The 144179-nt window shown below is 41.4% G+C and overlaps 1 protein-coding gene across 2 annotated transcripts; it reads left to right on the plus strand.

The window, feature by feature from the left end:
- The first annotated feature begins 8305 nt into the window (after positions 1-8305).
- On the plus strand, positions 8306-88180 carry CDYL2 (chromodomain Y like 2). Of its 2 annotated transcripts, XM_073307989.2 has the most exons (7): positions 8306-8596; positions 55155-55749; positions 67872-68089; positions 78955-79127; positions 83572-83782; positions 84445-84588; positions 87491-88180. In XM_073307989.2, the coding sequence occupies exons 1-7, from the start codon at positions 8573-8575 to the stop codon at positions 87647-87649; spliced, it is 1524 nt and encodes a 507-aa protein (XP_073164090.1). In that variant the 5' UTR covers positions 8306-8572; the 3' UTR covers positions 87650-88180. The 2 variants fall into 2 exon arrangements, with proteins under 2 accessions (XP_073164090.1, XP_073164091.1); XM_073307990.2 differs by lacking the exon at positions 84445-84588.
- The last annotated feature ends 55999 nt before the right edge of the window (positions 88181-144179 follow it).

Consider the following 144179-nt stretch of genomic DNA (forward strand, 5'->3'; position numbering starts at 1 on the left):
ATCAGGGTGGGGGAGGAACATGACTCCCCATGCCCCCCACACACATATGCGTCGCCTCTGCTTGATAGAATAGACCACCATAGCCATCCATTTCAGACTTGCAAATTTCTACTCCTATGAAAGTTAGACAGTTAACAGTTGTCTCTGACCGTGGTCTCTCATTTTATGTTTAGGACATACTATAGAATTAAAAAAGAATGCTTCTCATCTGCCCCTTCTTTGTGTCATCTGACCATTTCCTTACTCTTGCAAAAATTCAGACACTGAACTGTCATTTTTAAAAGCTTTTTGTAGTATAGTACAGTAATTTTCCATATGACACTGACATCCACCTGATCTACATGTTTTACTATTTTCTCTCTTTATTGGGTATTTTGTCTATGGAGCAAGCCTCCTGTCTGCTTAAACAAGAATGTTTTGGCATCTGTCTATTATCTATCATGACATGTGAGTAAATACAACTGAACTTGCAAACAAGATGGAGCAGAATCTGAAAAGATGTATTCTTGGTGTCACAGGGAGCAACCTGAAAAAGAACATGTGCATTCAGGTGAAAAGCAAGGTAAGAGATCTCTCAATAGCAGAGAAGAAACTAAAGTGGTTATTTTCTGGCATTAATGCAAGAAGGTGGCCTACACTTCTAAAATAAGATTGTAGGCGGTACAATGAATGGTAAATACAGCTAAGGGAATCAAAAAAGAAGAGGGATTAACTAGAAACCTGGGTAGAATACATTCTTGAATCCAAAGCCCATAGAACTCAGAGGAAAAAATCCCATTAGTTTCAATGGGGTTTGGATAGGTCCTTCATGATCATACTTGTCCTAGACAAGGGATACCTGCTGGTAACGCATCTTCTGCAGTAGCTGTGATGTTGTTGTGAAGATAATGAATCAGCAATGTACTTTCCACTGACTCACATCAGAAACTAATCATGAGTTATAGTCCTACCCACTACCATGTTTTCTTCTTATTCTTTTCAGTGACTGCCGTTACAGAATGGTACTTTCATTTGTTCCGGAAAACACTGTTTTGACAGTGATGTCTCTTTCTCTAGTGATGTCTCTAGGGTAATTTCTGTCCTTTCTTTTTCTATATGGCATAGCAATGGCATTTAGTACCTCTGCTTTATTTTCTTATGGTCCATCACTCCATGCCCTATTTTTTTTAAATCACTGCAGCCTTCTCTGAGTCTTTTCCTGATTTTTCCTATACAGTTCCAGTCCATCAAACTGATCCATATAGTAATACCAGAGAAACTCCATTTTGTGTCCCTGGCTTCCATTTTAAATAAGCAAGCATCACTCCACCATTAAATGGAGGCTAAAGGTCACATAGCACTAAAAACCAAGTTGGCAAGAAAAGGTGATAAACAGATCATAACACTGTGAGCTATTTAGAATATAGCTAAAGGTTACATAGTAGAATTGGTGGGGAAAAGAAGGTGGTAAACAATTATTGACAATAGAAATAGTAGTCAAATGGTATTGTGTTGTCTAAAAATAGAACTGAAATGGCATAAAGGTCAGGGTGTCAGTTGACTGCTGACAGTTGAGACCTGACAGGCTGAGAAGAGGTTGAGAAAGCAGCTGAGCAGAGAGCTAAGAAGGCAGAGAAAGGTGTGAAGGTGGTGAGGACAATATGAAGGAGAAGAAGAAGCAAGCAGAATGACAAGAGAAGGATGCGGTGGAGGAGTGAAAGAGAGAAATAACAGGAGAAGATATTGTGCAATCAGCTGAGGAAGTTTGTCAAAGTAATAGTTATAGCATAGTATAGTATGATAACGTATATAAGTGTGGGAGTGATGGTTAAAAAAGATGTATGTATGTGTGTTGGTTGTGAAAGGGATTTATATATGCAAAACCTAATGAACATCTAAAAATTGCTCTCAACTACCTGTGAATGACTGATCACCGTAAGCAGGGACCAGCCACTTAGCATCATTTCAAACTATAAGGCAATATAGTTTGAACTACTTTAATGTGTTATAAGGGATTTGTGTTTAGATTGTTATTTTGTCAAGGAATGTTATTTGTATCAATAAAAGGCATCTTATTTTGGAAAGAATGCTGCATGTGTCAATCATTTATCAGAAGGCTGTATCCGTGTCCTCCAAGTATTCCCTTAGCCACCTTGGAGACCCATACCTAATGAAAACACATTAGTTATAACAAGTAATGATCAATTCTGGGGGTATGCAAATTCTGTTTTTGGGATAACAACTGATAGGTCCTTATGCTGGACAGGGATCCATTAAAGTCAATAGATCAATGGATTAGTCAATGGATTAACTTGCAATATCAGGGCTATAGGCTGTCTCTGACCTGACACATTTTGCAAAGTAGATAACTATCCAATAGGGTCTATCTTCCTCTATAATTCCTTTTGTCTTTCATTTCTATCTTTAACCTCTCAAACTAATCCCAAATTGAATGAAAATATTAGAAAAAAGTATCTCCAGCATTTCCTTGTCACATATCTAGAATTGTAAACAAATGGATTTCTAGTCTTTGGTAGTCAGGCCTCCTCCTTCTTAATTCCTAAGTCTATATTGATGGCAATAAGAATACATAACACTGGCTTATTAGATTCTGATTCAGGGTCTGGCTTGTTATGACAGACATCTCAGTGTGGTTTACTAGAGATTTTTCTTAGCATTCTTTTTCTCACACATCCTGGGTCAAAGTATTGAATTATTCCCACAAAACAGAAAGACAAAATAGTATTAAGCCATACCATAATTTTTGAGAAAAGCAGCAAGCATACTCTAATGGAACAGGGATGTACAAATTAAAGTGGCTCTTAACAACAATTGCAATTAAAGTATAGTTTCAATGCTGGAAGAGCTCCATTCAGTTGCATATGAAAATCATTGGATTCACTCTGTCCTTAAGTTCTATACAAAGTTGTTAAGAGTATTAATACCTAAAAAGATAGATGGAATCCTGTCCATTTTCTCAAATGATATTTGTATTACTTATTCTTACCTTATAGTTGCTTTAAATGTGCTGTGATATGTTGGGTAACATTTTTAAATGTTTCTTTATTTATAAAGATTTGCATTGTACACAATTTAGTGAACATCTTTTGAATTTAGAATCAGAACCAAATGATCACAACCATTTGTTTACCTTTGAAATTACGACTGTTCTGCATTTCCTTGAGTACAAAGAAGACTCCTTTTTCCAAATCCATTTTCTCCCTCTACAAAATGTACAAATTAGTGACTCAAAACTTGATCACCTCCTATTTTGCCTTCATACTCACCTACCCGTGCACTTTTAGCTACCATCTCCAAGTTGATGATTCCCATATCTTGCTGTCCAGCGCCTCTTTTTGGTCTCATGCCTTTGACAGTGTTTTTGAAATCTTTCCTCACCAGTTCAAAATCAACATGTGAACACCGACTGCATTTCTCCAGCTGTGTCAAAACTTCCATTGTCCTGCTCATCACCAAGTGCAAAACAGTGGTGTAACAATAAACGTTGCTCTCTCCTACTCTAGACAATTGCCATATCCTGTCAATTCTTCCTTTACAAGATCTCTAAAACTCATTCCTTCCTCTTCACCCCCACTGCTAAGACACCTGTTCATGCTTTGGTCACCTCTAACTTTTCATCCTGAAACCTCCATGTTTAGGGACTCCTGTTCCTCACTTCATTCCTCTACTGTATTTCCAAACTACTGCTGCTGCTAAAACACTCTCACATTCCACTTGGATCACGTCACTCCCTTCTACAGATCCTTTCAAGGGCTTTCCTCCTCCTTTTTGCATCATTATCAAATTTCTCATCTTCAAGGTTTAGCACAGCTCAGTCCTTGCCTACATCTTTGGTCTCTTGTCCCCATAGTCCCATTCCATTAACTTCTGCTCATCCCAGAAGTTTCCTGAATGCCCTCTTCTGTATCCTTCTCCCATCTCATCTTCATGCCTTTTTTCCTTCTTGGCCCAGATTAGAACTCACTCACTCCCTCTCCTTCTTCACCTAATGTCTTTCCTCTTTTCATCCTCATTGGTCTTTAAAACACAATTCAGTCATTTATGGTGCTCTTCTATGATAACCTGACAAATGCCCCCCCATCCACCTCATATATCTTATATGTTAAAACTGTATTACCTGTCTCTAATTTAAAGCCTGATCCTGCTAAACTTACTATTTACTGCCAGTTGCAGACACACTGAAGTCTATGGGACTAATCACAGTAGAAAGCATTTTGCTCAATAGTGATTAAATGCATGGTTTAGGCCCTTATGCCTTGATCTTGCACTGGGTTCCAGGATCTTCCACACAGAGTTCATTGCAAGATTGGGGCTTAGACTGTAAAGTCTTTGGGGCAGGAACTATATTGTTGGTTATACGGTATTTACCCAGCATTGCGCGTACTATGACAGATCAATAAATCAATATCACAGACATGCTACTATCTTTATTTTTAAACTAAAAATAGTACAATGGTTTCACTTAACAAGTTTCGTCCATTTTAAAAGATTCTGCCAGTTTGAGAGATATTGAATGTACTTAAAATGGAGAGTACTGCTGGAACCCAAAATATCTAATCAAACCAGAAACACTGTGTGATCCCTTTGCGTCATCCTCAGAATCTCTCTGCCTTCCTTCCACTGTCTCTTAGGATGGGGAATGGAAAGGAGTGGGGAATAATTAAGAGGATGAATAAGTGCATATTTTGCAATTAATGTTCAGTCTAATGTTTGTAATAGTGTCCAAAAATGTGATTTTTACAACACAACTGTAATTTTGCAGTAACTTCACTTCAGAATAAAAATGTATATTCTTAAATTTAAAAACAATTGTTAAGATTTAAAAAAAATTACTCCCTGTAAAAACTGTCCGCAGAAACTGAAACACAGTTTAATAATAAATTTCCATTGTTGTCAGACATTCTTTCTGGTTTATTCAGAAAGACTCAAATGGATATTACTCATACAAACTGATTTGTTAAAAACAAGTGTGTGTTTCACTAAAGAGATAAACATCTCTTGCATTTTTTTTTTTGCCAAACTTACTTATAGGAGGAAAAAAACCACTGAGACCATAATCAACTTTTCATGGGTTAGATATGCATAAAAGTCCTCTTCCTACTCCTTACTATTGACTCACACTTTACTGCATACCCAAGGGACTGCATATTCTAAAAACAAGGAATGAGTAATCAGGAAAAAGATGTTTCCCCTCTTCAAAGTATTCACTAAAGCATTCCTCTTTTTAAAGTATTCAACACGTAATGCTTGCCTGCCTTGTGATCCAACTTGTACTATAACATCTTCTATAGCAATTTTACTGACAATGTTCACTTAACCTAAACATGGTGTAATATTCCTGCAGGCACACTTAAAACATAAACCACCCCCCAGAAGTTTTTCCAAGACTGACTAGAGAGTGGTTGTTCTAATTCTCATTTGGTTTAATAACAACATGACATGGAAGACTAGAGATATCTTTTTTGAGTATCAAGATGTACCATAAGGTACCAATGCATGTTCTTCAACAACTAGAGAAGGGTCATTTTTAAGACATCTTTGAAATTAATTCTTAGAAAAAATTATGAAAAGGAAGCCGTAGGACTCACTTGAGAAGTGACTCACTTGTTTTGACTGCCATTTTGGTTTTTTTTGCTGTGGAAAGGAGCACAATGGCAGGCATGTGTCCTGCAAACTAGAATCTTAAGGGCAATGAATTAAATGTATCTACATCTAAGGAGCATTCTGCTCAGTGAGCATTCTAAAGGGCTGAGTTGCTATTGTAAACTACCAATCTCAGTTTACTTTAGCACAAAATAATGTGTTTGTTTTCTAACAAAGGAGTTCTACAACAACATCAAGGCAAAACCACTGGGTGCGATTATCAAGTAATCCATTTCTTGGGCATAAAGGCATTTATACTGTGACAATTACTAATTATGCTCCAGTCATGGGTAGTTTATGATATTTCTTAATCCTTTCAACATGTTACTACTTAAATATCAGACCTCAAAAAATTCAAATATTGCTGGCAAATTGATAAGCCTAAAACAGAGCTCCAGTTACCCACTTGTACAAAACTATTAGCTTTCGGTAAACAATCTAGCTTTGTTCTTAGGAATTTAAAATTGATCATATCATCCAGTAGACCACATGAACCATAAATGGCTTTAAGCTCCAAAATACTATACTATATAGTTTTTATTGACCCATATGTCAATACTAAACTGGTTAGCTGGCAAGTTCATAATCACCAGATGTAATATTCACAATTCAGGATACTGGTAGGTTGAATAGTCAGTCAAGATATACATAAATATTTCCTATTGTCATGGTAAAAGAGAATACAAAATTGAAAAAAAATCAATTGTAAGTACTGAGCATTGGTAAATTTCTGTTACGTACAACAGTATGTAGTTATACTATATTTGGTACTTATTCTATTTGAATCCTTCATTGTAAATGAAAATTCAGAAGACAATGCAATGCCCAAAATAACCATATTTACTAGTAACAAAGTAGAATGACTATATAATATTTAATCACTGACTTCCACCTTCTATTCAAAGCTGTCTCTATTAACAAATCTTACATTCATATGTATTACAGAAGCATTCAAAAGGATGAGATCGTACAACCAAAATGATAAATACCAATCAAGTGAGGGCAAATAGAAAACAGGGCCAAAACATAGCCACACCTGACAGCATCCAGTGTCATCTGTCAGGGCACTGTGACAAGGATCATGCTATTTACAGGTCAATGGTGCCTTGTAGAGAGGTGAAAACATCAAATCTGAAACCAGGTAACACGGTGCTCGATGACAACAGGGTCTCTATGAAGTCAAGATGCAATGGTTCTACCAAAGCAGAATCTACTTGCTTTCTTCTCCATTGTCAAGAAAGCTGTTATGGAGAAGATGATCACTTTTCAGCTGTGGGGATAAGTCCCTCTGGTTGGGTAGATCTGAGGTTGTGAAATCTGAGGTGAATCATTTATGTTACTGTAATGACACCCAACTGCAAAAGAGTCTTTTGCCACCTCGAACATTTTAATCAAAATGTTTCTCCAAAATGTAGCCCATTTCCAGATGGTTTCCTTGCACACAAAAAATGCAGCTCCTATCCCATCCTATGGAAAGCAGAGGCTGCATGTGTGTTCAGGACATTCCTGGGGCATGGTGGCTAAACAGATCTAGGGGAAGAATCCTAGTCTGGGCATTCTGGAGTATGTCCCATCAGGATCCATTCAGCTGGACTCCCCAGTTGCTTTTTTCCTGGACAACCTTGCCCAAGGGCAAAGCTGATCCATCCTAGTCTGCTAGCACCTAATAAAATGGTATCAGGCTGACATTAAGCATGGACCTATAAGACTCCTTCATCCAGTGGACTCCCCTCATCCTCTGCACAGGCTCCAAACCCTAACGGGTTTCCCAAACATTTCAGATTAGAGGCAAAGCAGAGGTGGAACACAAGGTACCTAGCAAGTTTCCTCTTCTGAGAAATTTCTCTGAACGACACCTCACCTCTGTTGCAAATAAAGGTGGGTGTGAGGTGGGAAGAAGGGGGTAAATGCCTTTCAGGGCAAGTTGGTGAGCCTTCCCATGCTCCAAGAAAGGAGCAAAGTGGAGCAAAGAAACTGTTCCATATTGCACTCTCCATGAAGACATTGTTTCATGAAGTTGACTACCTGTCTGTAACTACTGGAGGAGGGTCTTGAAGCCAGTCATGGGCAGCTCCATTGATGTCAGCCACTCCAACTGTGGGATGGCTAAAAGAAGCCATGAGAAACCATGGCTGGTGGTGGCCATTGATGGGGTGGGACTTGGAGGAAGTCAACAGCCAGTGGAGCAGAAGGAAAGGGGGCAGGGGGTTTGAAGGGTGCCATTGCCTCCTCATCGTTCCCTATGGGTGGCCATTGGGGGTTGTCAGGAAGCACCTCCCACCTCTATGTCCTTGACGGCAGTCCTTGGGTGGATGGGCTTTGAAGTAAGCCCTGGCCACCTTGGGTTCCTTCACGGTGGCCACCCTGTCCCTGAGGGAGATGGCAGGCACCCCCTCCCGCAGGCTCCCAGAAATCCCTGACACTCAGCTACCACCCTGTGAGCCCCACAGCCTGCCTTGCCCTTGGGCTGGAGGCCAGCCTGTCACCCGTCTCCCTCCCCTGCCCTGGCTGTGCCACCACAGGTCCGGGCTCCCCCCTTCTTGGCCGTGGAAAGAGTTTGAAGCGCACCCGGCTGTCCGGGGAGGCGGCACGTCGGAGGGCCCGGGGACTTTCCCTGCGGCGTGTGGCGGGGACAGCCCTCGCCCTCCCCTAGGCTGGAGCGGGGACGGGGCGGGCTGAGGCCAGCGCGCGAGAGCAGCCGCAGCGCCCTGCTCCACAGCGGGTTACGCCAGCCAGCCCCGCCGCCCGCCCGCCCGCTCGCTCGCTCGCCTGCCTCCCTCTCTCGCCGTCTCTCCTCGCCTCTGATTCTGCGCACAGCCGGCCCCAGCGCCTGTCATTCCGCACAGCACAGTTTACTCCACGGCGAGCGGGGGAGACAGAGGGAGAGGTGGCGAGGAGGCAGCCGAGACGCCAAGTCCCGCAGCCCAGCATGGCTTCGGGGGACCTTTACGAGGTACGAGGCGGGGGGGGGGGGGGCAGCTGCACGCCGCAGCCGGGCGGGCAGGGAGGGGAGGCGGCAGCGGCGGCAGCAGCGGCGGCGGCGGGGGGTTTGTTTCGGAAACGCTTAGCGGAGCCTGGTTAGTTCCTGAAGAAGGGAGGAAATCGCCCAGGCGGGGGTGGGGGGGGAGCCGGGCTGGCGTGTGCGCTGGGGCCGGAGGGGTGGGCACCGGGATGGAGCGCTCCCCTCCCTTCCCCTGCCTCGCTCCCTCTGTCTCCCTCGCTCCCTACTTTCCGTGGGGCTGGAGCGCAGCAGGCCTCGCAGGAGGGAGAAGGAGGAAGGAGTGAGCGCGGAGCCGGAGTTAGCGGTAGGATGGGAGGTGTCCGCCGCCCGGAGAGTGGAGAAAGTCCAGGTAAAGTCGGCGGCGGCGCTGGACGTGCTGAATCTGCAGATTAGTGCGGAGGAGCGGGGGGGAAATGCGCCGCGGCGCTGCCGGGGAGGAAGGCGCAGGGATGGAGGCGGCTCCGCGCCTGGCCGTGCAAAGTGCAGGAGCAGGCGCCCGGTTGCTTCACCTTGCGCCTGGGGGCGGCTGGAGGTGGAGGCTGCGGGGGGGACCAGGGGCTTGGCGGGGCAGGGATCGGGGCAGCAGGGGGTGACTGTCAAAGTTGGGCAGGTCCCTGGTGGCTGGTTGGACCAGAGCGGCCAAGGGAGCAAGGGAAAAGCTGGAGCTCGGTGCATCCTGCCCGTCTTTGGTTCCAGGCTCCCAATTTGTACCATGCACAAGTCGGGCTGCTCCTACTGCGCCAATAAGTAAATAAATAAAATGAAGAGGAAGAAGAGGAAGCTGGACTTCCGACTAAATAACCAAATCTGGCCGTAGGGTCTTGCTGGATCCAGCCAAATTTTGACCCTGCGCACCCAATTTTAAAGGTTCAAAGCAAGAACAAGTCTAGTCTCTCCTGCTGGTCCACAAGAGAATTTGGACCCAGGCACTGAAAATAACCGGGTCCAGTGAGTGGATCCAGCTGAATCTTGGCAAAATGTGGTGCAAGCCCCAAATTCTATCAGATATTTTTTTTAAAAAGATCATATCTGGTCCTATATCTGCTACTGGGTCAGGATGCATCAAGGTCCACCTTTTGTCAGGGAAATTGGAATGGCTAGACTTCTTCTTTGTTTAAACTGTACAATTTGAGACTTGCAACCCAAAATTGTCATGTTCCAGTTCCATCCAAGTGTCAAGGTTTTTACAGTGCTCATGTACCAGGATGCACCTGGGTCTGGTGCAGTAAGAGTAGCTAGGCGTGTTCTCTATTTTGATCATAGAATTTGGGGGCTTGTATCCAAAACTCACAGGATCTTTGATCAACTTTTCCCTTTTACCATGGCCATTGCCTTTGAAATCCCCTAACAAAGGGTGTAATTAATGTCTGATATTGATCAGTTGCGTCTTTCTTGTGCTGAATTGGACTAAGTTTCCTTAAAGTAAGTAGAACTTGGACTCTCATAGGTGAGCTTAAATGCTCAGAGACATGTGCTGATCTAAATTAATATTGTCAACTTGTTTTCCGTGGTTCTTCATAGATTTTGTAGTGTCAGTTTGTAATTAGTTATTAATGGCATTGTGTCAAGTTTATCTGTGCTCTAACTCCATTGTAATTGATAGGAGATCTGTCAAGGATGACTTTGGTCCATAACTTTCAATGAAGTAAAGGTTTGGTTAGGCCCTTCATTTACTGCCTATTTGTAACTTCTGTGGAGCATGGAGAAGTTTTAGATAATCTTGCACCCTAGAGATATTTCATTACATGTTTAGATTGGTTCTGGAAGGAAACAAACACATACCACTAACATTGACACTGGCTGTGTTATTACAGCTCCTATTCATTAATTAAAATCTAGACTCTTTTATGAGCCCTGTGTTACTTTAAATGAGCAGACGGCCTGCAGGAATGGGAGGTGGGCTCTGCATTTAATATCGTGTATTGTGTGGAAATTTTGTAAGTAACAACATGCCATGAAAATGCTCTGTGAAATCCAGACTTGTAACCTAGGAAGCGCATTGAAGCATGATCATTTTAAAGGCACTAGTCTAGGCTGTGAAGCCGTCTTCGACTGTACCATGAATTGCACTTAGGCAATGCTAAATGCTCTAGTTTGCAGCCTGTGGATTATTCTTTATCATTCCTTTTGGGCTGTTTTTGCCTATCAGTATATAATAAAGATGAGTTGTATCCATCAGGACAGGTAAGTGAAAGAATGGATCTCCACCTCTACTTTGTTGATATGTCTAGAACATGACCTTCTGAGATGGTACATGGTGTTAGATCATTGCATTTCTGTCAAGCTGCTGGGAAAAGTATGTACGGTACTTAAGTTAGCAATTCAGTCTATGCCATGTAAAAACCTTTCCACTGTGAAGGTACTTGTGACTGGGGTGAGAGAGAACCACAGGAAAGCTAAATAGTTTATATTCTGATATGCTGCAAGTTGGCAGTTGTTAGGCTCTGGTTAAATGACTGCTGAACCTCCCCACACACGCACACAAAAAAACTCCCACATCTAAAGATCTTTTTGGGTTTTCTAGAGTTGTTAGAAAGAGGCTTATAACTGTTGTGTAGGTAGTGATGTCAAATATCAGTTAGATAGCATGAGAGATGATGTTATCACCATGAACATGTGGTGTGTTTGGAGTTCATACCTTAATTTTTGGTTGTATGTGGCATTATTTTTTTGCTTTTTTGGACAGGTAAAATGTTCTGATGTCAAGATGCATATTAAATAGCTTATGATAGTCACCTTTAACAGGTTGCACTTCTGAATGATGTAGGGCTTAAAACACCCTGCATAACATTTTTAATTGGAGATACACCTTATGAATCTACTAAGTATGTGTAGAACTGCCTTAAGAATATCTTCAGTCCTTCAAAGATTTTTACCGAAGTTCAATGAATCAGGCAAGAGCAGTTACCTCTGTAATAGTAAGCAATTCGTATTGGATAAAAAATGATTTTACTACAGCTGATTACGGTTACAGTAGTCATGACTAAAAAGAGAATATTGCATTATTACCCATCTAACCCATTTTAAAAATTTTCCTTGCTTGTGTAACATATGAGATACATAATTCAGTTCAAACCCTTAAATTTTGAAAACAAGATATGATATATATATCATATATATAACAATTCATCCATTTTGTATTGTTAAATTATTTTTAAAACAGATTTTTTCAACGCAATGTTGACTTAAAGAAGTTGTGTCGAGGTTAACGGATATGTAAGATTACAGCCAAAACAACTACAATATTTTATGTTATCCTGCTATACTTTTCAATATCAAATTGCTTCTAGTCATCTCTGCTTGAAATATATTCTAATTCTATAGGATTATAAATTAATTTTAATATATGCTACAAAATGAAGAGCATCCCTAGAGATTTCTATGCTTACTGATAATAGGGTTCTAGGTTTGTGTATCTTAGAACCAAGATTGTTACATTTGAGGATAATATCTTGCAGCAAATATTATTAGACAGTAGGTGCTAATTTTGAAGACAACAGAAACAAATATTCCTTTTTGTGCAGAAATGCAGTTAAGATTTTCCCTTTAAGAAATTTTAGATTAAATTGAAGTGTGGAGAGGCACTCAGACATTACAATGATGAGCACTGCGTAAGAGCCGGAATAGAATAGAATATAATCTCAAGCACAGCTATGCATTCACAGGTTGAACAAAAGGCCAGGGTTGGTTTGCTTGTTTTGACGGAATTATGACTCTGAGCTTCTTCAGGTGGGTGAGAAGGTTCTTTATTATGTCTATATATTCTCAGGAGATGAAATCTTTTTAAATATTTAAGAAATATATAGCACAGTATTTAGAACAATAACAATTTAAATAAAAGCTTTGGCAACATATCCACAGTGACCTTCAGTAGCATAGCACTGTTGAGCTTTCCAGTTTAGATAACTTGTTGAATGTATTGATATAATGTCTTTATTAATCTCAGTAACAGAGAATAGGTAAAATAATCAAGAGTAAATTTCAATATTTCTCACTGGTGCTATGAACTTTTGCTGTCGTTGCCTTGGTATATCCTTTTGTATTCTCCACCTTGAGTTCAGTTCCAACACTTAAGACCCTCTCTTAACAGAATTCGGTCTCTTAAAAAGGCTATTACACTGGTATTAAATATGAGATGAAAGTATAGGAAACAAAACTTTTACTTCAAACCACCGCACACAAGTTTTTTCTAGCAAAGAGAAAGCAATTCAGTGCAATAAAACGTAAGCTCTGGTTTATCATGATGAATATCTGATATCATGTATCAATAACATGCAGCAGCTTTTGAAGCTCATTTGGGCATTTTTGTTTTGAGGTGTAGTTTTTGTTTTGAGCGGAAATTTTCTGTATTTTCTCATTATTTATAATAAACCAACATAATCAGAGTTTTTGGAACAATGAGATTAAAATGTAAACATTTTCTCATAGTTCTTTAAAACTACTGGAAATCCCAATTATGGTATCTTATTAAACAATATCTTAATTCAGCAATCTAAGGAACTAGCAGATAAGTCTCTCGAGAGGAATGTGGCAGGTAGATATCTCTGGACCACAGTAATTTCATCATTATTTAAAACTATTAGTGGCTAATGGACATTTTTCATTAAAGCGCTGTTTTACTTGGAAAAGTGACTTTTTAAAAATGGAACTGTCTTAATTAAGAGATACAATGCCTACGTGTATTCATGTCTACTTACATCAGTGACAAAAATAAGATTTAACTACATTTTACTCCTGTTAATATGGCTATATGAAAGTGAGCTGCAGTCTATTCCCGCTCACACTCATCAACAGGATTGTTAATTAAGCTCCAACTGAGTTGCAGTGTCAAATTCTTCTCCTCAATTATACCTGTGCTCACTGCACAGCTATCAGTGAGGGCAGAATCTGAAAACAGTGGTGCTGCACAGATGTATATGAGGACAGAATATGGCCCAGAGAATATTTGTAACCTGTCTTGGTGTGTGAATCAGAAAGAATACAACTTGAATTTCACATTCCTGTTTGAGTTTACAGAACTAGGGTTTAGAAATTGACTTTTGGCATGTAAACTGAGCTAATGTGATTACCAGTCCATAATAAAGATGGAAGCACACAATGCTCTTTTCATGGAGTCACTTTCCAGTATAGAGCCACACTTTAAACTGCTATTATCTTATGGAAAACATTTGGGAAGGGGGAATCTATTTTAAAACTATTTCATGCCCTCCTCTTTCATTACAGAGGCAATTTACTTGAAAACAGAATGTTTGTTTAAGAAGTAAATATATTTATTTCCAAAGTGAAGTCACCTTCTTTATTGACATAACAATTGGTTGTTGTGGGATTATGTGTGATGTCACATGCAGAGAATGATGACTTCAGGTGGAACATAAGGAGCATATGATTTTATAAATAATGAAAATACTATTGGAGTGAGGGCAGAAAAATATAGTATATCGAGCCAGATTCTCAGCCGGTGTAAATTTGTATACCTCTATTGACTTTAATGTGGATTGCAATAGAAAAAAACCTATTTACACTGGCTGCTGATCTGGCCTTATTACATTTAAGCAAAACTGCTGCTAAAGAGAATGCTTTATCAAGTCTCTTTATGAAGAATCAGCTGTTAAACTGACCAGAAACTTACTTCTGTATCATTGTGTCACTGAAGGATTATCACAACCAACAGTATCTGGGAGACTTAATTTTACTTAAATTAAGATAACTTGTGCAAATACTACTCTAGTTCAGTTGGTAGAAGTTTCACAATGGAGTGAAGCTTTCTGGATACAAATCCACATTAAATTTGATCTTGTACCCAGTGGTGACGCTGTTATGTAGCTCTAGAGTGGATAGTCTGCTGGATGAGAGGTTAAATTTAGTTGTCAACCTTTCAGTAAGAAGTTAAATTGAGGTTTCTTATACTCACGCCTTGTAGTTCTGCATATTAAAGAAAAAGTTTCATAATGCTCTCAGAAAAGAGTAGGGGATAACTCTGCCAATATTCCCTCTCAAGACATGTCTTCATAATTGCTGCTACAATGGCACTGCAGCTGTGTCACGATAGTGCTGTAGTGTAGATGCTTCCTACATTAACAGAAGGGGTTGTTCTATCACTGTAGTTCATCCATCTCTCCAAGAGGGGGAAAATGTCAACAGAATTCTTCTAACCACACCAGGGGTTAGGCCAGCCTAACTATAGTACAGTATTCAGGGCAGAACATTTTTCACAGCCCTGAGAGATGTTGTTGGGTCAATCTAAGTTTTAAGTGTACACCAGGCTTAGTAAGAGACTCTAGTGTCAAAAGCTATGTAAAACATTACTGTGCACACAACGGTGGTCATGTTTACCTACATTGTCACTATGTTACCGGTATCCAGCTTCCTCATTGCATTGGAAATTTCTTTGGGACATTTTGAGTATGAAAAAACCTATTGTAAACCAAATGATTTTCTATCTCGTTAGTGTTTTATGACCAGTTTGATGAAGTTCTTTCATCCAGAGCATGATATATTTCCTCCAAATGTAGGTTAACTTAGGAATGTGCATGCAATAACCAGGTTCCTAATTGGATAAACTATTGGAAATATGCTTTCTATTATAGTAAAACCACCATTAAATATACAAGATGAAGTACATTTCTCAAAAGAAATTAAACTAAGTATATTTCCCTTCACTGTCTAGGTATATAAGCACATCATAACTTTTCTGATAGCATTTGGTGAACTACAAAAATGTAAAAATAAAAACTGTATTGTACTTAGATTTGTGTTTTATTCAAAATTGTCATGTAATTATGTAATTATTTGTGTTTGTAAGTTAAAATATATTTAGAACAAACCTAATACAAATAATTGTGAAATTCAAATGTGATCTGATATTGAGGAAAATTAGCTGATTTTTTTTCATCAAAGACGTAATTGTAATGGTTAACTACTCAGTGAATAATGTTTCTTTGTCCATTCATTTGACTTTTAGCAGTGTTGCATTTTCTTGGCTTTGTATGTTTTCATCAGTGTAGATTATTTGTTGTCCCTCTTACCCATATATTTTGGGAAATAATTTTATAATATATTTTATGCCATAAGCATCTTGGTATTGTCAACAAGCTGGATGAAAGACTTAACTATTCTTTTTATTTAAGTGATTCTGAATCATGTAAAGTTTGTATCAAACCATTTAAATGTGTCATATTGACAGCGGTAGAAATGATGATTGAACTGTATGAGCCCCAACCTGTTTTACATAAATAAAAATAAGATTATTCTTCTGTTTCATAGAGAAAGAAAACCGGTCTTTTGATTTGTTTAACAATAGTGCCACAATAGCTTTGTTTATTCCAAAGCCCTTATCCTGTAGATTGCTAGTGTTGTAAGGCTGTGGGGGAAATATGGTGTGTCTGTTTTCTTTTATCACACACCAATTGTAATGTTGTCATCAATAGATACAGTATAGAATTCAGTCTTCTGTCGTTATCAGTTATAATTTAAACAGTGGTCTGTATATTGCAGGCTATATTTAAGGTTTCTTATGTCCTTCTTGACATTGTTTAGGTTGATACAGATGGACAGTGTAGGAGCCAGTGATTCTTGTTGTAACTTAGTAAAGCAGGGGAAATAGATCACCTGTTAAAGTACATCCTGATACGTGAATAGCATGGGGTTACTTAGTGATAGACAATGACCATGAAAATAGCGCTGAAAAAATCTCTGCCAAAAATACCCTTTTCTTTGCAAACTGCTGTTACGTCACTTAGGATGTGATTTTTGCTGTGCCTCTTGGAAGTCCAGCACAAAACTTTCAGGCCAGAGGGAGTGGGAACTAAAGCTACCTTTGTATGAACCTGTTGCTGGGTTATTCCAGAGGCTAGTGCATCCCTTAGCACAACGTAGGTAGCCCATCCCCCACTGCCTAGAGGTGGCAGTGTCACCCAGAACCTCCACATGCTGTGTGGCATGCGCAAATATGTTGTGCTTAATAAACAGTCGTAATAAACTTGACTGACCAGTTCTGGTTGAAAATCATTGCAAGAGAAATGACGATAAGTTAAAAGCCATGTTAGTGATATGTGTAGAATGAGTTAACCTGTAAAATCAATGTTGTTGTAAATATATATTAATGAAAGGTGTTTCTAATGACCTAAAATAGCTTTCTCCTTTTTTACAATTTTGCTTTGAGCAGATATATCATTTCAAGATCTGTGCTGAGAGGATTTATTCCAGGGCTTTCAGTTAATTTTGATTTTGGGGTGCACCTTCAGAGGTATCATGCTCCACAGAATTTTATGTTTTCTTCCCATTAACCTGAAATGGCCTAGTTTGAATACACTACCACTTGCACACAACAGCAAACTTTCGTTTGAGTAACATTTCACAGAAACCTAATTAAATGGCTAGATACTTTTTCCTGATTACCCTTCTTATAAATGCTGATTATCGATATATTTTAATGTAAATAGCTACCTCTTGTCCAGCAAATCTGCTCCACTTTCAGCGAGGCCAAAATGCATTTTTTTACAGCATCACATTCTCATTCATTGTGATGAACAATGATGTTATGAGCTATGCTCTGACATCAGTGAGTATAACAGGCTGATTGTAAAGGAGATAGCTTCTGTTAACATAGCTTGTTAGTCATCCATGGTAGGGGAGGGAGGACAAAAAAGAACATGACTGTATGATAAGGTTTGGTAAAATATTACCTTTTTTAAATGTTTAATGCTGTTTAAATTATAACTGATAACTACAGATGACTGAATTCTATACTGTATCTATTGAAGATTACTTTTTTTAATGTTTCATGTTGGGAGATGTCAGTGGATCTTCCCCTAAAATGTTGTGTGCTTGGAGTTTCCTAAACTAATAAAAGAATGTCTTAAATTATTAAAACCTCATTAATTTATAGGATTGATTAAGTAGTAGTATGATGTTGTATAAAATCATTACATTTAACAAATGAATATACTGGATTAATTCCTCTTTCAGAAACCTCATTGTGACAGGACAGCAGGTGTTTCAGTGTCAGAAATGTGACAAGAAAGGTGGAGCAGATTCTGAATACTGCTGGGGAATTCCTGCTGAGTGTAGTTCATGTAGAAACAAAGTGCACAGATGGAGTTTTGCTAGAATCAAGAATGACTTCTGGAACTTTTGAAGAGGGAGTCAAGGCAGGTGATCTTCTCAGAAAATTTTCTGATGACAAGTGTGAGTAAAGAGAAAATATTGGAGATTAACGGATAGAAGCATGGATGGAGGAGAGTTTGGTGTTCATGGATCATCCGAATGCCTTCTGTGATGAGAAGAGACTGTATTTGATGGTTTCCACTTAAGCAAGGATGTAATAAATTCTCAGTTTCAAAAATGGCAGGTATTGTTAAGGCAGCTCTAAATGAAGCAGTCACATGTGAGAATGGATGATTTAGCATAACTCCAATAAACAAGCATGTACTTTATTACTCTTCTGTCTTATGGTGGATGATGAAAGTCTGCGTCACAAGTGAAGTACTGTAATCAGAATGACAGGAATTATAGAAAAAGGTGCATTCATGTACTTGTGTCTCCACGCAAATACAAGGAGAATGGGAAATAACCCAGAAGTTCCTGAAGTAATACTAAATTATGGAGATTATGACAAAGAGGACAGAACTGAAACTTTGTGGGTTGAGTCCAATAACTGAAAACTGGAGCATAACAATCTCAGTTGTGCCATGATCATTTACTTCCATTTTGGAATGTCAGATGCACTCTGTAGAAAAGGAAGTGGCAATGGGGAGTAGGAAGTGCAATATTTACCAAGTAAGTGAAATACACTTCAGTGGCAAAAATGGTAGAGAAATACTTAGGGATACAGGAAGAGAAAGACAAAAGAAAATACAATAGGCATTTGTTGCAAATCCTCAGGATTGGAGAAGAGCAAGAATGAAAACTTCTTGGCACAAATTTCAGTGAACTCAGTACTGCAGAATACCTTTCACAGGAGACAAGTTAGTTACCCAGATAGCTATTGGGTAGCCAGTATGGCTAAATGTGCATCAACGTTCAAGAGGCCCTTACTCCCAGCTTACATAGGACAGCACTGTGATTCAAGGAGTCAAGAAGTGGAGATTCCAACCCTGTGAAAAACCATCCTGAATCTGCATCTTGCTGGTGAGAACAAAAGAAAAGGAACTTTTTGAGAACACAAGGATAACAAGGAAGTTCTTCAAAAATGAGGAGTCCGTTGGCACCTTAAAGACTAACAGATTTTTTTAGGCATAACCTTTCGTGGGTAAAAAAACCCACTTCTTCAGATGCATGGAGTGAAAATTACAGATACGGGCATAAATATATTGACACATGAAGAGAAGGGAGTTACCTTACAAGTGGAGAAACAGTGTTGACAAGGCCAATTCAGTCACAGTGAATGTGGTCCACTCCCAAAAATTGATGAGGAGGTGTCAATACCAAGACAGGGGAAATTGATTTTGTAGTGAGCCAGCCACTCCCAGTCCCTATTCAAGCCCAAATTAATGGTGTTAAGTTTGCAAATGAATTGTAGCTCTGCAGTTTCTCTTTTAATCTGTTTTTGAAGTTTTTTTGTTGAAGGATGGCTACTTTTAAATCTGTTATTAAATGTTCAGGGAGATTGAAGTGTTCTCCCACTGGCTTTTGTGTGTTACCATTCCTGATGTCTGATTTATGTCCATTTATTCTTTTATGTAGAGACTGTTCGGTTTGGCCAATGTACATGGCAGAGGGGCATTCCTGGCACATGATGTCATATCACATTAGTAGATGTGCAGGTGAATGAGCCCCTGATTGTGTGGCTGATGTGGTTGGGTCCTCTGATGGTGTCGCTGGAGTAGATATGGGGACAGAGTAGGCAACGGGGTTTGTTACAGGGTTTCGGTCCTGGGTTAGTGTTTCTGTGGTGTGGTGTGTAGTTGCTGGTGAGTATTTGCTTCAGGTTGGGGGGCTGTCTGTAAGTAAGGACTGACCTGCCTCCCAAGGTCTGTGAGAGTGAGGGATCGTTTTCCAGGATAGGCTGTAGATCGTTGATGATGTGCTGGACAGGTTTTAGCTGGGGGCTGTACGTGATGGCCAGTGGTGTTCTATTATTTTCCTTGTATTATTTTCCTTCTATTTCCTTTCCTTGATGGCCTGTCCTGTAGTAGGTGACTTCTGAGTACCCGTCTTGCTCTGTCAATCTGTTTCCTCACGTCCCCAGGTGAGTATTGTAGTTTTAAGAATGCTTGATAAAGGTCTTGTAGGTGTTTGTCTCTGTCTGAGGGATTGGAGCAAATGCGGATGTATCTTAGGGCTTGGCTGTAGACAATGGATTGTGTGATGTGTCCTGGATGGAAGCTGGAGGCATAGAATCATAGAATATCAGGGTTGGAAGGGACCTCAGGAGGTCATCTAGTCCAACCCCCGGCTCAAAGCAGGACCAATCCCCGACTAAATCATCCCAGCCAGGGCTTTGTCAAGCCTGACCTTAAAAACTTCTAGGGAAGGAGATTCCACCACCTCCCTAGGCAACGCATGCCAGTGTTTCACCACCCTCCTAGTGAAAAAGTTTTTCCTAATATCCAACCTAAATCTCCCCCACTGCAACTTGAGACCATTACTCCTTGTTCTGTCATCAGCTACCACTGAGAACAGTCTAGATCCATCCTCTTTAGAACCCCCTTTCAGGCAGTTGAAAGCAGCTATGAAATCACCCCTCATTCTTCTCTTCTGAAGACTAAACATCCCCAGTTCCCTCAGCCTCTCCTCATAAGGCATCTGTTCCAGTCCCCTAATCATTTTTGTTGCCCTCCGCTGGACTCTTTCCAATTTTTCCACATCCTTCTTGTAGTGTGGGGCCCAAAACTGGACACAGTACTCCAGATGAGGCCTCACCAATGTCGAATAGAGGGGAACGATCACGTCCCTTGATCTGCTGGCAATGCCCCTACTTATACATCCCAAAATGCCATTGGCCTTCTTGGCAACAAGGGCACACTGTTGACTCATATCCAACTTCTTGTCCACTGTAACCGCTAGGTCCTTTTCTGCAGAACTGCTGCCGAGCCATTCGGTCCCTAGTCTGTAGCGGTGCCTTGGATTCTTCCGTCCTAAGTGCAGGACTCTGCACTTGTCCTTGTTGAACCTCATCAGATTTCTTTTGGCCCAATCCTCCAATTTGTCTAGGTCCCTCTGTGTCCTATCCCTACCCTCCAGCGTATCTACCACTCCTCCCAGTTTAGTGTCATCTGCAAATTTGCTGAGGGTGCAATCCACACCATCCTCCAGATCATTAATGAAGATATTGAACAAAACTGGCCCCAGGACCGACCCCTGGGGCACTCCACTTGATACCGGCTGCCAACTAGACATGGAGCCATTGATCACTACCTGTTGAGCCTGACAATCTAGCCAGCTTTCTATCCACCTTATAGTTCATTCAACCAGACCATACTACTTTAACTTGCTGGCAAGAATACTGTGAGAGACCGTGTCAAAAGCTTTGCTAAAGTCAAGGAACAACACGTCCACTGCTTTCCCTTCATCCACAGAGCCAGTTATCTCGTCATAGAAGGCAATTAGATTAGTCAGGCATGACTTGCCCTTGGTGAATCCATGCTGACTGTTCCTGATCACTTTCCTCTCCTCTAAGCGCTTCAGAATTGATTCCTTGAGGTGGAGTAGATATGGGGACAGAGTAGGCAACGGGGTTTGTTACAGGGTTTGGGTCCTGGGTTAGTGTTTCTGTGGTGTGGTGTGGTGTGTAGTTGCTGGTGAGTATTTGCTTCAGGTTGGGGGACTGTCTGTAAGTAAGGACTGACCTGCCTTGATGTGGTGCCCACGTGAAGAAGCAGGAAGGGGTAGCGATCTGAGGGCTTGATGAGTCTTGGCAGTCTCTCCGTCACATCGTGAATCTAGGTAAGTGTAGTGCTAAGTAGGTTTCTAGTATAGAGTGGTGTGACCATCACTTATTTGCATAGTAGCGTCCAGGAAGTGGATCTCTTGTGTGGACTGGTCCAGGCTGATGGTGGGATGGAAATTGTTGAAATTCAGGTGGAAGTTCTTGGAAATATTGTAGGAAGTTCTTGGAGCTATTGATTACAAGCTACTTGAATGCAGCATAGTAAGGAATGCTTCACAGAGTGCAGTAGAACTAGAGGATTAGAATTCAAAGCAGCAAATTTGGGAGAACTGAGAAATTTAGTGAGCAGTGGGGAAAAGTTTGAAAATCCCTGAGTGTGGAAAAAGACTGGAGAATCCTAAGAGACACCAGAGAAAAAAAATCCTGTGAAAAAAGAAGAATGCAAGGAACAAAAAGTGATCAATGTAGCTTCAGAAGAGACAACTCACAAATCTGAGGGTAACAGCTTTGTTCAGGAAATGAAAAAGAAGGGAGGTAACCAAACAACAGCACAAAAAGTCCATTAAGGCTTGCAGAAAGAAGTTAAGGGGAGCAGAAAATAGACTTTGTTAATGTTAGGATTCAGTGGATTAAAATCTTTTTCAAAAATATCAGAGATTGGGGAATATGAGCAAGAAAGGAAGCCTATTAATGAATGAGAAGGGGGGTGAAATCCTTGATGGCTAAAATACAAAATGGTTTTGTTTTAATCTATCTCTACAAGGAAAACTAAAGAAAAGAGGTTGAGGCAACTAGGAGGGAAAGAAAAGCTTGAAAACAATAGTTATGGGGGGGTGGGAGAGGCAAAGACACATTTGGGAAAACAATTAAGTCAAAATATTCAGGTTTAAGTGCCGAAAGTAAAGCTCCTAGATCCATATTTAGGAACCTAAATAAGTAGAGATTTTTAGCAGTGTTAAGCACCATGGAGCTCCAACTAAACTACTCTTAGATACTCAGTGCTTTTGAATATTAGGCCACCTATTTAAGTGCTTAAATATGGATTTAGGAACCTAACTTTGGGCATCTATTTTTGAAAAATTTGGCCAGAGGCATCAACTCACAGAGCAGGTAGGTGATATTCCTTCTAAGAGTGACTCTACTGAAATCTCACATGAAATATTGCATTTATGCTGGGATATTCAAAGGCACTCAAGGGAGTTAGGTACCCAACTGTTATTAGATTTCAATAGGGAATGTGCACCTTACTCCCTTAGGCTATTCTGAAAATCCCAGACTAGGTCCTGTGTACTAGAAAGATTTTTACAAACTGAAGGTGTTCCAAGAAAAGTGAAGGTGTTTTGTACCACACAAAGAAGTAGTGGCTGTATTGATTGATTTGTGAGAAAGGACTAAAAGTACTAAATTTATGGCAAAACAACAAACAGTGGCCACGGCATATAATAATCATCTGCAGATTTCTGAAGGTCACCTGTGATAGGTGACAAATCAGCATGTTGTCAAAGGGCGTGACTAATATTAATAAGGTAAGCAATGGACAACAAGCTTTTTATTAGGAGAAACCTTCTAACAATGAATTCTGTTAATTATTAATTATTAATATTATTTATTTTTATCGGACAGTGATGTCTTGTGTGCCATAAAAGGCATAAATAAAGACAGTCCCTGTACTGATGATAGTATAGTTGAAAACTCAGACACACAAGATTACACATGCTGGATGCCCCAGACAACGTTATGACTTATAACAGTGGTCTCCAACCTTTTTACGCAAAAGATCACTTTTTGAACTTAAGATCAATTCAGGATCTATCTTGCCCCTTCCCCGAGGCCCAGCCCTGCTCACTCCATTCCCCCCTCCCTCCATCGCTCGCTCTCCCACACCCTCACTCACTTTCACCAGGCTGGGGCAGGAGATTGGGGTGTGGGAGTGGGTGCAGGCTCTGGGAGGGAGTTTGGGTGCAGGTGTCATATGGTCACACTGCACCTAATCTCATAGAATCCACTGGACATTTCATGAGTTTTACTTTTTATTAGTGTCATTTATGGTTTATATATCCAAAATCCTTCAGGGATTGTCACAAATCAGTGTAACATTCTCAACTGTTGGGTGTGCATTGCCTGAGCCTGGGGCAGGGGGTTGGGGTGCAGGAATGAGGGGTGCAAGCTCTGGGAGGGAGTTTGGGTGCAGGAGGGGGCTCCGGGTTGGTGCAGGGGATTGAGGTGCAGAAGAGAGTGACAGGTGCAGGCTCTGGGGTGGAGTTTGGGTGCGGGAGGGGGCTCTAGGCTGGGGCAGAGTGTTGGGGTATGGGAGGGGTGAGGGCTGTGGGTGGGAGTTTGGGTGCAGGAGGGGCTGGGGCAGGGGATTGGGGTCTGGCAGGAGGTGCGGTGGCTGGGAGGGAGCTCTGGGCTGGGGGTTGGGGTACAGGAGGGTGTGCAAGCTGTAGGCTCCGGCCGGGAGGCACTTACCACAGGCAGCTCCTGGTTGGCGACGCAGCAGGGCTCAGGCAGGCTGCCTGCCTGCCGTGGCCCCACGCTGCTCCCTGATGCGACTGGCTGATGACACTTCTCTGCGTGCGGCCCCTAGGAGAGAGGGACGCAGTGGGTCTCTCTGTGCTGCAAGCGCCGTCCTCACAGCTCCCATTGGCCGGGAACTGGCCAACCAGGAGCTGTGGGGATGGTGGAAGGAGCGGGGGCAGCACACGGAGCTGACTCACGCCTGCCTGAGCCCCTGCAATGACAGATTTTTAGCAGCCCGGAGATCGCGATCAACTGGCTGAGGCGCCAGCATCGACCAGTCGATCATGATTGACGGGTTGGTGACCACTGACTTATCATGTTACATTTTTACTTACACTGGGAGTATTCTCTCTTGTATTACACGCACAGCCACACTCTCTTGCCATCAAAGTAACAAAGGAATGGTTCTGGCTCAGCTTTTTTGAATACTGTTTGGCACTTCATATCAGGGCATGGTCGTCTGCAGTATATTGTGGAAGTCATGGGTCTCCCACAGAAACGTTTGGAGAGTTAGAACAATAGAATCATAGAAGATTAGGGTTGGAAGAGACCTCAGGAGGTCATCTAGTCCATCCCCCTGCTCAAAGCAGGACCAACCCCAACTATATCATCCCAGCGAGGGCTTTGTCAAGCTGGGCCTTAAAAACCTCTAAGGAAGGAGATTCCACTACCTCCCTAGGTAACCCATTCCAGTACTTCACCACCCTCCTAGTGAACTACTTTTTCCTAATATCCAACTTAGACCTCCCCCCCTGCAACTTGAGACCACTGCTTCTTGTTCTGTCATCTGCCACCACTGAGAACAGCCAAACTCCATCCTCTCTGGAACCCCCCCTTCAGGTAGTTGAAGGCTGCTATCAAATCCCCCCTCACTCTTCTTTTCTGCAAACTAAATAAGCTCAGTTCCTTCAGCCTCTCCTCATAAATCATGTGCCCCCGCCCCCTAATAATTTTCGTTGCCCTCTGCTGGACTCTCTCCAATTTGTCCACATCCTTTCTGTAGTGGGGAACACAGAACTGGACACAGTACTCCAGATGTGGCCTCACCAGTGCCAAATAGAGGGGAATAATCACTTCCCTCCATATGCTGGCAATGCTCCTACTAATGCAGCCCAATATGCCGTTAGCCTTCTTGGCAACAAGGGCACACTGCTGACTTATATCCAGCTTCTCATCCACTGTAACCCCCAGGTCCTTTTCTGCAGAACTGCCCCTTAGCCCGTCGGTCCCCAGCCTGTAGCAGTGATTGGGATTCCTCCATCCTAAGTGAAGGACTCTGCACTTGTCCTTGTTGAACTTCATCAGATTTCTTTTTGCCCAATCCTCCAATTTGTCCAGGTCCCTCTGTATCCTATCCCTACCCTCCAGCATATCTACTTCCCCGCCCAGCTTAGTGTCATCTGCGAACTTGCTGAGGGTGCAATCCATCCCATCATCCAGATCATTAATGAGGATGTTGAACAAAACCAGCCCCAGGACTGACCCCTCGGGCACTCTGCTTGATACCGGCTGGCAACTAGACATCGAGCCATTGATCACTACCCATTGAGCCCAACGATGTAACCAACTTTCTATCCACCTTATAGTCCATTCATCCAATCCATACTTTTATAACTTTCTGGCAAGAATACTGTGGGAGACCGTATCAAAAACTTTTCTAAAGTCAAGATATATCACGTCCACTGCTTTCCCCATATCTACAGAGCCAGTTATCTCATCATAGAAGGCAATCAGGTTGGTCAGGCATGATTTTCCCTTGGTGAATCCATGTTGACTGTTCCTGATCACCTTCCTCTCTTCCAAGTGCTACAAAATGGATTCCTTGAGGACCTGCTCCATGATTTTTCCAGGGACAGAGGTGAGGCTGACTAGTCTGTAGTTCCCTGGATTCTCCTTCTTCCCTTTTTTAAAGATGGGCACTGTATTTTCCTTTTTCCAATCTTCCGGGACCTCCCCTGATTGCCATGAGTTTTCAAAGATAATGACCAACAGCTCTGCAATCACATCAGCCAACTCCCTCAGCGCCCTCAGATGCATTAGACCTGGACCCATGGTGTATGTCCAGCTTTTCTAGATAGTCCTTAACCTGTTCTTTCACCACTAAGGGCTGCTCACCTCCTCCCCATACAATGCTGCCCAGTGCAGCAGTCTGGGAGCTGACCTTGTATGTGACGACCGAGGCAAAAAAAGCATTGAGAACTTCAGCTTTTTCCTCATCATCTGTCACTAGGTTGCCTCCCCCATTCAGTAAGGGTCCCACACTTTCCCTGACCGTCTTCTTGTTGCTAACATACCTGTAGAAACCCTTCTTGTTACCTTTCACATTCCTTGCTAGCTGCAACTCCAGTTGTGCTTTGGCCTTCCTGATTACACTCCTGCACGCTCGAGCAATATTTTTATACTCCTCCCTAGTCATCTGTCCAAATTTCCATTTCTTGTAAGCTTCCTTTTTGTGTTTAAACTCGCCGAAGATTTCTTTGTTAAGCCAAGCTGGTTGCCTGCCGTATTTGCTATTCTTTCTACACATCAGGATAGTTTGTTCCTGCGCTTTTAATAAGGCTTCTTTAAAATACAGCCTGCACTCCTTTTCCCCTCATATTAGCCTCCGAAGGGATCGTGCCCTTCAGTTCCCTGAGGGAGTCAAAGTCCGCTTTTTTGAAGTCCAGGGTCTGGATTCTGCTGCTCTCCTTTCTTCCTTTGGTCAGGATCCTGAACTCTAGTATCTCATGGTCACTGCTGCCCAGGTTGCCACCCACTTCTACTTCCCCTACTAATTCTTCCCTGTTTGTGAGCAGCAGGTCAAGAGGAGCATGGCCCCTAGTTGGTTACTCCAGCACTTGCACCAGGAAGTTGTCCCCAGTGCTCTCCAAAAACTTCCTGGATTGTCTGTGCACTGCTGTATTGCTCTCCCAGCAGATGTCCGGATGATTGAAGTCCCCCATGAGAACCAGGGCCTGTTTCTCATAGTGGCAAAGACCTCAGTAATTTGCTTAGTATAGGTGCTTTGCACCAGGTTTCTCCCCTTATCAGTTTTTCAAAATTTACTCCAGACCTTATTGAACCCATTAGTGGTCTGTTAGTAATTTGGGGGGGACTAAGGGAATAAACAGTGCCCTCAGATTCAGTACTAGGGATACTGCTTTGTGACCTGACAGTAGCAGGAGGGACAGTAGAAAAATCTGCCCCTCCCATGTCCTCAGTTAGCCCTGGTCTACACTAGGACTTTAGGTCGAATTTAGCAGCGTTAAATCAATGTAAACCTGCACCCGTCCATACGATGAAGCCCTTTATTTCAACTTAAAGGGCTCTTAAAATCAATTTCCTTACTCCATCCCTGACAAGTGGATTAGCGCTTAAATCGGCCTTGCTGGGTCGAATTTGGGGTACTGTGGACACAATTTGACGGTATTGGCCTCCGGGAGCTATCCCAGAGTGCTCCACTGTGACCGCTCTGGACAGCACTCTCAACTCAGATGCACGATTGTTTACCGTTGCTCTGACGCAGGGAGGGGCGACTGACGACACGGCTTACAGGGTTGGCTTACAGGGAGTTAAAATCAACAAAGGGGGTGGCTTTACATCAAGGAGTATTTCAGGCAGGACTTCACGGAGGGTTCCAATAAGAAATGGTGCACCTAAGTTATTGTTCGTATTGGAACAAGGAGGTTAGTCTGGCCTCTGATTGATACATGGCTAGATTTACCTCGCTGTACCTTCTCTGTGAGTGACTGCAGTGTGACCTAGAGAAATGAGTCCTCTAGATGGTGGGGGGGGGGGGGGGTTGCAAATGAGTACAAAACAAATCTGGTCTATTTCTTGTTTTCATACACTCCATCTATCTTTTACATCTTTGGCTGGCAGCAGACGGTGCAGAAGGACTGCATGCCATCCGCATCTCATGGCTGCTCAGCAGAAGATGGTACAATAGGACTGCTAGCCATCCTCATCTCTTGCCTGCCCGGCAGAAGATGATGCAATAGGACTGCTAGCAATCCATATCACCTGCCTGCTCACCATAAGATGGTTCAATCGGACTGACTGCAGGACTAAAGAGAATGACCTGATCAAGTCACTCCAAATTTAGTCCCTGTGCCCATGTCTGCCCAGGCGCTCCTGATCGACATCACACAGGCGACCAGGAGCACCTCGGACATGATGATGATGGCTACCAGTCCTATTGGCTACCATTGCATGACGATGATGGCTACCATTGCACCGTCTGCTGCCACAAGGCAATGGGTTGCTGCTGCTGTGTAGCAATGCAGTACTGCATCTGCCAGCATGCCAGGAGACATACGGTGACAGTGAGCTGGGCGGGCTCCATGCTTGCCGTGGTATGGCATCTGCACAGGTAACTCAGGAAAAAAGGCACGAAACGATTGTCTGCCCTTGCTTTCACGGAGGGAGGGAGGGAACGGGGGCCTGACGATATGTACCCAGAACCACCCACGACAATGTTTTAGCCCCATCAGGCATTGGGATCTCAACCCAGAATTCCAATGGGCAGCGGAGACTGCGGGAACTGTGGGATAGCTACCCACAGTGCAACGCTCCGGAAGTCGACTCTAGCCTCGGTACTGTGGAAGCACTCCACCGAGTTAATGCACTTAATGCACTTAGAGCATTTTCTGTGGGGACACACACACTCGAATATATAAAACCGATTTCTAAAAAACCGACTTCTATAAATTCGACCTAATTTCGTAGTGTAGACATACCCTTAGTAAAGAATGTTCTGATGTAACTGCAAGAAGACTCATCATTCTCCTCCCTGCCTGTTCTTCGCCTGCCGTGTCCTCTCCAGCAATAAATGACTTCTGGTGCCTTTCCCGTGCACTGGCATGCACTTGCATCAGATGACAGATTAAAGGAGGGGTGCCAACATGGCCTTGCCATCTCTCCTTGCTGATTAAGGCTTTACAAACAGCATGTTGCACCACATTTATCAAGTGGATCACTGTCGAAATTACAAGTTAATAAAGGAGGCAACGTTGTTGTTTTTTTTCACATGTAACAGATGTGAATTTTTGTTCTTGTCAACCTTTTGCTTGAACATCAGCAGGACACACTTCCGTCAATAAACATCACTGCTCACCATATGGATTGGGTCAGTCCTGGTTCACAGTCTTGTATGAACTATGGATTCTGTTGCCCCTTCAAGGAATTCGTAGCAGAAGTGGAGTAAGACAGTCTCTCCTGGATGAGTAACTTGTCTGTGTTTTCCCAGCTTTGTCACAAGCAGGATCCTTTTCCCCATCAATATTCTCTGACCCTGCAACAACATACTCGCTTTCTGACACCAAAGATAAGTATTTGAAGTGATTGTCTATGCTACAATAATGAGAGCTGTACGACGTGGTATCAAATATCGCAGTACGTGTGTAGTTACCAGTTGTTGACAATCCAGTGTGGGCTGTGTTTTAAATTTTTCCACAGCTGTGCCACTGTTATTTTCTCTGCTGCATCTATTCTAATCAAATATCACTGACAACCTGCCATGTTTAGAAAACAAAGGCTTCTTTTGCTTGTGAATTGGGCTTGCTATTTGCACACTTAACTGTGCAAATTTTCTCCAGGGCTGTGAACAACTGTTCTGGTAGCCTGTGTAGTGCACAGAGAAGAGGGACATTGCATAATGAACAATAAAAATGCTTGTGCTACCCAACTGCTTTTGGACTACCTCTCCTGTCCTTCAGTGTTAGAATGTTCGCACCCCAATTCTTCACAATCCGTTTCAGGATTTGTGACTAAATCACAGTCTATAGGCTAAGGAGAAAATTCTCGGTAGCTGCTTTCATTCTCAGGCTACAACCAAAATTCCTTCAGTAACAGCTACCACTTTTGGCTCAGCATTACATTTTCTGGTGAAATTCTAGATTCCCAAATTAAACTGATTTCTTGTGTATCTCAGTCATTATCTGACAGCATCTATCGACATACAACCCCATTCTCCCCCAAGTGTGCTTTTCCACTTGCTATTGCTCCTGTTGCTTCAGCAGATGACTACTCCAAAATCTTGCAACATCTCTGCTATTTATGGGCTGAAATAGGATAGCAGTTGATCTGATGAGATCTTAATCTGCATGTATACCAGAATATCATACCTGAAAGTTTAAAACCTAGGGTTGTTTAAGACCTAAAGCCAGAACTCTAGGGATGTATTGAATGTGTATTTGAACACATGCACCCCTAAATGCAATGGCATTTGATTAAGGATGTATCCCACCAGATTTGTAATATTTGGTGTATTACCTTCCCAAGACTAGGTACTTATATGATTGCTAAGCCTCACATCTGTTAGAGGAACTAATAGTAAGGCCTTACTTTTCATTTCCTCTCCAACTGATTCTTCTTTACTAGAATAGTAATAATAATACTCTAACAGGTAGCTTGGAGGGCCGGACGGCCTAATGATTAGAGCATGTGGCTCTCAGTCCCCTGCTTGGTTGAGGAGCCTCAGTCTTTAAAGCATAGATGGACCCAGGCCCTCCCTCTCCACTGGGTCCCAGTCCAGGGACCTGTGTATGTCTACCCCTGAATGGGGGTGGGGGAAGTTCCCTCCTAGCAGAGAGTCAAAATCCACTGCCTTAGGATAACTCCTATCAGTCTGTTCAGTTTGGGATATGACCCCTCTAGTCCAATTTACTGGGTGGCTTGCTTCCCATAGGGTCCCCTCTTGGGTCTTGGGCAACACCTTACCATGGTCCCAGGCTCCTTCAGGCACGGCAGCCGCAAGTTGGTGATGGCGAGCTCCACAATATCTGTGGGGTTCACTCACTCAGTTAGCTCAGGTGCTGGAGGCTCCTACGTCCCTTTCACAGTTTCCCTTGGCTGGGGAATCAGTGCTTATTACCTGTTGGCTGCCTTGGCTGCCTAGCACTCCTTCCCCTCAAGTAGGGGGGCAGCTAGCTCCTGCCTCTTTACCAGTCAGCCCCAAACTGAGCCTCTCTCTCTTCTTTTCTCCCCACCTCCAGCCTGACATTGGCTGCAGGTATAGTGGGGCAGGGCTAGCTGGGCCCAAAGGCTCTCTTTAATCCCTGGCAGTTTCCCTGCTTCATCACACGCTCATGTCTACTAATACCAAAAGCTGGAAAGCATAGTAAATGGAACAAATAAAAAGCCTTATAGCTAAGTATAATAAAAATTCCATAAAAAAACCCCTTCAGTTGAACATGGTTGACCTTACATTTCTAGGTGCTAGAGGGATTTGGTTCTGCATAGTTATGAACTTAGCATATTTTAAATGATGCATCAAAAGCTAATAATGGTGTAATGTCAATGCTTTTTGACTTCTACTAAGGCATCATCCACGGCCTTCAGCACAGATGATTAGGGAAAGATCTGATATAAAAGATTCTAGTGTTTCTTCGGGGAATATGTCATTTACATATTTTAAAACATAAACTGCTAATGCTATAGTCTGATCTTTCCTTTTTTCCTCTTTACGAAGCCCCTTTAGAGGGGTTTTCAAACAGACATCAAAAACAAGACAGTACTACCTCAGGGCCCAACCAAGAGAAAACTTCCTAACCTGTGTAAGCCCCAAAAGGCCATGCGGATACCAGCTGAATGGCAGCCTGATCTATTCAAGGAAAAGGATGGCTACTTGCCATAGAACACGTGAAAAAAAAAAAACCAGCTCGATAGCAGGGAATTGGAGAATTACTTTGGGGGAGTGAAGAAGAGGAAAAGTGTTCATGTTAATGCGCTCCCTTTTCCCTTCCACTACACAGTTCCTTGTGCCTGATCTGGGCCGCTGCTTTTCCCTTCACTTTAGTGTTCACAAGCCAAGGAAGTAATAACCCTCCAGTGCAGCACAAGGTTGGGAGATAGGTGGATCCCAGCCATCTTTCTGACCAATAGGGACAGGCAATTTAGGGTTTCCTGTTCCTGATCACCAGAGCTGACATGAGGGGGGACTCCTTCCAAGTTATCAAAATCCCTTCCTCCTCCCTTTTGCCGGGAGTTGGGGGAGAGAAATCTTCACCCCAGTGTCTTTGCCTTAAGTGAGTTCTAAAATAGATTTGTCAGCTCAGAACACTTCCACGGGCCCAACTTTACTAAAATTCTTCCCTGGCTGATTGAATGTCAGAAGAGAACTTGTACCTCATTGTGGGTCACACTGAAAATGCTGGTACTCCGCACCCACCTGCAACATCATCCCTATGAGTACAGTTGCCATATTTTGCAATTAGCTGGGGAAGAGTCACATACTTTGTCCATGAGATGGGGATAATAGTAGGCTACTGTATGAAGATTGAGGCATTGGCAATGAGGACGTGTCTTCATGGCTGTAGACCCAGGGAAACCTTTTACAGTTAAGCAGGGAAGCTTTTATAGCCTTCCGCCCGTCAGAGTTGGCAGCAACAAGGGCCAGGTTCAATATCTAGGGGATCCATTCCAATAACACAATGCAAACCAGCTCGAGCCCCCACCCAGTGACCTGGGACAAATATATACCACCCCCGCTGGGCGCCTCCAAGAGGCAATACTTCCCCTCTCTCAAGCACATAGTCTGAGTGTAGCAAAAAGCCTTTTAATAACAGAGAGAAACAATGTGGCATTATGTTGGGGAAACACCACCAACAGGATTCATAACACAACCCATGAGGAAAAAAACCCACCCCAAGCAAATTGGGGCATGCCCCTTTCCCTTTGGTTCTTGAGTCCAGCAACCCCAAATCACCCAAAGTCCCAAAAGTCCAATGACTCAAAAGTCTGTCCCTGGTCAGGGCAGCCCCAGAGTTTGAAAGTTCATCTGCGGAGCTTTACCTCCCAACCTGGGTGGAGATGGGACGGGGGTAAGAGGCACCTTGCATGATCTGAAGCTGACCGCCCCACAGCTCCATATGCCTTCGCTTCGCTCCGCTCCGCCAGCCGCCCCACAAACTCCTTCGCTCAGCTCCACGGCCCACAAGCAGCTCCCGCCGTCCTACGAACTGCTCCACCAGCCTGTCCACAAGGCACTCCAGCCGTCCCACAAACTGCTCCACAATATATCTTCAGGCTCCCACACTACTTAACACAACACTCAGTGATTTCAGCTCTTAGTCAGTTCAGCTCTTAGGTGAATTCAGCTTGTAGTAGGGGAGCCTCAGTGCTGGTACACCATTAGCCCAAAGTGAGCTCAGCAGCCTGTAACTAGACTCCTAATGGAATCAAAATTAGCTCTGATATTCCACAGTGGAGAGAGGAGGAAGTGCAGTTAGCATGTAAGGCCCTCACCCAGGGGCCCATGCCACCAAGTATTAATACTTGTCCCCAGCCTCTTTCCCTTCACAGAGTTTTAAAACCCATGACTCTTGCCTAGCGAGTGCTACTTAGTTGATGGTGAGTCCCTCCATCATAACAAAAGGCCAAGTACAGTTCCAAGCACAGTTCCCATAATCAGGGTAATAACAATTTATTCTTCCTGCCCCAATAACAGAGACACTGGGGATCCCACAACAGCCAAAGTGACCATTTGGGCAGCTATAGCCTCATTCTAGGCGGGGTGGGTGTGCCTATGCAAATGAGATCAGCCCCTGAAGTTCTTTTCCACAACTTGCCACACCTCACCACCAGATGTCACGGTGGAGCTCATCCTGACACTGCTTACATAGGCAGGTAACCTACGTTCTGTTAGATAAGTGTTCAGATGACCTCCAGAATGCCAACAAGTGCTGGTCCAGCTCTGTTGGAACAACATTTGTTGGTCACGGATCTCTTTTACTTTAGTGAAAGTACCAAAGTTGTATTCTTTCATCTTATTCTGCAACCTGTATCATCCTGTCTTTGGAGCTTCAGTTGGACTTCACAGGAGTTTTGTTTGCAGATCAATGGCAGGACATGCTCTTTGCTTTTAGAGTGTATTTGACAAAAAATACTGATGTTTTAACCAATTAGACAAAAATACTTACTACAAACAGACATATTTTCTCACAATAGTGACTCAGAGAAAATGGCTAGAAATTGGAAAGGTATGGTATCGACCCATGTTGTAAGTATAGCTAACTGATGAAAATTATATACCCTCTGTGATGTTTACAAACTGTTTTAGTAAGTACAGATATATGCACATTTTTCTTTGTAGATTACCACCGTGAACATTCCCATCAAGCCTTAATTTTAGACTTGGCTTGAAGACATGAAGTCTCTTAAGTATTCATTCAAACAATTAATGTGTAATAATCTAGGACATGCTTTTAAGGACATTAAAATGGTATCAATAAAGCTGGCTACATTATTTGCAGCTTCCATAAACTACAAAATTCCTAGAAAGTATTAGAAAACAGTTTTTCAGATAGCCATTTCAAGTCCCTTCTTGGCACTCAGTTTGACAACTACACCTCTGAGGGATTGTTTTAAGTAGTGAACTAAGGTATTTTATCAGACATATAAGGCTGGCCAGGACCAGTGAACTCATGTACCAACAAGGCAAGGCTACTTGAGTTATTTTGCCCTGTGGTGTTCACTGATCTCTGAAATGCAGAGACCTGGCTCGTTTCAGTGGAAACTCACTAGTGGTGAATTTCAGTGTAAAAAATTACTAAATTTTTGTTTCTTCATTCACAATCTGCTCTAGGTGTTAAACAACAATATTTCCAAAGGTGTCTTTACGTGTATCCAAGTGCTATAGTCTCACCAAGCCATCTTTTAAAAGTGACTGCGATAAGCCTTTCTAATTCCAGAAGAAAATCTTCCTTCATTCAGCGTAAAACTCAGTGCAGGAAATGATTTCTGCCTTGTGAAAACTTTTCAGGGGTCAGCCTTAACCACGCCTCTCCTATTTTAAGGTATATTGGAGGGATACCGATCTTGATAGTGCTGTAAAGGTGTAAAGACCAACTCAGCTCAAGCTCTTCCAGTGAGTTCTGCACCACACTTTGAAAATTTGAATAAAACAGACATCTAGAATACAAAATACATTTGATCTCCTTCCCTACATATTGATTATCACATTATGTGTATCCTTTCAAAATTAGTGCATGTCAAAATATTCTTTACAACCACCTATGTTCTGAACAGATTCCTATATACACCACATGTGTTTTACAAAAATTCAACACATAGAAAACTGTTGATTTTTAAAAAGGCAGATTATTAAAGTCTTACAGAATTTATTACTCAGATACATGACATTTTTTTTAGTGACTCAGATATGCATAATGCAGTAAGTTTTTAAATACATTCAAAGAAACAATAAGCACTTGGATTTTTAAATGCAAATGAGGAAGGTGTGTGTTGTCATCCCACTTTAGAAAGAAAGGTTAAAGATTTATGCAGATATAAAGCAGAATGTGGGCAAGTCTATAGGTATGTGCAGTGATCCAATATGGCAGGGGTTCTCAACTTTTTTCTTTCTGAGGCCCCCCCAACATGCTATAAACACTTCATGGCCCAGCTGTGCCACAATAACTGTTTTTCTGCATACAAAAGCCAGTGCCAGCGTTGGGGGGAGCAAGGAGGGCAATTGCCCAGAGCCCCACACCACAGGGTGCACTATGAAGCTAAGTTGCTCAGGCTTCGGCTTCAGCCCGGGTGGTGGAGCTCGGGGCCCCGGGCTGCAATCCTGCACGGTGAGGCCTCAGCTTTCCACCCTGGGCCCCAGCAAGTCTAATGCCAGCCATGCTTGACAGACCCCCTGAAACCTGCTCGCAGCCCCTCAGGGGGCCTCGAACCTCTGGTTGATATGGGACATGTGGAAACTATTCCTTTAGCCAATAGGACTGAACACATGATTCCAGATGCAATTGAGATAGCTTCCAGCCAACTGTGTTTTCACAGTATTAAACATCTTCCTTGCAGGGTGGATGAAAATCAGTGATTTAAAAAAAAATCTATTTTTTAATTTAAAATGTTTTTAAATTATTTTTTAATTTTAAATACAAGTGTGTGAGTTTTTAAAAAAAATAATTTCAGATTTAATTTTAAATATGTTTATGACAACCTATATTAAGGCCTAAACTCACTATAATCTATTAAAATTATTTAAATTACATTAAATAATATTAAGTGGTACATTTGCTGCCAAGTTTTAAAGAAAGTCAAACCACCACACTAGGGGAAGTCACTGACTAAGCTCCTGGAGCCAGAGTTTGCTGAAGGGCTAAACCAGCTTTCAACAGCAATAGCCTCTTCTGCGGGTGCAGAGAGAATATTTTCTTCGTTTCAGTTTATTCAATTAGTGAAGTTCAACAACTAGTTCATTCAAAGTTAAGAAACCAGTAGTAGTTGAAAAAAGCAGGAAAACTTGCTGACCTTTTCCAAAATGTTGAAGGACATAGTGACCAGAAACAATGTTGCATGCACTAACTACAGCTAATACTTCCTTTATTTAACAAATCAGTTCGTTTTAAATGCAAAACATGTTTTGATATACTTCCTGATAAACTTTTTTCTTATGTATCCAGCCTATTGAAGATAGTGTTATTTAACAAATAAACACACATTTTAAAATACTGTTTATGCATTATTTATTGAATTTCCATCCAAATAGAGTTTGACACAATTCAAAAGTAAAAAATTAATTATTTAGTAGATAAGAAATACATTGTTCACCATTTTTTACATAATAAAAAAAGTAAAAATTTAGACTCTGAATAAATGTAAATTAAGCTATATAATTGCTTAAATAAATGTATACAGATATAGTGTATCCTCCTGGTTAGTAAACAGAAGTACTAAATTTAATGTAAAGGTTATATTTAGTTGCAAATCAACATGTTTTAATGGCTACCAGCAATGAGAATCAACCTTTAGAAAAATAACTAAAAAGTACAAATGCAAAACAAGATTAAAATCAATTATTTAAATCAAGGTTTCCTGATTGTTGATTTAAATCATGACTAGAAGCGGTGATTGCTTCAATTTAAATCAATCCACCCTGCTTCCTTATACTCAGAATTTTCTTTTGTCTGTAATTGGAATTCATCACTTTCTAAAAAGAATTTAATATTTTAAAAAATAATAGAAGACAGAGACAAAATAAGTAACTTGAACTGAGCTAACTTTTTAAAGAAAATGGTGCAGCCAGTACATTTATTGGAAATGGCTCTCTTTCTCCTAAAATGGTATAAAAAGTATCTGATTTTTTTTTTAAATGTGCATTGACCCCTCAAACCTGGGATGTAGTGTTTTGGAAGTTGGCTGATACAGTTTCATTACAGAAGATACAATATTTTAGACTACACCATCATATTACTTCTGAGATTCTAAAGCATTTACAGAAATATGGAGACCATCTATTTAACTTACTTTAAACGACCTGGATCATCATTACAGGGGAATTTTCATCAAATGTGGGGGTTTTAGAGGCATCCTGTAGGGATCTGTTCTTGGCCTCATAACAATATCTTTCAGAATATCTGTTAAAAAGTCAATACCTTTATCAAGGAGGGGAGCAAAAGGATTTTTGTTTGTTTATGCAAGGTCTTTGAAGAATCATCTCCTGAAAAATGTTGTTGAAAGGTTTCTTCAATAATACGTATAAAATAATTGCTTGTAAACTTTGACACATAGACTGATGACACAAAGATTGATGGAGGGATAAGATGCTGCGGCTGAGATAGCTAACGTAATTGTTGGATATATAGGGGAATATCGAGTAAGAGTAAGAAAGTGGTGCTCTCTTTATGACATTGATGAGACCATCACTGGATGTCAGCGATCCCTCAGAATTCGAGGATGGTTGTCTTTCATAAAATGGTAGCCAGTTATTGCTGCTGGATCCGCAGGTGGCTAACGAGACCGGTCTGGGATCCACAGATCTTGTCACAATTGGGGCAGACATTTCCCAATGGAAGGGGCAGATCTGGATTGTTGAGTCAGACTGAGTCCTTTCCCATTTCTCCATTTCCAGTTGTTTCCCAAAATACTGGGATCCTTGCCACATGGTTCTTTTTCATTTTGGTCAGTCGAGAGCTTGGTTTTCCCATTAGTTTATGTCAATATTGCACTTTTTCATGTTGGCTTTGAGGGCGTCTTTGAAGTGCTTTTTTTACCCACTCCTTGTCCATGTGCCATGGCTCAGTTGTGAGAACATGACCTGCTTCAGGAGTCGATTTTCTGGCATTTGAAGGACATGACCAGCCCAACAGAGTTGGTGGTGGATGATAATAGCTTCAGTCCTGGAGGTTTTGGCTTGGGACAGAACACTGATGTTGGTATATCAGTCATTCCACTTGATTCGGAAGATCTTGCAGACGCACCATTGAATGTATTGTTCAAAAACCTTCAGGTGTCTATTGTACGTGACCCAGGTTTCACCACCATACAAGAGAGCAGGGATAACAATGGCTTGGTACACAAGAAGCTTGGTCTAATTCTTGATGTCACAATCTTCAAAGACATGTTTTCTCAAATGTCCAAAAGCGTCACTGGCGCAATGAAGGTGGTGTTGAATTTCTTCATCAATGTCAGCTTTCTGTAGCAAATGACTGCTGAGGTAAAGGAAGTGCTCAGTATTCTCCAGTGTCTCTTTATTGATCTGAATTACGAGAGCAAGATCCTGATGATCTGGAGTATGTTGGTGGGCTTCTTTAGTTTTCTTGATGTTGAGTGTGAGGCCGAGTTGGTTGTAGGCTTCAGAGAACATGCTGACTATTTTTTGAAGATTTTCTTCCGAGTGGGCACACAGGGCACAGTCGTCTGCATATTGCAGTTCAATGATTGATTTAGTAATAGTCTTTGTCTGGGATCAGAGGTGAATGGGGTTGAAGAGCTTGCCATCCATTCTGTATTGAATGTCAAGTCAGGAGAAGAGCTTGTCAGAGCTTGGAGTTCCAAAGAGGATGGATCTAGACTGTTCTCAGTGGTAGCAGATGACAGAACAAAGAGTAATGGTCTCAAGTTGCAGTGGGGGAGGTTTAGGTTGGATATTAGGAAAAACTTTTTCACTAGGAGGGTGGTGAAGCACTGGAATGGGTTACCTAAGGAGGTGGTGGAATCTCCTTACTTAGAAGTTTTTAAGGCCTGGCTTGACAAAGCCCTTGCTGGGATGATTTATTTGGGGATTGGTCCTGCTTTGAGCAGGGGGTTGGACTAGATGACCTCCTGAAGTCCCTTCCCTGATATTCTGTGATTCTATGATGAGGATGAACTGTATGCCTTGTTGTCAAGGTTCCTCCCCCACTCTGAACTCTAGGGTACAGATGTGGGGACCTGCATGAAAACCTCCTAAGCTTACTTTTACCAGCTTAGGTTAAAACTTCCCCAAGGTACAAATTAATTTTATCCTTTGTCCTTGGAATATCCACTGCCACCACCAAACTCTAACTGGGTTTACTGGGAAACGTAGTTTGGACACGTCTTTCCCCCCAAAATCCTCCCAACCCTTGCACCCCACTTCCTAGGAAAGGTTTGGTAAAAATCCTCACCAATTTGCATAGGTGACCACAGACCCAAACCCTTGGATCTGAGAACAATGAAAAAGCATTCCGTTTTCTTACAAGAAGACTTTTAATAGAAGTAGAAGTAAATAGAAATAAAGAAATCACCTCTGTAAAATCAAGATGGTAGATACCTTACAGGGTAATTAGATTCAAAACATAGAGAATCCCTCTAGGCAAAACCTTAAGTTACAAAAAAGACACACAGACAGAAATAGTCATTCTATTCAGCACAATTCTTTTCTCAGCCATTTAAAGAAATCATAATCTAACACATACCTAGCTAGATTACTTACTAAAGTTCTAAGACTCCATTCCTGGTCTATCCCTGGCAAAAGCAGCTTACCGACAGACACAGACCCTTTGTTTCTCTCCCTCCTCCCAGCTTTTGAAAGTATCTTGTCTCCTCATTGGTCATTTTGGTCAGGTGCCAGTGAGGTTACCTTTAGCTTCTTAACCCTTTACAGGTGAGAGGATTTTTCCTCTGGCCAGGAGGGATTTTAAAGGGGTATACCCTTCCCTTTATATTTATGACATTGTATTTGCCCTTGCACTGCATATTGTATATTTTGAACATTGCACATGACATTCAGCAGCCCAGGGGGAAGGTCTTTGTCAGAGCAGTAGAGAATCTGACATCTTTTGTGCTCACCAGTACTACTACAATCCAAAAGCCAGTTCACTACTGGATTTTGTCATCCGTGTGTCCTGACCGTTCAGCCAAATATACATGTTGGATCCCTGTGGCACACAATATATTACATCATGAAGTGCTCATTGACCCTAGTTACAGCTCTACTATTATTAATATCTATTATTATTCTTCATAGAGTACTATAGTTTTGTATAGTGCTTTACAAGCAATAAAAATTAAGTGTCAAAGATCAATAATTTGGGAACGCTAAGCTTTGTCGTGAAGTTCTCTATTAAAAGACAGTTGTTCAAATGGTCAACCTCACTAAGATCATTTTCTCATGATCTACAAATGTAAAGTGGATTCTTAATTCCTCTTCAAGCAGCACAGAAATAACACTCTTAGACATGTGCACATACTCCTAAAATCCTTAGTAAATCCATGTAAAATATATTTTGCCTTATTCTTATCTGGAAGGCTAGCTAATATTCCTATAAAGATTCCAACTTGATTGAGGTTTAAGTTCTTCATATTAGTCTGCACCTGACAACAATAATATGGGTAATGCTTTCCCCAGTATTTACCTTGCTTATTGTAGTAGCTCTGTTGCAGTAATAGCATAGGATATCCCTTCACCTTGTACATTATCACTTATTTCTGCATTATTTTTCCTATATGTGCCTTTGTAACCCAGGTACTCTTTGGAGGAGAGGACAAGCTGATATAGGATCATAAATTCTGCACATAATTGCATCATCATCTAATCCTGGATGGTACATTTTTGCTCTCAGCAAAGAAAAACTTGCATTCATCATATGAACCTGCTGTTCCCTCCTAGCATCCTTGGATCCTCCTGGTCTTTTCAGGGCACTGCATTGCATAAGCTACTCACATAAATGCTAAATGCAGGTATCAGCTGGCATAAATGCTAAATACTGAGAGACAACATAAATTAATGATCTTTCTTTTCTTCCATTTTATGCTGTTTCCTAGGCTTCCAAAGAAATAGCTTCACACATTCTCTTCATCATAATTTTCAACTTGCAAATGGATTTAGATAGACATTTATTTAACAGTACCTTCCCAACCTCTGGTAATACCACCTAACTATCATAGTAATTTTCATCTCTAGATCTCAAATAACTTAAAAAGAAGGCAAGTGTCATTTTACAGATGAGGAAACTGAGGCACAGATAGGTGAACTGACTTGTCCAAGGTCACCCAGTAGGTCAGTGGCAGAGCTGGGACTAAAACCTCAGTCTTCTAAGCTCCAGTCCAGTGGTCTATCTACTGGACAAAACTGCTTCTAGGCTAAACATCCAAGCAAACACTAAAAATAGACTACTCCTTCTGTTTCCTTTAATGAGGAGACTTTAGCACCAATAACTACTTCACAGTGTAGCCCATTTGATATCACAAATTGCCCATTTAGTGATTGAGAATGCACCCTATATAAGACCCTGCAACAAACCAGCCCAGTCCTATCTTGCCCTAAAATGTCTGAGAGAATAGATGATTCTTGCAGTGTGACCTGAAAGTCAACAAATCAAGGAAGGAAGGAAGTTCCAGAGTTGCTCATGGGAGATCCCCTGCCAGCAGCTTCCTAAGCCTGGCATCTGTTAGCTCAATCACATTAACTAATTACAAATACCATAGAAAACTTGGCCAAACTTTATATTAAAGTTCCATTGATAAATAGTTTATACAGCGTTAGTAAATGATGATATTATAAAAATGTTACGAACATGAGTAATATATGTTATAGAGGATTATAAGTTCATCAGTAGAAAGTAGGATAGATGGTTATAAGCCATGTTTATAAGCAACCTAATTAATTGCTAGGCTCTGACAGTCTCTAATAATTAGTCATTTATTAAAACACCTTTTAATAACAAATCATTTATAAATGGAACCTTAATGTAAAGTGTGACTCAAAACTTTATAAGTCAAAACCAAAATCTGAAATTCCACCCAGAAACTAACTGGAAGGCAATGTAGATCTCAGAGCACTGATATAAGTGTTCTCTGCATGAACCCTCACTTAATAAGGAAGTAGCTGCAACCTTTACCAACTTAAGTTTGTGAATGGTAATAGTGCCATGGAGAACAAACTGCAATAGCCTAATCCAAAGTGATGAAGGCAGGGATAACTGTAAAAAAGTCCCACATCAGAAAGTCCTGTGTCCTCATCCGGCTAACAAATGGCAGAAAAACTCCCTCAGTTAAGGGGACTGATATAAATCACCATTTCTTCTGGTTGCTTTCCCCAGCAGCACAATCATACCCCAGTCATGCCCGGATGGAGCCAGAGCTTCATCTGAGCTCCAGTTTCACCCTGACACTGAAGAAGTCTCTGTTCACCAAAAGGGTCAGGAGACACAGATATTAGCATAAAGACATTGTAGCTCAGGCCTCCTCATTAACCTGCCTAGTAGCCTCATGTGCATGTTAAACAGGATGGACAACAGCACAGAACCCTGTAGTACTCTGCATGGGAGAGCCCACAGGACAGATGAGCAACTCTTAATACCACCCTTTCAGACTTCTCAGAAAGAAAGAATGGATCCATTCCACAGCAGCGCCGTCTATACCTGGGAGGTTCTGCAGACATGTCACTGAAACCCCATGATCAAGAATAATGAAGGAGGCTGGCAGGTCTGAAAGAACCAGCAAGCAGAAGCTAATGGTGCTTGACTTGTGTACAATACCGAGGCTGAAACCAGATTGACTGTGGTCAAGGAAAGCTGAAGATTCTGGATATTGCCAGAGTGGCCTCACAACAGGATCTGTTTAGCTGTCCCTGAGGAAAGCAGAAGGGAACATGTGATTGTCTGACTCTGCTGCATACCAATCTCACTCTATCCTTCCTGTGGTGTTTTACTTCACTTTCTACTGCCATCAGAGTTCTGTGACTACATAGTAACTTCTTTATTCAACACTCTAGCTATGGTTAATGGGGGGTGATGGGAAGAACTGACCTCACTGCCTTGTTTTGGTCTTAAAAAACAGCAGAGAGTTCAGACTGATTAATGCAGAGAGCTTTTCTGAATTTACAAAGTGTTACTTTCTGCATGGTGACATAAGCGCTGCAGTTTGCCATGCAGCATGGTGTAGAGTCAGAATATAGCTCATTTCACACATACACAACTTGTACAAGCACGATAGTGTTAAGGCTTCTCCATAGCAAGTGGTCTTTCATTTACATTGTGAGGAAACGGTCGTTCACACACACATTGCCTCTGATGACCCCAGAACATGTACTTACATCAAATCAGTTATATATGCTTCTGCCCCATTGCTTCATGGCCTTCACAGACTGCCAGTCTCATAATGTAGCCTTCTAATCAGCTATTCTGTGGATTCTTGGAAACACATCAGCCTGATAGCTGCTGATAGCTTTCATAACTGTCTTTAGCACTATGAGTAAGGTAGTAGTTTGTTCCTTCCAGGCACCCATAATATATTGATTTTACATTGGGATAGATTCTGATCTTAACTACACCAGTGCAAATCTTGAGTGACTCCACAGAAGCCAGTGTGATAACTGAGGTCTAGATCTTGCCCAGTGACCCTGCTCACCTGAATGCTGTTTCTGAGAGGATAGTACGCTATCATTCTTCCTTCTTGGTAGTTATTCTTATGCTGATCAGTATCATCTTGTTATCTTGCACTTCCCCTCACCTATCTTTTGTATCAACCTGTTATATCTCGTCTTATAACTAGAGCATAAGTTCTCCACAGCCAAGAAACTGCCCCTGAAGAATACCTACTCAATGTCCCACTGCAAGAAGCTGGAAGAGAAGAGCCTCTCTGAATAGATAAAGTTCCTATTGACTTCTTTGGAGTTGTGGGTGCTCGGTACCTCTGAATATTAGATCCATGGGCTCACCCACTATGAGCAGACACTTCTCAAAAGTTGAGCCCTACTCTCTTTTTACTTGTGTTTACGACTCTGTTGTGCAAGACAGTTATACAAATATTTACCTGCCACACAGGAGTGAGGAGGCTTATTTTATTACTGATGCTGAAAGAGGGGCACTACAGCACAGAAGTTCAAACAGTTATTAATATAGCATTAAAAGTGCACCTTCATTATTATCTTTCTTCACTGAATCACCACTTCTGGCTGATCTTTGTGGTAGAGGCAATAGAGCCCAACTGAAGTGACTGGTAGTATTTCTACCGGATTCAGTAGGTATTAATCAGGTCCATAGGGAGAAGGAAAAGACTGGAAGAAATTTACAAGAACAGGAGACCTAAATAACTTGCAATGGGAAAATAGAAGCACATGAAAGATAACAGACAGAGCTAATTAACTCTAATGGTTTCAGGTGCAGCATTTACGTAAACTAGTAATTGCTTCCTGTACTTTTGGACATTGTAAAATAACCCCCTAGCATTTAGTTTAATGCTCGTGAAAAGTGTCTTTAATGGCACTCGAGTTAAAAATATAACTGCTTCTAATATGTTCCTGTACCTGTTTAAAAACATGACTAATGTTAACATCTTTCCAGCATATTCCATAGTTAGAGCTGTGCTACTGTCACAGAAATACCAGCCCTCAGAAGGTCTTTACATCCTGCCTGCATCCTACTAACCTTTTCTTACTCAAATTATCATCATTGCCATGAGTAGTACTCCTGAAGCTGGGCCAAATCCTGCTTCTGTGGAGGCAGTGGGAATTTTATCATTGATTTCCAAAGAAGCAGGATCCGGCCCTTAGCAGAAAGAAAATATAGCCAAATCCTATAAAAGCAGTTAGTATAATCAGTCAAGTACAGTGGTATTTTTATGTAATACTGAGTTTGAAATTACCTCTTTAAATTTCAGAATCTTCGGTTGATAGAGATTATCTTTTCAGGTAAATTGGCTTTAACAGATAAAACTAAGATTCTCAAACAAAATACAATGGGTCAGAGCCCCGGTTGGCTTCAGTATAGCTTCACTGATTTCAATAGGTCTATGCCAATGTACATGTCTATGTACAATGTACATGTCTATGCCAATGTCTGTCCCTACATGCTTTTCTGGTCAGTGGGAGTGCAGTGAAGAGGATAGAGCAGTGGGTAGAACTGGGCAGTAAAGTGGTAGAATCTATAGATATTTAATTCTTTGCAGACTTTGTCAACTTTTTTAATTAAACAAATGTTCTCAATTAAAGATAGATTTGTACATTTTCAGTGAAATACTCCAGTAATAACAGTGTATGTTTTTACTATCATGGTATCTCAGCAGGCAACCAGTGAGTGTTTTGCACAAGACCTTCAGCTGTGAAGTTAAAAAGCAAAAAACAAACAAAAAAAACCAACCACCACCACTCTCAAGTTCCCTAATTTTAAAACCAAGAGAAATAAAAATAATTCCAGTCTCGCACCTGTGTAAATTAGCAGTAACTCCATTGATACTAATGGAGTTATGGCATTGGAAAGCCAGAGTAAGTGTGTTCAGAATCAGGCTCTTACTTCTTAATGCTTATCAAAGTTGTAATTAACTTTGCATCCTCATGCACCTGCATCCTGTCTCATGTTTCACTCCCTCAATACATATGAGTAAACTCAGGCCAGATTATCAACTGGTCCAACACTCCATAGCTATGCTGAACTCAAGGGGAGCTATGCCAATTTACACCACTTAGGGATCTGGCCCACAAAAGCTGAAAGCCAAATTTGCATCTCCTATGGTAGGCAAGCATTGTAGTGCTTTACAAAATATAAAGTCTAATTCCCCGTTGAAAATTTGTATTCCTCATTCCGCTTGTATTCATCAATATTAGTCACAAAAATAAACCATACAAACATAGCTCTACAAACATAGCAATAAAACAAAGGTTATCCACTTCTCAAATCTTTTGCATTAACACAATGTACAGGCTTTATTTTTAAATCTCACTTATAGCAGTAAATAGGAACCTGTACTTTTTTCCCCCTTTGTTAGCATGTACACTGAAAACAGATCTATTGTTTCTATATTTAAAGTTTGCACTACACCATTACAAAACAAATTTAGTTGCACAGTAAAAACTACCAGCTTTAGCTTAGTAGTGAACTAAAAATAAGTATTCGTCACCAAACTCAAATGTCTTGGGTGGAATTCTAGCAGCTTCATTTTGAAATAAGTTATACTAGCAGGATTGTGGAGTGTGCAATCATAGCCAAATTCTAATTTTTAGCCCAACAGAAACTGAGACATTGGGAAGCTTAGCTTCTTATTTTGTGCTTTTTGGGAAAAAAACAAAACAAAAAATACTGAAGAACATTCAGTGGCTTACTTCCTGTACAAGGGAACAGTTTACCCCTGCCTTAGAAAATGGTGATAAGGCAAAGTAATTGCATCATTATTCTTTAAAATAAGTGGGAAACCCATCTTCATTATCTTTCCACATGTTACGCTTTGATGTAAGTGAGAGAGTTTTGAACTATTTAGACAGCCATTTTCCCGTTTTTGTTATGAGAGAAGGGAATGTGATTATTTTGATGGGAACTTACTGCATTCAATATTATTTTTGAACAGACTAGATTATGTCACAGAACTACATTTAAAATTCTAAGATTCTATCTACTCTTTGATTAACCTAAAGAAGCCACATTAACTGTTATGCATTCTAGTTCTTTTGATGTAATGGTGCAAGGGTATGGTCTGTGTTTTAATCTTTTTATGTACAAAGAATATTGTCTATGTAAATTAAACCTATCCAAAACCAAGAAATTTTCCTAACGACATGGCTCTTAATTCTGAAAATCTTATCAGTTTTCCAAAATTATTTTCCAAAAATAATTAAATGTAAGAGTTTCCAATTGTTCTTCTAAGCAACCTATCAAGAAAACACCCAGGGCGCTGTGTGTGTGCGCGTGCATGTGTGTATAACACAAACATGTGCATGTCCTGTCATCCCTCTGCTCCCCTTTTCTGGCTCTGTTCTTGAGGGTAGTCACAATATTGAATTACACAAAAATTCCCTTCTTCCAGAGTAGGATTCTTGTATATTTCATTACCCTGATTGCTCATATGAATAGTCAGCAAACACAGCACTTTGACCATAGGTGGTGTTACAGTATGTACACCCACAAGTAAAAGCTTGGGAGGTCTCTTTTTTGCCTATCTGCAGGCTGGGCAGTGTTCCTTTTAATAATTTAAATGTTAGTACTTACACTACAATGGCAGATGGAATTTCAAAATCCACACATTGCATTAAGAATCTGCCTTTCATTTGAATGTACATTGGAACCCTTGATGTAGGCTTTTAGATGAGAGTCCAGCTAGCAAGACACCCTCAAAAGCTACAAGTTGATGACAAAATTAAAATCCACAAAAGCTAGGAAGGGGGGATGTGGCATTTTATCTGCATTGGAAATTAAATGGACCTTCCCAATGGGAAAGGTACCATAGCACTGTGGACTTTCCTGAAGGATGCTAATGTATTTTGTATGTACTAATGCAGTCAAGTGGTTTAGAAAATCCCCTGAAGGTTAGGGTGGGAGAGGAATATGGTTTGAACACCGGCATTATTTTGACAAATTGGAGTAGGGAGAAGGGAAAGGCAATTAGATTAAAGCAGGAGAAAGTTGCAGTAATCAAGGTGAGAGAAGACAATGAAAATAGGTTTTGGTAGCAGAGACAGCAAGGAAAAGATATTAAAGAGAAAGAAGCATTGGACCTTGTAAATAAGAGACTGGAAATGGTCGGAAAAGGAGAAAAAGAGAGAGAGAGAGAGAAGATTACACTGAGACTGTGGGAATGAAGGCAGGAAACATAATGGCAGTTGTCAAAAAGAAGTAGTGAAAATAGGCAGAGGAGAGAAAAAATTGGAAGGCAAGATGAGAAGTTCAATTTTAAAGAGATTGAATTTCAGATAGTGGCAGAAGTTCTAAGAAAAGATGCCAGGAGGGAGCCAGAGATGTGAGCATGGATGGAAGAGCCATAGTTGTGGTCTGTTTGGTTTTTTCAAACACAACAGGCTGTGGGCTGTAGCCTCCTTTGGTGTAAACTGGTATAAAGAGGAGCTGGCCAGCTGTACTCCCAGGTTTCAGCCTCAGAAAACCAGAATATTTCTGATACAAAGAAAGGGAGAAAACTGTATTACCTAGTTTCACACAGTGTCAGGTTTATGCTTCATTTTCTTTAACAGAGTTGGACGCTATGCTCATGAAGGAAAGAGAACAGAGTGTTCCTAAAGTAGGCAAAACATGAAGCCCTGATAATATGGGGGTGCGTGTGTGTACTGTACAGTACATCCCTCTAATGTATACACTCCTTGTCAGAATCAGAGCACCATAAAAGTGTAGACTGCCTCTGAAAAATCTTTGCTTATGAAAACTCCTCCTGGCCCCGATATGTCAACCTCTAGTCCTGATGCCATTATTAAAATAATGGACCCCTCCTGTACCCGCCCTCCACTCTCCTCCTGGGCATTTGCATCCACCCAATTCATAGCAATACACATATAGAAACATTTCAAGTATTTCCAAATACTATTTTGAAATTTCATTGTTTCACTTTTATATTCTGAGTATTCTTTGTAGTCTAAGACATCACAGCAGGCAAACTAGTGAACATTTAATGGACCTTTTTAACAGTTCACTCACTTCAGGAGAGATTCCAGAGGATTAGAAATTGGTAAGTCTAAAAACAGAAGCTAGTAAGGGCAAGAAGTAGAGCCTTGTTAGCACCAGAGCTTTGTCTGTTGCACTGCTTCCCTGAAGATGTCTGTTGAAGTTCTGTCTGTGGGTGACTTAGAACAAGTATATTTTCCTTTTATATATTTGTAGCTATTTAGCTTTTCCGCTTTCCTTCACTATGCAGGTTCAGTAAGGAGGGTTTTTTGCAGTTGGGCCAGTGGATCTCTTCTAGTTTTTAAGCTTTGTGTTGAATTTTGAAAAGAGGCCCAGCACCCAGATGTTCCCATTGCTTTCAATGTGAGGGCTGTGCACTGCTGAAAAACTGGTCTTGTATTTTTACCACATATTGCCCTGGTGTTTGGACAATCAGCTTTCTGTAAATTAAATCCAAAGGTCAGAAATATGTGAATGAGTTACAGAGGAAGGTGATGGAAGCGAAATTCGTGAGGCACCTAAGGTTATTTCTGAAGGAGAGAGGACGGTAAGTGATGGAGTGGAAAAAGCAGGAAGTTAGTACAATAATGAATTTTTAAAAGGCAAGAACGTTGGATTGGATGGTCTTTGTCTGTTTCCTTACTTTGCCACCTTCTTCACAAGCCCTTTCTATCTCTCATACCATACTGGGGCCCAACGTGGGACAAAAACTCAAAATGAAGGAGACACACAAAAGTAGTGCAAGTACTATAACTCACAGTAATGAAAGGCAGTTCTTCCAGTCCATGCCAGGAAGTCAGTGTGTTCCTCCACATTGCACATTGACAGAGGCTGTTTTGGTGTCACAGATTACTATTTACAGCATCTGTCCACATAAAAATATATGTGGTCAAAGAAGAGGTGATTTCTTCTGCCCATTCTGGAAATCAGGATTTCAGTATGTAATCTTCCAACCATATCCTGTTGGAAAGGTGATTCGTTTCCATGATTAGGCAGGCTGAATTATGTATGGTCTTGCTGAAAATGTGAAGAGTTTTATATATGCTGTGTAAACCTGATTATCTGAATTGTAACAGCATGCACATTGCTTTAATTATATACCAATGCCTGTTGAAGTCATTGAACAGATAAAATTAATTTTTAAGGGTTGAACCTACAATTTCTTTGAGATTTGATCTACTACTTCTACACACAAATGATTTGTATGTTGTATTTTTTATGAATGAGCAAAATGTGCATGCTTTGTACGCAGTATGTATCATCTCTGTTTAGCAGTCCATGCTATACAAATTTTAGAAACCACTGATATAGAAGTTCAAGGGCTAATTCAAGAATATGCATAGACATGACTTGTGCAATTTCACTAATTACATTTAACTGGTTATTTGCTCATGCAATCACTAATTGCATGCACAAATTCTGCATTCACATTTTAGTTTACAAAGTACTACAGATCTGTACCATTGTTTCGTGATCTAATACTAATACTGTGTCCCCATATATGTGTTTAATCAAAAAGGATGGTATTTCATTTATGTCATTCCTCCTAACCTATATAGGTGAGAATACTGCTAAGATTACGAATCATCCACACTTGAAAGTTGAAAAGTAGTGTTAAAAATGCATTTCCACAGATGTCATGGTTTCATTGCATTTCCTCTCTTAAAACGTATTTAGTAACATTTTGATTCACCCAGAATTAGCTTGTATGCCTATCGTATAGTCAAAGGAGGTAATGACACATGTAAAATTCTAACAATCTTAACTATGATTCTTCTACAATGTACTTGTGCTTATAAAAGACAGGACAGCAACGTAATTAGGTCATGTCATTTTTATTAGATTAAATATATAGTTTCCCAAACCAAATACCGTATAATAAATTCAAGCGGCCAAATACAAGACTACCAAGACTGCTTTTTGCAGATGTTATACATTGTGCATTGAGGAGTGAACTGATGGTAAATATGGAAAATTAAGAAGTGGAAGTAACAGAGATCTTTCTGTACAATCTACTTAAACAGAAATTGTGTATTCCGGGAGAAAAACTAAAATATCATTTCCATTAATCACTAGTTGTCAGAATTATTTCTTAAAGAAAAATTCCTATGAATTTCTGAGAGCTTATAGTAAATGCAAGAAGATTATTACATAGCATTTTTCAGCTGACATAGTAGAAATTAAAACCAATCATTCTGGAAAAAAATATATGGCCAATCATGCTGTTGGTGTTCACTGCACGTTGAAGTAAAATGGTGGAAATTGTACCATGTGATGGGGAACAAATATGAAATTCATATCCAAATTGAAGCACTGATGTGCTTCTGCTGAATACATTTAGACGACAGAGCAGCATAAATGAAGGACATAAAGCTACAGGGAAAAGGGGGCCATGTTGAAAGGCCCAGTAATTTTGCTTGGTGCTATAACTATATTCAACAGTGCACAAAGGGACAGCAGTGAGGGGTAGGTAGGTACCTAGTCATATGTATTGACCATCATTTGGTGCCTTTTTTCGCTTTCTTGTTGCACGTGTAGATTCGTGGTACTCTTGTCTGTCTGTCTCTCGGCTCCTATGTTGTACTAGAAGCAATTGTGTGTTGTGTGGACCACTTCTCATATTTTCCATTGCTAGTGTGCTATTCCTTAGGAATAGAGTCTTCTGATTCTCCCTTCTTGTCTATGTAGACATTTACAGTGCTCTATTGGTGAAGTATCTGAATACTTCCCAAACGTTAAAAAGAAGAAACAAAATGACCTCTTTCCTTCTCAGAGGTAGGATTATTCTTGAGTGGTTAGTAGAAATTATGTGTGAGAGTTTATTATGGGAAAGCTAGGTTGAAAAGATATTTTGTATGTAATTGTGAAAATTGTGAGGTCCTTTGTCATCTATGTCTCCTATGAGAGTGAGGCCCACAGTTACAGTTACATTCAGCTCCTGTTAACGATCTGTCTTTTGTAATCAATAACCCTTCCTCATGGTTATTGTTCTGGTGGAACATAGCTGCTGCAGAGGTCATGGTAGCAAAGGGAGAGGTGATCTCCCAGGTCAGTAGAGTCAGCATGATAAATATTTTTGTGTTTCAAGACAGATCTAGAATTGGACTTTGTACACAGTGGGAAGATTACCAGTGTGATGTGATGTATCCACAGCAACTTTGTTACTTAGCAAATGGTCTTCTCAATTTTGTACCAATTGGTGCTTGTCCAGGACACATGACTTCTTTTCTTGATACAGTGTGCTGCAATAATCAAGGTCATGAATGTGTGGATGACTATGGTCAGGAATGCATTCCATAATTTGATATTAAATTTTCTACCAAGCCACAGACAGAAATGGTAGGGTTTTTTGCAATTAGTGTCATGTGGACATCTGATAACATTAAATTCAACAGGATCACAATGCTTCAAAGCAATTTAACAATCTGAGGACAGATGTTCTTAAGATTGGACTTTATGGAAGAGGCTAGTTCTTCTAAGTGCTTTTTCTCTCCCTACAAGTCACCTCCACCTTGCCTAGATCCAGCTTTAGCCAGCTGCTCTTCATCATTGTACTTATTTCAGGATGAGAAAGCTGGAAGAGGGTGCTGTTATATTCAGTGTGAAGGAGATGTTGATTCACCTATTTCCCCAGTGGCTTTCTGTAGATATTAAATAAGATAGAAGATTGGAATGAGCCATGATGGATTCCACAGGTGAGTGCAGTGGAGATGGAGGAACAATTTCCCATCACAGCCCTCTCATGAGGTGCTTCCTACAATCCTACTGCCTATTGGAGGTGGGACTGTAGTGTTTGGGGATCAGTACTAATAGATGCTGTTGCAAGGTCCAACAGGATGACTATGGATGTACTGCCCCAGTCTATAGAAATCAATTACCTCTACCATTCTCTGGCCTGAAGCCAGTGCAGTAGGGATACTGACAGCTGACATAGGAGATTGTGTTTTTGCTAGTGCTGTGATATCATGTGGAGGAAAAAAAGAAAAGAATCTAATGTGTCTTTTAAAAATCAATTTAAGCTAACCTGGACCTCAAACAGTAAAATTGCTTAATCCTAACCATATGCTTATTGCTTGATAATGCAGAGTTAAGGTCGTTTGTGTATCCTAACTGTACATTTCCATAACTTAAGATATTTAGATTTCTCTCCACCCCCACCATCCCCCCAGTTTAACCTTGAATCTGGATTGCGTGGGTTTATAATGCTTAGTTTGGGGAAACCTACAATAACCATGTAATGTATTTGAACATAAATTACTAATATGTACTCTTGACCTTTACTACATCTCAACATAATTTTGAGCTGGGAATGGATAAAAATATGTGGGATTGGTTTTATATCTAATCTGGAAAAGCATTGGACACTTTTGTTTTATACCTTTTGAGAAACAGACCACAGTCACTGATAATGGGTTTTGCACTGTAGTTGTAATCTTTTTAACTCTAATGCATTATTTTATATTTTCCAAATGGATCTCTTTCCTTCAGGATTCTATTGATGCTGCACTAAATGGATTGATTTAAAACTCTGAAAATTCAAAGATAAACATACAGACTCAAATTCTTTGGATAGTTCTACACTTAATCTGTATTCTCTTTCCCATAGTTGCCCATTAAAATGTGTAAATACCAGCTTTCCCCTTTCTAATCACCGTCTCCTTTTGATGCTCAGTTCCTTCAATGATTTCATACACCCTATCATATAAGTCAGGGATTAGCAACCTTTGGCATGCAGCCCACCAGGGTAAGCCCCCTGGCGGGCCGGGACGGTTTGTTTACCTGGCATGTCCGCAGGTTCGGCCGATTGGAGCGCCCACTGTCTGCGGTTCGCTGTTGGCCTGAAACAGCAAACCGCAGCCAGTGGGTGCTGCGATTGGCCGAACCTGCGGATGCACCAGGTAAACAAACTGGCCCAGCCCGCCAGGGGTCTTACACTGGCGTGCCACGTGCCAAAGGTTACTGATCCCTGATATAAGTAATTGTGATGCCTAAAATATTAAACTGAAGCATCACTGAAGGACGCAGGTAGAAGTAGCCGGCTGCTTATATTATTTTATTATTCACTGACGGCCACAAGTGTGCTCAGGGTGGCACAAATATAAATGAAGACACAGTCACTGCCCAAGAATGGAAACGGGTTTCTTGGAATTTATTACTGACAAGTATTCTGGTCAGCAGTTTTTCCAGCATTCTTTTTTAAATCATGCCTTCAGAATTTGAGGGCACCAATTTTATGCATGCAAAAAAATTTAATTGTGCAAACAGATCAATATATGCATGTGCAAAATGAATTCAGTTGGACAATTTTGTGGTCTAAAGGGTAGTTAAGGAACTAATAGTAGATATGTCCAGAAAGGAATGGGAGATAACTGTTAAACAGGTATTTACTTTTGGCAGGGGGAAGTGAAAATAAGCTGAGGGAAGTGGCACAGTGCATGTAAACATGTTGACTTTTCACCTCTGGGGACCAATAGAAGTTGTTGCATTAACCCATCTAATTTTTTCTTTGTCTGTACCAGTGCTGTTAACTTCGCTTTATACATCTGGAGAACTGAATTAAGTTTGGTGTCAGATGCAAATCAGTTTCAGTTTAGTGTCAGTCATCAGAGGCCATATTTTCAAAAATAAATGTGCTAAGTTCACATACACTATGTGTGTACACAAACTTCAGTGCAAACACTGCATCCATAGAGAATTCTGAATTGGGGAGAGCTGGCAAATATAACAGTACACACACAATGTTGCAAATGTGGCCCTCAATGTACAGGATGACCACACAATTTAGTACAATTTCTTTGCGAGACAGTTTCAGAAATGAAGTAGCAGGGGTTCATACAGTTCAGGTAATAAGAGAACCGTCACTATCAGAGCATACATACACACAGAATAGAGTGTTCAATGTATAAAGAGTGCAGCAAAAGACACTTTAGCTTTTTTCAATGGGAGGCAGCTGAAAAGGATGACAATATGGTCTCATTTTAGAAATGCAGTTTCAATGGTAACACACATTTTTTACTGATCCTAAGCCGCATATATTCCTAGAGTTAGCCATACTCAGAAAACACAGTTGTACATGATTACAGTTAAGATTCCTTTACAGGAAAAACAGGTGAGTGCCTGCAAATGGGATTGCTATGAACATACCAAATGGGCCAGCTAAGTCCCTCCATATATACAGCCAGATCTGCTTGTGAGCATTCTTTGATAAATGAGGACATTTAGCTGTGATACATAAATGGAATATCAAGCAGTATATACAGAAGCCAGGTAGGCCACATCAACAGTCAGCCAGGGTCTGCTGAGGATCTGATGGGTCTACAAGTGTGGGAAGGGGATCGGAAAGGTTTCTAAAAAACAAGAACATGCTTGATCTGTTTGGCAAAATTTCTGGTTAGCCTGCTTAGACAGTACACAGCTTTCAGTGCCAGAATGCAATATCAGTTTATATTCACATTAGGGACCTGATTCTCATTTACACGAAGGTCCCGGTACACAGCCTCTGGTAGTGTAAAGACACCTTGGTGTAACTGAGGATCAGGCCCTAAATGTTTTTCATGACTGAATTGTTTTTCTTTCTAACAGCTAATGGTATCTCCTCTTTTTCTATTAGGTTGAGAGGATTGTTGACAAAAGGAAGAACAAAAAGGGCAAATGGGAATATCTTATCAGATGGAAAGGCTATGGAAGCAATGAGGACACCTGGGAACCTGAGCATCACCTATTGCATTGCGAGGAATTTATTGATGAGTTCAACGGACTACATGTCACTAGAGAAAAGCGAGCAAAACATGGGAAACAGACCAGTGCACCAAAATTTTTACGAGAAAGCCGAGGGTCATCTGTTGAGAAAATATCACACAGACCTTCTGAATCTGGGAAGGCCAAAGGGTCAACACATAAAAGAAAGCGAATTAACCCATCTCTTCAAAAACAGAAAAGAGGGTACACAGCAAAGCCAGCACCTGCTGGCGACAGAGCCGCTAAAACCGTGACTTACCGAACTACCCCCAGTGGTTTACAGATCATGCCATTGAAAAAGCCTCACAATGGCCTGCAGAATGGAGATTCCGGCCATGAGAAAGATTCTAGACATTTTGGGAATGGCTCACAACAGCAAAACATGGATTTAAATGGCCACGAAGGAGAACATGATTTGCCCAGCATGTTGGAGGTTAATAATGATGTGCCTGTTGTGAATGGAATCGGTATGTGATTTAAACAGCAACAGTCTTTTCTGTTGGGTTTTAATTGTGGCAATTGATAACAAAGAGCCCCATTCATGGAAAAGTTATTGTCATACTGCATGAGTAATAAGCACATGAAAAAGGTCCAGACTCTTTGCAATTTGTACAATTTTCCATCAATCCACTTCTTCACCTCCCTCCCTTTTCCCACTGAGTCATGTGAGGCAATGTGGACTGTGTCACACACCTCTCTGGTGTGTTTTATTTACGGGTATTTGTGGGGGAGGGATACCAAGGAATGGTGTGGGGGCAACAGTTGAGGTATGTACAACACTGAAATTCTGGCTATACCTCCTACCAACTCACTAATAATTGCTTCTCAATTCCACAAGTACTGGCCCAGCACTCCAGAAAAGGCAGGATCTTGGAAACAATCTTAGTATTAATTTGTTGCCTAAAGTTTGTGCCTGGATAATCTTAAGGTACTTATTACTGCCACTAGTAACATCTGTGAGGTATTTGTTCAGGATTGCCATTCCAGAGCCCGGAAGTCAGTATCTCTGACAGTGACTTGATTCATAGGAAGGTGCAAGGCAAAGACTTCATTGGAAGGTACAAGGAACCCTGTAGTAGACGATTTATAATAACCTGCCCAGAGGGGACGTTTATTCCTTACCCCAGTAGTTAGTGGTTGGCTTATGCCCTGGAGAATGGAGTTTATACCTCTTATAAAAAAATCATCCTGTTTAACATAATTGTGGAGTTTCTTATTGCCCACAGAACTGTCAAATCCTTTTTAAATCATACTAAGCACTTGGCATCAATGATACCTTGTATAATTTCCATGGATTAATTATATGTTGTGTATTTCATTTATAGGTTTCTCCCTTTCAATTTAATTGAATATCCACTTGTTCCTATATTCTGTGAAAAGATAAATAGGAGCAACCAATTTACCATGCATCGCCTCAATAAGCCAGGTCTTTTCAATCTCTCCCCATATAGCAGTCTTTCCATGCATCTAATTATTTTCATTGCCCTTCTCTGGCCCCTTCTGTTTCTGCTGTATATTTCTGGAGACAGTGTGAGCAGGCCTGAACGCAGTATTCCAGGTGAGGGTGCACTGCCGACTGATGGTATAGCACTAGACGGTTTTCAGTATTGTTTTTGATTCCTTTCCTTATACTGCCTAACATTTTGTTTGCTTTTTTGACTGCTGCTGCACAGCAAGCAGAGGGTTTCACTGAGGTGTTCACAATGACCCACCAACCTTTTTTTCTGAGTGATTACAGGTAATTTAGAATCCAGCAACATGTATGAGTAGTTCAAATTCCTTCCATTGTGCATTTTCATCTGCTATCATGTTGCCAATTCACATATCTTTGTTAGGATATCTCTCACATATCTCTCTAGTGCCTCACAATCTCTTCTAATCTTCACTAACCAAGTTTTGTTCACTAAAAATGTTTCTATCACTTCCCTTTCAGATCATTTATATGTATATTAAACAAACCTGTCTTACTACAGGTCCTCAGCGCAGCCCGCTGTTAATCATTTACCATGATGGAACAAATGGTTTCTTTTCCACTCTTTATTTTTATTAGCCAATTTCTAATCCATGATAGTATTAGTTTCCTTAATAGCCTCTTGTGAATGACTGTCAAAGGCTTTTCGAAAATCCACATAAATCATATCATATCACCCAGTTTTCCATTATCCACTACATTGTGGACACACACTCAAAGAACTCTAGTAGGTTAGAGAGGCACAGTATTCTTTTACAGGAGCCATACTGGGTTGCCCCATCATGGCCATCAAGGTGTTTTTAATTCCTTAATTACCGTTTTGGTATTGTTTCCGTGACACAAAAGTATGCAGTATATTTCGTTGCTAATCTCATAACCTTGATTATTATAGTTACCCCAGCAATTGCCACACTAGACAACCATTGCTGTTATTTGGGTATTACAGAAGAAGTTCACACCTGCATTTTGTGAATTTAAAGCCTCACAAGTGAGACGCACCCTAATGCCCATTAATTTGAACCCTTTCAAGTGCGCATGCAGGCATTAATGGCACTATACTGTGCATGTTAGCCAGTGGAGGCCTGAGGCTGAAAATAAGGCACCTGTGTTCCAATCTGAGCATCCAAATGTCCTGTCTGGTCCAGAGAAAGCTCATCTTTAAGTATATGAATAATCCCAATGGCTTCAGTGGCTTCAGTGAGGCAACTCTCATGCTTAAAGCTGAGAGCCTGGGCTTCTGTGCTTTGCTGGGTTTGAGTGAAGGAGTCTATTTGAAAATTGAGCTTCAGCTGTGTTGTGTGTATAACATTTACATTATTTTTCTTTTCTGCAGTTATAGGTTTTAACGAGTGAAGGTTTTTCATGCCTAGTGCTCTTAATTAGTTTTTATTTTTCAGTACACAATATATTTATTCAGAATGCAGTGGTTTTACCACATACCTTTCTTTTATATTTTAAGATCATTTTGTTAAAAGGGGACAATAAAACAAGAACTTGAGGGGCAAAAAAAATTTCATTTGTCCTCACAGGGGAAAAAAAATGGTTTCTCCCATTCCTTCTTTGAATAATACCCTGGACAGGTCTGTCCTGAAAAAAAGTCCTTCCTTGCCCTGAGCTCCCAGGTGTGCAGACACTTATGGATGGCTTATGGCAAAACAGCAGATGGCCCGAACTATCTGAGAACATTTCTTTATAATGATTTTTACATCGTATCTCCCCAACTCCTTCACTTCTATTTTTGTGCTTTGCACTCTTGTCTTGCTCCCCTCACTCCATTCTGTTCTTCCTGCAGCCAGAAGCAAAGTGAAGCTGAATTTTGATCACTACATCGTGAGCTTAGATGCATCTCCTCCAAAAGTTCTGTGTCTAGCAGCACTCCTGAGTTCACGATTCCATCCAGTCTCACTTTGCAGTTGCCAACATGCACAATGGAGAAAAGAAAAAGGGGACAAACTATGTAACCAAAATAAGAGGGGAAGGGATAGAAAACGGGGGAGAGGAGGAGCAAGCAAGACAGATTAAAAGTAATGCTTTTGAAGTTTTTACCATAGGCTTTTGAAATTTTTCCATTCCCTGGCAGGAAGAAATTAGAGAGTGTGACAGAAACTGCAGGTAAACCAAAGAAATCTGCATCACTGTTCATTTCCAGCCGAGACGAATACGTTCTCCCCTCAGTTTGCACACTTATAGGAAGGCTTATTAGCATTAATACAGATGCCAGTTGTGATGAGGGCATATGTCTACTTAGTATTGGACTGACATCGCCAACTCCTTTTACATAGGACAGCAGCTAAGTCTTCAGTCATCCCCAATCTTGGCTATAGTCCAACCCAGAGCTTAGAAGTGAAAGGCCCCATATCCCATCACCATGAACCAAAAGTGCCTTTCAGCCTATAGCAATAATGAATAATTGAATTAACCTGATGATTATAATTATGCCATAAGATGAGTAACCCTATAATTAAATAACCTGTATTTTGTCTAGAAAATACCACACATGCTAATGATGCTGTAGAAATAAAATAATTATGTTCGGGGACTGAGTTTCAGTGGCTCCCTAAAGTGGCCTCCACTAATGCATGCCCAGCTTTGTATGCACATACACTTGGATGGGCTCATACCTGCACATCCCACGGATACAATTTTCACCAACAAACCCATAATGTACTTGTAGATGTGCGTGTGCGCATGCACGCACATACCTGCATGCACATTACTGGAGGTTTGGACCACTGCGCAGCCATGTCAGACTCAGCGGAGCAGTTGGGATAGCCACAAACACAGCTTTTGCCTCTACAACCCATGGACTTTCTTCCCAGGATCTGCCGGATTGGGAGACTACACCTTTTGCCCACAATCTGCACCCTCCCGACTGAGGAGATAATTTCCTAGAAAAATACTGCCTCTTCCATAGACTTCTCTGCCAAAGGGAAGAATCCAGCCCCGACCTTGAAAGCCCAGATCAAATAGTGCTTACCATCTTCTCCTATTATCTTTTAAGGGAATCAACAGCTGGTGATAAAAGCTTCAAGCACCTCACAATGTACATTAATAGCTATATCTTTAAAATTCTAGTGATCAACCCCACCTTTTAATACATTTACCAAAATAAAAAGAAATCTCCATTCTGCATTCCTCCACTTACTCTTAATATTCCTTAATCACAAGATTACTGTATTTTATTAGTTCTGTTACCTAGAGCGGCGGAACAGAACCATGTAACAAATGACTATATGAATACTTACATCTGCCTCCATTAGGGTAAAAGCTTTTTGCCTGGTGGACATTAGAGGACAACATAATCAAAATGCCCTGAGCCGCACTGGTTCTGTCCACTACAGGGCTGCACTTGCCGTACACACAGCTAGTCCATTTCAACACACAGCATTATAATTCCCGTGAAATAGCCACATCCTCTCAGCTCTTTACTGTCAGTAAGTATAAGGGTGTGCTGTAGGTTAATGTACGCTGCTCTTGTTTCCTTTGCATCTGGCCTTAAACTAGGAACACCTATTGTCTTGACATTGCTGAGGAGATGCATGCTGTTAGCCTTGCAGGTCTGGACTCTTTTGCCATTGTGAATGGCAATAATAGGCCAGGCCATGAGGAAAACAAACACTAGGTAAACTCTGGAACATCTGTAGAAACTTTCTGTAGTTTGCAGCAGTATTCTGATGACATTTGTTGTCTTCTGTTATCGCATTGCTCTCTGCTTTTTCATGATACTGCAATTGAGAGTGATTGTTGTGTCAAATTCCTTGACAACATCAAATGTGTCCCTTTAAATAGTCGTCTTCCTGCTCTGCTCTAGTTCTGCACACCATCTGCTGAAGAATTCCTGCTTGTTATGTATCACTAACCACTGTATCTTTCCATTATGAAAACCTTCATAGTGTCATGGTGTCCTTCATTTAAATATTCTCTATCAACCCAGTCTCCTGCTTCCTTTTTTTCCCCTTGTTCTGTTAATTATAGGAAACAGTAAAATGCAACCAAAAATATTCACTCTCTGTGTGTTGTAGCCAAGTTGATCCCAGGATATTAGAGAGGCAAGGAGGGTGAGGTAATATCTTTTTTTGGACCAGCTTCTGTTGGCGAGCAAGACAAGCTTTTGAGCTTCCAAGGGTCTTTTTCAGGCAGTGGTGCTGCCTTCAGAGCTGGGCAGCTGGAGAGTGGTGGTTGCTGGCTGGGAACCCAGCTCTAAAGGCAGAGCCGCTGCCAGCAGTAGCACAGAAGCAAGGGTGGTAATACCATACCGTGCCACCCTTACTTCTGCGCTGCTGCCTGCAGAGCTGGGCCCTTAGTCAGCAGCTGCCACTCTCCAGCTGCCCAGCTCTAAAGGCAGGGAGAAGTAAAGGTGACAAAATTGTGACCCCCTAAAATAACCTTGTGACTCCCCTGCAGCTCCCTTTTGGGTCAGGACCCCCAATTTGGGGAATGCTGGTCTCCCCCATGAAATCTGTATAGTATAGGATAAAAGCACACAAAAGATCAGATTTCACAGGAGACCAGATTTTCACAGTCCATGACACGTTTTTCGTGGCCATGAATTTGGTAGGGCCCTACTCATCAATTCTTAGCTAACATGGTGGCTGGAGAGACAGTGTGGTCTAGTGCATAGGGCACTTGACTGGGTTGTTCCTGGCTCAGCACTGAACTGCTGTATGACCTTAAGCATGTCACTTCTCTGTTTCCTTTCCCACCTTTTGTTTCATCTTTTTAGACAGTACATCTATCAGGATGAGTTTTGTATAGCACCTAGTATCATGTGGTCCTGAAGTCCTAATATAAATTTTGTTCCCTTGATGACTTTTACCAGCTCTTCCTCCCAATCTTTACAGGGCTCTTTCTACACACCTTCACAAGTTTTACTGCAGATTATTTATAACCCAGTGTTTAATTTATAGACCTCGCTAAATTAAGGAAACATTGTCTTGTGCTCTCTTTCATATATAAACTGAGAGCATCAAAAAGCTGAACTAAATTTTTCATCTCTGTGCTTAGGCTGGGAAACCAAGTTCAGAGGTACCTAAAGCTTCCTGTGTTTCTTTATGACATCTCTAATTTATTTCACATACATTATTCATTGTTTGGGGGATGGTTAGCTTTACTCCATGCCACAGTCATTTTTCATCTTGACATATTAAGGTGTTAACTGTTACCCTACCATGTACTAACCAGGTGATAAAAGTTAGGCACCATTTTATCTTAGGCTGAATGTTCAGTAGGAAGACACATTAATTATAGCTGCAGAGGTTGATTTTCACTATCTTGGCCCATCTTAAAGTAGATAACTAAATTATGTTTAGGTTCCAACAACTAGAGATGAGCGTCTGCGATCCATGTTGGTGTACTGATATTGACAGACAGGCAACATAGGTCAGAATTTTGATACAGAATTTCACTATCATGGGACTATCAGACATTCCTCCCATAGATAATCCATGGATAGTTATTTGTATTTGTATCAGTTTTAGGTTTCAAGCAAAAAACAACCAGACTGATTTTAGTTGCATTGGTGTAAATCTTTGCATGAAACCTAAAACAATTATAGGCAAAGTGTGTGTCAGCTGACACAATTTTAACCAACAGAAGGTCTGTATGCAATCTACCGTGTCATTTGAGGAAAGCATAAATTAGAAAACATAGGAGCCATTGAAGATTGCATATAGACCTTCTGTTGGTTAAAATCCTGTCAGCTGACACACGCTTTGCCTATAATAATTGCTGTGATGTTAACAGCTTCTTTTGTCATATCTTTAACTTCCCCACTTGGTGCACTATTTGAACAAAATGAGATGCAACAAATAATGATGATAAACTGATTGACGAGAGACTTTTTGTTGTGCTGGATTTCCCTTAAGAATTAAGCCCCCACCTTTCCCTTACCATCTGTACTTAGAATAGCTGTTGCTTATTCCTTAATAGTATGCAGATTACCAATGCAGTTAGCCTGAGGCTGCTTCCATCTCATGTCCATTCTCGCATCTAATTTCCTAAGTTCTTTAGACTTTATTGCAAAATCTCCCTCTCCTGCAGGCTTGCAGATGGATCAAACAATGTAGTGAGCACAAAGCAGAGCAAATAGTGCACAAAAGTGGTATTGGAATCTTTGGTCCAAAAAGATGAATTATTCACAACCCCAATTGTTCATTTCACATGAACATTTATACAAGAAATTTTATTTATAAGAATGTTTGTGAAAAATGAAATTGATGAATACCTGTCTAAGTATATGTTTGCTTAAAGATACATACCAGAAGTTGTTCGTAGATTTAGAGGTCAGAAGGAACAACTATGATTGTCATGTCTGACTTCTTTCCTAACAAAGTCAACTATTCAAGTAGCCATCTTGAAATTTCTTTGCTTTCCCATTAGGGTTGCCAACTTTCTACTCACACAAAACCAAACACCCTTGCCCTGCCCCCTGCCCTGCTCCTTTTCCAAGGCCCTGCCCCTGCTCACTCCATCCCCCCCCATATCACTCACTCTCCTCACCCTCACTCACTCATTTTCATTGGGCTGGCTCAGAGGGTTGGGGTGTCGGAGGGGTGAGGGCCCTGGCTGGGGATGTGGGCTCTTGGGGGGGGGCCAGGAATGAGGGATTTGGGGTGCAGATGGGGGCTTCAAGCTGGGGGCAGGGAGCTGAGGGGTTCAGAGTATGGGAGGGTCTCCGGGCTGAGGCAGGTGTTTGGGAGGGGCTATGGGTTCTGGGCTGGAGGTGTGGGTTCCAGAGTGGGACCAGAAATGAGGGGTTCAAGGTGCGGGAGGGGGCTCTGGCAGGGTGTCGGGGTACAGGGCTCTGGGCTGGGGCTGATGGATTTGCGGTACAGGAGGGGGTTCTGGGCTGGGGCTGAGGGGTTTGGAGGGTGGGAGGGGGTCAGCGGTGCAGGCTCCGGGCGGCGCTTACCGCAAGCAGCTCCCAGAAGCAGCAGCATGTCCCTACTCCGGCTCCTACACAGATGCCCGGCCAGGTGGCTCTGAGCGCTGCCCTGTCCGCAGGCGCAGCCCCCGCAGCTCCCATTGGCCGTGGTTCCCGGCCAATGGGAGCTGCAGAACCGGTGCTTGTGATGGGGGCAGCTTGCGGAGCCCCCTTGCTGCCCCTACTCATAGGAGCCAGAGGGGGGAGCTGCCACTGCTTCCGGCAGCCACGACAGCCAAAGAGCCTGCTTTAGCCCCTCTGCACCGCTGACCGGACTTTTAACGGCTCAGTCAGTGTTGAGCAGAGCCACCAGGGTCCCTTTTCGATCAGGTATTCCAATCGAAAACTGGACACCTGGCAACCCTATTTCCCATCTATTGTTTGTAAAAAAGCTCCAGTCTGGCACAAGAAACACTACCATGCATCCTAGATGACATATACTGTTAGTGAACAGAAAATAGAAGACCACCTAGATAAAGGAAGTTGGTTTCAAACAATGACAGGCTGAAATGCTTTCAGAAAGTATTTGCAGAACAATTCTGAATGCTGAAAAAATCTGTAAAAGTCAGTCAGTCTCCAGTGCTGCAGACACTTCTACACTGCTTATCATTAAGCACATTAATACTCCCACTGACTTCCATGGAACTCCTCCTGAGTTTAAAGTTAAGCACATATGTGTTTGCAAGATTGAGACTGCAGTTTCCAAATAATTCATGGACAAAAAAAAAAAAAGGAATAAACTACCAGATAAGTCATTGTGCTCTAGTAATGAATCACTATAAACAAGGAAGAAGCCAAAAATGTACAAGTTGTAATTTGTAAAATTTCAAGCATTAAATGACATGTGTTGTTGGTTTGGGATTTTTACAATTAAAACTAATTCTTGTCAAAAAAAACCCAACCCCTAAATGCTTCAAATATTCTTTCTAAACTAAGGAACTAATTTAAATTTAATGTTTCAATTAATAAACCATTATTTAATTGAATATATCTGCTAGAGCTCTACTGGAGAGTGTTTATAATTTAACTGTAAAAAGAGAGAATACTATTAGACTTTAATGTAGTTTAGTACTAAATATAATAATTGCAGGGTATAAACGGATATTTTACAGGATGTGAACATTTGCAGACTCCAGGGTTTAGTGACAGCTAGTCATGTAGTTGAATTAGCTACTCAGATATCAAGTAATGGAAATATTAAGTCTATCGAAGGAAGGTGGCTGGCTCCTCTATTAGGGAATCATTCGCTATAAATTCATCATTACAGTCATTGTAACAATGCGTTTTTAGTTGGACAAAGATGATCTAAACTACAAAATTTAAATCCATGTCCTAATTTTCATCCCTCCTCCTCAAAAAAACAAAACAAACAAAAAAACATTCTTAGCTTTTTAATACCAAAACCAGGAGGTTGGTTCACTCTGCTCTAGAGGTAAGAACAAACAATTAAATATAGATTCAGATTTGGACACAGACTGCACTACTCTTTTTTCCTTCCTGTATGTTTGGAGTATTTTGGGCCCATCTCTCTTTCTTTTTTTTTTTTTTTTTAATGGCCATTATATCAAGTAAATTGAGCAACTTCAACTTCTGCTTTTGCACAGTCTATATAAGAACATAAGAATGGTCTGACCCAGTATGGCCAATGGTCCATCTAGCCCAGTACCCTGTCTTCCGACAGTGGCCAGTGCCAGGTGCTTCAGAGGGAGTGAACAGAACAGGGAAATGTATCAAGTCATCTACCCCGTCATCCAGTCTCAATTTCTAGCAGTCAGAGGTTTAGGGACACTCCGAGAGTGGGGTTACATCTATGACCATCATAACTAATAGCCATTGATTGACCTAGCCTCCATGAATTTATCTAATTATTTTGACAGGTTTCAGAGTAACAGCCGTGTTAGTCTGTATTCGCAAAAAGAAAAGGAGTACTTGTGGCACCTTAGAGACTAACCAATTTATTTGAGCATCAGCTTTTGTGAGCTACAGCTCACTTCATCGGATGCATACCGTGGAAACTGCAGAAGACATTATATACACACAGAGACCATGAAACAATACCTCCTCCCACCCCACTGTCCTGCTGGTAATAGCTTATCTAAAGTGATCATCAAGTTGGGCCATTTCCAGCACAAATCCAGGTTCTCTCACCCTCCGCCCCCCCACACACAAACTCACTCTCCTGCTGGTAATAGCTTATCCAAAGTGACCACTCTCCCTACAATGTGCATGATAATCAAGGTGGGCCATTTCCAGCACAAATGGCCCACCTTGATTATCATGCACATTGTAGGGAGAGTGGTCATTTTGGATAAGCTATTACCAGCAGGAGAGTGAGTTTGTGTGTGTGGTTTTTGGAGGGGGATGAGGGAGTGAGAGAACCTGGATTTGTGCAGGAAATGGCCCACCTTGATTATCATACACATTGTGAAGAGAGTGGACACTTTGGATGGGCTATTACCAGCAGGAGAGTGAGTTGGGGGGGGAGGGGGCAGAGGGTGAGAAAACCTGGATTTGTGCTGGAAATGGCCCAACTTGATGATCACTTTAGATAAGCTATTACCAGCAGGACAGTGGGGTGGGAGGAGGTATTGTTTCATGGTCTCTGTGTGTATATAATGTCTTCTGCAGTTTCCACGGTATGCATCCGATGAAGTGAGCTGTAGCTCACGAAAGCTCATGCTCCGATAAATTGGTTAGTCTCTAAGGTGCCACAAGTCCTCCTTTTCTTTTTTCTAATTATTTTATTTACCCAAATGGTAATGACATTTAAAATATCTCTAACTGCAAAAAGGAGATGACTTACAGAAAGCATGTATTTAGCATATTTGTATGACTCCATAACAGAGCCTTTGGGCTACTTGTGTATTGTTACTAATGACAACATATTTCCTGAATATCCCATAGAAATTATAAATATAAACAAAGCAGGAGTTACAATTTGCTGCAAGCAGAACTCAGGATAAACTGAATGTTTCTCAGTAAGATGCCATTTTGTTGTGGTTGTTTTGTTTTTGAAGAGTAAGCATGTATTCCTTGTCATTGATTTGGTGTTTTCCTATCAATATGTGTTCTGCAAAATGGCACCGGCAGAAATACGTTTTGGTGTTTTTTGCACAGTTTAATGTTAAAAGTACAGGTAATTAAAAAGTCATTGTTTATCTACTGTTACTACACAGTGGTATATGAGACACCACAGTTGTGTACTAGTCCCCCTTTTGTGGGGATGGGACTTTTATGTAAAGTTACAATAAGACATTAACATAATAAGTAATATATAATGAAGTAAGGATCAGATAAATATTCAAAGAACCTGGCTAAAGATTCTGGCTTCCTAGCTGGAGAGCCCTCATCCTCGGAGTATGCTAAAAAGGGTGACCAAATTTCTAAATGGCTATCCTCTTTTTGGCACTTCTCTTGTGTATATACTTGGTAAATATGTTTGCCTTTCCTTGCAGCCTCTCCAATGGAGCACCTCGTATCAAGTTGTATCCTATTTTGAGCATAATCTCAGATACCACAGTGGGATACCAATGGGTAAAATACTACCTTTAATGGTGACCGCTGGAATTATAAGGAAGAGGAGTGAGATAGTGGAGTCAGCTTAGCTGTAAATGTTTGATAGGAACTGCTCTGTCTTGCTCTGAGTCCCTGTAGAGACGTACAATTGAGGATCCTGTTCCTACATTAAAATTGCCAAATGGAGTTGATAATGGCTTTAGTTCTGTAGACAAGGAACAACATGCATCTTAGGAAGAGATGATATGGACTAAGTCAATCATGCCCAGCTTTGCCAAAGAAAACTGAATTAGAATTTTCCGATGAACTTGAGGGTCACCCCAAATTCACATAAAAGAGCAGGGTACAGCTGCTCTCATTTTCCACTATAGGCACATCTGTTGAGACTACTAGTCCCAAAATGCAATGATTGATCTTGATCTGAGTGGTCTTCTACTCAGATCATGATAGAGCATTTCATGCTGGGATACGCAGGCGGAATCGCTGCAGTAAAAATGAGCGGTCAGGGGACACGCTAGAATTCGTGCGTCATATTTGGTTGCTGGACACATTTTTGCCCATCCTTGGAACAGGATGATCTAGACATCCAGAGAAATTCAAGGTAATAATACACTACGCTGTTTTCTTTGGAGGTATAGACATGATCACATGTATCCATTTTGGTTGTTTGCATTTGAAAGGTTCCTCTCTGGCCAACGGAGGCCTGAATCTGCACAGCACTGTGAAAAGGAAACTGGATGGGGAGAAAGATTATGTCTTTGATAAGAGACTAAGGTACAGCGTACGTCAAAATGAAAGTAACTGTCGGTTCAGAGACATTGTGGTCCGGAAAGAAGATGGTTTCACACACATTCTGCTCTCCAGCCAGACTTCAGATAACAATGCACTGACCCCAGAGGTAAGCATGCAGCCATAAAAGCAAAAGAAAGCCACTTTAATAGATGGGAATGTGGTTAATCTGAAAATTAAGGCAACTCTCTTCTCTGTATTTTTGGAGGTTGGGGTTCCCTATTGAATATCTTTTTAAAATGTATGGCGCTCAGATATTCCACCTTATCATGCTTGGAATCTGATCCAGATGGATCTAATTATTATATGCAATGGAAATTATTTTTTCAAATAATCTCTCCCCAAATAAAAAAGTAGGAAGAGGAAAGATGTGATCACTAATCCCTGCCTGCAGTTTTAAGAAGTAGTTGTTCAAATGTTAAAATTACCACTCTTAGTGGAAATCTGACCTCTCACACAATGTGTTTGATTACTACTGCAAGGATTTGTACATATGTACACCTCAAATCATGTATCTCAGGATAAAAATTCAAAAAATTAAAAAGTCATTTTAATCCTTCACTGCTTTTATTTAATTGTCCATTTGACATTTTCATGCACTGTATTCTTTATAAACTGAGGTCCCAACCCTGCACTCAAATTCACAGGGCTTCAGGATGTCTCTGAATTATTGATTTCCATTGATTCAGTGATTCTACATCTAGGATTTAGGATTGTTTTGTATTGTGTATTCTGTTATTAAGTAACAAATGTGTCATTTTGAAATTAATTCCCAATAATTGAACACCGCTAAAATCATTGCCAAGCACATCAGGCCTTAAATTTTACTTTTTTTTTTTTTCCCAAATAGTTAAGATCCAGTGGGGAATGTTCTCTCAGTCTTCCATATTGGGAGACACACACGCACATGTACATAAACACTCTTGGTACCATACAAAACTAGACACTTACCACCCACAGTTTTTGCAATATTTATAAATAGAGCCTTACCAAATTCATGGTCCATTTTGGTCAATTTCATGGTCATAGTATTTTAAAAATCGTAAATTTCATGATTTCAGCTATTTTAATCTGAAATTTCACGGTGGGGTAACTGTAGGGGTCCTGGATTTGTGGGGTGGGGGGGTTGCAAGGTTATTATAGGGGGGTTACAGTAATGCTATACTTAACTTTGCACTTCAGAGAAGGGCAGCTGGAGAGCGGTGGCTACAGGCGAGGAGCCCAGGTCTGAAAGCAGAGCCGTTGCCAACAGCAGCGCAGATCTAAGGATAATATGTTATGGTATTGCCACCCTTACTTCTGCACTGCTGCTTGCAGAGCTTGGCCCTCAGTCAGCGGCTGCCCAGCTCTGAAGGCACCAGCGTAGAAGAAAGGGTGGCATGTTATGATATTGCCACCCTTACTTCCTTGTTGCTGCTGGCGGGGTGCTGCCTTCAGAGGTGGGTGCCCGGCCAACAGCCAGCGATCCCCAGCCACCCAGCTCTGAAGTCAGCACAGAAGTAAGGGTGGTAATACTACGACCCCCTAAAATAACCTGGTGACCCCCCCGCAACTTCCTTTTGGGTCTGGACCCTAATTTGAGAAACAATGGCCTCAGCCGTGAAATCTGTATAGGACAGCATAAAGGCACACAAGAGATCAGATTTCACGGTCCATGATGCGTTTTTCATGGCCATGAATTTGGTAGGGCCCAAATTATAAGGAATAACGTAGTAAAGGTAAATCCTATAGTGCACCAAATATTCATTTTAACGGTAGTTATCACACATAAAAAAATTACATTCAATCCATCATTCATATAGAATCCATCACTCCATTATGAAGCAAACAACTTTCTGTATAAGTATGAGGCTGCTGTACTATAACTAAATGGCTGCTGACTGAAGCAAACCGAAGATTTACCGTGTTAACTTTAAACAGACATTGCTTTGTGTTGCTGGCCCTGAGAGCTCATCCCCAGACTGCCAAGAGAAGTTCAAGTTCATTGAGCAGTGTGGTTAGAGCCCAAAATTCTCCTGACAAGGCATACATGGCCTATGCCTTTGAATTTTTTCTGAAACCCAGCAGCCCACCTCCATGAATGAACCACACAAACAAATATGGTGGGCTCCTTCTCTCAGATCTGCAGCACTGACAGTATTCTTGGTGTTGGGCAAAGATCATTGCTGAAGCTGGAAACAGAGAAATAAACAGCCTTTTTCTTTCTAAAGCTACATTAATATCTAGGGTCTGGATGGTCAGGGCATCTAGCTTTTCACATCTAGCTTGCCGGTTTAAAACCCACAATTTCAGCAAAGAGACCAAGGGCCATGCAGTATGGAGCAAATCCTGGTCCCTAGCATGTGGTTTCTCCTAGGCAGGGTTGAGACAATATTCTGTGGGTGAACATAGAGCTTCAGGCCCCAGGGCTATCAGTTTGACACCTTTTACCAGCACTAACCACACACATGCAGAACACTTACAGAGAGTGGGGAAGAGAGTTTGGTTGTGTTAAAAGTTACTCTGTTCACTTCAGACTCTATTAGAAACATAGGAAAAAACAATGTTTGCTCAAATCTGCTCAGAGCAGGTCTAGCTGACATGGAAGTTAAAACCTGAGTGGTCTGGCTACACTGGAGCTCCCTTGGTCGCTACCACCAGTACAGTAAGTAGACAAGGCAGCAAGGCTTGTAAAGCCCAGAATCATAATAAATTATACATTACACAAAGGCCCACTCTCCCCAAAGTTTCTCTGCTTTCCATTTGAGCTACAGCTCACTTCAAAGCTTATGCTCAAATAAATTTGTTAGTCTCTAAGGTGCCACCAGTACTCCTTTTCTTTTTGCGAATACAGACTAACACGACTGCTACTCTGAAACCTGCTTTCCATTATGATTCCTCCTGACCCAGCCACAGCTGGACATCCTTTGGGCTTTAGCTGTTTTGTTAAACTAGTGATTTACGCTATTTATCCCCACTTAATTAAAGATGTCTAAAAACCCAAAAGGTTATATTATAGAGTTCTCTGCGTGTGTCAGAGGAGAGCCAAGCAAACAGTTGCCTGACAAAAAATTAATCTCAACTATAGTATGCAATTCAAGTTATTATCACTAGGCTTGTTGATATCAAGAGTGAAGGGAGTAAGCTAAGACTAAATGGAACATCACAATTCATTGCTAGTAACTACATCACAGTTAGAAAAGGAGTACTTGTGGCACCTTAGAGACTAACCAATTTATTTGAGCATAAGCTTTCGTGAGCTACAGCTCACGTCATCGGATGCATACATGCTCCAATAAATTGGTTAGTCTCTAAGGTGCCACAAGTACTCCTTTTCTTTTTGCGAATACAGACTAACATGGCTGTTACTCTGAAATACATCACAGTTGAAGTTCATACAGGTGATTTTAGCATAAAACGTGCCTGTGTTCCTTTCTTTTAGGATTTGCATTGACTGAAATTGGCTCAGTGCCATTGTGGTTTTTGAAAAAAAAGATTCAGATTACTAATGGGATTATTTCCTTTTATCTTTAACTAGATATTATAATTTTTCAAAATAAGCAATTTTGCTTTGGTATTTTATTTCATTTTTTAAAGAGAGTCATGCAAATTTTCAACATAAATTCCACCAATGGGTTATTTAACTTCGCAGGTCATTTGCTAATTTTGAAGATTTGATTCCAACGTTTTTGAAAATCTATTACTTAAATATATAGAAAACTTCTGTTATTGTTTTTTAAACTCAACAGCTTTTGGTAATCCAAAATCTGTTTCAAACCCAGGAACATGGTTAATCCATTGTTTTTATTCTTCCTAGTTAGGGTACCAATACTTCTGGGGATTAATAATTTACTGAGTTAAAAAGCAGAAGAATAGATGAGAAAATATATTCTAGATTGCTAATGGCTTTGGTAAAGATTGACAAAACTACTCCGTATGCATTACGAGTCAAAAACTGGAAGTGAAGGTACACATATGAAGTATCAACAGTCATTCTTCTAGCCATGAAAAAAATGCAGTGCTTGCAGTGTTATGGATGTGTGTCACATCACTGGTTTACTTGCATGCTTCTTCTCATGAAATATCTGTATTATTCTCCTAGCAGACAGATTGCTTCTTATGGCAGACTTCAATCACAAGTATCGCCCTATCACTCCAGTAGGATTTATCATCCACATATAATTTATCAGATATCCTTGTACTGGAAAGGACTCAGTGTGCTTACAGGGGTGCTGAAGTATCAATAAATAATAGAAATAAATGTATAATTAACAAGGTCGCCAAAGGTAATCACTGCAGAATAGTTATAAAAATGATAGCAAGGATTTAGAATGTTTTGCTCATTGTAACATTTTTAGAGAATGTTTCTCTTTTTAAATAAATAAAGCAAGCAAGCAAGCAAATGGACCGTTACAGTTTCAAATAAATACATGAAATTTAATTTTTTAAACCAGGGACTTCTATTGATTTATAGAAATCATGTGTAGACGAGTTTAGGGATAAATTCCCAGTTCACTGAGTCTTCCTGAATATAAGCAAAGTTTAGAGAGACGTCTTTAAAAACTCCCGTTTGTAAGAAGGGGGTGGGGAGGGAATAACCCAACTAAGCTCTTAGAAAGATAGTAGTCTAATTCTTTTTTTATTTTTTTATTTTTTATTATTTGCAATTTAAGTACATTTTCTATAGGTTTATAAAAGGGAAATCTTGCCAGATAAACCTGATTGATAATTTTGTAGTAAAAAAAAAAAAAAACCCACAATCTAGACAAAGCAGTAGTTTTAATATATTTGGATTTCATCAAAGCAGTAGATGCAGAACTGAGGCTCAGCTGGCTTAAATTGGTGATTTGGCTGATTTACACCAGCTGAGGATCTGGATCTGATCTTGTGAAGTTTTGCTCATAACATTAAATCATTAATTCAAATAGGACTTGGGTAGGAATAATTTCCTGTCAAATGAAAACTGGTTGAAGGGCTATAAAAGAAAAGTTAATGATAAACAGCAGTGTATTGAGTTGGGGAAGATATCTACGGGGCCACTATAGGAATCAGTGCTGGATTTGATCAGGAAGACAAAATAAACTACATTTTAATGAATTTCACAAATTATATTAAAAAGAAAAGGAGTACTTGTGGCACCTTAGAGACTAACCAATTTATTTGAGCATAAGCTTTCGTGAGCTACAGCTCACTTCATCAGATGCATAAAGTGGAAAATACAGTGAGGAGATTTATATACACACAGAACATGAAAAAATGGGTGTTTATCATACACATTGTAAGGAGAGTGATCACTTAAGATGAGCTATTACCAGCAGGAGAGTGGGGTGGGGGGGAGAGAAAACCTTTTGAAGTGATAGATAGGTGAAAATACCAGAGAAATAGTACATGGGACCCTACAGAGATTCTGGAAACAGACAGAAAGTAATAAAAGGTAATATATTATACTGAGTTCAGTGGGGACTTCTGCTTAAAAAACAATGCCATGAACTGGACCAAAATGATATTCATTTTGGAATATTGCTAGAAAATACACAGTTGTGTAGTCCAAGAAGCAGATTTTGTGCTTGTCCTGTGTGATTATCAATAAGTATGCTACGTCTATTTATGTATGTTTAAACATCTGTAGGAAAACAATCTAGAACACAGATATTCAATGAGAAGTGTGAAAAACTATAATGCCAAAAGAGACTTAAGAGTCTGATAGCGAACTACAAATTAGAGACAAATGTGTACCATGGAATAGTAGAAAAGCCAATAAAATTTTAGACTGCACAGGCATCATATCAGAGAACCAAAGAATTCTGTTAATCTAATCAGCTTCTGAGCACATCTTTACAAAAGAAGTATTGACAAATTTAGAGAGGAGCAACAAAAATTATCAGGAGACTGGAAGGGCTGACCTAGGGATAGGCTTTCCGTTTTTTTTTTTTTCTAATTTTGGGTGTTTATATTAATATGAATTATGTCCCATTTGGAGGGGGTGAAAATAAGTTCTCATTTATATTTTTAAAATGTTTTCCCTCAATGTCAGAAATTTGGCCTCCTCTGATTCAACTTGATCTCAGGGATCAGTTCCCAGGAACTGACCTTTAAAGTCCTTCGGTTCCCTCTGCAAACACACAATCTTCAGCACTGGGGGGAGGAGAGGGGAAGAGAGAGAAAATTGGGATGGGGGAAGTGTTGTGTACATTTAATAAAACCTTTTCTCAAATTGCTGCTTCTGTGTGGTTTTACACATCAAAACAGATATTTGTTCTGAGGTCTAGAAGGATGTGGGAGGCAGACCAGTTGAGAGTCTCTGGGTAAAAAGATAAAAGAGGTAAAAAATAGGGTGACATCATAGTAGGGGTCTACTGTAGCCCACCAAATAAGGAGGAGGAGGAGGTGGATAAGGCATTTCTAGAACAAATAACAGAAATATCCAAAACACAAGACCTGGTAGTAATGGGGGATTTGAACTATCCAGACATCTGTTGAAAAAGTAATTTAGCAAAACACAAAATTTCCATTAAGTTCTTGGAATGTGTAGGGGACAACTTTTTGTCCCAGAAAGTGGAGGAAGTAACCTGGGGTAACAACCATCTTAGACTTGATTCTGACCAACATGGTGGAATTGGAAGTGAATCTGAAGGTGGAAGACATTTTGGGTGAAAGTGAGCATGAAATGATGATTTAATGGTTTTAAGGGAAGGAAGGAGTGAGAGCAACAGAATAAGGATAATGGACTTCAACAAACTCGTAGAACTAGTAGGTAAGGTCCCATGGGAAGACAAATCTAAGGAAAAAAGGAGTTCAGGAGAACTGTCAGTTTCTCAAGGAAACAATATTAAAAGCACAATTGCAAACTATCCTGAGGTGAAGGAAAGATAGGAAACATAGTAAGAGGCCAATATGGCTCTATCAGGAGCTTTTTAATGACCTGAAAAATCAAAAAGAAATCCTACAAAAAGTAGAATGAGAACAAATTGCTTAGAAGGGGTATAAAAGAATAGCACAATCATGTAGAAATAAAATAAGAAAGACTAAGGCACAAAATAAGATACACCTAGCAAGGGACATAAAAGGCAATAAGAAGAGGTTCTTTAAACACATTAGGAGCCAGAGAAAGACTAAGGAAAGTGTAGGTCTTCTGCTTAGCAGAGAAAAAGAGCTAATAACTGATGACATCAACAAGGCGGAGGTGTTTATTGCCTATTTTGCTTCAGTCTTCACCAAGAAAGGTTAACTGGTGACCAGATACTCAACACAATTAATATTAACAACAAGGGGGAAACAATGCAAGCCAAAATAGGGAAAGATCAGGTTAAAGAATATTTAAGTAAGTTAGATGTTTTCAGTTTGGCAGGACCAGATGAAATTCATTATAGGGTACTTAAGGAACTAGCTGAAGCAATCTCAGAACCATTAACAATTATCTTTGAGAACTTCTGGAGGACCGGTGAGGTCCCCAAAGACTGGAGAAGGGCAAATATATCTTTGAAAGGGAGAATAAAGAGTTCCCAGGGAATTATATACCAGTCAGTCAGCCTAATTTCAATACCTGGAAAGAGAGTGGAACAAATTATTAAACTATCAATTGGCAAGCACGTGGAGGATAATAGAGTTATAAAGGAATAGCCAGCATGGATTTATCAAGAACAAATCATGCCAAACCAACCTAATTTCCTTTGACAGAGTTACTGGCCTAGTGGATAAGGGAAAGCAGCAGATGTGTTATACCCTGACTTTAGTAAGACTTTTCACAGTCCCACATGACATTCACATAATGAAACTACGGAAATGTGGTCTAAATGAAATTACTACAAGGCAGCTGCACAAATGTTAAAAGACCTTACTCAAAAAGTAGTTTTCAATGATTCACTGTCAAACTATCAGGGAAATTTGTGGGGTCACCAGGGGTCAGTCCCTAATACTATTCAATATTTTCATTAACCACTTGAATAATGGAGTGGAGAGTATGCTTATAAAAGCTGCAGATGACACCATGCTGGGAGGGGTTGCAAGTAGTTTGGAGAACAGGATTAGAATTCAAAATGACTTTGACAAACTGGAGAATTGGTCTGAATACAACAAGATGTGAAATTCAGTAAATCCAAGAGCAAAGTATTTCACTTAGGAAGGAAAGATCTGCACAACTACAAAATGGGGAATAAATTGGCTAGGCACTAATACTGCTGGAAAGGATCTGGGGGTTATAGTGGATAACAAGTTGAATGAGTCAACAATGTGATGCAGCTGCAAAGAGGGCTAATATTCTGCAGTGTATAAGCAGGAGAGTCGTATGTAAGACACAGGAGGTAACTGTCCTACTCTGCTCGGCACTGGTGAGGCCTCAGCTTGGGTACTGTGTCCAATTCTAGGCACTACACTTTAGGAGAGATGTGAACAAACTGGAGAGAGTCCAGAGGAGAGCAACAAAAATGATTAAAGGTGTAGAAAAGCTGACCTATGAGGAAAGGTTAAAAAAAAACTGAGCATGTTTAGACTTGAGAAAAGGAGACTGAGGGAGGACCTGATAAGAGTCTTCAGATGTTAAGGGCTGCTATGAAGGTGACTGTGATCAATTGTTCACTGAAGGTCAGACAAGAAGTAATGGGCTTAATCTGTAGCAAGTGCGATTTAGCTCAGATATTAGAGGAAAATTTCAAACTATAAGGGTAGTTAAGCTTCCAAAGAAGGCTGTGGATTCCCCATCTCTGGAGGTTTTTAAAACAGGTTGGACAAACACCTATCATGGCCAGTCTAGGTTTAACTGGTCCTGCCACAGCACAGGGGCTGGACTTGACTTCTCAAAGTCCCTTCAAGCCCTTCACTTCTATGATTCTATCCATTTAAACCCAAATCTAGAAATGTTTATGTGGGAAAATGAAGAGAACCAGATATACGTATGGGCTAAGAGTGAAACAAGTATTTGAAGGATGACAGAGGAAGAGAGAAATTGTAGATGTGCATATAAACATATGGGGATGGGAACATTACAGTGGAATATCGGGAGGAACTACCTGACTGGAGAGTCATACCCTATGATCACATTTGAAGCAAAACTCCCCATTACGATCCACAGGAAGTTTTGCTTCTAATTTGGCCACACAATATTGCCCAAAGATGTTGACTACATTATAGAATCTGCCAAGGAAACAGTGGAAGTCCCAGTGTTAGGGACATGTAAAACATTAGAAAATAGACTGACGAGAACAATCCTATAATAGCAGGGAGTTGGACCAGTGAATCCAACAGATCTCTACCTTACACAGTTCTATATCTTCTGAAATAAATGTTTAGCTTTGATCAGGTCTAAAATCATATGCAAAACTTTGAGCAGATTGTAGCTGTGAAGGGAGAACAACAAAATTTGCAAATGCCATTCTACCCAGCTGCATTTTTGCATGAGTGTGGGTTAACAGACTCAAGAGGACTAAGGCTCTGCCTTTGTGATTTGGGTGTAAACTGCCCTCACAAAATTAGTGCTGCCATTTTTGTACATGAATTCTAGCTACAGAGCTGAGAACTTCTGCCTGTAACTACCTGGTTTTCACCCACAGTCATGATTGTAAGCATTCGAATGTGCACCTACAAAAGGGAGCTTTTACCTTCTGAAAACTTACCCTGCCATTTCTCATGTCCAAGTTTAATACATACTAGAATTCAGATCTTTGTGTTTGCCCATGCAGATCAGGTAGATAGACACCACGCTACATGATTTTCACAAGCAAATGCAAGTTTGTTCCCATAAGTCATAGAATGTGTGTGTGCAAAGCCTGCCCAGAAAAAGTGGCATGCATAAAATTGCACCTGTACATTTAGTGACATTTGTTCAAATAGATCTAGAGTCTGTACAGCGCTTCAGAGATGTAAAGCACTTTGCAAGCTTAAATAGTGAAAAGAAGTAGTTGCCACCTGAATGTCTTATTTCTCTACATCTGTAACTCATCAGGGCAAATTTTGCAGTCTCTGAAAATTTACCTGTACATCCAAATCTTTCAGCATAAATTAGAGCAGAATTTGGCCCATCATGGTTAGGGTCCTGAATTGGTAAGGCATTTAAATATGTACAAAAGTTTAAGAATATATGTAGTCTCACTAAATGAAATCATAGGCTCACTGGAGTCGATAAGATAACTGCCATTGATTTAAATCGGCAGGATTTCACACGTAGAAGTCAATAAGAGTAGTCAGTCAACAGGGCTACTCACATGCTTAAAGTTATATATGTGCTTACACACCTTGCTCAATCAGGGCCGTAATGAAAACTACCTGCAGAAATTTATGAAATATTGTTCCCCTTTTTAAAATGATTAGGAAAGATGTTGTTCTTGCAATAATAATAGCCTTTTATTTCAACACCAGTGTGTCAAGGTCTTAAAGATTTTGACTAGTGTTTATGAATAATTTGATCTAATAGTAAATCAAGCGGTAAATTAGTCATCTTTCTAGTGGCTTTTATTACTATAGCATTTGTAGACTTTAAAAATGTCACTGACCATAGTACTATAAACAATAAATTAGCCATAAATCTACGCATTTAAAGTTGTATTGTTCCACCTGACTGCCCTAACTGAACTGGTGAAAGAACTGAAGGCCAGGGTTTATATATTTCACTCAAACACACAGAGCTTACCATGCTATTGTTGTGGTAACAACTTTGATGTTACAATGATGTACATCAGTTTATTTTTTTTAAAGTCATAGGAGCAGAACAAGAGCCATTTGAAATCTGTTAAATATCAATAGAATAACACATTCTAGGTAACCAGAATTTCCCACACAGGATAAGCAAAGAAATACCACCTTGTCAAAAATGGATCTGAATTACTGCATGTCCATAAAGCACTTCAAAGATGTAAGGGCTTTGTAAACACTATTATAATTCAAAGTACTTAAGTTACAATGGCCAAAATATACATCTCTAACAACAAGTACAGTTTTATACAGCAAGAGAAATTATCTTGCAAAGGCATGCATGTCGAACTGTTTACTTTTCTTTATCCACAGATCATGAAGGAAGTTCGGAGAGCATTGTGCAATGCATCAGCTGATGACAGTAAACTCTTACTTCTCAGCGCAGTGGGAAGTGTATTCTGTAGTGGCCTAGATTACTCCTATTTAATTGGCAGGTTATCCAATGACAGAAGAAAAGAAAGCACTAGGATTGCAGAAGCTATAAGGTGACCCAAGCTCACATGTGATCTCTAAATTATGAAATGCAGTGTGTGATTCTAAAAAATATTTGTCAGATCCAAGAGTGTTGTATATTTAAGTGTTGATTGTATGCTAATTTCAGTCCTACAAATTCATTTAACAAGAAAAAGGAATGGGTTTGCTGTAGCTTTTTCTTATGAGACAGAACTCCTTTATTTCTAGTATGTGTTAAAATTTAATTAGTTCCACTACCTCAGTGTATTTCAAAATTCTTCCTCTAGTCTCAAATTCAAATTGAGATGTAACTTTGTTTTTTAAATTAGCTGTAGCTTCATGTTTTAACATTGTTCCTCGAAGCCAGATATTTTACTTGTTTCAGTTTTCATCATTTTAATGAGTTTCAGTACAAATGGGGTTCTATGACTTAGTAGTGTTATATTAATATAGCAGGCTTCTAATGTATTTCAGAGCCTTATTAGAAAGGTTTCTGATATTTTTCTTACATTTAAATCATGTAATTTATTCGTAAATGTAGTTCTATGTTCAAAACTAAAACACTGTTTTGCTTAACATATCAGATTATTTTAATAGAAACACAGGGTTTATGAAGTACTGTCTATAAATCAGTCTACACTACAAACCGTCAAGTGTTCCCATTATCCACAAAGGTATAAATATATGACCAGATCTTCAGCTGGTGTGTAACAGTGTTACTCCATTAGAGTCAATAGAACTACATCTTTTTACACCAGCTGAGGACCTGGCTTAGACTTACTATTTCCTACAAATAGGTATTCCTCTTTTGAGAGCTTTCAAATTTTATGCAGTACATTCTGACATTATTATGAAGGAATCCAACTAGAGGGGATGGTTTGCAATAGATCTGGACTTCAGCTATATTAGGACAACTTGTTTAATTGTTTCATGATATAAATTAACAGAATTATCTAACAGAAGCCAAGCCATTTTAGTAATGACCTCAGTCTGTTGATTACCAGTGTCTTGGTTACTGCTGTGACTATTGTCAGTTTCAGGGCAGTTGCAGTCTTGGGCAGAGACCCACATCTCACTCCATTCTGACTGGGGATTCTTTAAGGCTACACAGTTCCCTGCCTACACTGTAATCTCCCCAGCAAGCTAGACTGCCCAAAAGGCCAGTGTTGGTGCTTTTCTTTCTCCCCGGGGGCTGCAACCTGTGTATTTCCCTCAGTTATAAGTTATCACACAGTTCATTCTAAGTAAGCACATGTATTCTTATGATAAAAGCATTACAGGGAAAACACATTAAAAACAATAAAAGAACCTACATGTATGCTAAAAAGCTGACCAGAGCTCACCCCAACCCAACCTTGAGCTCTGGTCAGTCCTTCAAAACCCACAACTGGGTTTTCCCTATGGTAATAAGTTCATAACTGTCTCAGATTCAGAAGCAGAATCCCAACTGCAGTACAGCTATTTCTTTATACAGCTTGGACATGTGATCTGCAGTCTCCAGGAACAGATAATCAGCCGACAATTACCCATTCCTCAGGGCACAGCTTCAAAAGGCGGAGTTTTTGCATAACTGGAAGTGGGGAATTAACTCTCCCTAAGTAGATTTCCTGGGGAATACCTCACATTTAATGTCCCAAAGTCCATTCTTGCCTGGCACATTTCAATGTAGACCTTTGAACTCCTGGGCCTCACATCACATCTGCCTCCTGGACGTTACATACAATCCCAGCTCACCAGAATATATAAGATTTGCATTGAATACAAAGGACCCCAAAGACACTTCAACTTAATTCAGTAAGGTCTCCCAAGAATACACAGGAAATTGCCATATCAGTCACAACTATTACAGTACAATTTGGATACTTCTATTAGATATTTCTGAAACTCAAAGTAGAGATTAGATTTTATGAGCATGGAAATATAATATTCTTAAACTTTTAACTTAACTGTCAATGCTTTTCTGTTGCTCGATCATTCCCTGAAAAGGGAGAAGAGTTAATTGACTGACACAAAATAACACTGTAGTGAGAGAGAAAATGTTGCTTTGTCAGTGGTTAGGGTGCTCAAATGTATAGTAAGTTACCCATTCCCATTCTCTGTATCAGCTGAGAGTGGAATGTGTTTATATCAATATTATGAGAGGAAAAGAAGAATTCTCACAGTATATTCCTTCTGTCTGTGCTACAGCTTTCATATGTTGATCACAGCCTAAAACAACGGGATTGCACTTTATTTGTTTCACAGGCCTTTTGACGGACTACAAGCCCTGATCCTGCAATGAGAGCACTGTGTCCATGCCAAGCTCATTGCAAGATTCAAAAGTACACATGAAGACCATATTTTCACATCTCCTCTTAGTAAAAACAAAAGCCTTCCAAACATAACATTTTCCCCTCTCACTGTAATAAGTTCCACTGTGCAACAGTATTTACAACTTCCAGTGCAATTCTAAGAATGTCCCCTCACATTCTGCTCTCCTCTCCTGGGGTCCCCACTTTCTCCTTGTAAGACTGTCTTGTTTCTGCCAGGCTGCAGACTGTCTCCCCATGCAGAACATTTAGCTGCTTCTGATCTATGAAGGCAGCCACAGGGGCAAAGGGAGATTCCTCTGCCTTCTGCACTTAGCAGTCTGGGAGTCTTGATTTTCCTCTGCGTTAGGCTTTTCCAGTTTCTGATCTGTACCAAAAATCAATAGGCTTGTGCCCATTGGTGCCCAGAATACTCTGAAATTTTGGAATTGATCAAGGTTGTCACGTTACAGGCAGAGAAATACATTTGAATTAATCATTGGGCCTTGCTTTGCTCAGCCAAGTGTGAACTATAATTTCCCTTAATCCCCTCCTTTTCCAGTAAAACGTCTTTGCCTTCTGAACCCATCGATAGAGTACTCCTTACTCTACTTGCCTTGCCTGATAACCTGTTCCTAAGTTTTATTGTCCATTGTATGAGGTGGAGCTCCTGAACTCCATCTTCACTCCTTATTTTCTCAAGAACTCTTAATATTGATCGTGCTGTACCTCTGAAAAACATATCACTGTTACTGTCAGTCCCTTTCATACATTGTAAACGTTAATGTTGGGTCATCTCAAAGTCTCCTCTCTTTTTTTATTTTGTTGTTGTTTATACTAAACCCATTTCTCTTATATCCCAATCCAGCATAGTACCTAAGGCCATGCTTAACTTTAAGCCTGTATGTAGTCACATTGACTTCAATGGGGCTAGTCACATGGTTAAAGTTAAGCCTACTCCTGTGCTTTGCTTAAATCAGGGCCTTAATCTTTCCGTGAGATCTGCTATCATCTCCAGCATCCAAATCCTGCTCTCAGATGCACAAGTATAGGTCTCCTTGAGCTCAACAGGAAATCTGAAAGCACATCCAAGGGCAAATGTCTTTAAAGGAATCATGTTCTTCCACAACATACACCATATGAGACTTGGCCAGTAACAGTATCACCTCTTGCTTTGCATTTTCCTTCTGCTAATATAATTCAGTATTTTGTTTGCCTTCTCTCTTGCTGTGAACTGGTTTGATGGAACCCATAATTTGTCCCCAATTACACCCATGCTTTTTTCTGATCAATGTACAGACTATTCTGTTTTGCACTGATTCCATACCCTTGTTCCTAGAAGGCAGGTGACTTATTTCTAATCTCTTATTGCACTAAATTTACTTTGTTCTAGCCCTCTCACCTAAATGAGCGAACCCATTTTGCATTCAACTGCATTATTTCCTCTTCCCCCCCTTCACTTCAAATTTGCTGTAAGAGGTGGGACATGGAGATCTTTGTTATACTTTAATCTAAATCACTTCTAACAAAGATCCATCAAGTGATCTCTGGATACCACTCTTACTGTCTCATTTCAATGTAGTTTTTTCCAGTTTGTGGTTCCCCTTTGTGTCTCTCTCTTTCAGCTTGTGTGTATTCTTTAGATCACCCTGTTTTTATCTCTATTCCATGGCTCAGTATGATACCTTACCATTAATCTTTGAGCAGAGCCTTGGGTTCTTTAACATAAGTATACAACACTGCACCCACTGAGTTTTCCTCCTCTTTCATTCTGCAATATATTTAAAGGACTCCATCAAGTTAGCTAAGCAAGACCACCTGAATCCATGCTGACCTTCCTTGAATAGAGTGAGAGCCACTAAATATACAATCCATCCCTTATTGGTCCAGAAATAATACTAGCCCTAACCATACCGCAAAAAGTTACCATGTTCCAGGCATTCCAGTTACTCCACACAAATCAAATCCAATTTAAGAGAAATCATTTGATATTCCATGGTATTCTTATAAATTAATTACAGACAAATCAGCTGAACTGTTCATCTGGGGGAAAGCCCAGCTGGAAAATAGAAGGCATAAAAACTGAGCAAGGCATTTGACATTCAAATCTGTTTTTTGATAAGTAGTTTAAACTCAAGAACTAATTTAAGTGTTTCCCTATTCAAGAACTTCCTTTTTTTTATTTTAGGGATTTTGTAAAAGCTTTTATTCAATTTAAGAAGCCAATTGTAGTTGCTATCAATGGCCCAGCTCTTGGGTTGGGAGCTTCTATCTTACCACTGTGTGATATCGTTTGGGCAAGCGAGAAGGCTTGGTTTCAGACCCCATATGCGACGATCCGACTCACTCCAGCTGGCTGCTCATCGTATACATTCCCACAAATACTTGGTGTTGCTCTGGTAAGGCACTTTTCTCCTAGAATTGCTCAGCAGGCTTGGTTAATTCCATACTGTTTTGCACTGTTTTTATGACTGTCACAGAACTTGACACATTTTACAGTCTCTGGTGAAGAGAGGCTCAAGGGACATGAGAAGAGGGGCCATTTTCAAGGATGTGTCAGGAAAGGGACAAAGTGCTTTGGCAAAGCTAATCTGGGAGGTTTCAAAGTATCTTTCTGCTCCATGCTAGACTCGTGCAATGGCTAGTAGTTAATAAGGTACACTGGGGCTTGACACTGTGCTGTCAGCTTCACAAGTGTAAATCTGGAGTAATTCCATTAGTCACTTAGTTTACCCCAGTGTAAAAAAAAGATCAGAATTTGACCCCCATAATAGCTTATACTTGCTGTCATGGATCAGTGCCATAGAATTGCCTATGTAATGACAGTTACTCTTGTAAAATCACTGACATCAGTATGCTGATATGAACAGCTAATGTATTTTTTTTAATTTGCCCATACCATGCTTAGATGTCAGTGCCAAAAGCACTTTATAAGTACTTCTCTCTAAGGAGAAGGATGAAAATATTTGCAGGTCTTATTTGACCATAGCATCAGGCATATGTGGTGTAGGAATGAAGGAAATCACCACCCAAGATCTTGAGTGAGCCTTTTCTTTTGCAGGCAAATGAAATGTTGTTCTGCGGGAGAAAGCTAACAGCACAGGAAGCCTGCAGCAGAGGACTTGTGTCACAAGTATTTTGGCCAACAACATTCAGTCAAGAAGTGATGCTGCGAGTAAAGGAAATGGCATCTTGCAGTGCAGTGGTAGGAAATCTATCGGCTTTTGTTTCTATCAGCTAGATTACAACTTGTATTAAGGAATTAAATAGAAACCTGTTCAGGTATAGGCAAAAGGAATATATCGCTATAACTTCACCCTCACAGGGAAGGTGTGCTACAAAGGCTGATCATGTACTGGAGGGAACTCAATTCTCAACTCCTGTAGTAAAACCTCTGTAGAGGGGAGCGAATGGAAGGAAGTCTGTGCAAGGATTGCTCATGGATTTCTTCCCCAATTGTTTCATTGGGAGGCAGGTTTTTTCACTTCCCCCTTCCCAATATGGAATGGATTGTAGGGCTCATTGATGAACCTGGGGGATCCACACACAGAGCCAGGGAGTCAGCAGGAGACCTGTACCTCCATGCTGACTCTCTGTCCCTCCCTGAAGCTTCTCCTCTGCTCCCTGCAGCATGCCTCCGATGGAGTTGCATTGCCACAGCCTTTAAAAGAGACCCCTCCCACAATGAAGGGGAGCCAGTTGCGGGGGAGGGGAAATGTGTCCCTCCAGCTCCTGCTTTCATCCATCACCAGGCTACTAACTCCCTACCTCCCCGCCCCCCCCAATGCAGTTTCTGACCCCACAGAGCATTTTCTTGAAGTCTATGCAAGGATCTTGGGAGCAAAATCTGGTCCAAGGGGTCATTACTTCCCTGTTTTCTGATTGCAGCTTAGTGGCTGTTAAAACCTCTGCATAGCCCTCACTTTCCAAAGCCCTTTTCCTTGAGGCATGTATATTCCTGCACCAGCCCCATCTAAGCTTTTAAAAGAAATGTAACGTAAACAGAAACAATGAAAACTACAGCCTCCCTGGAATAGCACTAATAAAATGAAAGCAACTGGTAGCCATTTGTACTTAATTCCTTAGTTATACTGCATGTCACTGGCAATCTTAGCATTCCTTGACTTCACTTAAAAGACCTGTCGTTCAAGAGACAGAGGCAGACGATTTTTAATTAAATCAAGTGTAGATTACATCTCAGAAAACACACTCAGAACTAAATCCACCATGAATTGGTCTTTGGAAACGCAGCATAAGCTTATCAGATCAGGCTGATACGTCTTATATTATATGAGCTGGGAAGCTGGGGCAGCGAGTTGTATAGGCCTGTGGTGCCCAGGCTCTAGCAATATTCAGGGCCCTGGGGCCCAGCTCCACCAATGTTTGGGAACGGGTCTCTGCCCTGGCCCCACCTGCCACCCCACGCACCTCCCCCAAGTGTCTCCCGACTCCCACGCACCTCTCCCGGCCCCCCCGGAGTATCCCTGCCTCTCCCCTGCAGCTCCACGCTGCCTCCACTCTTCTGGCTCCGGGCATCAACTGCTGCCACAGGGTCCTAGTGCCCCCACCCACTAGTGGCAGGGCAGGCTGCCCTTACCCTGTCCTTCCGCCTTGGACCCCTCCCTTTTCCAGCAGGACCCTCCACCAGCACAGGGGGCACCCTGCCCGCAGTCACCACTCCTGCCCCACATTGGGCAAGGGGCAGCCCCATCCTTCACCCCCAGTGAGGCTGCAGTGAGGGGCAGCAGCCAGGGCCGTCCCTAGCTGTTTTGTTGCCCTACGCAGCCCCAGGCTTCCACAGAGGGGAGCAGGGGGGGCTGGCCACAGAGCTCCACAGGGGGGCTGTGTGGGAACCCCCTCCCCCAGCTCTCTGCGGGGCGGGCTGGCCCCAGGCCTCTGTGGGGGACAGGGCCTGGCCACTTCCTGTGGGAAGTAGAGTGACCCGGCCCCAGCCTGCTCCTCTCCCCTGGCTCCCAGCCACACCACCGCCGAGTGCTGGGGGGGGGGTGGTTCCCCCCTCCCCCCAAGCCTGGGAGCCAGGGGAGCGGAGCAGGCTGGGGCTGGGTCACTCAACTTCCCACAGGAAGTGGCCAGCTCCTGTCCCCCACGCAGGCCTGGGGCCAGCCCACCCCACCTCCCGACCGCCATGGAGGCCTGGGGCCCCACACAACACCCCCTCCCCCTCCCGCCCGGGGGTGGGGTTTCTGGGCACCAACAAAATTTCTACGAACCTGCCACCTCTGGTAAGCACTCTGAATCTCATCCTGCATTCTCCATTCCCCCCCCACACACGGATCAAGTGTACAATAGCATCTTCTACTGAGGTCTGTTAGATTGAAGGAAGGTGTTAAGATATGACCAAACATGAGGCTACCTATCAAAAGGGTTAAAAATTATAAAGGAGTTAGGAGTCTAGATTGAGCTCAAAAGTAGAACAAATATAATGGCCTCCTTCGAGTTCATTGTGGACAACTGTGCATAAAAATACAAAACAAAAATCAACACCACCAAAAAAAAAAAAAAAAACCCAACAACCCTGCTGCTTATAATTGACCCGTTTACAGTCTATTGAGAAGAAACACAGTTCTGGAATAGCAATGAGTTTCAGTGCAAATCTGACAGGATATCTTAGCCTAAGACTCAGTTGTTTGGTAGAGCTTGCTCCCTTTTGTCTCCCTTTTCTACAAACACTAATACCTTGTATTAACCCCCTGCCCTTGGAACACATTGAAGCATGGAACATATCCCAATTTTGTTTAACTAATAGAGTTCCTTTTGGGTTTTGTATGTAAAAATAAGTAAAAGAGACAACCTAATTTGGCTTAAAACACTTTCTAAATTAAGGTGGCCTAAGTGAGGCCCCTTAAATCACTCTTTACTTTTGAAAATCTTCGTGCTAGTGCATAAATACAAATGCCTGTGCTGAGTATCAGCAGCTTCCACTGACTTCAGGTGGAGTGGTGGCTGTTTAATACCTCTGAAAAATCAGGTCCAACTTCTCTACACCACGGAGATAATTATTTAAGTGGTAAAACACTGTTAATACTGCTGTCCATAATAAGTTGAACAGATCAAAAAATAAATCTTTGCTAATATTTTCACTTTAGGTATTAGAAGAGTCTAAATGCCTGGTGCGGAGCTTCCTGAAATCTGGACTTGAAGATGTGAATGAAAAAGAGTGTCAGATGTTAAAACAGCTGTGGAGTTCTTCCAAAGGACTGGATTCATTATTCAGCTACTTGCAAGACAAAATTTATGAAGTCTGAAGTCACAGTTTCACTTCAAGAAAAAACATTCCAAGTGTAAACAGAGTTCAAACATTACTTGTGTTTGAAAAGCAGAGGGAACGCATCCTTGAGATGAATTTGTGACAGTGTATCTTAATACAGATGGTTGTGTCAATTTCCTTGTGAGCTAAATGGAGAAGTTACACAGCTATTTTGTGTAATCAAGATGGAGGCAGGCTTGGTCAGTGCACATAAATTCTACTGAGTGCATCATTCACATGCTCATCCAGTTAGAAGTGTACATTCCACGTGCTGAAAAGCACTACTATGGCCCAGTAAGGCACACCATCTGTAATGATTTATTTTGTCTGTCCTTTTTTTAAACTTATTCTTGCTTTGCAACAAATGTCTGTGCTGACACTGAGGGCTCAATCTGAAAATCAGGTCACAGTAACACTCTGCAGACCAAGATTACTATACTTCAGAAATATTTTAATTATTTTTTTAAGTTCTAACAATGTAATGGAAAAACCTGATAATTTATATGTATAATATGTAAAGTTAGGTTTGTTTGGGTTTTTTTTTTTTGGGGGGGGGGGGGGGGGAGGGGGAACTACTGGGATTTTTTTCTTTCATTGAATTTATTTAACTTATTTATTTTGTGTTTGTATGCAACTGTTTGTTGATCATACAGATATTATTTTCATACTTCCCTTGACTGGATTAATGGTTTCACATGAGAATGCAAGTGCCCCAGTGCATTTTTAACAGTGAGGTGTGTATACAATAAAGAACATACAGAAATCACCAAATGTGTGGGCACTAATAGTGATAGCCATGTACGTACATGTTCCTTTATGTGTGAAATTGTACAAAGATGTATTGAAGTCAAGTTCTAGTTTGTTAAACTTATTAAGGAAAATCAGTGGAAGCTGCAATTTTGAGTCCCACACAAGTCTCTCTTCACTTCCTGCCTTCTTGAAGAGCATTGAAGGGCTTGCCAACAAAATGCTTTAAGTTTACTATTTTCCTATTAGCTGGACATTAATAACAGGGTGTGTGGTGCCCTTATGTGGCATTATATTGTTCTTCAGGTTTAAACATCTCCTTTTGGTCTGAAGTCTAGAAACAAACCCTTGTGAGCCTTAGTCTAACTGCCTGATTGCTCAATTGTGGGATAATTAATACTCTGGAGGCGTCTGGGTCTGAGATAGGAGTTTTATAAAACGGTGCTAGGTTTTGAACTGGGTGGAGACAGAGTTTTTGTTTTGCTTTTCCAATACTCCATGGCTGGCCACCCCATGATCTAGTTATGAACAATTAATTAATTAAAAGTCTATGGCTATCCATAAAAACAGTCCATAAGTGACCAAAAATAATAAATCTAATTTGCTGTTTTAAAATGTGACCCTAATATTTTTCAGTGATACTGACTTTTGAACCCTAGATTCAAAAGTCTAGCAGGCAGTTAGGGAGGAAATAATATGAACACATTCAGTGAATCGAACTGCCATGTTAGTATGCCCAAATCAAAATCTCTCAAAGCAGAAAATTTGCACCTTTGTTTCTTTAGTGATTTGTGCACTTGTTCTCCATCCTTGAGCTCACTGACCAGATTACAGTTTAAAAGAACCACAAGTGAGCTGAGGGGTTTGTTCATTTTTTCCTTACAATCTTTCAAAAAAAAAAAAAAGAGTCTCAATAAAGTCTTTGTCAGATTGCAAACCGACAATTCTAGTGAGCGATAGGTTTCCACATTTTTTCCTTTTTCATAGTTAAATGTAAAGTACCTTCCATTTACATTCTATATATGTTCCTAGGGCCAAATTGTGCCATTGATTTTTTATTATTTTTTATTTATTTATTTTTAAAGCAGAGCACTATGTTGAAGTCAGAACTCCTTCCCCCTTCCCCTGCCCCCAAGTTCTGCTTAAAGTAAAAAAAAAAAAAAAGGCAGAATCTGACCTGTAGTTAGAATTTGTTTAAATGTCTTCAAAAATGCAACATTGTACATGATTATGAAGTGACTTATTTTTCAGTGGTCTAAAACAAAGGGTAATTCTTTCAGTAAAAATACGAAATGGTTGATACAGCACTTGTTATACATTAAGGGTTGCTTACTTCTTAGGCCCCCTAGCAAAATTGAAATGTGTGTTCAGGTTACGCACATGCTTAAAGGCTTTGCTGGATCAGGGCCATAGAACCCAATCTCATAAGCATGCACACAAGTCACTTACTTCAGTAGTCCCACTGACTTCAATGGGATTAGTCACGTGCATAAGTGTTTGTACAATCAGGCTTTCAGTATGGGACTTTAGAAAAATCAGGAAAAGTATCATGATGCCCCAACTTCCATTTTTTCTTATACTGGTCCAGAGAGGTACAACTCCAGGTCATGTAAAATGTGTCAATAAAATACTAGAAAGTTTATTTCAATACTGTGCTTGTTATATGTTGATATATCTAGGAAAATTGCTCTCAGCAGTATGAAGATGTGTTTTACCACAGAAGGTTTTAGAACAAAAAAGAATCATAATGCAATCAACTTTTTAAATGCATCATTTCAACTGCATTTTCAAATATTCACGTTAATATTTTGTTTGACAGAGGAATGGTTGAAATTTGTTTTTTCATAAAAACCGCTAATCATATTTAATGTTTAATTATTCATGTCTAAACAGTTACAATCTAGTTTCCATAGAATTTGTTTTTCTTTCAGAAAAACACTAATAATTTCAAAATCTTCCTTTTCGAGTATTTAAGGCTCAGAATTGATTTTCTCTTCTGTTTTGGTCTTTACTTGCTATTCAGATACATAGATATACTGTACATATTAGTCTGGGTACCTTTACTAATATTCACAGTATTTAAAAATATAAATGCAATTTGTTGTTAAGTATGTTATTTTATTCTTGTGTAAATTGTTTTGTACAACCTTTTAAAATCTGTAGTTTTGCATTTGTAGATATTCAAGGTAAGCAATTTATTTTGTGTTGTCTTGCATGTATATTTTTTGCTGTAGATAAGTGTTGTTTAGTTTACTACTTCAGTACATTTCTGTTTAAATGAATAAGCTTACAAACTTTAATACAGTATATATTTTCAGAATATAAACTTTTATATTTCTGTGGTAGATTAGGGTATGCGTTTTAGGCAATCTTTTTCACTACTATTAATTCTTATTTTAATCTATAGTATACTGGTTTTGTGCCAATAGTTTTTCACTAGAATAAAATGCTCTTTTAATATTAGGGATATACAGACAGGTTTGCTGGTGATGGTGGGCAGGTTTTCTGTTTTGTTTTGTTTTTTGCCAGCCTTGAAGTAACTGAGTTTAAAGTGTAATTTGTAAATTTATTGCATTTGTGAATAAGCCTTACCATTAGGTACAACAAATCTTAAAATCTCGCAACTACATATGTAATATTAAGGACTTCCCCAAATAATCTAAAACAGTTGGCAAAATCAGAGTACAGGGCCTTAAGTTTTTCTTGTGAAAAGGATAATACGGGTTGTTGTTTTTTGTTTTTGTTTTTTTAAAACAACATAGTTAGAGACTTGTCAGTTTGGGCTTTGTTCTATATAAACTGTGCATATTGTTCTCCCAACCACAGTAGTTAATCTCAGGCTTTTTGTGGCTGGGTCTATAAAAGTCAAATCTGGCTAAAGCCAGCACTCTTTAGGAGGACACTAAAGAAGTTTACATAAGAGATTTATAGACAATCTTAATCATAGTACATTTAAGTATTCACTATCCTGGATGTGTTATCTGTGTCTACCCAGTTAACCGTATGTTTTAAGCCATATTAAATCTCTTTACCACTACTTTAAATACTACACTGAAAGTCATTCCCTAACTTACCAACAGGTTGACAGGCTTGTGATTTCTAGTGAATAAAAATATGCCTTCCATAAAAACAAAGGACCAAAGAACTACATTATTCTAACAGAGCATTAGTTACTTAGCAAGTGAACTAGTCTGACGTTTATAGTGATGATCAAATGGTCTCTTCCTGCTATGAACATTTCATTCTCATTCATTTTGAGCGTAAGGGGGGAAATGTATCCACTAGACTTATTGGAAAATGAGCAATGTTCTGCTAAGCTGGCATGTCTATTGGTAAGGCTTATTACCAAACCTCTGAGATGAAGCAAAGAACCAAAAATTCACAAAATCTGTCTATGTACATTTATTTGATTTCAAACTTGTAACTTGCACAAGAAATTAAAGGTAGAAGTTTGCAAATTAGGCCCTTAAGTTATTTTGTCAGAATGTCATGGAACAGACTAAAACCGTTTCTAATATTTGTAATGAGTACATAATATAATATTATAAGGGTACAGGCACCCCTTTATCACAGTGTTGTAAATATTTTCTGAAACTGGTATAGTACGGAGGGACTTGTATCTTGATATATCAAATATTGACTGTCTACATCAAATTGTACACAATATATTTGTTGATGGTCCTGTAACTAGTGTATGGACACATTTCTGGGTGCCTTAGAAGTTGTATTTTTCATGTGTGTTAATATGCAGTATTTATACATTGTGAGAAGCTGCTTTGAATAAAAATATTGAAACTTCATTGCAATTTAGTGATTTTCAATTTTACAGGAATCAAAATGAATTTGGTAAATAGATGCCATACAGAAAAGGGGGTATTATAAAGTGATCTGGTAAAAACATTGAATAGACTCCTATGTTTTAAAAGAAATTAGGCATACAGAGGTTTTTCTTATGAGAAGACATTAAATTTAAAACTGATTTTCCATCCAAAAATTGCAAAGATCGCAGCAACAATAAGTGCTGTTAGTAATGTAATGAGTCTGACTTCATTCCACCTGACCTTCTGTTCACATCCAAGAAAATGAGCAAAGAATCATTGTCTTCAATATAATTTTCTAAGACTACTTCTACTCCTCCATCGCTACCACCCTTGCTTTGACATATGCGAGTCACACAAAGTATGAGACAGTATAGCTCACGCTGCTCTAGAGCCCAGGACTGTCAGCAATGATGCAGTTCTATATACAGGAGTGGCTGTGCTACGTGATATCTGGCTTTGGAAGGGTGATTCTGCACACAGGACTGCATTGTGCAAGTGGCACAGAGACCTGTGTTGCAGCCAGTGTGGAGCGGCACCATCCCAGTGGAATTGCAAAAGGGGCACAATCCTGTAGATCCGTCTATGCATAGGGCTGATGTGTAGGTCTGTGCCATGCTCAGTGTCTCCTCTCTGACACACTTGAAAAAGTAGAACACCTCAAGGTCATAGAGAGGGAGCAGTCACTTAGCTCCCCCTGAGCAGAACAGCAATATGAGAAACCTTGTGATGAGGCCTGGCTTACCGGTGGTGCTGTGTAGTGGTAAGGTCACTGGGTCCCAACTCTCCTCCTTCTCTAGCGTCCCTCACCAGCAATCGCTCCAACATTGTGGTGGTCCACCTTTTGGTAGAAAGTGACTCAGCCCTCTGGCTGGGTAGACAATTGAGTTCATCCCCTTCCAGGGTAACAGAGTCCAACAAAACATATAGAGGCCAATATCCTCACAAAAGAAAGGGCCTTCAGCCTACCTCTGGGCCCCTGAATGTGGCATGCCCTTGACACAGAGCTTACAAAGTCTCTATCCTCTCCTTTGCCAGGGGTGGGGGAGAGGGAGGGATTTATGCCCCCTCCACAAGTTCCCAGCCCTCCCTCTCCATCAGTCTCTATCCGAGGGCACTAAGACTCCCTGGAGTGCTTCAGAGCTGCCCCCCTGGGCCGCTTCCCACCACAGGCTTCCCCACAAGGCCTCAAAGTCTTTCACTTGAAGTCCAACCAAAAATAGCACAAACAACTGAATCTTCAGCCCAGCTGGGCTCAGCTGCTTGCTGTCTTCTTTCCAAGCTAGCTCAGCTTCACACTAGCCCAAAGTGCCTGGATTTCACTCCCACTACCCAAGGCTGTCACACTCTCCCTCTGCCCATGGCTTCAGGCAGGCTGCAGTCCCTGATCAGCCTCTATCTCCAGTCAGGCTTCCAGCTCAGGACTCTGCCTCCCAGGCTTCTCTCAGCCCAAGAGAGAAAACTCCCAGCTGCCTCACACTTGGGTCTCTTCTGTGGCCCCTCCTCCAGGGCTTAGAGTAGCTGCCATTTGCAGGCCTCACCCTTCCTCAGGCACTCCCAAGACAGGTTTCTCCTCCTCTGCCATTTCATCTCCCTCTCCGTTCCCCCCAAGCTGCTCCTCTGGCTCCTTGTTAATCTCCTCCATCAGCTGCAGTAGGCTCTACAAGTGTGGTGGGGTGGAGTCACCTAAACCCAGAATCACTTCTTAACCCCTTCTTGACCAGTGTGGCGTTTATATACTCCATCACACCCCCTGGCGTGGGGCATACAAAGGAGGGAGTTTTTGCATAAGGACCATGAACAATATGGAGCCAACCCTAAAAGCAAGTCTCTCCACCCAAACAAAGCCCCCTTAACTCTTGATGTGCTTGGAGATGTGCAGAATCAGGGCCTTGGTCGTTACTATTCTTTATTTAACTGCACACATTATCTAGCTTCCACAATCTGTGCAGCACGAACTTACCTCACAGACTGGCAACTCTTGGGCTGAAAGGGATGAAACATACATGGCCCTTCCAAACCTGGAAAACCCTTTTTCCGCCCCCCCCTACAAACACCTAGACAAAAGTCCGTAAAAGTGCAAATGTAATGATAGAGATTTTCCTTAGGGGAAGGGGGAAACAGTTTCTAGCCTTCATGGTTCTGGAGAAAAGTTTGAAAACATGACCCAAAAGCAACCTGAAGGCGAATAAAAAGAACCCAAATATTAATTTTTAAAAAGCCTCATGTTTTTAAAGCCAATTTCATTTCATTATTTTTGAAGAGTTGGGGTTGGCAATACTGGTTTTTATATTTATAATTTATTTTGTATAAATGCATGGAAGCATGTACTGTACACTAGTATCAGAGAAACAAGCATTATTTAATCAGAGGCAACAGTAACAGCATAAAGAAAAGATTGAAAATGCTGAAATTCCCTTTAATGGAAAGCTGCATGGGATAAATTATGTGTACAGTTCCAAAGGCATCCAAACACTTTTTTACATGAGTGCTTACATCCATTAAATTATCATTTTAACACAGAAGCTAAATTTAAACAAAAGAACTAGAAAACAGTCATATGCTATCACCAAAAAAATGTCCTTAGCTTTACAGTTGTAGACACTGTGGGTAGGAAGTGGGGTCAGCCATCAATAGCAAGGGACTGGGAGCCAGGCTGCCTGGGTTCTATTCCTGGCTTTGATTGGACTTGCTACATGACTTCATGCCAGCCACTTAAATTTTTATACCTCAGTCTAACCAGCTTTAGGAAAATGAAATAATACTTGTCTCCTTCACAGGAATGTTATGAGACCTAATCAATGTTTAACACTCAGAGGCCTAATTGATGTCTGTAATGCTCTGAATACAGAACTTTTCCTCTGAGGCCACATATAATATCATCCTCGGAGGACTTGAATACACATGTAAATTAATCTTGTTTAACCAGCACCATAGGCCAACAATTATTGATTTATATTTAGTAGCGAAATACTGTACTCTCATCATGGGTTAACACATTGCAGTTTCCCTTGAAAGACAATCGGTTCCACACGGTCCGCAAGCTATTTCCTAAATATGGTGTTTATATAGTGTTAATGACACTGTCAACTTAAAAAAACTTACGTTGTACACAAACACGGTCCTTCATTAACAATACTAAAAACCCCTCAGATTATTAAAGGTAAACAATCTAGTTTACATAGCACTACTTATTTTCCTTGTTTCCTTTCAGTATTTCTCCCACTGGGAACAACGGAAATCAACAAAGTCAATTTTACTTCTGTTTTCACTCAGGGGCTGCCTACACAACATCTGTGCTGCTGTACTGTAGATACTTCCTACATGGGTGGAAGCGGGTTTCCCTTAGATGTAGATAATCCAACTCTCCGAGAGGTGGTACCTAGATTGATGGAAAAAGTCTTCTGTGGACCTAGCTGCACCTATAGTGGGGCTTAGGTCGACCTAACATAACTATGCCACACAAGGCATAACATTTTTCACAGTCCTGAGCAACATAGCTAGGTCAACCTAAGTTTTAGGTGTAGACCATGCTTCAGTTTGACATCTCAGCTCTCCGTGCTGCAATTTATATATTGTGAGCAGTTGCTTTGGATAAAAAACACTGACACTTCATTTCCATGTTCTTTCAAAAACTGCAAAGGAGTGTTTATTACTTTAACAACTCCCTTTTTAATTGGAATTGTTTTTAATTGGGTACCAATCCTTTTGAGCTTTCGCTTATAATAACTTCCCTTTACAAAATTTAACATTGCATCCAAATTATCTGGATAGTGCCCTATAATATATACAGGGAAGGAAGAAAGGAAGAGATTATTATTTTCATTTTTTAATATTTGTGAAATGCTCAGATATTATGGTGATAGAAATATCAGGTAAAATTTTCAAAAGTGTCTAAATGTCATGACTAAGATGTGGGCAAACTGATCTAGTGGCTGGAGAAGGACGCGGAGCCAGGCCAGGTCAGTTTGGATACCAGTAGATCAAAGTCTGAGATATGCCAGAGGGTAAACAAAGAGTCAGGTGCCAGGGTTCAAAAAAGAACTAGATAAATTCATGGCAAATAGCTCCATCCATGGCTATTAGCCAGGATGGACTGGGATGGTGTCCCTAGTCTCTGTTTGCCAGAAGCTGGGAGTTGGCAACAGGGATGGATCACTTGATGATTGCCTGTTCTGTTCATTCCCTCTGAAGCACCTTGCATTGGCCACTGTCAGAAGACAGGATCCTGGGCTGGATGGACCTTTGATTTGACCCAGTATTGCTGTTCATATGTTCTTATGTAGGAAGCAGGCAGGGTCAGGCTACCAGCAGATCAGAGACAGGAAGTAGGAGCAGGAAACACAAGGAAGGCTGTCCTAAGCAAGGGAAACCCAGTTGCATGGACATCTTCCTGTTCCAGTGCTCAGTTTAAATACAAGCAGGGAACCAGTCAAGACAAGGGTTTGAGACCTGCAGTTCATGACATCACCCTCTCACTAAGGGTACCCTAGGGTGAAGTGGGACTTTCGGGGGTGATTTCTGTGGAACACTTGTGCAGGTGAGGTGTATATTTTCCACCGGCTCCCAGGTACTCTCCTCAGGAACATGCCCCTCCCACTCAGTAAGATACCAGAGCCTGCCATGTTTACATTTAGAGTCCAGGATCTGGTGAACCATGTATTCCTTGTGGTCTTGTACCTGTACTGCTGGAGAAGGTGGCTGGCTTCTGTGAGAGAAAGGGTTTTCCATGTAGGATTTCAAAAGTGATATGTGCACAGCTGAATCTTCAGAGAGCAGGGTAGTTGAAGTTCACAAGTGATTGGATTAACCTGTCACAGGATCTTAAAAGGGCCAAGGAACCACAAGTTGTGAGCAGGTCTGTCTGTGTGGAGATGCTCCATGGAGAGCTATACTTTTTTTCCCACCAGGTAGGTGCGGCCTTGCTGTCAGTGCTGGTCTTCATACCATTTATAGTATGTCTTGCTTTTTCCAGGTGATCCTTCACTTCTTCCTCGGCCTGATGAATCCACTCCACTAAGCCGTAGGCGGCTGGCTTGGGAGAGGATGCAGGTAATTGCAGGTGGAATCAGGGTTGATGCCAAAAACTGGCATGAAAAGGGCTTTGACCTGTAGACACATGGTCTTCGTTATATGCAAACTCCATGTAAGAGAGACATGAGGACCAATTATCCTGGTGATATTTCCTTAAGAATTTGGTTGGCCCTTTTGGTTTGGGATGATAAGTGGAGGAAAGCTATGTGCAGACCCTCAGCAGGCACATGGTCTTGTGCCAAAACAGGGCCATGAGCTGAGACTCCTTATTGAAGGTGATGCCCTCTAGGAGGTCGTGGAGGCAAACTACATGGTTAATCCATATCTGGGGTGTCTCTTCAGCACAGGGGAGGCCTGAACAGGCAACAAAGTAGGCCATCTTGATAAAGTGGTCCACTAATGTCAAAATTGTTGTAAATTTGTTGGACTTTTGAAATTCTGCAATAAAGTTCATGGTGATTGCTGCCCAGGGTTGAGATGGGGTGTCCAAAGGCTGGAGGAGACTGCAGGGCTTGTGCATGGTGTCTTGGTGCAGGCACAAACATCACAGGAGGCAATGAATGAATGTGTCATGGAGCGAATCCAGGACCACCAAACAAGAGCAAGATATTAGTCATTGTGTCTTGAAGTGCCCCCAAGTGTCCTACGAGGGGAAAGTAGGGCATAGCTGAAGGACTCTTGTGGGTCCTGGGGGAACAAGAACATAGATGCAGTCCCTTAAGTACTTGATCCCTTCCTGGGAATCATGTGATTGCTTGTTGATAATAGCCTGTTTGTCAGGTGGAATTCCTAAGATAGAGTTGTCTCCTTGTTATTGGGCCAGAAGACAAAGGGGAACCATCAACAGTCTCTATGAGGTTGGGAATGGCCTTGCCTATCAGGGGAATGTACAGGATCTGGGCTGCTGCTGAACCCAAGTCAATGAGACCTGCTAGGATAGGAGTTTACAGGGGTGCCCCTGGTCTGTGCAACTGGACTGGCACCTGCAAGTGAGGAGCCTTCGGGTAGAGCGCAGGATGTGTTCCAGTCAAGACCGAAGTGTGGGGCAGCAATTTTCTCTGATTCCTTGGAGTCTGTACAGGGCAGGCAGAGATGGAGGGATCTAACTCACCATGGCAGAAGCAGAGATGGTGCTGGCAGGGCTGTCCTAAAGCATATGCCCCATACGCGGATGCATAGGGCACCACTAAATTTGGGACACCACCGCCGGGATGGGTCAGCAAGCAGGTAAGAGCAGGGTTGGGTCGTAGAGGTTAATGTACTAGCAAGTTCAAGTTACGAGGAAGAGGAATTTACCAAACCCAATGCCTGTAAAGATCCTCCCTTTAGAGAAAAGTAGACAAAAGAACACACTCTGTTTGAGACACCAGAGAAAAAAGACGCAGGCAATAAATCAATGTTTTCAAACAAAGGCAGCATTAAAAGAACAACCCAAAGCACCATCTCACTATGACAAACCCTTTCTGGTTTTGAGCCCTAGTCCTTAGACTGGGACAATACTACATGTGGGAGGAGCAAGGAGAGGCTTTGAAGAAAATGAAGGAACAGCATTTTCGCACACAAATTGGGTGATCATCTACATGACCTGAGACTCCATAAGTGTATAAGTGTATTTTGTGAGTAAGAATGGAATTTCTCATATAAATAAAAAGAAAGAAGCAGTTTGTCATTTAGCAGGAAATAAATTAATTACCAGACAAGGACTGGTAGAGAAAGACATAGGGATATAGAAGAAAAGAGGAAATAATTTTTGTAAAGGAAAGTCTGTATTGATGAGGATAAGCACTGAACATGGGTGTGCTAGAATATCTACATAAATACATACAACAGCCCTCTTTCTCTTATAAACAATTTTGAGTTTACACTTTATCATAAGCGAGGCTCAATTGTTTGAATGATCTTAAACTGGACACATCATTTTTGTGTAGGAAGTCATTTGCAGGATGTGATTTTACTGGTTTCTGTGAAGCTCCCAGCACAAAAATAATAAACAACAATTATGCTGCTTACTGTAGTAGGTACAACCCTGGTGGGGCTATAATTCTACCTGTCCTGCAGGCAACTTCCATGGAATAACATGAAGTTCCTGTAAAGCAAACACTCCCTTTCCTGCAGGACAGGAAGGATGTTAACGCTCCAGGATTATACACGGTACGTACACTACCTCCAGTGTCTCCTCATGCATCAAGTACATCAACAATGGAGTGCCAGGATTCCAGTGCAACACTTACTTACTTTCCCCCTCCCTGGCTCTATAGACCATGGAGATCCTTGGCTGCTCTCACAATTTGCCTCTACCTCTCTGTCAATAGATTGTTTTCCCCACTTATGGTAATTCACCCTAAAAGCTCTTAGGTCTTGTTCCATATTATCCTGTCATTTTCTCTGAACTCCACTGCACCACCCTCTAGCAAACTATAGCAGAGGCCAGCAATGAAGAGGGTGACTTGAAAATTTTTGAGCCAAACAATACAGTATTTTCTACTGCACTCAGTTTTTATTCACTCCTCACTCGGGTAAAAATATCATTTGTTTCAGTGGGAGTTTTGCAGAGTAAAGACAGCAGAATTTAGCCCCCTGACTCTCGTCAGTTTAAGTCAGCCTTTTAGTATTTATTAAATCAGTATTTTATTATTGTGATTTTTGTTGTGCTCAGCCCCCAGAATAATACTTCCCAAAATTCTCAAAGCCGAGCTTCAAAAAATGACTTTCAAGGGCTCAGCTGTGGTTTTGCCACATACCCTGAATAAGAGGCAGTGTGTAGCTGCTCTGCCGTTAGAACCAGACCAGGAACCATCTCTTGGAGAGAGATGTCTGGTCTCCGGTTGCCCCCTTGCTCCATGGGAGAGATAATCTGCACCATCCCTATATAAGGATCAGCGGAGCTGGCTGGTATATTGTGGGGGAGAGAGCTAATGCTTCACTTTTTCATCGTAACACTGACTGCCCATCCATGTGCACAAGAGGGGAAATAGTGGCTTTATAGAGCCTGCCCTCCTCCCACCATGCTGCTACTCATAATATGTCCCCTTACTCCCATGCACAGGCACATAACCAGGGCATAATCTGCCCCTACATTTGCACCTGCCACACTTTGCAATCAATTGTTTGTGTTTGCAAAGCTCAGAATCCACGTGCCAAATTTTCAGAAAGCTAGAATCCCAGGAATTTAAGCAAAAGAGCACGATGATACAGTACATCTGTATTTGTACATGCAATGAATAATTACACATACAAATGGCACCGACCTGCCATCTGCATTCACAAACACCTCACTCTGTATGCAATTACCACGACTACACAAGTAAAGCAAAATTAGGTGCAAAACTGCCCACAGTTTCTCCACACAAACTGGGACCTCTCTATTTTTCGGTAAATTTGATCCTACCTGTGAGAATTGGCTATTTGTGTGAACAAATCCTGTTCTATCCTTATCTTCATCACCACTGTACCTGAGCTCCTCCACACAGTGCCTTAAGTGACAGGACTAACATCTGGCAGACGTAGTTCATTCTCTCTCTTATCCGCTCCACAGGAGAGGATTGTGTGTGAGATGAAATTTTTGGTCTGGTTTGGGGGGCGGGGGATTTTGTTAGTTTTTAAATGCACACGCTGCTTTTTGTTTGTTAGAGTAGGAAGGCTGAAGAAGTGCATCTTGCAGGAGCTGCAGAAGGTGGGGAGGTTTGTGATGGTCCTTACTTCCCATGGGAGTTTGTTCCATAGTCTTGCATTGGCTCCTGCAAAAGTTCTGTCTCCTGCACCGACAAATCTTACCCTTATGTTAAAGAAGCGGTCAACCATTGTCCTCATCCCAGAGCTTTAGGCAAACTTTTACATATCCCAGAGCTTTGAGCCCCTTGAAGATAAGGACTGAAACCTTGAACTTGAGTCAATGTTGTATGAGGAGTGGAAGACAGGTTTGATATGCTCGCAATAGCTCGTGTTGCTGAGGAGGCACACTACAGTGCTCTGTACCAGTTGGAGTTTCCTGAGGGCTGATGGCAAAATTAATGTCTGCTTCAAAGCAAGAAGGATCTTTTGCAGTCACCCAAGTAACATTGTAGATGCACGCACTGAGGCCCATTTTTATATTGTCCCAAAGATCTTCAACTATCAACCACATTTTGATAATGAGCTTGGAGTTCTCTTCAGGATGACATTGGCATCAACTGTGGGATGAATCAAAGCTCATGGAGGTCTTTCCTCTGATGTTGGTGGCTTTTAGATCAAGCGCATGATGTAGGCTATAGTATCCTCTTTCCACACGGCATGTATGGCATGTAGTGAATGGAAAGCAGTCTGATTGTTAGAAAGATCACATGGTGCTGACTAATAACACTAAGCTTATGGAGAAGGGATGCTCCATATTTAAGGAGTGTGGATTTAGCCACAGAGGCTGAAGCACTGAGACTAGGGGCTAAATTTGCAAATGGGACTTAGGCGTTGCTCCATTCAGCATTGCAATGCCTAACTTATAGACCGCCTAGTGGAATTCACAACTCTGACTTAGGTGTCCATGCCCCTTGTACAATAAAAGGGGGTGTAGTCTAAGCCCCACCCTCAAAGGGAATTAGGCACCCAGCTCCAATCAGGATTCACAGCCATGCACCCTTTCCTGGAGTTAGGCACCTAAAGACAAACCAAGGAGAAGGAATTGGAACCTAGGCCTCCTCCTTCCCAGATGAGTGTGCTAAAGATCAGGCTATTCTCACTCTGGCCAAATGAATATATATGTAATTATGCAAGTGGAACAGCTTCAACAGAAAACACACACATACCCACACTCCTCCCCCTGGAATGCATAAGAGCACACTGCTAGGAGGTAGAACACCTGAGTTCAAGTCCCTGCGCTACATCAGGCAGAGTGGGGATTGGAAGCTAGGTTTCCCATATACTGAGCAAGTGTTCTTAGCCACTGGGATACTGGTTCAAAGGGGACCATGCCTTCCCCTTTTGTGTGGGGTTAGGTATGCTCTCAGCATGCATAACAGAGTAGGGTCCTCAGTCAAGGTAGGTGGGAGAACCCACCAGGGCTTAAACATCAGTTTAGGCACCAAGCTGCTCAATGGTGTCAGGACTGAGGCAGCAGTGTGCATGCCAAGTGGAAGAAATGTAGGCACCTAGGGAGCTTTGGAATAGGAACATAGGCACCCAGGGACTTTAGGCACTTCCAATGTTAGGTAGCAGCTGAGTGGCGGTTTTGTGAATGCCAGTGATGCCTAAATTTTTGACTTAGGCACCTAAAGGGGCAGCTAGACACCTACATTTCTCTTGTGAATCTAACCCCAGGTTTCATGACAGTTAGAATAGAATTCTGAATGTCTCATCCTCCCTTGTGAGCAAAGAAATGCTGTGGTCTGTTTAAAGCGTTCTCAGCTTCTCAGTCACATTTCCCCATTATGGACTTTACTCTTCTTCTCCAATACAGGCACCTAGCAGGACTGGGCCCTTTGTTTTGCTCAGTGTGTCCTACTGATAATTCAGCTGAAGGCTCAGGTATGGAGACAGGAAAGAAAATGTCCTTTGCAGCTAAGGGATAACAGCAAAAACAAATTAAGTACATGAGGTGCAGGAAGCCTGCTAAACAACCAGTGGAGTCACTGGACGATTGAGATGCTAAAGGAGCACTCAAGGACGATAAGGCGGAGAAACTCTGTCAAACTCTGACATTGCAGAGAAACTAAATGAATTCTTTGCATCAGTCTTCGTGGCTGAGGATGTGATGGAGATGCCCAAACCTGAGCCATTCTTTTTAGGTGACTGAGGACCTGTCCCAGATCGAAGTGTTATTAGAGGAGGTTTTGGAACAAACTGATAAACTAAACAGTAATAAGTCACCGGGACCAGATGGTATTCACCCAAGAGTTCTGAAGGAACTCAAACGTGAAATTGCAGAACTATTAACTGTGGTTTTTAACCTATAATTTAAATCAGCTTCTGTACCAAATGATTGGAGGATAGCTAATGTAACGCCAATTTTTAAAAAGGGCTCCAGAGGTGAACCTAGTAATTACTGGCCAGTAAGCCTGACTTTAGCACCAGGCAAACTGGTTGAAACTATAGTAAAGAACAGAATTGTCAGACACATCGATGAACATAATTTGCTGGGGAAGAGTCAACATGGTTTTTGTAAAGGGAAATCTTACCTCACCAATCTACTAGAATTCTTTGAGGGGGTCAATAAGCATGTGGACATGTGGGATCCAGTGGATATAATGTTCTTAGATTTTCAGAAAGCCTTTGACAAGGTCCCTCACCAAAGGCTCTTAAGCAAAGTAAGCTGGAAGGTCTTCTCATGGATTGGTAACTAGTTAAAAGATAGGAAACAAAGGGTAGGAATAAATGGTGAGTTTCCAAATGGAGAGAGGTAAATAGTGGTGTTCCACGGGGGTCTATACTGGGACCAGTACTATTCAACATATTCATGAATAATCTGGAAAAAGGTGAGATGGCAAAATTTGCAGATGATACAAAACAACTCAAGATAGTTAAGTCCAAAGCAGACTGCAATGAGTTACAAAGGGATCTCACAAAACTGGGTGACTGGGCAACAAAATGGCAGATGAAATACAATGTTGATAAATGCAAAGTAATGCACATTGGAAAACATAATCCCATAATGTACATATAAAATGATGGGGTCTAAATTAGCTGTGACCACTCAAGAGAAAGATCTTAGAGTCATTGTGGCTAGTTCTCTGAAAACATCCACTCAATGTGCAGCAGCAGTCAAAAAAGCTAATAGAATGTTGGGAATCATTAAGAAAGGGATAGATGATAAAACAGAAAATATCATGTTGCCTCTATATAAACCCATGGTAGGCCCACATCTTGAATAATGCAAGCAGATGTGGTCGTCCCCGCTCAAAAAAGATATATTGGAATTGGAAAAGGTTCAGAAAAGGGCAACAAAAATTATTAGGAGTATGGAACAGCTTCCGTATGAGGAGAGATTAATAAAATTGGGACTTTTCAGCTTGGAAAAGAGACGACTAAGAGGGGATATGATAGAGTTCTATAAGATCATGACTGGTGTGGAGAAAGTAAATAAGGAAGTGTTATTTACTCCTTCTCATAACACAAGAACTAGGGGTCACCAAATGAAATGAATACGCAGCAGGTTTAAAACAAATGAAAGGAAGTATTTCTTCACACAAAGCAGAGTCAACCTGTGGAACTCTTTGCCAGAGGATGTTGTGAAGGCCAAGACTATAACAGGGTTCAAAAAAGAAGTAGATAAATTCCCGGAGGATAGGTCCATCAATGGCTATTAGCCAAGATGGGCAGGGATGGCGTCCCTAGCATGGTGGTCCTGCTTTGAGCAGGGGGTTGGACTAGATGACCTCCTGAGGTCTCTTCCAACCCTAATCTTCTATGATTCTAGCCTCTGTTTTCCAGAAGCTGGGAATGGGCGAGAGGGGATGGATCACTTGATGATTACCTGTTCTGTTTGTTCCCTCTGGGGCACCTGGCACTGGCCACAGTTGGAAGACAGGATACTGGGCTAGATGGACCTTTGGTCTGACCCAGCATGGCATTCTCATGTTCTTATGTAAGGGATGTACTTGGAATGAGGCTATTGAGCTAACTTTACCTATCTGAGATGTTAGATAAACAGCAGCATCTAGCATAAGAGTTTCTATCATGAAACAAATTATTTGAGCACTATGAACCAGCGATCTTGATGTGTTAGAATTAAGTTAATTACCATCTTCTAAAAGTAAGTTATTCACAGACAACCAGACGTGATTTTGATGTGTCTCTAAATAAGGGATATATTCTCAGCTACACCAAAAAGATCAGCAATTTGATACGACTGTGTCTTTCTAGCCTTCTGGTTAGCGATTACATATGCTGCCTACCAACCTCTAGGGTATTCACTTTCTATAAGAGGTTCATTAAATGGATAAAGGCATTCATGTAAATTATCTTCCCGTGCCTAATTATTCAAGATCTGTATTATCTTAGCCCTACATTTGTTTATTTTGTATGCAGCTACAGGAAGCTGCTTGTCAGGGATTCAGATTCTGGCAAACAATCCCATTCAAGTCCACTGTTTGGTCATTAGGCTCATAACGAGCAACTCAGAAATCTTGCCAACTGAGCCATGAAGGGATTTCCCCACTGCTTCAAGGTTAGGGTCAAATGAACATGCTCCCTTGAGAGACAGCAATGTTTACTTGTCAGAGGGCAGGAGTTGGAATCAGCAACTCCTCAGTTCTAATCCCAGCTTTATCGCTGAAAGCAAAGCTGCTGTAATGCCCAGCGTGCAGCCTAATGTAATGACCCAATATCTCCTCCTTAGTCTCAAGCACAGTGCCTGTTCCCAGGAATAGCTACTGAGAAGTATGAGCAGCCAGGTGTAAATCAAAGCAGTCTTCAGGTTGCTCCAATTTATGCCAGGAGCCAGGCAGGTCCTAAGCTTGAGAAGTGTAAAGGTAGCTTAAAGCACCTATCCTAACTCTGCCCGAACAATGCCCTGTTCAGTCAAACCAGAAAATAGTTTATATATTTACATATCAAATGACCAAAATAAATAAATGAAATAAATAAAAGGCATTTCTTCTGGGGCCTAATCCAAAGGAAAGGCTCACACTGACTTCAGAGGGCTTGGGATCAGGCCCCTAAGATCTATGTACCTTTGGCAATTAACATAAAATCAAACCCAACAATCTTTATATGGTAGTAATTAGTCATAACACAGGAAAGACAAAGAGAAACAAACACTCCCTCTCTAAATATTGCCCATTAAGCAACAGCTCCCTCTCCCAAAAGCCCCCATAAAAAACTTTATAGAAACAGCAGGCCACACAGTAGCTGATTTAAGGTTAAAACTTCCCCAACCTGTTTTAAGAAGTAAACCCACCAACACTCCATTAGGGTCTAAAATATTTATTAAATACACTCCACAACTGTATGATGGCTTCGTACCAACAAAACGAGCCAGCATTTTGCGAGGGGAGACTCAAGTGTCAGGAATGCATTTAATCGTCACTCTAGAGCAGTGCTACTCAAAGTGGTGGTCCGCGGACTGGCATCGGCTGCCGGTCTGCGTGCACATTGAATGCCGGTCCCCCACATCAGATAGCTTGAGAAGCACTGCTCTAGAGAACAGTTTTCTGGAGAGGAAGTCAGAAACATGCCAAAGCAAAAGAAATAATTTAGTGGAATTTTTTTCCAGTGTACAGACATGCACTGAGTTTTCACATGACTCGCAGCTGCTCTCCAAACTTAAAAGAGGAGAAATGCTAATAATAATAATTATAATAATAAAAAATAGCAAAATAACAGAAACATACATGCAGACGTACAAGAGGGTCCAGCCCTGCAGTCCTTACTCAGGCCAATCTCCACTGACTTCACCGCAAAGCTAAGCACAGAGTGGTTTCACAACAATGGTTTCATTAGGAGCTATCGCACAGCACACTGCCCATACACACAGAAGGGTTCACATGTTAATGGGGAATATATCACTCAAATGGTCTGCGATACTCCCAGTACAAAGAGGGGTTTCTATGTGAGTGGCTTTACTTCGTAGGTTTCCATATGTATTTTATATATATGATGGAGTCACAAGATTTGAAAAAGGAACATTAACACTGAATCCCTTTTAAAACATGCTGCACTACTGGGTGTTTCTTATAAAGCTCTGTTTCTCTGAGGTTTTTCTATTGTGACAGGTAAAACTAGAAGGGCCCAATTCTCCACTCCCTCACCCCTTGCTCAGCCTTTTACACCACTGCAAAGTGGATGTAAAACATTGCCAGATCAGTGGGGCAGCATTTTATGTTTCTTTGTACTCACTCTTCACTGGTTTAAATGATGGTGCCAGGTGCAAGGCAGTGGACAATGAGGACTGTGCTGTTACTTACACTCCGAGTGTTACTTAAAGATAATTACAGAAAGGTTAAGAAAATAAGAATGGCCATAATGGGTCAGTCCAATGGTCCATCTAGCCCATGCCCTGTCTCTGACAATGTACCAGAGCTTCAGGAGAAGCGTACAGAAAAGGAAAGTTAAAGTGATCCACCCCTATCTTTCCCTCCTAGTTCTGGCAGTCAGAGATTTAGGGTCACCTCAAGCATAGGGTTGCATCCCTGACCATCTTCGCTAATAGCCTTGATGGACCTCTACTGCATTAATTTATCTAGTTCTTTTTTTGAACCCAGTTATACTTTTGGCCATCACAACATCCAGTGGCAATGAGTTCCTCAAGCTAACTTTGTTGTGTGAAAAAGTACTTCCTCTTATTTGTATTAAACCTGCTGCCGATTAATTTCATCAGGTGATCCCGCATTTTTGTAGCATGAGAAAGGGCAAATAACACTTCTCTATTCACTTTTTCCACACCATTCATGATTTCATAGAGCTCTACCCTATCTCCCCCTTAGTCATCTCTTTTCCAAGCTGAACAGGCCTAATCATTTTTGTCTCCCTTCATATGGAAGCCGTTCTATACCCTTGATGGTCTTTGTTGCCCCCTCTCTGAACCTTTTCCAGTTCCACTATATCCTGTTTGAGATGGGGTGCCAGAACTGGACACCCTATGGGAGTATAATGGATTTATACCGTGGCATTATGATATGTTCTGTCTTATTTTCTATCCCTTTCCTAACAATTCCTAATATTCTGAGAGGGTTTCTTTTTTTTGACCGCTGCTGCACACGGAGCTGAAGTTTTCAGAGTACTGTCCACAGTGACTCCAAGATTTCTTTCTTGAATGGTAACAGATAATTTAGAACTCATCATTATATATTTGTAGTTTGGATTATTTATTTCTGATGTGCATTATTTTGCACATATCAACATGAAATTTCATCTACCATTTTGTCGCCCAGTTGCCCCATTGTGTGAAATCCCCCATAACTCATCATAGTCGACTTTGGACTTAACTATCTTGAATAATTTTGTATCATTTGCAAACTTTGCCACCTCATTGTTGACTTCCTTTTCCAGATCATTAAGGAATATGTTCAATAGCACAGGTCCCAGTACAGATCCTTGGGGAACCCCACTGTTTCATTTATTCCTACCCTTTATTTCCCATCTTTTAATCAGTTACTGATCCATGAGAGGATCTTCCCTCTTATCCCATGACTACTTGGTTTCCTTAAGAGCCTTTGAAAAGGGACCTTGTCAAAGGCTTTTTGAAATCCAAGTATGCTATCAACTGGATCACCATAACCCACATACGTGTTGACACCCTCAAAGAATACTAATAGATTGGTGTTCAAAATACGTGTTGACTTTTTTCCAACAAGTCATGTTTATCTATAATCTAGTGTCCAATTATGCTTTTCTTTATTCTAGTATCTATCAATTTGTCCAGTACTGAAGCTAGGCAAATTGGCCTGTAATTGCCAGGATCATCTCTGGAGCCCTTTTTAAAAATCCATGCTACATTAACTACCTTCCAGTCATCTGCTACTTAGGCTTGCTTTAGCAATAGGTTACATACAACAGTTGTGAACTTGGAGGTGACTCTGCTCATGAGTGGAGATGAATTTCTAGCAAACAACAGAAGAACAAGTTCTATCTTAGTGCTCAGTCCTGCAAACACATACACATGTGAGTAACTTTACTCACACATGCTGTCCCAATGAAGTCAATGGCCTGTACTGCCTCTTATTGCAAGACAACCCATGGATGAGGGACTGTAAGGGAGGAAACCCCCCCCCGTTACTGCATTGGGAGTTAGGGTTGTCCTCCTATGGAATAGATCTTGAGCCTGCCTAAAATCTAGAGGGATGCACAAGTGGCCAGGGACATATGTATGGAGGTCCTTAACCCCCTGTTGGCTCTCATCACTGTTGGACCCCCATTCCTCTCTGCAGCTAGCTCTAGGACTCCCCTGATCTGCTCATTCCTCTGCCAAAGTCTCCACTATTGTGCACCAGGAGGGGGTAAGGGATGGGGCTGAGCAGGCTACAACACATCTGAGGTTTCCTTTATATGGCCTGATCCTGCAATCCTTGTGCATCCTATTGCAATTGAGGAGTTTGGATTGTGTAAGGAATAAGTGCTTAGTTGGCTAAGGAAATGTATTAAATTATGTTAACATGACCAGGGATCCGTTTTATTTGGCCTTGTGTGTGCGGTGGGCCAGGGAATGGGTGGCCTGGTCTAGAGGTTTGTGTTGAGCACAGGGTGTGGGACCTCAAGCCAGTTACTGGGAATCAGACTGGGTTTGAACACCAGGAGATCAGAATCAAGACACAAGTTGGGGGGCAGGGACTGAGTCAGTTACCAGGACTCAGGCCAAGTCAGGATACAAGGAGGTCAGGTTTGGATGACAGAATCAGAAGGCAGGAACCAGGGGGCAGAACCAGGTTCAGGCTGAGTCAGGATACCAAGAGGTCAGGATCAGGAGGCAGGGACAGGTAAACACCAGACAAGCAGTCCATGGCAGAGTGAAGCTCATTTATGGACAACTTCCTGTTTCCTCTTCTGGCTTAAATAGGGGCTGCAGCCCAGTCAGGAGCATTGGAGCTCTCCCAATCTGAGCATAGGGGTGGGAGTTGTGCCCCAGTTGGGCTTCTTGGACCCTGGTCCCAGCAACTGCCTGGGTTTGAGATCTGCAGCGCCTGATAGATATATAGATATAAGATTTTAGTTTATGTATTGTATGTCCAGGGTTGTATTATGTATTGTTTATGTATTGTATGCACCATTGAGAGAGCTGATGTGATTCACAGGGCCCAATTCTCCTCTTACTTACATGAGCAACTCCACTGACTTCAATGGAGTGAGTCCTGAGAGCAGAATCAGGCCCTGTAAGTCTTTATAATTTCTGTTTCAAGCAGAGATTTTCCATGTACACTTGTTAACTACTCAACTGGAAACAGATTCCTCTTTTGCACATGGAAAATGGTTTTCAACTTACATCAATGAGACTGCAATTTATACAAGGAAATTGTGGCATACATTTTTCCTGCATGTAGAGGGCTCTTTCTCATGATTTTATTTTCTAACTTTTCCTCATAAGAACATAAGAATGGCCACACCAAAGGTCCATCTAGCCCAGTATACTGTTTTCCGACAGTGGCCAGTGCCAGGTGCCCCAGAGGGAATGAACAGAATAGGTAATCATGGTAAGTGATCCATCCCCTGTCTCTCATTCCCAGCTTCTGACAAACAGAGGCTAGGGACACCTTACCTGCCCATCCTGGCTAATAGGCATTGATGCACCTATCCTCCATCCATTTCTTTTTTGAACCCTGTTATAGTCTTGGCCTTCACAACATCCTCTGACAAAGAGTTCCACAAGTTGATTGTGTGTTGTGTGAAGAAATACTTCCTTTTGTTTATTTTAAACCTGCTTCCTATTAATTTCATTTGGTGACCCCTCTGATGTAATCAGCCCTGATCCCAGTCTCTCAAAAGGTGAGACAACTTTCATTAGGAGGGTCATGTGACAGTGGTAACCAAATGTAACCAAAGGCTGAATTTTGTCCACAGAATCTTTATTACTGATGAGGAAAAATTAGAAGGAAAGAACCCAGTTTGACTCCCTCATACTAGGATGAGTGTGCAGGCTGGCAGTTAGAAAAGATATCTTTGTATTTGTAAGCTGAGTTCTTTGAGGTGAAAATTGCTAAGGGACAATAAACATGGAGCCCCAACAAGCCTTTTTTACAGAGTCAATTTTCAGAGGAGCTATATTTTAAAATTGTTGCTTAACACTTGCGACCAAATGTACCAAGGAACTTGACCTCTGTTGCCCCTCTAACCTCTGTTTCCCCTCTAGCCCTTTGTACGTCTTGTCTATTTAGACTGTAAGCTCCTAGGAGCCGGGACTGTCTATCACTATATGTACGTACAGCACCCAGCATAATGGGCTGTCAATTTTGGTTGGAGCCACCTGCCACTGCCATAATACAAAATAATAAATATAATAACTAACAGTCACACATCAAAGATCCTGTGTACTCATAAAAAAACTAAAAGAGACTGGGAGGGAGAAAACAAGACAATGTTTAACTACCCAAAACAACTTGTACATTACAGTGTCACCACAACATTCCCTTTATGAAACACTTACAGGATCAGACAATGGAGCGAGGATGGGATCAGCAACATCCACAGAGGTTACAGCGATATACTGTACTTGCAACATATTGAACACAACAGAAGAGAAAGAGATCAAACAAAAATGCTAGAGACTTGTACCTGACACTCATGTTAATTTAGCAACACAGTTATGGCAAAGGATCTGTTCTGATGGCTTTATATCCTGGCTGTTTTAATTCCCCTGGGCCTGAAGTTTGGCACACAAGTTTCCAGCCCAGGTGGAAATGTTAATTATTGTATAAAATTTGATTTGAATGAGTTCAGCTGTTTTTATGAAGAGAGCATCGGAAGAGAATATTTTAGATGATTTGCTAAGTAAGTGGTTTAGTTTAAAATGTTACGATACCACCATATATTCTTATGAACTGGTATGCATTTAATCAGGATGGCTGCTTTCTTGGAAACCAGTCTCAGTTTGGTGATGGTAAATGGCAATGACTGTTGCTTAAATGGTAAAGAATTAGCAAAAAAAATATTCTAATGAGGATGCATTTGGCCACTGCCAGTGTTGAGTAGGGGTTAAATCCAATCCGAGTAAAAAAATTGACCTTGATCCTTAGTTGCATCCATCTATCCCCAGTAACATCAATGGTTTACACTAATCTAAATGAGGGCAAAATGGGCTCTAGCATCCATCATGCACATGCACTGCAGAGTAGGATTAGCACAGATATACTTTTATGGGGAGGGGGTATCACCCTTCAGGTAAATTTTTCCCATTGCTAGTTAGAGAAGTAGAAGAGAATTAGAGGATTTAAATATCCCATACCAATGATTTGTAAACTGAACTATTTGAGGTGGAGATTGCTAAGGGACAATAAACGTGGAGCCCCACCAAGCCTTTTTTACAAAGTCAATAGACAAACACCTGTCAGGAATGGTCTAGTTATTACTTAGTTCTGCCTTGAGTGCAGGGGACTGGACTAGATGACCTATTGATGTCCCTTCCAGTCCTACACTTCTGTGTTTTTATTCTTCTATTATAAGGATTATTTGCAATTATCAGTGTTGAGTGTTCCCACTCAGATGGATCAAACTTCCAATACTACTGAAAATATCCATTCTGTTGATACTCCCAATGCACAAACAATGAGCAGGTAGAGTAGCAATGGAGCCAGCAGAATCTTCAACGGGAGTCCTAAGGAATACTAATAAACACCTGTTGGAAAAAAGGAAGGGAATGCCAAGGCATGCACATTCTATGCTACTCAGAGCAGTGAAAGATGCAGCAGAAAATAAACCTCCAAATATTACACTGTGAAAGGCAAAGTTTCCTAGCCAAAAGATAAAGAAATCCCATTTCCAACTTCGGTTGACAAAAAATATATGTACAGAATACTGCAGGAGAGGGTGATGCTAGCTTCGTTGGGAAAACCAAGAAAGAGGGGCACGTAACAAACTAGCACGTGGCAGGTGTTGGAAAGGCTCAGCCAACTTTCAAGTAAGAAAACATGTCACACCATAAACACAGGAGCTGGAAAACTCACATCCCAACAGAAAATTGAAAAACTGAATAAGGAAAGAAAAAAACATATATATAAATATATATATTCAGGAAAAGAAACGACATCATGAGAATATCTGTATTTGGCACCGCTGCGACCACTGCTGCTATACTGCGTTCAGTTCCGATGTCCACAATTAAAGAAGGATATTGATAAATTGGAGAGGGTTCAGAGAAGAGCTATGAGAATGATTAAAGGAAGATTGGAAAACATGCCTCATAATGACAGACTCATGGAGTTCAATCTGTCTGAGGGAATTATAGGCCAGTCAGCTTGACTTTGGAACCTAGAAAGATAATGGAGCAAATAATCAAACAACCAATTTGTAAGCACCTAGAAGAAAATAATACGATAAGTAACAGTCAACATGGATTTGTCAAGAAAAATCATGTCAAACCAACCTAATATCCTCCTTTGACAGTATAACAAGACTTTTGGATGGAGGGAAACAGCAGATGAGATATATCTTGACTTTAGTAAGACTTCTGATACTGTCTCCCTTGCCCTTCTCATAAACAAACTAGAGAAATAGAGCCTAGACAAACCTACTATAAGATGGGTGCACAGCTGGTTGGAAAAGTTACTTAGAATAATTTGTTCTTAGGTAATTTGTTCACAGAAAAAGGGCTAAAAAGAGCATGGAAATTCCCCTCATTTTTGCCATAGAGAGATGCAGGTCAGGTTCTAGGATGCCTGGCGCGACATCACTATTTGGTTCGCCAAAGATCTTGCCGTGGACAGGGAAATAAGGACCTGAGATGTCTAATATAAAAATCAAGTAGGGAAAAAAAACTTTTTTTAAAGGGAGACAGGCTTTCCACATTGTTAAGAGTTAGCAAAGGGAGAAACCAAATTTCTTTCACCGTATAGTTCACCTTTAAATACTATAGTGTTCTGTTAATAATCAGATGACAACTGCTTGTATACTAAAATGGTTGACATTGTGACTATATATCATTGAAATTTTGCCAGTAAGGGGTTTACTAGACTACCATTAATAATAAATAATACTTAGCTCCTACTAAACATATGTGTTTGTGTATGAAATATACGGTAGATCCATTTAGTGTGCAATATGTGTGTATAGGAGCAAATGAAAATATCCTAAAATGCACCCATTAATCTTGTTAACAATTAATATTTCATAAACAGGACTTTGTGATTAATGTTAACATTTTCCAATTTCCTCGTCTCCTCCTAGAATCTGTTTTACAGGATATTGCCTGCGCTTACAAAATAGGAATTGGTTTATTAATATTGAATTGGAGCTGTGCCAGGACTGAAATATGCACTTTTACCCATTGGGTAATAGACAACTATCTGCCTTCCATTAGAGTTAAGTAGTAGGATTCACCAGCAGTACACAAATAATGTCTGATCTGAAACTATCCAGAGGCATGTGTAACATCTTTTCATTTTTTAAGTTACGTTTTTTCTTTTGAATTAATTTTGTAACAAATGTATTATCAGAATGGTTCCTCGTTGCAACACTCTGTGACCGAGTGTAAAATGTTGATTTATTGCTCAGTTCACATCACAAAGTGTCTGATCCTGCAAGGTGCAGAGTGCCCTCAACACACATTGAAATTACCACCCATTGAACTGAGTGGACCAGACCCTCGATGGCTTAAATTGGCAGACCACATTGACCTCAGTGGAGCCTCTCTGATTTATACTAGGTCAGGATCTGGCTCAATACAAGTTAAGATTTCTCAGCATCTTCCATGATCAGGTCTAATGCCCTGATCCTGCCCCGCTGAAGTCAACGAGAGCTTCATCACTGATCTCAGTGGACACAGGATCAGGCCCCAGAAGGAGGATTGTAGTCTCTAGTCATGTGATAAATGTTACAGATGATATCCTTGATTAATGTAATTGTTCCATATTATGGGCCAGTTTCTCAAGAGTCACTTCTTTGTTTTTGCACTTGCAAAACTGCGTGGCTGGGAATTTGACTGTTTTCATAGGTGGGTGGGTGATAAACATAGTTATACAACTAGTCGTAGTAGTAGTATTTGTATTACCATAACGCCTGTGAGACCTAGTCATGAACCAGGCTCCCATTGTGCTTGGCACTGTACAAACGCAAAATACAAGGTGGTCCTCGCCCATATATAGCCCCTATCACAACTGTATCTGAGAACTTCAAAATCTGTAATGTATTTATCCTCACAACACCTCTGTGGGGTAGGGCCATGCTGTTATCTCCATTGTACAGATGGGGAACCAAGGCACAGAAAGAGTACGGGCTTCACTACATACACACAGGGATGCACAGGAAAGTTAATCCAAATCAGTTTTTAAAGTGGACTAATTAAACTGCATTAAACCCCAAAATGAATTAAGATAAATCGAATTAAGGCCACTTTAATTCTGAATAAGACCATCTACACCAGGGTGTAATTCAGTTTAGGGATCCACTTTAAATTCACACCTTTAGTTAATTTAGATTAATTTTCCTCAGTGCTCTTGGGTAGCCTTTAAGTGACTTGACAAGGTCATAGAGGGAGTCGGTGACAGAGCAGAGAATTGATGCTGGGTCTTCTGTGGACAAGGCAAGTGCCCTAACCATTGCACCATCCTTCCTCTCTGCCCACTGGTGTCCAGATACTATGGTGTTGTGAGTCTAGAAATGTATATATGACAATAAGGAAAAAAACATACTTTAGGCTGCAGCTATCATATTCCAAGATAACATGATGTAACAGATTACATCCGCTGTGCTGGGACTGATTTCAGATGGATCATTTGGGAAAAAAGACTTTTTTCATACTAATATGATTTTTTAAATGGAGCAAAGCTTCTGATAATGTTCTGCTAAATGACTGGTAATGTGCCAAAAGTTCTCAGCTATTCCACCACTGCAAACCATTCTGCATTCCACCAGTCCTTGAGGCTTTTAAATCACCCTTTGTCTATCCCCAGGTCACCAGGTGGCCTCATATTTGGATAGATCTGAATTTGGATGAATTTTCTGGCTCATGATCTCAAATTGCATTTGCTTCAGTGTCAGTCCCAATGCAACATTCTTCTATTTTCCCAATATATTTTACACATTGAATGCTGTTTATAACATTAACCCGGAACATCTATCTATCCAGATGTTCTAACACCAATCGAATGTTTCTTTGCAGGTCAATAGCATCATTCATTCTACGGTTCATTTTCTCAGTGTACTTACAGCTCTGCTATTACATTAGCAATTGTTGTTTTAAATTCAGTAAACATTTTGTAAATTAATCAGTTTGTTGCACTGTTCCTTGTGTTAGGCCATATCCTATACCCTTTGTAGTCACTGGTAGAACTCCCATTGCCTCAAACTTTTAGCACTAGGGCTAAAAACAAATCTCCGTACACAATGAATTCCTCTTACTCAGATTTTGAGACACAAGTTTTTATTTTCTACCAATGCCTTAAAAAGAAGCAGCCTCAAATCATCTTTCTTGCCTGTTGCTGTGCCTCTCATTAAATCCATTTACTGGCTACCCCAGCTTTACCCTACAAGCTTCTTGGGTTCCCACACTGTGGTTTCCCAATTTCGTTGGTGCTATGACAATTTGCACTAAGTGAGGATCTACCCATATGCCTCTTCCTATTCTTCTTTTATCATGTTTTCTGCCCTCCCCTCGCCTCATCCACCCATTTTGTCAGCATTTCATGCAAACATCTTCATGCCTTCTGCTTCATCTTGTGCCTTAGATCTGTGACAATTATAACAAATCAGCCAATTTATTCTGCAAGGGGCAGAATGAGAAGAGTTTTACAGTTTACTGCACCTTTGACACCCCTCCATGGTCTGTTCAAGGAATGTCTTCTCAATGTCTCTGGCCTTTAACTGTCCTCTCTCCCTGGACAGGAAGCCCTATCCCTTCTGATTGGAAATTTAGGCTGCAGCCCCCCTGCAATTGGTATCCCAGCAGGTGTGACTAGTTATGGGTAATGCCTGCTGTTTTAAAAAGGGAACCAGGATTCTCTTCTATGTTTAAAAGCCTATGGATCTATATCACTCCTGCGCTTAATTCGTGGCTTTACCATTGACTCACTGTGTGACCATGGGCAAATCACTTAGATTTTCCATTCCTCAGTTTACCCATCAAAGCGATAAAATCAGTGATGTTATAATATGTATTTCAAGGGGGTCTTGCAATTCTGACTGAATTAATTAATGGACCCAATCCTGTATTCAGTAAGAACATGCCCAGTGTTTTTAGAGTGCTTGAAAACCTTGGATTAAAATTGCTGTTATGGTAATTAAATATTATTAATATTGTTTATGAAAGTTATATGTGCCCGGTAAAGGGGAATTAGATCTGTTTGTTTCTATTCTCCAGTAAATCAGGAAATGAGGAAGGGTATTTACAGAGATGCACCTCTTTTTATTACCTGCCAAAAATGTCACTACCCTTCTCTTCACTTTGACCCTGAAGGTATTGGAGGTGCATCTTTGATTACATTTGCTGTTGCACTCCATAGAAAACACGGAAAACAAACTGCCATGCACATTGCATAAAATGTAGGGGAAGCAGGGGATGGAACATGGTGACTGAGGAAATAGTGTTGAGCAAAACCAAGATGCAGAATTAGATTGCTTCTGCTGCTGCCCTTGTTTCATGGCAGTTACCATTGCTCAGCAATCTCCAGGGTCTTCGACATGGTAAAATGGGCTCTCTGAATCCAAAGAAAAAAGAAGGCACCTGGTTTGTATCACAAGGGAAGATTCTTTCTTGGTGATGCTATCAAAAAGTAGAACGTTTAACCTGTTGGAGATAATAGTCATGTGGTACAAATATGTCCTTTCTTTAGCCAGGCCAACCCTGCATTCCTTGCATAACCAAAACTCCAAGGGAATAGGTTTTGCTGGCAGCTTAGAAAAACCCATCATTTTAATGGTTAAAGATTAGAAATTCACTAGCTTCAGAGTATTAGCTGAACTTATAGGAAACTTATAGCTGGTGAAAATGGGGGCAGCTTCGTTGACTTCATTAGACCTCTGCCCTTCTGCAGCAACTCAGGATCCGGCCCATTTTTAACTCCCAAATATGATCTCAGTCTAATGGTGCTCCTTTTTCAGTAACATGACTCCAGCCCTTTAGAGTATTTAAGAATCAGATATTTTATAAAACATTCTGGATAATTAACATTTGCAGAGCCAGATGACTCAATACCTTCATAATACTCTCATAATTCGCATATTGGTATCAACAGCATGGTGACTGATAAAACACAGCTGAAAAGGCTCCTTAAAAGGTGTTGCGTGCACAATTATAAGGGCACACAGAAACCATGTAAACACTGGGAGAAAAATTCCCATGAAGACACAGATGCTTTTAAAAAAATCCCACTATGAGTTAATAGGGTTACTTTAAACCTGGGAGGATTCCTTTATTGCAACCAAATGTGGTCCCATTAGTCCACAGGTCTCCTTCCTACAAGCAGCTGAAAATATGGGTGTAAGATGTATGAGAGAGCTATGGTGCAGAAAGCTAATGCATTTGCCTTTCAGCAGTAAATATCTGGGTTTAAATTTGGTATAGGACAGAAGTGGAAAGCAGTTTGTTTGCTTCAGTCTGTTATTACATGCATTTATAAAATGTCTATCCTAGTCCTTGGGTGCACTTTATATAGATTTGATTTAAGAGCAAACAGTGTTTTCCTGGAAATAGGGAATGTACTCTCTCTGACCCAGCACATCACCAAATTAACTCACCTTACATAACAGTGACTAGCTCCTAGAGCAGTGGTTCTCAAACTTTTGTACTGGTGACCCCTTTCACATAGAAAGCCTCTGATTGCGACCCCTCCTTATAAATTAAAAAAAACTGTTTATATATTTAACACCATTATAAATGCTGGAGGCAAAGCAGGGTTTGGGGTGGAGGCTGACAGCTCGCGACTTCCCATGTAAGAACCCTGTGACCCCCTGAGGGGTCCTGACCCCCAGTTTGAGAACCCCTGTCCTAGAGGATGTTGTGTATTGCAGACTTCACCGCAGTTTGGCATGGCGGGGTGTCTCTGGGCAGTGTTGCCAACTCTTGTGATTTTATCACTAGTCGAGGAATATTTGGTGTTTTTCGTAGAGCCCCGAATCCTGAAGTCAAGTGCTTATGTGAAAATCTTGACTTTTTTTTTTAAAGTTTCTGTCTTTCATAATTGTGGGAAACCGCTTAAAACATGACCCAAGCTAGAGCAGAATGGGAAAACAGAACAAAATAGAAAGACCCCCAAATGTATTAGTTTGTTTAAAAAAAAAGTCATGATTTTTAAGCCAATTTCATTATTTTGGAGGGGCTGAGTCATGGTTTTTGAATGCATGGGGTTGGCAAAGCTGGGAGAGGTTAAGGTCAGCACTTTGGTTGGTAAGGGTTAAAGCGTGCTGGCAGAGCTGACAATGGGTATGTCTGTATTTCAGTCACAGGGTGTAATTGTAGCTTGAGCTAGCATACCCGAGCTAGCCTTTAATCTTATTAGCTCAGATCCCAGGACACTGAGCCCTGGCAGTGTGAGCTTCAGCAAGGGCTAGAACCCTCAAGGAATTACCTGGGGTTCCAGGTGGGTTTTTACGGGCTGTGCTGTAGCTGGCTGCCAGCTCCAGCAGCAATCTAGACATACCCAGGAGGGGAGTGTTCACAATGCTAGTCTTCACCTTCTATCACTTCGATCCTGCCGTCAGCCCTTCACTTGAAACAGCAATTTTTCTGTGTCAAAAAACATGCAGGATGATGCTTATGATCCTGGTAAGAGCAGCCGTTCCTTCCTATATACTTTAGAACTTCCTTGGTGTTTAGAGATGAAGAGGCATCTAAATGCACATGGTCTCTTCCCTTGGTAATTCATACCTAAAATTGCATCCCTTTTAAAGTGTATGTCTGTTTGCTTGGACCTGCTGGTACTGACTTCTGATTGTGCCTCCGCTTACCGACCAGATTTGCAGCTGCACCCGGGAATGCTAGGGTTTGGTCTCTCTGGTTTAAGTGCCCCTGAGGCTTAATGTGTTGAGGAAGCAGCACTCCTGGGTCGCTCGTTTTACATCATGTTTGGTTTACACCACAGGTAAAGTACTACTGTCACTACTAAAGGGAACTCTTACACTAGCATAACACCAAGTCATACTATGCTGGTTGTTTCAGGGCTGTTGTCTTGTGTAGTGTGCATTCTAGGTTTCTCTCTCTTCGGTGTGGTTTGTTTTGTGCAATTCTGTGGGGATTGGGGGAGGGAATTTTTGCTTCATTCTGGTATTTTCCTGTTCTATGTCTTTGCTATCTTCTTCATTTCAAATTCTTTGCTATGTTCTTACAGTAGAAAGATTCGTAGATTCGTAGATTCATAGATTCCAAGGCCAACAGGGACCATTGTGATCATCTAGTCCAACCTCCTGTATAACACAGGCCATAAAACTGTCCCAAAATAATTCCTAGGTTGTATCTTTTAGAAAAACATCCAATATTGATTTCAAAATTGCCAGTAGTGAAGAATCCACCACAACCCTTGGTAAGTTGTTCCTCCGGTTTGATGCTGCATTTCCAGTCTGAATTTGTCTTGCTTCAACTTCCAGCCATTGGACTGTGTTATACCTTTCTCTGCTAGACTGAAGAGCCCATTATCAATTATTTGTCCCCCTTATAGACTGTAATCAAATCACCCATTAACCTTCTCTTTGTTAAGGAGCTCTCTAAACCTTAGAAATCTTAGAAATGTAGGATTGAAAGGGACCCCCACAGGTCATCTAGTCCAGTCCCTTGAACTGAGGAAGGACTAAGTATTATCTTAACTATCTCTGACAGGTGCTGGTCTAACTTATTCTTAAAAACCTCCATTAATGGTGATTCCACAACCTTCACAGGTAATTTGTATGAAAAAGGGACCCCACTGGGGAAGAGCTAGGAGGGCAGGGACAAAAGGGAGACACAGATTAGAGGCATGGAGTAAAGAGATGGGGGTCTTTGCAGAGGGAATGTCAGAAGACATGGGGTTTGAATGTGTCCCTACTGAATATGAAAAACATTCTGCAACTGTGAATTGGATTCAGGGTAGATAAGAAGCTTTCCATAATTTCAGAAAGGTAAACTGATTTTGCGGAAAATTTAAACACAATCATTCTTCCAAGCTTGAAAATTCTCAGCCAAATAGGAAAAAAATTTCTTAGCATACGAGAAGAGGGGGTTATAATGCTAGCTAGTCTCAGCATAACCATAACTGTACTGGTTTCAGAGTAACAGCCGTGTTAGTCTGTATTCGCAAAAAGAAAAGGAGTACTTGTGGCACCTTAGAGACTAACCAATTTATTAGAGCATAAGCTTTCGTGAGCTACAGCTCACTTCCTCAGATGCATATCGTGGAAACTGCAGCAGGCTTTATATATACACAGAGAATATGAAACAATACCTCCTCCCACCCCACTGTCCTGCTGGTAATAGCTTATCTAAAGTGATCATCAGGTGGGCCATTTCCAGCACAAATCCAGGTTTTCTCACCCTCCACCCCCCCCCCCCCAAATTCACTCTCCTGCTGGTGATAGCCCATCCAAAGTGACAACTCTTTACACAATGTGCATGACAATCAAGTCATTATGCAAGGTAGCCTGTTTCCTCTTGTTTTTTCCTACCCCCCCCCCCCAGATGTTCTGGTTTAACTTGGATTTAAACTTGAAGAGTGGTCAGTTTGGATGAGCTATTACCAGCAGGAGAGTGAGTTTGTGTGTGTATGGGGGTGGGGGGGATGTGAGAAAACCTGGATTTGTGCAGGAAATAGCCCAACTTGATTGTCATGCACATTGTGTAAAGAGTTGTCACTTTGGATGGGCTATCACCAGCAGGAGAGTGAATTTGTGGGGGGGGGTGGAGGGTGAGAAAACCTGGATTTGTGCTGGAAATGGCCCACCTGATGATCACTTTAGATAAGCTATTACCAGCAGGACAGTGGGGTGGGAATAGGTATTGTTTCATATTCTCTGTGTATATATAAAGCCTGCTGCAGTTTCCACGATATGCATCTGATGAAGTGAGCTGTAGCTCACGAAAGCTTATGCTCTAATAAATTGGTTAGTCTCTAAGGTGCCACAAGTACTCCTTTTCTTTTTGCATAACTGTACTATTTGCTACCCAGAAGACTTTATACTGTAGGACATATCATACCCTGAAAAAGTTTCTTCTAAAAGGAACAACTTAGTTCATCCAGACTGCAGTGTGAAGCATCAAGGTTTTTCTTTTTCTCCCCCCTCCATCAGGCTATTTTCAATGATGTTTTGAAAATCCAGAGTGGTTATGACATGAGCTACCGTTAAAGTAGCACTTAAGCAGAAGACACGTGAGAGTGCCAACAGCATGAATTAAACCCTTTGATTATCTCTAAACCTATTTCCAACACTCAAGGTGCTCCTTTGTTTATTGAGCAGTGTCTCTTCCATCACTGTGCATGTTCAAGAATGGTAAAGTTGGGGGTGTTTTAAGGGCAGCTAGTGTAATAGTCAGTGTGAAGATTCACAATGCTAGCTTGTAAAACAAGGGATGAACATTTGTAACAGGGTGCGTGCTAGAATAGCTTTGAACTTCAAGTCTACTGCACAGCAGCTGAGATCACTATGAACAATCCCAGTGGATACCTTCACTTGCAAGACCACATTTTCTCCAGGCTTCAAACCATCCTTTGATTTTTGTCACTTATAAAACGGTGCACACAAAAGTTTGCACCTGCAGAATTGCATGAATATCTGCATAACGGTGCCTGTGAACCAGCTGGTAGGAGTGGTCAATTCCCCAGTTCACATGCAACAAGAGGAATGCCCATGAAGAAAATGAGTCAATGGGTGATTCTGCAAACTCAAAAGATTGTACATCTTGCACATTTTTGCAGGTGTACAGATGAAGGCCACAGCTGGAAGTCTGCCCCAGAAATGGGAAGTGTGAACAATCAACTATAAGATGACAGCTGAGGTTAACATGCCATAACTAAAAACACTGAACCCTATAAGCGGATATATATTGGACCTGGTCACTTCTAACATGTCCTTTACACTCTCTCTTATGCATGCCAAATTTTTGTCACTGTGGGACGCTTGTCAATGAATAACAATGGCTCATACTACCCCCTCCCACATACACACAAGTGAACGCAGTTGTATTATTGTCCAATAAAGACATCTGTCCACTTAGTCTTTCCTCTCTGTGGATCCAATGCAAATATCATAGATCATAACTATTAACAGTATAATATAAATTGTTTTAGTGTAACTAAAGGTTAATATAGAAAAGATTGACAATATGCTGTTTGTATAGACATCGAATATTGTCTCTAAACAAACTGTCCCATTTCTTTGAGTATCTGGAAAAATATATAATCCCTGAGTAGCTGAGGCTTACAATTTATTTCCACCTGCTCACATCAGCTGCTTTAGAAATTCAAAACCAGCAGCAATCAGCTCCCACTGTCATGTGTAAAAGCTTCCTCAGGTCCGCTTGTCATCTAAATGCACATTCTTAGAAACACCCATGTCACTGCTTTGAACACCTCTCTCTGGGGGAGCGTCAGGAGGCGACGAGAGTCGTGTCAGAGATTTAACTGAACAACAGCTCAGGCTTTAAAGTTGTGTCTACAGTATAGAGGCTATGCCAGCAGACACCTGTGGTCCAGACGCAGCCTACAACGGCAGAAGGGATTTTTCCATCCGTGTAAGAACTCCATCTCTCCGCAGTTAGTTACAGCTGCCTCTACACTTGGGGTTAGGTCGGCATAGCTACATTGGTCAGGGATGTGATTTTTTATTTTATTTTATTGTAACTTTTTATTAAGGTAAAGTTACAATAAAACTCTCACATATTACATTGTACAGACCAAGCCTAAGTAACCTCCTGGCTACAGCTGGCAAGATCAAAATGTTGTGTATGCAGGTACATATGTGATTAACCTTCTTTTCCATCTTGAATCATAGTCCCATGCTTTCTACAACATAAAACTGACACCGTCTCATAGTCATGCAATACATCACCATCTGAGGAGAGATTTGGGATAACAAGTTACCGAATACAGACAACTCCTGAAAAGCCTGGTGCTCCTTCAAGGTTCCTGTGAGGCACTGAGAGCCCTTAGTCGTGACTGGGAGCTGAGGGCGCCTAGCATCTTGCAGGATCAGGTACTAACTTTAAATTAACCTCCCTTTCCCCCATTCCCTTCCCTAGAGAAGTACCTAATTAACGTTTGGCTGCCATTCTAAACACACGGAAGTTCAGAAATGGACAGCTTATATTTTATTCCTCTCTCTCTTTATCTCACCTCTACAGAATTTATTAAGCCCAATATAATTTGCCAGATTAAACAAGCTTTATGCCCCCGACTAAATATGCCTTTGGGATGCATGGCAAATGAACACTCTGCATTAGAACAACCACAGCCATGTTCTGGCAAACATTAAAGATTTAATATTTTATTAAACCTTAATTAAACTATCAGAATTTGGTTTGTGTCTCTTTCCCCGTCTTTGCTAATCACCTAGGTACTTCTGTGTAAACAGACACTCTCCTATCTGACTTCAGCCTGCCTTACTGAGTGAAGCTGTACACTTCACAGCTGTTTTCATGATAATGAATTATGATGTCACAAATTATGGACGGTGACATCGCTGAACAAATCCAGGAAGGTGGGGTTAGCTGGTGAGAAGAGAAATGCAGAAATAGAACCCAAGAGGTAAATGGAATTATTAAAAAAAAAAATGTTTTCTTTGCATGTGACTTAGGGTGTCCCTAAAGGGCTACACCTAAGCCTGTATATAACAAGCTATGGCGGTGCACAGCATCTTAGTTCTCAGAAAGGATAGAAATGTGGACTTCTTGCACAAAAAATAAGAGGTCTCTACTACCTGAGCTAAAAAGAGAACTCCTTTAGCTCTGAGAAAGTAGCTGGCTGTTCTAATAGCAAAGCCAGGCACCAGAATGAGATATGATCTCACGTAGTAAGCCAGTGTATTACACACATACTATCACACAAAAAATAATATGGGCTACATTAGGTTACACCGCTTGCTCTCACAAAAAGCACCCAGGCTGGGAGTTTACATAATACTTCTAGTCAATAAAGCTTTAAAGGTCTAACTAAGCATCCCTTACAAAAACTACAATATTTTATGGTAAATGCCCAATAAACCAGAGTAATGATAATTTGTAACCTGCATTGTTTTGGACCATTACTATATTATATTTATATAAGGGATCTTGCGCTCCACAAACATCAGAGTCAGTAACACAAACAGCACAGAAGCAACTTCAAAATAAGGACTTCAGCTTTCCAAGGACAAGTACATAAATGTGGATTTGCAGGGAACAAACTAGAGATCCAGCTTTTCCACCTACTGCAAGAAGGGGGCTGAAGTTGAACATTTTGTTGTATTGGCAGCAACCTTCCCCTTCCTTCTGAGATATATTTTTATATGGATTTTTCAGGAGAACAGCTTTTTATGGTCACTTCATTTGGCTGTACGTTGGGCGAAAGCTAAAGAAGGGCTCTTTCTGCTTCAGGGAAAAGGCTTGGCACAGGCAAAAGCTTGTTTCCTTCCCTCCCCCATTCTTTAAAGGTATTGAAACCCTAGCAACTGCTTTTTAATAAATTCAGACTATAAATGCCCTAAAGGTCACTGATCCTACCAACACACAGCACTAGCTTAGTGAGAGCAGATTCACTGTCACAAGCTATATAGCTTCCTCGCGGGCACACACAGTTTTGTTGCACATGTAGAACGAGCACCTGAAATAAGTGTTTTTGCCCTGAAAGGAGGAGGGAGGAGCACAGTATACAATGGAAAGAGAGAATGTGTAAGTGTGTGTGCTAAACAGAAGCCCAGAATGCATTTTTTCTTTCTTTTACACACACACACACACACACACACACACACAACTACAGCAAGGCCTGCAACTGTCAGTAAAATGAGTCTGGATTTTGTTTGTTTGTTTGCCTTCGTTGGTGCTCATCTAATCATGTTTTTACTTTCACTTTGGCACGGAAAATACCCTAGATTCTAGAACTTCCTGTATTCTGATCACTAGACTCCTGCTGCAGTCCCAGATTGAAACCTAAAGCCCCGTTGCTACACTCACTGCATTCTATCTAGTAAAATGCTCTAATATAATATCTGGAATAGAAACATTGACAAGTATCTGGATTGCAGCTGTGGCATTTACGTAATGATCTTCAGATTCAACTCAACAGACACATTTCATTCCATTTTTCTTTCCGCATCAGAAAATGGGAGAGGGGGTGGTGGGAAAGAGGGCAACTGAGAGTAAGTACAATAGTTTGTCAAGATAACGTGTTTTAATACAAGGAAAGGAGGTGGTGGAATCTCCTTCCTTAGAAGTTTTTAAGGTCAGGCTTGACAAAGCCCTGGCTGGGATGATTTGTTGGGGATTGGTCCTGCTTTGAGCAGGGGGTTGGACTAGATGACCTCCTGAGGTCCCTTCCAACCCTAATATTCTATGATTCTATGAAAGGAAAATGCACTGCCTATTTCCAAATGGATAAATGAAATAAATCCTTCCAAAAACCAATTTCTTGTTGTTTACTGATTTGGGGAAAACTATGCTACATTTTTACCAGTCTGTATCATCTACTATAAACAGCACTAATCTACCCAAACATATTGAGAGTCAATATCCATTTCCAGTTGTGAATGAACACAGCAGGAAGCTGATAAAACATCAATGATTCAAACTGTGTCTCAGTTTTAAAATGGGATGCATGATCTGGGCTATGTCTTCTGTGATTTTCATAGGGAGTACAATATGCGAAGGCCAAATATTATGCCTGGATTTGCTATTACTCCTTTTACATGCTGTTCAAATAGAATTTTTCTGTTAATAAAAATAACAATAAAAAAAGATTTAGGCCATTTGTTGGTTTCCTAATTTCTTCTAGCATTATTATTCTTGGAGACTGAGAAAAGTTCTCATTGCCTCAAATATGTAAACAACATTTGGGGCCAGATCCTCAGCTGGTGTAAAGTCACCTTTGCTCCAGTGAAGTCAATGGAGCTACACCACTTTACACCTGCTGAGAATCTGGCCTACTATCTGCTTGTATTAAAGCACCTTTTCTTTTTTTCCAGGGGGTGATTCAACAACTAATTCTATTCACCTTTTCATTTCACAGATTTCTCTGGTGTGTGTAGAAGTTACTGAACCTTGACAAAACAGAACAGCCAGAAGAAATCATGCAGCTAATTTCACAACATGTAACTGATTTTTATCAGATTTTAATAACTATTCTACTCTCTGATCATAAAATATCAACGTGCTTTCAGAAATGCTTGCAAGAAATCCTCCAACACCAAGTAGTGTGATCAACACTGCTTTAGGAGAAGATATTTTCCTCTATCTCATTCTTTTATTTTTTGGATGCATTGGTTTCTGCTGTACTAGAAAATCATTTATCCAAGACTTTCCAATCTCTGTGCTACTGGCATTTTACAGTAGCTTTTCTGGAAGAAGATGATCTAAGAAAATGTTAATCTTTCACCTGGTTTATATTGGTCTTCACTTGCAAAGCTTGGATTAACACTGAGCACTGTCAAAATGCTTTTTATGTGCTGTGTGTACTAAACTGTAGTAATGACACTTTACAAATCGTAGGCACTTTCATTTAAGATTGTGCCACTGTATGGGAGGTGGGTATAACAGGTGAGGGAAGGCTCTGCCTTCCCTGGCTGCAGCCGCTGCTGTGGGACACTGGGCTGGGGCTGCTCTGGCCCTGAGCAGGACAGCACAGCTGGGACTGCTTTTGCCCTGGGCCGGCTGGCCGGAGCGGCTGTGGCTGCTCAGCCCGGGGCTCAGGTCAGTCGGCTACCTGGGGCTGGTACCGGGCTCCTCTGGCAGCAGGAAGGGAAACAGGGGGCTCAGGGCTCTGGCCGCGGGGGGGCAGGGTCTCATGCAGAAGGGGCAGGGCCACATGCAGAAGGGGCAGGGCCACGGGGTTAGCCTCCTCAAATGGGCGGGAGGGGGTGTCCACCATCCGCCCATGTGTCACTGGCTTGTTTCCTAACACGAACAAGAATTCAAAGTTTAAAAAGTATATAATATGTTTCTACAGTTGATGCCAGAAAACAAAACAAACTCCAACTACATCTCTTTAAAAAGCTTGGACCAAATCTCAGCAAATGGAGCAAGCGGCTTTGCCTGGTGGTGTGAAAAAGTCATGGTGCTCACCAGGATATCCATAATGATGGCAAACCACTACTGCTGAGTAGAAGGGAGTAGCAGAGACAGTAAAATTTTGCCCGAGTGGATCCGTGCTGTGGACAGACTCACTAGCGACAGCCCTGGCCAATCCACCATCTCTCTAACCCCTGCCATGAGCTGCGGGCACCTCTTGCAGAGATCTTCATAGTGTACAAGAAGTTGTAGAGTTCCTCTCTGCAGTGGTTCTACCCCTCGCACAGCTGACACACACTTCGTACACTGCTTTTGCAGTTTACAGACCCCCACAGGAGTGGCCCAGGGATTAGCCTATTTTGAATTTCAAACATCAAAAATAATTAATTGGAACCTAATTGGTAGCAGCTGATCCTCACAGGTGGATCTCTGAAATGGCTTTCTGATTCAGAAATCTAACCTAATAGTTTTTAGCCAGCTAGCCTCAAATACAAGACTGCTGTTTCTCTGATCTCTAGAGTCTCAGAGACTGTTCCCAACAAGTTTAAATGAAGAACTTGGTAAAAGAGATGTCCCAAAGGATTTTAAATGCGCATACTCAAAGCCTTACGTATTGGCTGGTGAAGACTAATTACAGCTGGAGATGCTTTTTCTTTTGCCTTCCCACTTTGCAGAGAGAGATGTGATTTTAGCTGATACACAATATTGTACAAGGAAATATTAGTTTAGTCAAAATATGCAAAGAGCAGGTAATGCACAGAGCAGACTGAGCTACCTCAGATAGTTATGCACCCTGGTATTAAACTAACACTTCCCATTTGGAAAAGTAAATTTACTAGTCCCAACCCTTCTCTTATTAGCTTAATGAGAAATAATCCAAGCTTCTGTCCAGGGAATAAAAAGTGGTAAATTAAGAAAAGGAAAATTTTAGATTTAGATAATTAGATATTTCGATACTAGTTGACAGAGACTTTCCATCTACCCCAGGTCATCCTCTCCTTCACAATGAAAGATGACCTGGGGTAGATGGAAAGTCACTGTCAACTAGACCAAACTAGACCAATGCATGGGATTGGATTCAATTTGTTTTATTTTACATTCTCCAAACCCAAAACACCAGACTAAATGATTATAACAGCGGTGACCCCTTGCTATTCGTTTTAGAATCCTCCAGGGCAAGCTGTTTATTTCTTGCTTCCAAAGCTAAAAGCTATTTTTTCCTTCCTCAGAAGCAGCTTAGAAAACGGTAGGGTGTTATCAAGAAATATTTGCACTAAAGAATAAAAATAAAGACTTTATTATAGGCAGGTGCTGGGATCTCTTTTTTTCCCCCTTGCCTCTTTTCTTTTTTCATAAGGAAGACAAATCACTTAAGTTAAGATATAAAAGAAAACCAACAGATGCATCAATTTCGGGGCAATATATATTGCAGCAGATAGTCCATCAGTCAGTTTGCTTCACTGAATCTAGGAAATCATGTTTTAAGTTTTAGTATTGCTTCTGTCAGCATAGAAAAGATGCAGTTTCTCAGCTCTGGAGTACAACAGATAATACCGTCATATTCAAAATTACACTTATTGCCCGTGCTGTGCCTATGTTAACCACAATTTGTCCCACTCTTACTACTCTGCCTGTGTTCTAGTTTTTTTTTTTTAAACACACACACACACACACATCATTAGTAAAGAACAGTAAAACCTGTGCAAATTTTGGGGAAGCTAGTTCAAAAGCTTGCTATAATGGAATCCTAAAAGCTGATTATGCTGTAGAAATTGCAACTGCACTTCTGTGATACAATGGCAACAAGCTCAGACCAGAACCTTCAGAGCTCTTCAATTTCCTCCTGTCCGCTGCTTGGATATCAATCGCCCCTGAGTGGAAGTCACCTTTGTTCCTAGTATTAATAGATGGTTTAATGCATTCTGGGAAAGTCCTGAGATGAGGAATTTAACCCATTCCAGCAAAGACTCCCTCAGGCTGAGGAAACCCGGCACACACTTTTCTCACAAGATGTCAAGCCAGAAAGTATGGCCTTTGTAACAAGGGGAGGCAGTATCAGGTTTGACACACTTAGCACAGATGTGAATCCCAGCAAGGTCCTTCATCAAGCTGAGGTAGATACTGTACATGAGGGCAGATACTCTGGTGGTGCAAACTGCTATAGCTTCCTTTTGGAGCTCTGACAATTCACCAGCTGAGGGACTGACCCCTGGAGTTCCATCATACAGTACCACAGGAGCTGGAGCACCCAGGGAAAAAAATTAGTGGGTGCTTAGCACCCATTGGCAGCCAGCTCCTACCCCTCCTCCCACCCCAGTGCCTCCTGCTCTCCGGCGGCACCGCTGATCAACTCCTCCCCCTCCCTCCCAGCGCCTCCGGTATGCCATGGGTCAGCTGTTCCGCGGCATGCAGGAGGCGCTGGAGTGGAGGAAGAAGAGTGGGGAGGGGGCTTACTCGGGGGAGGGGGAGGAACTGGGCGGGAAGAGGGGAGGTGGGGCAGAGCAGGGACAGGAAGAGGTGCGGTGGGGGGTGGAGGTTTGGAGGAAGGGGTGGAGTGGAGGTGGGGCCTGGGCCAGAGTGGAGGTCAAGCATGCACAAAGCAAGGAGGAAGTTGGCGCCTCCCCACCGTACACTGTGTGCGCGTGAATGTAGTAGGGGTAGGATGGTCCTTCAGCTTAGACCCTAAAACCCAAGCTCCTGACAGTTCTAGATGGACTTTGAGCCTCTCCACAGCTTTGCTGTGTGCTTCCCGGATGCTACCTCCCACCCCAGTGATAGCTTTATCCCCCATGTGACAACACTCCTGCATGCTGAGACCTGGTTGGTTGATAAAAATACCACATGCGTGCAAAAGACTACTATTGAGCCCCCCAAAAATACACCCTTTGGACCACCTAAAATGATTTAATGTGCTCTTTTCACAACATGAAATACTTATGGTGAGATGGGACGCATCCAGGGAGGCAAAAGGAGAGCAAAAAGAAAAGGAGTACTTGTGGCACCTTAGAGACTAACCAATTTATCTGAGCATAAGCTTTCGTGAGCTACAGCTCACTTCATCCGAGGCAGCAGAAACTCTCCTTGAAGGTTTGTCTACTCAAGCTAACTGATTGTCAATTAACTTAAATTAGGTAACACATTTATACATGTTAGTCTGGACACATCACAAACCTTAGTGTACTGGAACAAGGTACCAATGTGTTAACGAGTTTGAGTTAAATGGCAACCAATAAACTGGTGTTTAAAACACTATTGTAGAAATAGCCTCAGACACCCTGCACACTGTTCCTGCCCCGTTTAGAAGCTTACAATAAATTACCATGGTTTCATCTGTTTCCTTTCTCCCACCTTTTGTACAGACTATTTAAATCATAAACCCTTCAGGGCAGAGGCTGCCTCTATGTTGCAAGTACAATGCCTAGTGCAATAGGGTTCTGATCTCAACAGCAGCTTGTAAGCCCTACTGTTATACAAGTCATTTATAACAATGTCCTTCACAGGTTTATTGCTTGTTTGCTCAAGAAGGAATTTGCTGACGGTCTAGAACCACTGCAAAAATGTTTTCCTCCTCTCTGCTGTATCCCATCGTTATAAGAAAAAATACTTGTGACTCCTTCACTAGCTTCTTCCGGCCTTCCTCCATCAAGTTCAATCTCCTCGACTCTACCCATGCAGACATCTATGCCCTTTTTCTCTTGCTGATCCTTTCAGTTCCTTTGCTCCTCTTAACTACCCCTCCTCTATTCTGAGTGTGGATTAGCCCCTCCTTTTTCTACACCCCTCAACAAACCACCTCTCTCTCCTCTTTCAACACTTCTGTTTAGCTTTTCCATGGACACTTTATCCACATTTCCTCAAGTTTGAATGGGCATCCACTGTATTTTAGGCATCTATAATTTTGACTGTTCTAGAACCCAGCTACGTGGGACAATGCCCTCTGTGTTCATATAACACCGAGCACACTGTTTGTGATCAATACATAACTGCCATGAACAGAAACAAGGAGGAAAATCTAATTTAGATCTGGCTGTAAAAACATGTCAGTTCAGTGGCTCAAGTCAATACAAGCTGACCTCCATGACTTTGGATCCTGCTGGTAATAATAGCTGGACTGCAGTTCTACAAAACAAACCTGTCCCCATACCCCCAGTGGGGAACATCCCTTTCTGGCCTCTCACTGCCAAACGAAACTACAGACAATGGGTCAGATTCTCCACTCAGTTACAAAAAGAGTCACTCTTGATTTATGCTGTTGTGAGGGAGCTGAATTTGGCTACATCTGAGCACTCCTGACCTTGGACTCGTCACCAGCTCTTACTAGCAAATACTGTACGGTATTTGCAATTGTAGAAGTTGTAATATTCTGCAATTCTTTTGTAGAGCTATCCCTGTGAGCAGATGCTTATGGAGAACAGCAGTCAGGTAAGAGCTGGGTTTAGGACTAATGTTACTAAAGAAAGAAACAAACAAGAGGAAAATACATATTCTCCACTGGAGTGGAGTGGTCTCCCACGCTTTGCATCCTGTGCAGACATTTATGGGCTAGACTCTCAGCTGGTGTGCACTGGCTACACCAATTTACACTAACTGAGGATCTGGCCCTTATACCTCTGCAGAGTGGGGTACAAAATGCTACCCTTCTGATTTGGAAACATTTTACATATTTTCACAGATATAAATAACTGCACAAGGTGCGGGAGCAATGAAAAAAACAGGTCCTTAACTTTGGACAAGGACAATTAACAGAGGCTCTTTACTGCAACCTCAGTAAGTCCCCATGACTGTGTGACTCAAGCACATTCTTAGTCACTCCTTGAGATGGACTCGTCATGAAGGCCGTTTCGCTGTGAAGTGAAATTTGCCTTGCAGTATCTGAATCAGTGCGGTTATTTTTCAGATTGGACAAGTTATGAGAAAAGGGCTTTGTCAGAACAGTGACAGGAAAGGATGTACCATTAGCCAAGATGAGGGAGAGTGAAACCAAAAGACTGGTGCAAACTTTCCAGGCATGTTAGATTCAGCTGTCCACTACTAAAATGAGAGCAACGGGATGCTGTAGTACTGAATGCTAAGACTCTACAGTCATCTCAGATGTCTTCTTGCTTATTTTAGTACATTACCGCTTTTATTTTAGTCAGAATCCACCCCCTTTATTGTACTGGTAATTTTATGCCTTCTCAGTTGCAGTGTCAGAGTAAATACACAATACTGTACTAAGCACCAGCTCTGTTCTGGGGTAGTAGTGATGACATGATATTGTCAGCACTAGTTTTAATGTGCTTTCAGTTCTGTTGCAAACCAGCATAAGGCCCTTCCCTATTGAAATACAGAAATGAAAGGCTTCTGTTCACGAAATGTTAAAGGGGGTTCCAAAAGAAAAATTGAAGCTGTACTTCCCAACAGGCCATGCAGATGGACAATGTATCATGTACTGTATCACAAGTATCAATCAGCCTTTTACAAATCATGGCACAAATTTAGGCACCCACTAGAGTTGCCAACTTTCTAGACCGAGGTGGGCAAACTTTTTGGTCTGAGGGCCTCATTGGGGTATGGAAATTGTATGGTGGGCCATGAATGCTCATGAAATTGGAGGTAGGGGTGCAGGAGGGGGTGAGGGCTCCGGCTGGGGGTGCGGGCTCTGGGATGGAGCCAGAAATGAGGAGTTCCAGGTGGGGGGGGGCTCTGGGTTGGGGTGCAGGGGGTGGTGATGAGGGCTCTGGAGTGGGGCTGGGGATGAGTGGTTTAGGGTACAGGAGGGAGCTCCAAGCTGCGACCGAGGGGTTGGGAGGGCGGAAGGGGGATCAGGGCTGGGGGTGCTGGCTCTGGGGTGGGGCCAGGGATGAGGGATTTGGAGTGCGGGAGGGGGCTGTGGGTTGAGGCAGGGGGTTCGGTGCAGGAGGGGGTGAGGGCTGTGGGCTTGGGATGAAGGGTTTGGGGTACAGGAGCGGGCTCCAGGTTTTGGGGGGCTCAGGGCTGGAGCAGGGGGCTTGGGGCTCGGGGTTGGGGCATGGGCTTACATTGAGCGGCTCCCGGTCAGCAGCACAGCAAGCGGGCTAAGGGAGGCTGCCTGCCTGTCCTGGCACCGCTCTGCACACGCCCCAGAAGTAGCCAGCAGGTCTGGGTGCTAGGCGGGGTGGGCGTGCCAGGAGGCTCCACACGCCGCTCTCGCTCGCAGGCACGGCCCCCCTTCCCAGCTCCCATTGGCTGGTGCGGAGCTGGTGCTCGGGGCAGGGGCAGCGTGTGGATCTCTGTGCCCCCCCCCAGCCTAGGAGCTGGATCTGCTGGCCACTTCTGGGGTGCAATGAGGTGCCAGCCAGGACATGTAGGGCCTACCCTGCCTTAGCGGTGCTGACCAGGTTTTCTGGTTGAAAACCAGACACCTGGTCACCCTAACATCCACCCTACAAATTGCTCCACGCAGGCAAACCCCTGTCCTCTTGTGGGACCTCACTATCTTCAATGGGAGTCTGACAATGTAGAGCAGTTTACAACTGGACTTGTTGTTCATGGTTATTAATTTATTCAAAGCACCCCAAGGCGTACTTGGCTCCATAATCACATACACAGAGAGGCAAGGCCCTCCTCAGAAAAGGCTACAGCCTACACAACAAGGGATGACAGAATGGTGGGATGGGGGAGGAGAGACAGCAGTCATAACAATATTTATTCAGCCAGGACCTAGCCCTGCACCCAGTGAAGTCAATGGCACAGTTCCCATTGGCGTCAATGCACAGGAATAAGCCTTAAAAGACATGCACAAGGCATAGTTGAATTCATATTTTTAAATGCACAATAGCTTTCCTACTCTTTAAAAACTGGAAAATGAGGTTATTGTGGATAATTCAAGTATCTCGTGTCTGCAGATGAAGTGGATGTTTTCTATAGGGTTTACATTACCAATTAATGTTCCCATGTAACGAGCTATAATCCCCCCTGAGAAAGTCTGCTTCATCTGCAATATATTCCCAAAAGAAACTCAGAAATCTAACAACCCAAATTCAGCCTGACAATTAGTTTATTCTTAAAAAAAAATTTTAAAAGCGATAGCAATAAAAATCAGACATTTTAAAAGTAGCTTAATAAGAATGGATCAAATTCTGCTCTGATTTGCAATGCAGGAATTTCCACTGTAGTTTTCCTCTAGGAGAAAAATGTCACATGACCAGTGAAGAGTGTCATGTCAACATTAAGAAAGGTAACAATATTCCATTATCTGTGCTCCAGTATGGTAACATAAATCTGTTTGTACTTAAAATGTTTAGCCAACTTCCCTGGAAAACAGTGGAAGCAAACAGGTGTTGAGAGTTAATTTGCAGTTTGCAACCTACAAGACCTCTCAATTTCACATATATTAAAAGTAGTGAAATTTATTACTTTCCTTGGCTTTTATTCACTAGCACTGCAAGAAAAACAACTGTTTTGTGGCAAACCATTTGTCTCGCCATAAACATACTGCTACTCCACAGGACTGACTCTCCTTTGACTGGCGCTGGTGTAAATCAGAAGTAATCCTATTGAAATTAATTGCATTATGCTGGTATGAGTAAGAGAAGAATCAGGCATGTATTTTGACACATTAGATTCCACTGCTGTTGAAGACAGAGCTATCACAGTTTATGTCCTGAACTATACGTTCTAAGGGATAATGTTCTTCTCGGAAGAGGTTATAGTACAATAAATGGCTCTTGCAGCTGATTAAATGCTAAATACAGAAGGAGGTGTTTGATAATCCCAAAAAAGTGCTTTTTAATGCCTATGCACCAACGTCACAAGCTTTGTTTCACTGCTGCAGAGGCCAAGGCTGGGGGAAAAGCTAAGTGGACAGTGTTACTACATCTTCCCAATTCCAAGCTGTTAAAGCAGCCCCTTGAGGGAGGCAGCTGGTGTAACTGAGAACAGCCCTATGACTGCTTTATCATGCAGCGGGGACTGGAGTTAGTGACTGTGCACCCTACTATCAGGTGCCTTAATGTCACCTTTTCCCCCCTTCCCTTTCCAGACTCATTCAGAGCACAACTCAGCTGGTCCATTGAGCTTAGGCCACAATGTTTTGCTAGCCCCACAAGGGTTTGAAAATTCTCTGCTGCTTCTTTCTTGGCAAAGGAATAATGGCTTTTGGTGATGGGGAGCACATGAAGAACTAGCTGAGAGCATAAAAGACACTTACCACTTGTTCAAGAGCTGGGTTAAAAAGTTAATAATGGCTTTAAGAAGTAGCTTGTGAGAAAAAATTATGCAATTACACAATTTAAAGTCAGGTTTCAGAGTAGCAGTCGTGTTAGTCTGTATTCGCAAAAAGAAAAGGAGTACTTGTGGCACCTTAGAGACTAACCAATTTATTTGAGCATAAGCTTTCGGGAGCTACAAAATTGGTTAGTCTCTAAGGTGCCACAAGTACTCCTTTTCTTTTTACAATTTAAAGTGTGGCCTCTCAGACTGCACCTGCATTTTTCACACTTAAGTTGTTGATTATACATAGATCTATGAACGTATGTTGTATTTGTATCTGTAATTTAGGTAGACACATGGCTGCATCAACAAACCTGACCTCTTGCACACATGGAAAAAAATTACACTCACAAAATTGCAGGGGCCAGATTCGATGCAAATTTTGCTCCCAACATCAATAAGGCTTTCAGTGTCGTATGTGAGGGTAACATTTGATTTTTCTGAGCTGGAATCCCTCTCACTATATAATATAGACCCAGTTTTCAACATTTGGGTTGCAAAGGGTACTGCACACACAGCTTGCTGGCTTCATAATTTTTTCTGTCAATTAACTCAATTTTTAAACTAGTCAACAAATCTGGGTTTAAATTATTATTAAAATATCTGACTTAATCCCATGAAAACCAAGAAGTTCCAAGTTCCTAATTCTTGTTCCATCCTTAAATCCCCCATTTGGCAGCTGCCCATGAAGAAGGCATGAGGCTTCGATACCACAAGTGCAGAGAAGTCTGGGCACAAGAGGGTGTTGCTGGGAGAAGGAAATAGAATCAAGAAAGCACGACTGAACAAAGCAGTCACATGAATTATAAGACAGATCTGTTTTTTTGATAGCACAGTATTTGCAAACTGTTACTTTCTGACAAGAAGTATTTCTCGCTGTTTGAGTTTTGAGAGGCCTGTGATAAGTAGCATGACAGCAATTCTCTTTGAACTCAGAATTTCCTGGTTTTTGTGGGTCTCAATTTAAGTCACATCTCTGATAACTTTTTGTGGTTAATTATATAAGAAGGGCAGACACAGAGACACTTAGTGGAGTGAAAATAATAATGCTTTGTACTTGTACAGTACCTTTTGCACCAAGGACCTCAGAGCATTTTCTTGATGGGTAATGTCCCCACTTTACAGATTGGGAAATAGACATACAAAGAAGTGAAGTATTTTGCCTTAGGTCATACCCCTAGTCGGTAGCAAGGCCAAGAGTATAATATTGTTTCCAGTCCCTTTTCTAAGCACTAGGCCACATTTCTTCTTGGTTAAAAACTCAAACGCACACAGCAACACATCCACAGAGGGAGAGAGAGAATTATTTAATTGAAGTAAGTACTTGTTTTTGGAGATTACTGTCTGTCTTGCCAATGCCCTAGTGACAGTCCTGTCTGCACCCATAATGAGGACAAACCCTTCTGTGGCTGCATGAGATCATGTTTTTCAGTGAAGCAGCACTAAATTACCATATTTGCTGTCATTTCCCCCACAACTCCCTCAAAACATTAGATTACCACAAGGGCATCCTTTATTTCCTCATTTTCAGCGTCGCTCTTGGTACGACAGAAAGACAGGCTAACTTGACATACCTGCTTTGGGGGGTTGGGTAACAAAGATATTCAGTGTTAGGAACAGAAAATAGAAATCTTCCTGGAACTGCCAATTTTCTGGATCCTTTGAGGATTAGATCCAAGTTTACAATTTCAGTGAGCAATTATCTAAATAGAAATGCTCTAATTGCGCTAGGATTGTGTTTTCTCTGGAGTGTTATTTCTTTCACGTAGCCTGCTGTTTATTTATATCCAGCTAAATAAAAGGTATGCTGAGCTTCTCAGTGATTTACGCTGAAGTAGGGATTAAGCCGCTGATACACGTGAGATTGCAACTCTGGTGTACAAAACCTTCCAGGGGCTGTTCTTATTTACTGAACCTGGGCCCATTCCTCTCTTTGCCCTCTCTAGATTCATAACTTAATAGAAGACAAAACACAATTCTTCCTGGGTGATTGTCAGCGAACTGACTTGCTGCTTCTGAAACTGCTGCCAGCTTGGGAGGGAGAAGGGGACTTAGGCATCATTGAGAATGTTCAGATGACGTCAGCTTATTCTGCATGTTACACATGTGGAGGAGAGAGACTGCAAAGCATGCATTGAATTGTGCCTCCATCGCTGACAACAGCTTACACTGATACAGTGGCTGTCATCTCCACAGGCCTCAACAGCTTTGTGCAGTCAATACTGCAGCCATTCTGCGATAGAAGTCAGCACTGAGGCAGACAACCAAAACACTGAAGACCAAACCCTACTCTGAAGAAAGATGCCATTGAATCTTTAATTCCTAAAGAGAGCAGCAGGTTTTCAAAGATTAGTCCCCTGGTGTTTAGACCATCAAGTCATCTCCTTCACCTAAGAAAAGAAATCATATTACTTTGTCCTATTGTTTAAAAAAACAGTAACATTATATTCCAAACATCTCTCCTGAAAATTGTAATGACCTTGTGGAATGTGTGCAGGTATATGCACATACATAGTGAGGAGAGGCAGTAACCCCAGCACAATTAAAACTGCACCCTCTGGCAGCCTGGCAAACTGGGCTCATTGGCTCTAAAGGGCCCCCAATCTCCTTTGTCTTGAAGTATAGCAAAGGATGTGATGGGGTCGGACAGGGGAAAGAATCCTCAGCTCCACAAGGGCTACAGACTGGCTCCTTGGAAAACAAAATCGGTGTCACAGGCCCAGAGAGCCTCAGTGAAAACCCATAACCCGTAAGTGGAATATGATTTTTAAAAACTGAAAGTTTCAAATATCGAAGTAGCAGCAGGGGGAGACTTCCTATTATACATCCCAACACTAGCAGCCACTTCTTCCCTTCATTTGACATTTCTAGAGGCTTATAAGCAGCAATAGAAGCACCTGTAAACCATACCTTAGATAATCTCTATGGAAACCTGTAGCTGACAGGCACGGTTTGATAAGCTGACCCCACAGGTAAGGAAAAGCAGAAGTAGAAGATATCCAGAGGGAGTGGAGACCTGGTGTACCTAATGAACAGGGGACTGCAAACAGAGGAGTTTGAGAGGGGGAGAAGGAGATTCCCCAGCTGAACGAGCAAATACTAGTCTTGGGGTGAGTGAGTTTGTTTGGCTGTTTGTGGTTTTTCTTTTTTTTTTCAGTTTATTTCAGTTACAGGGTCAGCTGGGATTGTGTGTCTGGGGACTGTCTGCCTTTTTTCCCTGGATCATCCTTGATCATCTTTGATCAGCCTCAATCAGCCTTTGATCGCCCTCCCCTGGCGTGATTAACAAGGGGGTAGGGTTGACCTAGGAGAGAAGGCCTTAAAAGCCAGAGGCTAAGCAACCAATGGGAGCTAGAAAAGAGGGGAGTTTGAGGGAGGGAGTCATAATATAATTGCTATGGTTAGGAAGGGCCGCATGGCCAGGGCCAGTGCTGTTCCTGTCTCCTCCACCTGCGTCTGAATCCAGACAGACAACCTAACCACGCATGCCTCTACCAAGATCCTGGTGTGGACTTGCAGAGACTGTGGCCTGCATTTCCCACTCTCAGAAAGCCAGGCTGGGGGGACCATCCAGTGTGAAAGGTGCCTGCTGGTGGAATCTCTCAAGAAGCAGGTGAGAGAGCTACAGGGGGAGGTGGCTAGGCTGAGGCGCATCTGTGCCCACAAGGAATTCCTCAAGAGTATTCATACAGAGATTTCCAAGGCTGAGGACGCTATCCAGCTACATAGAATTGCTGTCACACCACCAGGAGAGGAGGATATGGCTCTGTCACAGGGAGGACACTGGCTGCTGGTTACTTCTGGCAGCAGAATGTGCTCCACCCCTACTCCCAACCCACCCACCATGGTGATGGAAAACCGTTATGCTGCCCTGGCAATGAGCGATGAAGAATCGCCCTCAAAGGTGGAGGAGAAGAAGCCATGTACCTTCAAGGCTGGGAGGATCGCAGCCACCACTCACAGGAGGAAACCTAGGGTAGTGGTGGTTGGTAACTCTTCTTTGAGGGGGACAGAGGTACCCATCTGTCGCCCTGACATGGCATCCCGGGAGGAATACTGCCTGCCAGGGGCCTGTGTCTGAGATGTTACAGAAGGATTGTTGAGGATCATCCAGCCCTCTGACTACTACCCCATGCTACTCATCCATGTGGGCACTAATGATACTGCGAGGTATGACCCTCAGCAGATCAGAAGTGACTGCAGGGCTCTGGGAGCACGGGTGAAGATGGTGGTCTCTTCAGTCCTTCCAGTCAAGGGTAGAGGCCCATGCAGAGACAGATGCATCCTGGAGGTGAATGCCTGGCTGCGATGATGGTGTCACCAGGAGAGCATCAGCTTCCTTGACCACAGGGTGCTGTTCCAGGAAGAAGGACTGCTAAGCAGAGATGGGGTCCACCTATCAAGGAAGGGGAAGAGCACGAGCATATTAACCTAGTGAGGAGGGCTTTAAACTAGGTTTGAAAGGGGCAAGTGACCAAAGCCCAGAGGTAAGTCAAAAACATGGAGACCCGAGAGAAGGGTTGGAATTTGGGGGGGAGCATGGGCTGTTGTAGCAGAGATAAGGGAGAGACAAGACAAAACTGGGGAGGGGGGGCGGGAATCAAATCAGTATCTTAGATGTCTGTATATTAATTCTAGAAGTATGAGGAATAAGCAGGAAGAACTTGAAATGCTCGTAAATACAACTATGACATAGTTGGCATCACAGAAACTTGATGGGATAATACACGACTGGAATACTGGTATAGAAGGATACAGCTTGCTCAGGGAGGAGGTGTTGCCTTATATATTACAAATGTATATACTTGGACTAAGGTTGAGATGGAAAAAGGAGACAGATTTGTTGAAAGTCTCTGGGTATGGATAAAAGGGGTAAAAAACAAGGGTGATGTCATGGTAGGGGTCTACTACAGACCACCTAACCAGGAAGAAGAGGTGGATGAGGCTTTTTTTAAGCTACTAGCAAAATCATCCAAAGCACAGGACTTGGTGGTGATGGGGGACTTCAACTACCAGACATCTATTGGGAAAATAACACAGCAGGGCACAGATTATCCAACAAGTTCTTGGAATGTATTGGAGATACTTTTTTTATTTCAAAAGGTGGAGAAAGCTACTGGGAGAGAAACTGTTCTAGATTTGATTTTGATAAATAGGGAGGAGCTGGTTGAAATTTTGAAAGTGGAAGGCAGATTGGGTGAAAGTGATCATGAAATGGTAGAGTTCATGATTTTAAGAAACAGTAGGAGGGAGAAAAGCAAAATAAAGAAAATGGATTTCAAGAAGTCAGACTTTAGCAAACTCAGGGAGTTGGTAGGTAAGATCCCATGGGAAGCAAGTCTAAAGGGAAAAACAATTGAAGACAGTTGGCAGTTTTTCAAAGAGACATTATTAAGGGCACAAGAGCAAACTATCCCACTGCGTAGGAAAGACAGGAAGTATGGCAAGAGACCACCTGGCTTAACCAGAAGATCTTCAATGATCTAAAAATAAAAAAAAATCCTATAAAAACTAGGTCAAATTTCAAAGGATGAATATAAACAAATAAAACAAATATGTAGAGACAAAATTAGGAAGGCCAACGCACAAAACAAGATCAAACTAGCTAGAGACATAAAGGGTAACAAGAAAACATTCCACAAATACATGAGACGCAAGAGGAAGACCAAGGACAGGATAGGCCTGTTATCCAATGATGGGGGAAATACAATAACAGAAAATGTGGAAATGGCAGAGGTGCTTAATGACTTCTTCGTTTCAGTTTTCACCAAGAAGGTTGGTGGTAATTGGATGCCTAAAGTAGTGAATGCCAGTGAAAATGAGGTAGGATCAGAAGCTAAAATAGGGAAAGAACAAGCTAAATATTACTCATACAAGTTAGATGTCTTCAAGTCACCAGGGCCTGATGAAATGCATCCTAGAATACTCAAGGAGCTGACTGAGGAGACATCTGAGCCATTAGTGATTATCTTTGAAGAGTCATGGAAGATGGGACTGGAAAAGGGCAAATATAGTGCCAATCTATAAAAAGGGAAATAAGGACAACAAGGGAAATTACAAACCGGTCAGTTTAACTTCTGTACCCAGAAAGATAATGGAGCAAATAATAAAGCAATCATTTTGCACACCTCTAGAAGATAATAAGGTGATAAGTAACAGTCCACATAGATTTGTCAAGAACAAATTGTGTCAAACCAACCTGATAGCTTTCTTTGACAGGGTTACAAGCCTTGTGGATGGGGGGAAGCAGTACACGTGGAATATCTCGACTTTAGTAAAGCTTTTGACACTGTCGCGCATGACCATCTCATAAACAAACTAGGGAAATGCAACCTAGAGGGAGCTACTATAAGGTAGGTGCACAACTGTTTGGAAAACTATTCCCAGAGAGTAGTTATCAGTGGTTCACCGTCATGCTGGAAGGGCATAACGTGTGGGGTCCTGCAGGGATCAGTTCTGGGTCTGGTTCTGTTCACTATCTTCATCAATGATTTAGATAATGGCATAGAGAGCACACTTAAGTTTGCAGACAATACCAAGCTGGGAGGGGTTGCTTTGGAGGATAGGATTATCATTCAAAATTATCTGGACAAACTGGAGAAATGGTCTGAAGTAAATAGGATGAAATTCAAAAAGGACAAATGTAAAGTACTCCATTAAGGAAGGAACAATCAGCTGCACACATACAAAATGGGAAATGATTGCCTAGGAAGGAGTACTGCAGAAAGGGATATGGGGGTTATAATGGACCACAACCTAAATAGTGGAACACTGTTGCAAAAAAAGGAACATCATTCTGGGATGTATTATCAGGAGTGTTGTTGTAAGCAAGACATGAGAAGATACTCTACTCCGTGCTGATTAGACCTCAACTGGAGTAGTGTGTCCAGTTACGGGCGCCACATTTCAGGAAAGATGTGGACAATCTGGAGAAAGTCCAGAGAAGAGCAACAATGGTTTGAGCATTGGCCTGCTAAACCCAGGGTTGTGAGTTCAATCCTTGAGGGGGCCATTTAGGGATCTGGGCCAAAAATTGGGGATTGGTCCTGCTTTGAGCAGGGGGTTGGACTAGATGATCTCCTGAGGTCCCTTCCAACCCTGATATTCTATGATTCTATGATTCAATGGCTGAAAGTTGAAGCAAGACAAATGCAGGCTGGAAATAAACTGTAAAAATGATTAAAGCTTTATAAAACATGACCTATCAGGGAAGATTGAGAAAATTGGGTTTGTTTAGTCTGAAAGAGAGAAGACTGAGAGGGGGCCTGATAACAGTTTTCAAGTACATAAAAGGTTTTTACAAGGAGGAGGAAGAAAAATTGTTCTTAACCTCTGAGGATAGGACAAGAAACAATGGGCTTAAATTGCAGCAAGGGAGGTTTAGGTTGGATATTAGGAAAAACTTCCTAACTATCAGGGTGGTTAAGCACTGGAATAAATTGCCTAGGGAGGTTGTGGAATCTCCGTCATTGGAGATTTTTAAGAACAGGTTAGACAAACACCTGTCAGGGATGGCCTAGATAATACTTCCATGAGTGCAGGGGACTGGACTAGATGACCTCTTGAGGTCCCTTCCAGTCCTATGATTCTATGATTCCAGAAAAGGAAACAAGAATAAGGAGAGTAACTCTAGATCAGGGATTGGCAACCTTTGGCCTGCGGCCCGCCAGGGTAAGCCCACTGGCGGACCGGGCCGGTTTGTTTACTTGCTGCGTCCGCAGGTTCGGCCGATCGCAGCTCCCACTGGCCACAGTTTGCTGTCCCAGGCCAATGGGGGCTGTGGAAAGCAGCGCAGGTCGAGGGATGTGCTGGCCACCGCTTCCCGCAGCCCCCATTGGCCTGGAACAGTGAACCGCGGCCAGTGGGAGCCGCGATTGGCCAAACCTGTGGACGCAGCAAGTAAACAAGCTGGTCCGGCCTGCCAGGGGGCTTACCCTGGCAGGCTGCGTGCCAAAGGTTGCTGATCCCTACTCTAGATAATGCACAAAATTTAA

Source organism: Lepidochelys kempii, chromosome 12 (genome assembly GCF_965140285.1).
Source record: "Lepidochelys kempii isolate rLepKem1 chromosome 12, rLepKem1.hap1, whole genome shotgun sequence".
In the NCBI taxonomy this organism is placed as follows: Eukaryota; Metazoa; Chordata; order Testudines; family Cheloniidae; genus Lepidochelys; species Lepidochelys kempii.

Bases quoted from the DNA above. Each gene is read 5' to 3' on its own strand.
- CDYL2 (XM_073307989.2), top strand. From the start codon at position 8,573: ATGGCTTCGGGGGACCTTTACGAG. The intron at 68,090-78,954 runs GTAAGCATGCAG...CTTTATCCACAG, and splicing joins ACAATGCACTGACCCCAGAG to ATCATGAAGGAAGTTCGGAG. The intron at 84,589-87,490 runs GTAGGAAATCTA...TTTTCACTTTAG, and splicing joins TGGCATCTTGCAGTGCAGTG to GTATTAGAAGAGTCTAAATG.